Source organism: Olea europaea, chromosome 3, assembly GCF_002742605.1.
Source record: "Olea europaea var. sylvestris chromosome 3, O_europaea_v1, whole genome shotgun sequence".
NCBI lineage: Eukaryota > Viridiplantae > Streptophyta > Magnoliopsida > Lamiales > Oleaceae > Olea > Olea europaea.
The window spans coordinates 5,548,344-5,692,522 of record NC_036239.1 but is presented as its reverse complement, the minus strand read 5'-3'; the positions used below and the strand labels follow the sequence as shown (position 1 = coordinate 5,692,522).

The following is a 144,179-nucleotide window of genomic DNA, read 5'->3' as shown; positions in this document are numbered from 1 at the left end:
TGACTCGTCCATCGTCAAGTTCAGTTCGACCTATCACACTAGTTAGTACGCACTTACATGAGCTTGCTTCATCAAAAGTGACCTCGGCTCACCCATGAACTAACCCCTTTGTGGGGGCGAGCCAACTTGCTGCTCATAATTAATGTTTTGAAATTCGAATAAAAAGTTGAACTTTCACTCCCCAAAGTATTATGGATGCGTAGATTTGTAAAGAAATGATAAAAGTAAAAAATTTATATTTTGTCATAAGAATTATATAAGAATGAGTATTTCATATACGACCATTTTTTTTTTTTTTAAATGAAACGTCAATTACAAATGTCTAAAACTTGGTGTACTAAAACATGTGAAGATTATAAATTCTGAAATTCTTTAATATACTATCATGTTGTATATTTGGTAGTCTAAATCTTGTCAATCTTTCAAGTATATTAGAGCATCAAATATAGCTTCTCTCGAACAGAATCACCACTTGCACTAAAAGCAGCCTCCGATACAGCAATTGACGCCGACGGCATTAGTATATTACATATTATCAAATATGATATCGAATATTATTTTTCATTTGCGTGCCACACTCGAAGAAGATCAAAATTATCCATTCCTCCTCAATTTCGAACACTAGAAATATGGCATAAAAATATCTCATTAACTTTTTAACATTAGTTGTACTTAAATATGCAATATATCGTCATCAGGAAATGACAAAATTGTGGAAGGTGGTGGTGGATCATTATTTCTACCGTACCGTACAAAATATTATGAATATAAAATTATACAAAGTACTTCAATGTCACGATGTGTAATGAAAAAAATCAAATGATAAATGCGAAAAAAATAAGTCCTAATACTTTTACAATCCTGTAAGTTAATACATGGATCCATAACTGTAGCTAAAGGGATTAACATGGCAATTCCTCTTAGGGTCCATCTATCTGATTGTAAAGATTAAAATTGGATGGAAAAAATAAATAAATTTCAGAGAATTGAATTGTCTAGAAATTATTTTAATGAGAATTCTCAATTAATAATGTTTGATTGATATAATTTTTCACATGAAAAATGTTGAAATTAAAATGTCATTTGGTGTTCGTTTAGCTTTATTTTTCAAGAAAATTGTCAATTTAAGGGATATCTTATTTTACAATTATTTATAGAATTTGTTTCCAATTGCCAAAAAAATAAAAAAAATCTAGCAAAACCAAAAATCATCTATATTTTAGTGTTCGTTTGACTTTATTTTACATTGAAATTGTCAATTTAAAAGATATTCTCTTTTACAATTATTTCTACAATTTGTTTTCATTGCACATAAAAAAAAAAAAAAAAAAGTTGGAAAAGCAATTCCCACCTATTTGGTGGGAATTACAATTCACTAAAAAACTAGAAAAACCATCACGTGAGGCAAAAAGTGGAAAATGAATTCCATGCCAAATTTTTGCCATCAAACACACTTAAAAGATGGAAAATGGAATTTATTTTTCAAGTTCCATTGAAAAGGAAGGCTATCAAACGGCGCCTTAATATTTTTGAAACGATCTCTATAGCAATAGCATGTTTAATTTTTTATCAGCTGTGTGCAATAACTCAAAGCCATCTTACACAATCAAATTATAAATATCACAAAAAGTGAACTCATATGAAAAATTTGCATCAAAATTTGGGTTGAGTCAGTTAATCGATTTTTCTACAACATTTGTGTTAATATAAAACATCATTAAAAGCGAAATTATGGACTTTTCTCCATAGCAAAATTCTCGTCGTACGAACATTAAAATATTGAAAATATTTTGTGCATTATGTGAAAATTCATTGAATTTAAATGTAAATTTTGTACGCATGATCTAAGACGTATCAATGTAATGAGTTGTGATGCAAATATATCTTTTATGATTTTTTTTTTGGACCATAGATCAAAATTAACACCGTGATAATTTCTTAAATTATCAATAATTTATCATTTACTAGTATAATTTAAATTAGCCCTTGTTTGAGCCCATTTTGAGGGGAAAATGAAATTTTAAATAGTGTATTGATGGAAAATGTGTGGTTAAAAATTAAAGAAAAGTTTTGAATTTGCGTGTAATATTATTTTATTGAAGAATGTGTGGTTAAAATGATGTCAAAACACTGTAGAAGAATTTATTTTTTCTAAAGAATGGAGATCAAACAAGGGTATAATAGCATCATTATATGGCGTACCAATTTGAAGACATGTTTATATGATATTCATTAAGTGCACTCTTTCTACTGGGGACGGTGACAACACGATATCAACTATTAACATAATCAATCATACATTTTGGCATTGTGTTTCGCGCGGGTTCATCGCTAACAATTAAAAAGGGATCAGACGATTGTGTAAGGGACAAACCTCTTGAGACAAAGTTCCAAAAAGGGGCATTTTTTATTGGCGATGACTTTACAATCGGAAAGTAAAAAACAGAATGTCTCTAAGGGGCGCAAGTACACGAGTTATTGAAAGAAGTGTTTAAATCTAAACTAAGAAATTTAAAGTTATATGTTCTTTGTTCAAGAGTTTTTGATTCGGGGTCTTTGCTCTATGTCTTTTCTTCCTTTTATACTCCCTGGATGATCTCTTTGTGATTAACCGCCTAAAAACTGCTTGATCGTTCTATAACTGCCCACTTTCCTCGTAATGGCCAACTTGTCATGGAAATGTCTTTTCTAATTGCTGCCATTACTCTTTGTCGTTCAACAGTCTTCAATTGAATTCTTTGAATCGTGGAACGTGATAGGGCTGCTTAACAACTGCTTTGATAACTGCGCTTCTTGATAACCATAACACTTCATGTTTGCTAAGACCTTGGGCGACTCGAAGGTTTGGGCGAGAATAGAGTAGCAGTTTTGGGCGACTGCATGGCATTCCATTCGCTCAGATCTTGGGCGACTTGCAAGTTTAGGCGATGGTATTATCGCGTTTATGGGCCTCCCTATTTGGGCCTTCATCCTGAATTGTCTGATTGAGCTTCGTTCTTTGGGCTATTTGATTTGGGGATCCTCCAATTGGGTTTCGTTCCTTGGGCCGTTCGATTTGGGCTGAATTTTTATGTGTCAATAATTACCCCCCAATATGGCAGAATTAATACCAATTATTAAATTTTGCCATATTCACTTTTGTGTTTCCAGCAACATTCGAAATTCTCAAGAATTTCAATAATTGTTTTCTTCCATAACTTGAAAAGGTGCGACGTTTTGCAAACTCTTATAACCCCCAAATACGCCATTTCACTGCACCATTAAATCACGCCTCACTTTTTTCGCTCTTCTCTCTCACAATTTTACTGTTCATCTCTTTGCTTTCCTGCTACGTAACTCTGAAAAACTCCATTTCATCCCTAATGGCTACTTCACAATCTCAATCTTGCGACTCCTTTAGTTTTGAAGATTTTCAGAAACTCCTTAATCGTCCATACATAACTCCGAACTTTCTCGCACTTGCCAATGTCGAACTTAATGAGTTCTACCTAGGTCATTTCTTCAACAATGCAGAGGCAGTCAAACAAGCGGCGGTGGGCCAGCTGTTTCCTTGTACTCAAGGCCCTCCATTTCTAAACTCTCTGCCGCTGGGGCTACATCGCGAAAGAGGTATTCGCACTTGGCCTAAATCTGATGTAGTTTTCATGCTCTCCTAGTAGACCATGGTCCTACTAAAACACTTTTTGATAATGTTAGGATTTCTGATTTGTTAGAAATCTCTCTTCAACCCCCTACTTTTGATTCAGCACTTTTTTCGATCGCTTTAAGTTTTTGGTCTTCTGAGTATAATACCTTTGTTTTCCCTCTTGGCCCCATGTCTATTACTTTAAGGGATGTTGGGCCCTAGTGAATCTACCACCTTTGGGCGATACCATTTTTCCAGGTATCTTGGTTTCTGGTGGCGCCCCAAAGTTTGATAAAAACCTCATTGAGTCTTATTCAAGCCTGCAATCCCTTCATAACCATTCGAGCGCTGAGCCTTCCCATACTGAGCGACTGGTCTTTCTTCTGGTTTGGCTTTGTAAATATGTTTTGTGTGCGCCAAGATAAAGCCCTCCCTGAGCTATTTACCCATAGTGCATGAATTGGCGCGTGGTAGGCCTCTGAATTTATGTTCTTTCTTTTTTACTACTCTCTATAGAGACATGGCTTCTTTTCAATCTCAATTGAAGAATGGTGCATCTCTCACCGGCAGTGGACCTCTTTGATTCACTCAAATATGGTTGAGATCCTATTTTCCATCGTTTGGTGCTCCATCATTTTCTCGTCCTTCTGCTAGCTGCTATGGGCTAGCCATTGAGCCCCTGACTCCTGTAAATATGTTTAGAAGGGACATTTTTTCATTCTTTTATTCTTTGGATTCAATCCCTTCCTTCTTTCCTTTTCCTCCCTTTTTGACTCCAGACTATGTGCATCCTCCCTCCAATATAGATAGCGCGAGCACCTCTCTGCTCATTTGGATCCAGTTTTTAACCGGGAGGGAGTTATTTCATGATATTTTGACTGGGACCAATGCCAAGGTTGGGGTAGAAATATATGCTCCCCAATTTTTTGTTCGCCAACTTGGTTTCGGCCAAACCTGGCCTGTTCCTCCTTGCTATTCAAGGAACTTGATAGATCACTTCCATATCATTAATAAGGCGGAGGTAGAGGTTATAAATGCTCGCAATCTTCTTTTGATGAGCCATTTTTCATTAGCCCCCTTCAATTCTAGCTGTGCCATCCATCCCCTTTTTGAACAACTCTGACCGTCAGTGAAGCGCAGATTGTTTGTGACTGATGCTAATCGTGCCTTTCATTCACTGGACCAGCCAAGTATTTCTTCCCCTCCTCCTGTTTTAGTCACCCCTTTATCCATCCGGAGTCCTTCTCCTCCTCGTCGTGCTAAACAGTCTGCTCGTCCATCTTCTTCTTTTCCCGTCAAGCCTACTGCAGCTAAAAGTGCCCCGAGCCGCAAACGGCCAGCCTCAGCATCTCCCATTCTGGAGGATGATATTGATGATGATGATGATGATGATACCCCTCTTATCATCAGGAGGAAGGTAATTAAATTGGTTTACTCACAAGCATACTTTTCCATACTTGAAACTTTTCTGTGTGCTGATGGTTTATTTGGACTTCTCAGAAAAGTTCAGCCTCTCCTTTGAAGGCCTTGGTATTGGCAGCTCCTGCTCCATCATCCTCCGCTGAGGCTACTTCATCCAAATCGACTGATGAAGGGACTACGCTTAAAGAGACACCTTCAATCCCAGAATTCTCATCACTACCAATGGATGAGCCATCTTCTTCCCACGGCGTCGACCCCCAAATATCGAAGCAGAAGGTAATTCAGTTTTTTGATGCTTTACCTTTGCTTGTGCTATTGGCTTCTGATTTGTTGCTTTTGAGTTCTGCAGATGCTCCTATGAGTCTGCCCGTTGTGGCAACATCTTCTCGCTCAGATAAGGGGAAGTCCTCACGAATGGTGGAGCCACAGGTGGCAGACTTGACTGGGGATATGCTATCTTCCAAGATTATTGATGAGGTAATTTTTGCTTCACTTTTATTTCCATCTTGTTCGTTGTAGTGAGAATCTTCAATATTGGCAATTTTCTTTGCAGGATGCTGATAAGATTGTGCGTTCCATCCAAGACTTGTTCGCTTCCTGGGGGCATGTCAAGACATATCGCCCTGTTCCAGATGGTCGTCCTGCTACTTCTTCAGAGGAAGATATGAAGTTCCTTAAGCAATCGATATTTGAGTACGTGTCCTTCATGGATATGGACATTGGTAAGGCTAGTGCTGCCAGACATAAGGATAAACTTGAGCATTTAAATGTGAAGTTGGAGCAAGCACTGACACTTCCGTCGCTCAATCTTTTTACCGATTTTAAAGCGACATTGAAAGTTATCCATTCCGAGGTCCTCTCCTTGCTGGTCAAGAATGTTGAATTGAAGGCCAAAAGTACTCAATATCTTCGCGCCGTTTCTGAAAAGAATCTTTGCTTCAGGAGATCAACAAAGTTGAGGACGAGTTGAAAGAAATCTCTTCCGAAGTCATGATTGAAGACTCTTTGATGGCTAGTTTGGCTGCTCAGATGAAGGAACTTCAAGCCAAAATGGACGACTGCAAGGCGAGAATGGCTGCTAAAAAGCGTAACGCCTCTCAAGAAATTGAGCGAACTAAGTCTTTGGTCGAACAGTACAAGAAGTTGGAAGTTGATGATGATGTTGTGGCCGAATTGAACATCACTTCCTCTCGGCAGAACGAGGACTGGGGAAAACTTAGGGAAAGAATTCGTTCGGTATGGGGCGGATTGTAATTAAGACATATAATGCCTTAACTTTTTCTTTTTGTAATTTCGCATTTGACTTTCCCTTTGTAATGTCATCATTAATGAACATCTATGTTAATTTCTTGTGCATTTATTTGACGTTTATTTTTTAATCGCCAATCCTTCAAGCATTTAACTGCTTTGTGCTAAAAATCTTACACATTTTCTCTTGATGTTTCCACCTCTTTTTCCAAGACTTTGGGCTACTTAATTCCATTTACTAGGTAGAATGTGACTGCTCATATTCTGTCTCTTCATCTCCACCCCCTATAAATGTACGTATGCTTCGCACTTTCCATCTTCCATCTTCATTTTCATTCTCTTTTTCGAAACCAATTTGCTGTCATGTTTGACATTCTTACAATCAATCCAAAACTTTTGTCTTCTATAAAAATGGATTGTTTTGTCCGCCCATTTTACTACTTGTCTTGATGTCACCTTTGGTATGGGAGATATAGAATTTTTTTTTTTTGGCCAGCAGCGAAGTTTTTCCCATCGTCTCTTTATTCTTTACAAGGGGTTCGATGATGGAAGGCAATTTTTGGGATGCTTGCGAGCTACCTTGCTTGTTGAGAGTGCTTCTCAGCCTCTTTGCCCGCCATTGCAGCGATGCTTAGGAAGGCGATGCGAGACCAGTCCACCCTCTTACTCGGCGATCAACCAGGAGATTAGTTTACTTTTAATTGTAGCTTGTAGAGCATCTATTATTTGTATCTTGCAACTTTGTAATGAACGTTTGATAATAAAGGAATTTATTTGAACGTATTTCGCTCTGACCTTTTTATCTTTAATCGTTCAACATGTTTTGATTACGCCTTTATCTGTTCACTTTCCCATAAAGAAGGAACATATTTTTTCAAATATTTGCCGTTGATGAATCTCACGTGCTTGGTGCCATCTAAATCTTCCAAATGATATGCTCCATTGGGCAACACACCGTTTACTTTATATGGTCCTTCCCAATTGGGCGACCACTTCCCGTACTTTGGATCCTTGCTATCCAAAGGGAGTATCGTCTTCCAAACTAATTCGCCCAGGCTGAACGACTTGGCTATAACTTTTTTATTATAAAATTTAGTCATTCTTTATTTTTGAATTTACAATCTATCTAGGACGTCCAACTTTAATTCGTCCAACCTTAATAAATTTTGAACTAGTAATTCGGTATACTCATCATCATTTAACTTATGTTGCAAGCACACTCTAATCGATTGTACGTTGATTTCCATAGGCAAAACGACCTCCTGTCCATAAGTAAGTTGGAAAGGAGTAAGTTTGGTATTTGACCGAGGTGATGTTCTATAAGCCCATAAGGCCTTATCCAGACATTCGTGCCAATTTCTGGCATTTTCATCTATCATCTTTCTGATGATATTTTTTAGAATCTTATTAGAAGATTCTGCTTGTCCGTTGGATTGAGTGTAATAAAGTGTGGAGTTTACTAATTTAACTCCAAACTCGCTCAAAAATTTGTTCACTTGATCCCCATTCAGAGATGTTCTGTGATCTACCATCAATGTTTGTGGAATCCCAAACCTATAAATGATGTGATCACGGATAAACTCTATGACATTCTTTTGGGTGATCTCTTTCAAAGGTACCGCCTCTACCCACTTGGTGAAATAGTCGGTTGCAACTATAACAAAAGTATGTTGCTTGGACGATGGGGATAAATCTTCCCTATCAGGTCTATCACCCAACCCTTGAACGGCCAATGTTTAATAATAGGTGCCATTTCTCGTACTGGCGCCCTTTGTATTGGACCATACTTTTAGCATGCTAAACAACTCTTCGCATACTGAATGCATAATTTTCCCATTTTTGGTCAAAAATATACACTCCTAATAATTAACCATCTCATCATTTGGCCAGCTTGATGAGCTTCACATATCCCTTCGTGCACATCAACCATGATCGTCCTGGCTTCTTGCAAACTTGCACACTTTAGCAATACACCATCAGAGCGTTTCTTAAACAATTCTTCATCTATTAGCGTATAGTTCAGCAAACACAGCTTCATTTTCCTACTAATCCCTCTATTAGGTTCTTTAAGGAACCTCTTAATTTCTGTTCTCCAATCTATTACATCTCCATCTTGTATGCAGTGATGTTCAATCCTTCTCGTCCTTCTTTGGGTCACGGGCAATATGATTCCATACTCACAAGTATACTTCCAATTCAAAACCTTTGAGTACCCTGAGGCCATTTGGGCCAACTCATTTGTCACGTCGTTATATATCATATTAATGCATTGAAGTTCTACTTGGTCGAATTCTTCTAACAATTCTTGGGCGATCTCATATTGACTTATAATGGAATCACTTTGACATTTAAAATCACCAATCAATTGGTGAATTACCAATTAAGAATCGCCCCTAACGATCACATTTTTTACTCCCATATCTATCATTAGTTCTAGGCCTACTATTAAGGCTTCATATTCGGCCTGATTGTTGGTGCACATCCTGTCTAAAGTGAATGCGAACTTGTAGCAAATCCCTAAAGGATTAATCAATGCTACTCCTACTCATGCACCTTTAGAGGTTTTTGACCCATCGAAATACAACACCCAAGGTTTTAGCTCGAACGAATTGATTTTTAATTCAATTTCTTCAGGTATGTCAAGGCATGGATGATCGGCTAGAAAGTTAGCCAAAGCCTGATTTTTGACTGCCTTTTGAGGTATATATTGTATCTCGAATTTTGATAAAACTAATGTCCAAAGACCTACCCTTTTGTGTAAAATAGGGCGAGAGAACATATACTTAACTAAATTTACTTTAAAAATTAAATAAAAGGTTACGGGCCGTAAATAAACCCTTAATTTTGTACATGTGAAATACAATGCAAGACATAATTTTTCGATAGCAGAGTAATTACATTCACATTTTGTTAACCGCCTACTTAAGTAGTAAATTGCCCTTTCTTCACCAAATTGGTCTTCCTGTGCGACCATTCCAGCTATTGATTCTTTTTCAGCTGATACGTACACTTTCATTGGCCGTCCTTGGATTGGTGACACCAACACTGGTGGACTTGATGAATATGTTTTCAGGCTTTCAAAAGCCTTTTGATGTTTTTCTTTCCAGACGAATTCGTCCTGATTTTTTAGCTTTAAGAGCGGCGAAAAGACTTTAGTTCGCCCTGCACAATTAAAAATAAAGCGTCTTAAAAAGTTTACTTGGCCTAGAAACCTTTGCAATTCTTTTTTGTTACTAGGTGGTTTGGCCTCTAAAATGGCATTTGCTTTATTTTTATCAAGTTCAATCCCTCTTTTGTGTATCAAGAAATCAAGAAAGTTCCCTACATTAACACCAAATGCACATTTCAAGGGATTCAACTTTAGCTTATATTGTTTCATTCGATCAAACGAATATCTTAACTGTTCGAAATGGTCATCTTCTTTAATGGATTTGACCACTATATCATCGACATACACTTCAACAAACTTGTCTATCATATCATGAAAGATTAAATTCATTGCCCTTTGATAAATTGTTCCTGCATTTTTTAGACCGAAAGGCATGACCACCCATTCAAAACATTTTAGAGACCCAGGGCATCTAAAGGCAGTTTTGTGTATATCTTCTTCAGCTATATAAATTTAATTGTATCCTAAATACCCATCCATGAAAGAATACATGACGTGTCCGGCAGTTGAGTCTACTAAAGAATCCACCGTGGGCATTGGATACTCATCTTTGGGTGTAGCTATGTTTAAATTCTTAAAATCTATGCACACCCTTAATTTACCATTCTTTTTTAGTACTGGCACGATATTGGACAACCATTCGACATACCTAGCTGTTCTAATAAAGCCTGCTTTCAATAATCGCTCTATCTCTTTCTTAATCTCAGGGAGTACATTAGGAGCAAAACGTCTAGGAGGCTGCCTATGAGGTTTAAAATTAGACTTAGTTGGTAACCTATGTTCCACCAAGTCTCTATCTAAACCAGACATTTGTTCATATTTCTAAACAAAACAATCTTTATACTCCTTTAGCAAAGCGATTAATTTATCACCAACCTCTTGATCGAGCATCTGGCTGATGAATGTTGGACGATTTTCTCCTTCATTGCCAATATTTACTTTGATTAGAGGGTCTTGTGCTTGAGCGTATCCAGGTTTGATGATCTGCATCACTTCGTCGTCCAGTTCCCTTGTAAGTACTTCTTCTTCTAAACAGTCCACCTTGTTGACTTCTCGACCAATACTTTGTTCTAACTCGAATACTGCCCATTTGTCTTTCAGCGCTCTTAGGGCTGCCTCTTCTTTCGTTTTGTCCTTGCATTCTTTATTGAAAACCATTAATCTGGCTTTGAAGGCCTGAATATCGGCCATTTGCCTTTGTAGCTTAGAATCCATTCAAGACTCCTTGATTATTCTTTTGCCAATTACTGGCTCTTCTAAGACCACTATATTTGGTCTCATTTGGCTGAATATTTCAGTGAGTGCGTCCACTGAAAATGGCTCTTCACTCTGTGCGACGATCTGAGTTTCTTTTCCATCTTGGACTATCCTGACAGGTCCATAGTTTCCTTCGTACATGAACATTTCCACTGAGTTTGCTTCTGCGACAAAAGGCCTATGATCGGCCTGCACCACCTCTGCTTCACCGTTGTTGTTCCAAAAGACCAGGCATTGATGGAGTGATAAGGGTATGCAGCGACTTCCGTGTATCCAATCTCTTCCTAATAACACATTGTAACTAGTAGGACCATCTATTACAAAGAAGACTGTGGTCCTAGTAGTTGTCCCTATAGTTATGTCCAATGGCATAACTCCCTTAGCTGAAGTTGCTCCTCCATTGAAACTCGTAAGGATGACTTCTGTTGGAATCATGTCACCCTCTGTCTTTGCAAATTTTATCATCATCCTAGATGGAATGGTGTTTATAACTGCTCCATTGTCGACAAGCACTTTTGCCACAGGGATGCCGTTAACTAGAGCTTTAACGTACAATGACCTCAAGTGTTTAGTCAATTTCATGGCTGGCCATTTAAAAATAACCTTTTCGACAGCCTCTATTTCTACTTCCTGCTTGTTTTCTGTCGAATTATCCCTCTGTGATAAGTCGACGTGCAGCATATCGCGCTGAGCCTCTGTCTCCTGAATTTCCTCCTTACTGTTTTCTAATGCTTCTTCATCAGTTACCCAGCCTGTGGAAGGGGGCATTATTTTTGGAGGTGATCCATACTTTTCAGAACGAGGCACTCTCTTCTTCCTTTTGGGCGTCCCGTACAGCACGTAAAAATCGAAAGGACGCCCAGATGGTTCTCTCAGTAAGTCTACTTCACGAACTCCCTCTCGATGTAGTTGCTTCAACAGAGTATTGTGCAATACTCCTCTCCTTCTTCTTTCTGCTTCTAGGTCAATTTCTTCTTCGATATCTGTCATCCCGTCGTCTTCCTCACCATTGTAGGCCTCTCTAGAAGTCTGGCCTTCTTCACATTCCAGCACGCAAGCCTCTCCTTCGTTGTCCTCCCTTTCTTCTTCTTCTTTTTCTTTATTCTTGAATTCATTGGCCAATAAGTAATTATTAGCCACTACGGGAGGTAACGTACCGAACTGGATAGTAAGGGGCTGATCTGGATCTTCTCCATCCCTTCTGTCTCGCTCAAACTTTGATTTCCCAGAAGAAGTTTCTGTTAGCTCTTTCATCGATTCATCTGTATCGGTCTCTTCACTATCTTTGAGAACATTTTGATTGGCTATCTTGAGTAGTTTAGGCGCTTTAGGATGTGGCATTCCCTGTTGCTGCCTCATCATTCGTCCATAGTTTCGTTGAAAACGCCTTTGTTGGGTTCTAGTCATCTCATCGAAGGGTATTGCCCTTTCTGCATTATACTGGAACGAATGCCATACATTTGGCCGGCGAGGTTGTGACTTGAATGTTCTCCTATTATCTACTGGCCTGAACTGCCTCTCAAAAGGCGGTCCTCTATAGAATGGTGTACCTCGCCCTCTACCAGACTGAGTGTTTGGGAAGAAAGTAGGGCGATGGGGATGCTGCCATATCCCTGGTTTCTCCATGTTCCCACTCACTTCTCTTTTACATCTTGCACACAGGACGTCTTCGTCCTTTTTTGGCTCCTTCCCCTTGATTCGTTCAAAAACACTGGGATGTGATACAGGGTCCTCTTCTCCATCATCTATGACCAACTTGAATTTTGGCAACTTATTTTTGAAACCAGACATTACCATGTTCACTCCAAGTGGCTGTGGAAAAGGATTTTCATCCACTGCCATCTTCTTCTTATCGTCGAACGTAATTCGTCCTGATTCAATAGCATCCTGCAATACGTGACGGAAAACCAAGCAATTGTTAGTCAAATGTAACCATGCATTATGCCACTTACAATATTTTTTACCCTTAATTTGTTCAGGGTTTGGCAATTTATGCTTATCGCTCAACTTTATCTGCTTATCCCTATATAATTTATCAAATATAAGGTCAGTCTTGGTTACATCGAACGAGAACGTTCTATCTTTTATGTTTCCATCTTTCATGGGCTCATCCTTACCCGATGGTCTAGGCTTAGCCATTATAGGACAAGTATACGTGTCTCCTTTGACCAATTCGGCCAAACACATTTCGACTTGATCGTATGACTCATCGCTGATGGTATGAACGTCAAAATTTAGGTCTTTGTAATAAGTCCCTTCACTAGAATTTTTCATCTGCTCTTCTTCTCTTATCAGTCGTTCATACCTAATCACATTCGCACTCAACTGGAAAATGTTAGGAAATTCCTTGTCCTGAAATTTCTTTTTTAAATCAAAGCTCAAGCAGCCCTGAGCGATTTTGAAAAATTCTTTTTCGGACAGAGGTACAAAACACTTGCTTCTTGCTGTCTTGAACCTTTGGAGAAAACTTTCTGCCCATTCGTTTGGCATTTGAGGTAGATTCGCCAAATCAGCCAAAGTGACTTCAGACTCAGTTTTATAAAACTGAACGTGAAATAACTGTTCCAATTGTTGCCATGTTTGAACAGAGTTTGCTGACAAGTTGATGAACCAGGAGAAAGCTACTCCTGTTAATGAACTAGGGAAAAGCCTCATTTTATGGTAATCAGTTATATCACCACTTTGCAATGTAAATCGCCCTATGTGATCTAGAGTAGACACCTCCCCTAAACCGATAAACAGCGAGAATTCTGACACTTTATACCCTCTTGGCCAGGGATATGTTTGGTCTACCCAATCATGATATGACTTTGTGTAAGTCGGCCTAATGACAGGACGCACCCCAAAAGCCATCTAATCCTGTACGATTTCCATAATCTGATTCCTCAACATGACGTTGGGGTCATATGGAATTCCTACAGGTTGGTTAACCGGTTGATTTGCATGAGGCCTGATGTTTGGTTCTTGACTGGCAACAAAGTTACCATGATTTGGGCCATTACCATTAGCCTGAACATCTATTCCCTCATTAACATGTGGGGTATTCTGTCCATTGTTTAGGACATTATCTCTTACATTTGGATTACCCCCCAAGTTAGGCGTACCACTACCATTGTTCTGATTTGGCACTACACCACCCCCTTGGTTTGAAGTAGAGGGACCAGAAGGAGGTTCTATCCCTTGATTCGGATTTAGGACTGAGGGATTATGTCCCACAATTGTCCTAATTTGAAAGTGGTTTGCAAGAGGCAGAACCGGTTGACATATTTGGCCTACTAACTTATTCATTATTTCGTTCAAAGTGTTTAGTTGTTTGGCCATGTTGTCATACCGTGCATTCCCATTTTGGGTAAATCTTTCCATATTATGAATATTTCGAAGATTTACCGATTCAACGACATCTTGTGTGAGTTCTCCAAGTAGTGCATGCATAATTCGAGAACTTAACTCTGTCATTGGTTCGTAACGACTGTTACTACTCTGATTCTATCCATCTGTTCCTGGAGAGGCATGCTGCTCCTCATATCGCTCAATCACAGACTGGACTCCTCCCTGACTTGCTGCTTCCTTATCGGGTCTCTGAGGCATATTGTTTCACCTTTTGTATTTTCAACACCAAACACCACTGTCCCACTGGGCGTGTCAAATTGTTTCGCGCGGGTTCGTCGCTAACAATTAAAAAGGGATCAGACGATTGTGTAAGGGACAAACCTCTTGAGACAAAGTCCCAAAAAAGGGCGTTCTTTATTGGCGATGACTTTACAATCGGAAAGTAAAAACAGAATGCCTCCAAGAGGCGCAAGCACACGAATTACTGAAAGAAGTGTTTAAATCTAAACTAAGAAATTTAAAGTTACATGTTCTCTGTTCGAGAGTTTTTGATTCGGGGTCTTTGTTCTATGTCTTTTCTTCCTTTTATACTCACTGGATGATCTCTTTGTGATCAACCGCCTAAAAACTGCTTGATCGTTCTATAACTGCCCACTTTCCTCGTAATGGCCAACTTGTCATGGAACTGCCTTTTCTAATTGCTGCCATTACTCTTTGTCGTTCAACCGTCTTCAATTGAATTCCTTGAATCGTGGAACGTGATAGGGCTGCTTAACAACTGCTTTAATAACTGTGCTTCTTGATAACCATAACACTTCATATTTGCTAAGACCTTGGGCGACTTGAAGGTTTGGGCGAGAATAGAGTAGCAGTTTTGGGCGACTGCATGGCATTCCATTCGCTTAGATCCTGGGGGACTTGCAAGTTTGGACGATGGTATTACCGCGTTCATGGGCCTCCCTATTTGGGCCTTCATCCTGAATTGTCTGATTGGGCTTCGTTTTTTGGGTTATCTGATTTGGGGATCCTCCAATTGGGTTTCGTTCCTTGGGCCGTTCGATTTGGGCTGAATTTTTATATGTCAACACATTGTTTCTGCTTATAAACCTCGTTTGCAAGAAAACCTCCAGAAGGTTCATCTTTGCTTGAACCAAAATGAAGTTGATCTGCCTAATGTCAACAACCACAACACGAGCATGACAACTTCGCAATGCCATTGTATTGAACTGCACCAATTTTGAATTCCAAATCCTTTCAACAGCCATTACAATATATTTTTCAAATACGCTCTCCATTTTCACTCATCTTGTTTTTCTTCAAGTGTTTCCAACATTCGTAAGTAGACTCACGAGTGTTTTTATTCTCCGTCTCATCATAGAAACTGCTTCTTCCTACTTGTCATCAGGCTCAATGGTTATTGTTTCAATAACATCAACATTTTTTTTTATCTGGATGATAGGAGAAAAATCATAGACGAAAATATTGAAACTACAGAAAAATTGGTTAATATCATCATCAAGGTTCTTGAAATTAGTATAATTGAAAATTAGTGTGTTTTCTCTTTTTTTTCTTTTTTTTTCTTTTTTTTTTTTTTAATGAAAATTTAAGAATGGACACAACTAATAGAATGTCGTAGTTGAAGAAATATTTGGAAACAAATGAACGATTATAATAGTTGTAAAATTATATTGCTAAAAATTGAGATTATTAAGAGATTGAGATAATGCAAAAAATAGATAAATTTGGTTTACTCCATCCCTGTTTATAAAACTTTGAATTCGACCTAAGCAAAAAATAAAAAATAAAATAAAATAAATTAATAAAAATTAGAATGGATGGTGCCTTTGCATCATGCAAAGTGCCATCATCGCCGTCTGCATGGCCAGTCGAGGACAATCTCAGATAGTGACGAGTGAGTTTGCTCACCTAATTGACCAGGCATCGGCTCACACGACTGAATAGGCATCGGCTCACATGAATAATTCGTTGCTCGCTCGCTAGTGTAGCAAGTGGTTTGCCCCACTTAATATAACTAATATTAGGCATTTCCAAATATTCTTAATTTAATTTATTTTTTTAAACAAAAGGACAAATGATCCTTGCAATTTTCCCATATCGCCCTTTCTGAGTGGAATCTTTTAGAACAATGGAAATATAAGCAAGAGAGGAGATGGGAAAATGAAGGGTTGAAAATGGTGGTACTTTCCACCGACTTTTGTCTCCTACAGTCTTATTCGACCCCACTTTTCACATCACACTAATAACCCTTTACCCTTTCTTGTGTCCTTCTTTCATGTACTTATTGCCTTTGAATTAGGTCATTGATTACGATAAATGGAAGCATAGAAGAAGATAAACCAGAATAAGAGAAGAAATATTCAATCCTCGTCTTACCCGACGACACAGAATATTACGGGTTATTTATTCACCAATGACGGTTTAGCTTACATTGTATTTAAAAACTATTGATCAAACATGTACCTTGCAACACAATTCAACTTTTAATTCACCGGCAGCTAAGTACTGCGAGTACCACTCCACGATTGGAAATTTGCCGTCCAATTTTGCTATCCATTCAATTAATTCTTGACACATCATTAATTTATTTGATTAGTGGTGAAGTTAATGAGGGTAAATTTGAAATAATATGTTAATTACTGATGCCATATTAAGAATTAATTGGATGAACAACAAAATAGACAGACTAGAAAATGTAAATAAACACCAAATTTTCAGGAAAAATAATTTCATTAACCTATTTCTTCCACTCAAAAACAGTTCAGAATAAGAAGTCCAAAACCCAGAACTACTTTTGACTCTAAGGAGTAAACTCAATCTGCAAACTTCATATCTGTAACAGAACCTAGACTTGGTAGAAAAATAATTGAGAAAGAAGATATGACAGAGGCTGCTGTCAATAGGAAATGATAGAACTATCACCATTTTTTTATTTTTCTTCTAATTCGAAAAGAACATAAAGGCCCACCTCAAATAATTCATTTTTGAGCATCCATAACACGTGCAACTATTTTTTTTTTGCGAAAGGCACAGTCCCCTTCACTCTAAAAATCGTCTTTCTTTTTACTTAATTAAGATCGAGTATGAAAGTTAAGAATATTACCCGGTTTCTGCTATTTGTCGTAACTGTGGATTACAACACATACAGTGCACGTCTCACACACAATATTAATCAAGTTTTTGTGTTTTCATTTCCGTCTTTAATGTTGTTCCTACATTTTGTTGGTGATATTCTATAGAGAAATGGTGGTTGTTTAAAGGACAAAAAAATATTTTAAGTTGAATTCGAATGAGCGTAATTAAACTGTATGTAAACTAAGATAAAAGAAAGAAAGTAGATGAAAAGAAATTGAATGAAGAGAAATCTGATGCAAGTGATTAATACTTTTTTTTTTAAAGACAAAATTGCCCCGAAATGGTTCTAACGGATTACGGCACCTATCTCCCAAGATACGACGGACACAACTTGTGGTAAAAGCACTTCAAACTACAAGCAACATCGAACTCGAACGAAATTCTTTTCTCTACAAGAAAATGATTTTTGGAGAGTTTTTGATAGAATGCTCAATGTAAAATAACATATGGGATGCAGTAGACGTCCAATGAGTTCTATTTATAGAAGAGGGAAGGTTGTGAGTGAAGTAACTTACTCTAAACTCAGCAACCTTCATGAAAGGGAGCATCTATCGCTAGCCTCTCATTCGAATGCCAGTGACATTTTCTACAGAAATTTTTCGTCCGCCTATTGCTCAAGCGCTTAGGCGAGTGAGACCATTTTTTCCTCTTTTCTTTTTAATTTTGGACTGTAATTTCTTATTCATTCGGAATTGATTTTAAGATTTTAAATATATTACAACGATCTACTTGACGAGTAGAACAAGCTAGTCTATATATATTTATAATCTAGTTATCGGATCAAGTTCGAATATTTGGTCGAAGTTGACACAGTCACTTTTCATGTTTTATAATTCTAAATCTTGTAATCTTTAAATCAAATTCCATCACATTTTACAACCGACTTCACTGAACAAGCAAATATGGTTGTATAATAGTGTGGCTAAAACCTTCCTTGCTTATAAATGTACTTTCAACACAGAAATTCAAGTGCAGGTCACTAGTGGTGGATCTAGATAGTGGCGAGTTAGGGTCGGAAGCATTTTTTTTTTTTTGGCTGACAATAGATTAAGATCATAGTTTATATTACTAATAATTCTTTCTTCTTTCAAACTCTTCTTTTGGTTGATATTGTTAGAGCTTACATTTGTGTTTGGCAAGTCTCAGCTTCGAATCTCTTCATAACCAATTTATTGTGCAAATTTTTTAGTTTTACAATTTCTACCAAAATTAATGCAATAGGAAAGAGTTGGATGAGATTCGAACCATGAGCTCCTATTCTAATCATTGAAAGCCTGACCACTCTGACATCCATTGCTTTTGGCACTTAATTCAACAAAATAATATATATTACATTTATTGGGTTTAATAAAATTATAAAGATTCAAAATCATGCTCTTCCTTTAAATTATACGAAACTTGGCAACAATGTCATTTGGTGAATATAGAGTTTATTCTTATAATAGAATTATATATGTTCAGTATGAATAAAATAATTGTTATATTTAAATTTTAGGTCTTATTTTATTTTTATTTTTTTTCAAAATACATTTTTAGTTATCTTATTTTTAACTATACATTCTTCAATAAAATAATCCGCAAATTCAAAACTTTGTTCTTATTTTTAACCTCACGTTCTCCATAAAATCACTATTTCAAAATGTATTTTTTGCTAAAAAGCGAACATCAAATGAGCTCTTAATACTTTATTGCGATTGATGGTTGACAATTAACGATCGTCCGTACTGACTCCAAATCTTGGATTCGCACTGCAGGTCACAATGGAAAATGAACATCCAATTCAGAACAAGTAGTAACGAAAGGGCAAAACAAAGGGATAGGTAACAAAAGAGAGGAAAGGGATCAACCATACAAAGTTCCCATGAAATCACTATCTTATTTTTAACTATACATTTTTCAATAAAATAATCCGTAAATTCAAAACTTTATCCTTATTTTTAACCTCACGTTCTCCATGAAATCACTATTTCAAAATGTATTTTTTGCTAAAAAGCGAATATCAGACGGGCTCTTAATACTTTATTGCGGTTGACGGTTGACAATCAACGATCGTTCGTGCTGACTCAAAATCTTGAATTCGCACTGCAAGTCACAGTGGAAAATGAAAGTCCAATTCAGAACAAGTAGTAACGAAAGGGCAAAGCAAAGGGATAGGTAACAAAAGAGATGACAGGGATCAACCATACAAAGTCCCCCCCACGCCCGCACCCCAACACGCTAAAATCCAACAAAGGCCAACGAAAAGACATTTTTGTGCTCTGAGGGTCCCTACCACGTTGTCTTTGCCAAACAGCCAGCTAAGAAGAAAGTGCCTCCCTATCCTAGTCAAATAACACGGGCATAAATACGTCCAAACAAATCATTAACATTGTGGAAACATAGCTATGGCTAAATTCCCAATTCCTATTTGGTAGCTGAGATCGCCATGGCTGATTGGCACATGCCGGACACACTTCCTCTCGTAATAATTGTGTGTTTGAGAGGAGAATGTGTGGTTAAAAAATAAGGAAAATTTTGAATTTACGTTTATTATTTTATTGAAGAAAGTATGATTGAAATGATGTCAAATCATTGTTTAACAACATATTTTTTCCAAATAATGCAGCTCAAACAGGCCTAAATATTTATCACAATACACCAAAATGACCTTCTAATGAAAAATGAATGCAATGTTAAAGGGGTGCATAGGTCATTTTGTCATCCACTTCGATTTTTGGGCACTGAGGCAATCAATAATTCGACTGGTATTCATGTGCACTATACAGAGCTCAAAAAATTGGAGAATAAACGCGATGATAAGGCTAAAACCGTTTATTAATAATCTATTTCGGTACTCTACCCCAATAACCTATTCAAAGCACAATATCCTAACATTTGTAATTTCACTCGGTGCATTGTCCTCATGAAGTTGTGGGCATGCTTGTGAACACCACCATCCAGTCTGTCATTATATGCTAAAAGCCTAATGGATCAAACCTCAAATAGGTTGGATGAAATAGATTTAAAGAAGTCATATCATCTCTATTCCTTTAATTCTTGTGTTTTTCAGTCACAGCAGAAAAAACACATTAGACTTGCCTGCATCCTATGGCACCCTACAAATGCACGAAACAACTCCAACTGCTCGAAAGAAAATCTATAGATAAGTTAAGCTTCCCAATATAAAGATAAGTGTTGAAAAAAATGAGTAAATAACTCATTTTTGACTTAATTTTCGGTGGGACCCGTTGGTCCAATTTGGAAGATCAAAGTCGATCCGTATTCTCTTCCGTGAGAACATCAAAACTATATGTTTACTTGCCAAAAATGAAGTCCGGGTGAATGAGAAATTGGAGCTCAAAGTTGACCATTGGAGAATGATTCATGTTGGAAAATAGGACTTGTCCCAAGTAAGAAAATGAAAAAAGCATGAACCATTTTATATATCGCTACACTTTGGAAGTATATAATCATGTGTAACATAGAGGTTCTCTTCACATGCATACGCAAGAGAGATGCAAATCACGGATTGAAATAGTCTTTGGATCTTGAATTTGTGTGTGAGAGCGACCTACGTATACAAATGTCGGACCGAATAGAGCAAAAATCAGCCTGTTTGGAGTGTCCATATTTTGCAACTTTTTCAACTGACTTTTGAGTTTCTAAAACTCCAGCAGAAACTGAAGTGACTCCAATACTTATTGCCATAGAGTTAATGGCGGATTTTTCTTATATTAAGACTCATTTTTCAGCAATTTAGATACACTAGAAAACACACGAAAACACAGTCTACATACATGAAAATATACTGCATATTATTGTTCTGTCTGCATTCGTCTTGGTGGTGATATTGTTCAAATATTAACTAAGTTCACCGGAATAGTTTCTGCAATGCTCAGATTTTACTGATTTTATCGTTGTATTTTGGGAAATAGACACTCGGATTAAATCTTAAACACTTACGGTGAGGAGACGTATCTATTTTAAGGAAATTGTCACATAGACCTTGGGTTGAAAATTTATTTCTTATTTATTTATTTCTCGAATTTTTATTTTACTTATTCGACTTCCAGATTCATATGCATTTATATTCTTTTTGTGTTTCATATACTTTAGAGTTTATTTTCTGTTTATATTAAAAATAAAAATCTCAAAATTTTTTACTGACATTCGGTTGGGTAAGTGCGTATACGGTGTTCTACAATTTCGGTATTTGTAAGTGAAAAAAATCGATATATGAAAATAAGTATCTAAATGGGTAAAGACAATATGTGCAAATACGATCAAATACAATTACGGTAGGCTGCATATACGGTAAGATGCAAATACGGTATATACCATATACGGTATGCTCAAAATCGGTATTTAAATTACATCCGGTTTCATTCACTAACACCACTAAATTCCAACAATAAGAACAGCAAAAGGCATACTTGAAAGTCAGTAAAGAATCAACGTTGAAGAGACTTTAGAAGTTGAGTGCAATATTTGAGCATGCCCTTTGAATCTCCAAATATGACAAAAGATTTGAAGGGGAAATTAGATAATGCATGTAAATGCAAACATATATATCTTATCCAAACTAAGACATTAGATTGATCCCAAGCCAGCACTTGAAACTAAATTTCTATAAAGCCTACCTCAGCAGCCTTAATTCATTTATAACATCTCAATTAACATAAGCTAAACGACTATATTTATTGCCATCTACTTCCAAACTAAATTTATATAAAACCTACCCCAGCAGCCTTCATTCATTTATAACATCACAATTAACATAAGCTAAACGACTATATTTATTGCCATCTACTTCCAAACTAATAATTTATCTGGCAGTAATGATCAGGCGATAACACTCTTGCACTGCAAGACCTTTTCCTTGGGTCAAGCCTAAACTTTCCAACTGCTTTCTACCAAAGGAATAAGAGTATTGTTTCTAGTATATTTTCCCTTTTTCTTTTCTTGGTCCGAAAAAATGAAACTTTTGCATCATTGTGTAAGAATACCTGCAATATTTGATCAAGAAAAATTTTGTCCCACACAAGAACAGTTGTTGTAGCATACAAGTATAAGTATTTTGCTATTTGTAGGTAAAAAAATAAATATAATCGATTACATAATATGATGTGATGAGAAAAGATTGATTGGATGAAAAAGTTGATTGTGTTTTAAACTGAAAAATGATAAAGTATCATTTGATATTACGTAATAAATTATGTAAATTTTGATGTACATATATTGAGATTCCAACTATAAATACCTAATAGTGCACAGTCTCATTTTGAAAAGAACTTGATACTATTGCTAATTTGCTACACAAGCAAAATGAAAATAAAAATAAAAAAAATAATAAATAAATTTCTTCTCCAACACAAATAAACAAGGACTTCGTCAAGTTGACGTGATAAACGAAAAATCAAACATTGTCTAGAACTTCGTCATAATTAGAAGTTGTGTCAATGCATTGTATTGATTGGTATTTATGCGACACGTTTGAAAGACTAATGAACTTTGTGTCATTGATGTCCAATGAAAATATTTCAGTGTGGAAAATTCTAATGAGTAGCTTTTACAAATTGGGATAGGAGTGAGCTAATTTTTACTTGGACCAGTTCAATAATTTAGTATGTATATTACTACCATTAATTCTTCAATAGTTACATCATTTCAGGTTAACAATGAACGAAGAGCAAAACTGGAAAACTTAAACGATGCTTACGTTGAGCATTTGAAGCAGCAAACTATTTGAGCCCAACACCTTTGTAACATTGATTTATTAATGTATGGCCAAGATTTAGCCCCAGTCTGAGTTCCATTTTCAAGAATGGACATAAAAATTATTTTTTTGGAATATGAAGTTGAAAGTTAAAAAAAAAAAAAAATTATATACAAAATTATTTATTGAGAGAATATGTGATTGAAAATGAATTATTTAAAAAATAAATTTTAAAAAAAGGATTCAAAGAAAAACTTAAAACAGTAAAGTACTTTAAAATAACTTTTTATTTCCAAATACTGAAAATGATAAACTACTTTTTTCTTGCTTTAAAAAAGAAAAAAAAAAAGAGAGAACGAAAAAATGTTAAAAGCACTTACTAAGCCCCTCTTTGGTGCGGTACCAATTAGGGGCTAAATTAAGTACAGCCAAACATGTGGACGAATCACGAAACCGCAGGAGATTTTCGGAGCACGACCTTCTGAAAGTATTCAAAATTAGGCAAACGAATCCTCGAAAATTTTAAACCCTAAAAGTAACCATCTAATACTCTGTATTTGTGTTTTGCGCGGGTAGTTGCTAACAATTAAAAAAGGGATCAGACGATTGTGTAAGGAACAGAGCTCTTGAGACAAAGTCCCAAAAGGTGGTGTTTTGTTGGCGATGATTTACAATTGGAAATAAACAGAATGCCTCCAAGGGGTGCAAGTACACGAGTACTAAAAGAAGTGTTTAAATTTAAGTTAAGAAATTAAAATTACATATTCTGTATTTGAGAGTATTTGATTCCCGTCCCTTCTCTATGTCATCTCTTCCTTTTTATATTCCCTTGATGTTTCCTCGCGATAGACCGCTTGAAAACTGCTTGATTACTTTATAACTACCCACTTTCTTTATGGTGGCTAACTTGTCGTGGAACTATCGTCTCTAACTGCTGTTATTACTCTTTGTCGTTCAACCGCCTTCAACTGGGCTCCTTGAATCGTGGAATGTGATAAGATTACTCAATAACTGTTTCAATAACCGTTATTCTGGATAACCATAATATTTTATGTTTGCTAAGATCCTGGGCGATTTGAAGGCTTGGGCGAGAACGGGGTCATCGCTCTGGGCGACCGTAAGGTACTCCATTCACTCAGATTTTGGGCGTCTTGCAAGCTTAGGCGATGATGTTACCGTGTTCGTGGGCTTCCATTGCATTCATCAATAATCCTGTTTGGACCTTTATCCTGGACTCCCCAATTGGGCTTCACTCTTTGGGTTATTTGATTTGGGCTGCACTTTTAGTGTGTCAACAATTACCCCCAAATATGGCAGAATTAATACCAATTATTAATCTTTACCATATTCACTTTGTATTTTCCAGCAACATTTGAAATTCTCAAGAATTTCAATAATTATTTCCTTCTATAGCCTGAAAAGGTGCAACGTTACAAACCTTTATAAACCCAAAAGACACGTCATTTCATCGCACCACTAAACCACGTCTCTATATTTCGCGCTTTCTCCTCGCTATTTTACTGTTCATCTTCTTGCTTCTCTGCTACGTTTCTCATGCAAATCTTAACAAAATTATACTTTGTACCCAATGGCGACTTCACAAACTCAATCTGATGATTTTTTTAGTTTCGAAGATTTCCAGAAAATCCTTATTAGGCCGTATGTAAATCCAAACTTCCTTGCGCAAGCCAATGCTGACCTCAATGAATTCTATCTGGGTCCATCATTCAATAATGCCGAAGCCGTTGGACAAGTGGCGGTGGGCCAGCTGTTCCCTTGCACTCAAGACCCTCCGTTCCTGAACTCTCTGCCATTGAGGTCGATTCGTGAAAATAGTATTCGCACTCGGCCCAAAGCTAATGTTATTTTTCGTAGATGATATGCAAGTCTTATGAATCATGGCCCTACTAAGGCGATTTTTTATCGTGCTAGGATTTTAGACTTATTAGAAATCGCTCTTCAACCCCCAATTTTCGACCCAGTGCTTTTTTCAATTGCTTTGAGTTTTTGGTCTTCTGAATATAATACCTTCGTTTTCCCTCTAGGTCCCATGTCTATTACTTTAAGGGACGTTGGAGCCCTAGTAAATCTTTCGCCTTTGGGCGATACCATCTTTCCTGATATCTTGATTTCCAGTGTTGGCTCGAAATTTGACAAGAAACTTACTGAGTCCTATTCAAGCATACAAGACTTTTATTATCATTCAAGTACTGAACCTTCCCATACTGAGCGTGTGGCATTTCTTCAAATTTGGCTATGTAAATATATTCTCTGCGTGCCAAGTATGAAACCTTCTATGAGCTACTTACCCATAGCGCATGAATTGGTGCATGGTAGACCTTTGAGCTTATGTTCCTTCTTTTTAGCTGCCCTTTATAGAGGCATGGCTTCCCTTCAATCTCAACTGAAGAATCATGCATCTCCCACTGGCAGTGGGCCCCTTTAGTTCACTCAACTGTGGTTGAGAGCATACTTTCCACCACTTGGTACTCCATCCATTTCCCTTTGTTCTGCTAGCTGCTATGGGCTAGCCATTGACCCATTGAACCCTGTAAATATGTCCAGTAGGGACATTTTTTTCATTCTTTTATACCTTAAATTCGATTCCTTCCTTCTTTCCTTTTCTTGCTCACTTGACTCCAGATTATGTGCAACCTCCATCCACCCTGGACAGTGCGAGCGCCTCTCTACTTGTTTGGGTTCAATTTTTTATTGGGAGGGAATTGTTCCATGATATTTTAACTGGAACCACTGCCAAGGCCGGGGTAGAAATATATACTCCCCAATTTTTTGCTCGCCAACCTGGTTTTAGCTAAACTTGGCCTGTTCCTCCTTGCTACTCCAAAAATTTGACAGATCGTTTTCACACTATTAATAAGGCAGAAGCACAAGCTGTAGATGCTCGCAACATTCTTTTGACGAGCAAATTTTCATTAGCCCCTTTCAATTCTAGCTGTGCCGTCCATCCTCTTTTTGAACAGCTCTGGCCATCAGTAAAATGCAGATTGTTTGCAACTGATGCTAATCGTGCCTTCCATTTATTGGATCAGCCAGACACTTCCTCTACTTCTCCTATTTTGGTCACCCCTGTGTCCATTAGGAATCCTTCCTCCCCTGCTCGCGCTAAACATTTTATCCATCTATCTGCTTCTCCACCTGCCAAGGCTACTGCAGCTAAATGCACCTTAAGTCGCAAACGGCCAGTTTCAGCATCTCCCATTTTGCGGGATGATAATGATGATGATGATGACGCTCCTCTCATCCTTAGGAGAAAGATAATTGAATTTGTTTATTCACAAACATACTTTTCTATGTACTAATGGTTTACCTGAATTTCTCAAAAAAGTTCAGCCTTTCTTTCGAAGGCTTTAGTTTTGGTAACTCCTGCTTCATCATCTTCTGCTGAAGCTGATTCGTCCAAATCAACTGATGAAGGGACTATGCTTAAAGAGAAACCCTTAGTCCCGAAATCTTCATCACAACCAGTAGAAAGGCCACCTTCTTCCCAGGGCACCGACCCCCCAAATGTCGAACCAGAAGATAATACATATTTTGATGTTTTACCTTTGCTTGTGATACTGGTTTCTGATTCGTTGCTTTTTGAATTATGCAGAGGCTCCCACGGGCTTGCCCGTTGTGGCAGAGTCTTCTCGCCCAGATAAGGGGAAGTCCCCACAGGTGGTGGTGCCAACTAGTGATATGCCTGAACTTTCCAAGATTGCTGATGAGGTAACCTTTTGCTTCACTTTCATTTTCGCTTCGTTTATTGTAGTGAAAGTTTTCAATATTGGCATTTTTCTTTGCAGGGTGCTGATGACATTGTGCGTTCCATCCAGGACTTGTTCACTTCCTAGGGACAAGTCAATACGTCTCGCCCTACTTCAACCAGTCATCCTTCTGCTTCATCTTCTGCTTTTTCAGAGGAAAATATGAAGTCTCTCAAGCAGTCGGTACTTGAGTATGTGTCTTTTATGGACATGGATATCGGCCAGGCTAGTGCTACTAAACGTAAGGATAAGTTTGAGCTATTGAGTGCGAAATTGGCGCAAGCACTTACACTTCCGTCGCTCAATGTTTCTGCCGACTTTAAAGCGACATTAAAGGTTGTCCACTCTGACATCCTCTCCTTGCTAGCTAAAAATGTTTAACTGAAGGCCAGGAGTACTCAATATCTTTGTGCTGCATCTGAAAGAGAGTCTTTGCTTCTAGAGATTAACAAAGTCGAGGATGAATTGAAAGAAATCTCTTTTGACGTTATGATCGAAGACTCTTTGATGATAAGCTTGGCTGCAGAGATGAAGGAGTTTCAATCAAAGATGAACAACTGTAGGGCGAGAATGACTGCTAAAAAGCGTAATGCTTCCCAAGAAATTGAACGAACCAAGTCTTTGGTTGAGCAGTATAAAAAGCTGGAGGTTGATGACGATTTTGTAACTGAATTAAATGTCGCTTCTTCTCAACAGAGGGAAGATTGGGGAAAATTTAGAGAAAGAATACGTTCGGCTTGGGGTGAATTGTAATTAAGACATCCAATGCCTTAACTTTCCTTTTGTAATTTCGCACTAATTGCCATTGCTAATTTTAAATGTAACAGCAGCTATCGTCATTAATGAACGACTATTTTGTCTACTTGCGTATTAATTGACGTTGTCCTTAATCGTCAATCCCCCAAGTATTTAATTGTTTTATACTAAGATTCATGTACATTCTTTCTTAGTATTCCCGTCTCTTTTTCCAAGACTTTGGGCCATTTGATTTCAGTTATTAGGCACGAATGTGACCGTTCATATTCTATCTTTTCACCTTCACACCTCTATAAATGCAAAAATGCATGTGTATTTCGCACTTATTATTTTCATTTCCATTCTTTTCTTCAAAAACTAATTTGCTGCCATCGTTTGGCATCTCAACAATTGATCCAAATTTTTCGTCTTCTATAAAAATGGATCATTTTATCCGCCCATTTTGCTATCTGTCTTGATGTCACCTTTGGTATGGGAGATATAAGAAATATTCGTTGACCAGCAAAGGTCTTTCCATCATCTCCATGCTCTTTATAAGGAGTTCAATGATGGAAGACGATTTTTGAGGATGCCTTTCAAGTCACTTCGCTTGCTGAGAGTGATTCTAAGTCTCCTTGTCCGTTATTGCAGCAATGCGATTAGGCAGGCAATTTGAGGGTGTTTTTCTTCCTCTTTGCTTGTTGAGAGTGCTTCTCGGCCTCTCTGCCTGCCTTTGCAGCAGTGCGATTAGGATGACGATCAAGGCCGGTTCACCCTCTTATTTGGCGATCGACCGAGAAATTAGTTTGCTCCCAATTGTAGCTCATAGAGTATTTAGTATTTTGTATCTCATAATTTGTAATGAATATTTGATAACAAAGGAATTTATTTGAACGTCTTTCGTTCTTGCCTTATTTATCTACAATCGTTCAACGTAATTATATTGATTACGCTTTTATTTGTTCACTTTCCCAGAAGGAAGGAACATATTTTTTTAAATATTTGTCATTAATGAACCTCATGTGCTCTTCTAAATGATAGGCTCCATTAGGCAACACACTATTTACTTTATATGGCCCTTTACAATTGGGTGACCACTTGCCATACTTTGGATCCTTGCTATCCAAAGGGAATATTGTTTTCCAAACCAATTCGCCTAGGTTAAATGACTGGACTATAACTTTTTTATTATAAAATTTAGCCATCCTTTGTTTTTGAACTTGCAATCTATCTAGGACGTCCAACTCCAATAAGTTTTGAACTAGTGATTCGGTATACTCACCATCACTTAACTTATGTTGCAAACACACTTTGATTGATTGCACATTGATTTCCATAGGCAAAATGACTTCCTGTACATAAGTAAGTTGGAAAGGAGTAACTTTGGTACTTGACTGAGGCGATGTCCTATAAGCCCATAAGACTTTGTTTAGATATTCGTGCCAATTTCTGACATTTTCATCTATCATTTTCCTTATGATATTTTTTAGAATCTCACTAGAAGATTCTACCTGTCCGTTGGATTGAGCGTAATATGGTGTGGAGTTTACTAACTTAACTCCAAACTCCCTCAAGAATTTCTTTACTTGATCTCCATTCAAAAAAGTTCCGTGGTCTATCATCAAAGTTTGTGGAATCCCAAATCTATAAATAATATGATCACGGATAAATTCTATGACACTCTTTTGGGTGATCTCCTTTAAAGGTATCGCTTCTACCCACTCAGTAAAAAAATCAGTTGTAACTATAACAAATGTATGTTGTTTGGACGATGGGGGATAAATCTTCCCTATCAGGTCTATCGCCCAACCCTTGAACGGCCAGGGTTTGATAATGTGTGCCATCTATCTTGCTGGCACCCTTTGTATTAGACCATATTTTTGGCATGCAAGACAACTCTTCGCATATTGAACACATGATTCTCCCATCTTGGGCCAAAAATATTCACTTCTAATAATTAACCATTTCATCTTTTGGCCAGCTTGATGAGCTCCACATATCCCTTCATGCACTTTAGCCATGATTATTCTGGCTTTTTGCAAACTTACACATTTTAGTAATATACCATTAGAGCATTTCTTAAACAACTCTTCATCTATCAATGTATAGTTTAACAAACACAACTTCATTTTTCTACTACCTCCTTTATTAGGTTCTTTAACGAACTTTTTAATCTCTGTCCTCCAATCTATTGCATCTCCATCTTGTATGCAATGAATTTCAATCCTTCTCGCCCTTCTTTGGACTGTGGGCAATATTACTCCATATTCACAAGTAGATTTCCAATTTAAAGCCCTTGAATACCTTGAGGCCATCTGGGCCAACTCATTTGCTATGTCATTATATATCCTATTAACACATTGAAACTCTCCTTGATCGAATTCTTCCAACAATTCTTGGGCCATTTCATATTGACTTATAATGGAATCACTTTGGCACTTAAAATCACCGATCAATTAGTGAATTACCAAGTGAGAATCGCCTTTAACAATTACATTCTTTATCTCCATATCTATCATTAATTCTAAGCCCACGATTAAGACTTCATATTCGACTTGATTGTTAGTGCACGTCCTATCCAAAGTGAATGCGAACTTGTAACAAATTCCTAAAGGCTTTATCAATACTACTCCTACTCCTGTATCTTTAGAGGCTTTGACCTATCGAAATATAAAACCCCAAGTTTTAATTCGAATGAATCGATTTCCAATTCAATTTCTTTAGGCATGTCAAGGTATGGATGATCGGCCAGAAAATTAGCCAAAACCTGATTTTTGATTGCCTTTTGGGGTATGTATTATATTTCGGATTCTGATAACGCTAAAGTCCAAAGGCCTACCCTTTGGTGTAAAATAGGGAGATAGAACATATACTTAACCAAATTTACTCTAGAAATTAAATAAACAGTTACGGACCATAAATAAACCCTTAATTTTATACATGCGAAATACAATGCAAGATATAATTTTTCAATGGCAGAGTAATTACATTCACATTTTGTTAACTGTCTATTCAAGTAGTAAATCGCCCTTTCTTCACCAAATTAGTCTTCTTGCGCGACCATTCCAGCTATTGATTATTATTCAGCCGATATATACACTTTCATTGGCCGTTCTTGAATTGGTGACACCAACACTCGTGGACATGATAAATATGTCTTTAGGCTTTCAAAAGCCTTTTGATGCTCTTCTTTCCAAACGAATTCGTCCTATTTTTTAGCTTTAAAAGCGGCGAAAAAATTTTAGTTCGCTTTACACAGTTAGAAATAAAGCGTTTTAAAAAATTTACTTGGCCTAGAAACCTTTGCAATTCTTTTTTATTGTTAGGTGGTTTGGCCTCTAAAATGGTCTTCGCTTTATTTTTATCAAGTTCAATCCCCCTTTTGTGTACTAAGAAACCAGGGAAGTTTCCTGCATTAACACCAAATGCACATTTCAAGGGATTCAATTTTAGTTTATATTGGTTCATTCGCTCAAATGAACATCTCAGTTGTTCAAAATGATCCTCTTCTTTAATGGATTTGACCACTATATCATCTATATACACCTCAACAAATTTGCCTATCATATCATGAAAAATCAAGTTCATTTCCCTTTGATAAGTCGCTCCTATATTTTTCAGGCCGAAAGGCATAACTACCCATTCAAAACATCCTAGAGATCCAGGGCATCTAAAGGCAGTTTTGTGTATATCTTCCTCAACTATATAAATTTGATTGTATTCAGAATACCCATCCATGAAGGAATATATTACGTGTCCGGCAGTCGAATCTACTAAAGAATCTACCGTAGGCATTGGATATTCATCTTCGGGTGTGGCTATGTTTAGGTTCTTAAAGTCTATGCACACCCTTAATTTACCATTCTTTTTTAGTATTGGCACGATATTGGACAACCACTCGACATATCTGGATGTTCTAACAAAGCCTGCTTTTAATAATCGCTCTATTTCTTTCTTAATCTCAGGAAGTACATTAGGAGCAAAACGCCTAGGAGGTTGCTTATGAGGTTTAAAATTTGGCTTGGTTGGCAATCTATGTTCCACCAAATCTCTATCTAAACCAGGCATATGTTCATATTCCCAAGCAAAATAATCCTTATACTCCTTTAATAAAGCGATTAATTTATCACTAACCTTTTGATCGAGCATCTGGCTGACAAATGTTAGGCGATCTTCCCCTTCATTACCAATATTCACTTTAATCAGAGGGTCTTGTGCTTGAGCGTATCCAGACTTGGTGATCCTCATTACTTCATCGTCCATTTCCCTTATAGGTACTTCTTCTTCTAAACAATCCATCTTATTGACTTCTCAGCCAATACTTTGTTCCAACTCGAATACTGTTAATTTGTCTCCCAATGCTTTTAAGGCTGCTTCTTCTTTCGTCTTGTCTTTACATTCTTTATTGAAAGCCATTAATTTGACTTTGAAGGTCTGAACGTCGGCCATTTGCCTTTGTTGCTTACAACTCATTTAAAATTCCTTGATTACTTTTTTGCCAATTACTGGCTCTTCTAGGGCCACTATGTTTGGCCTCATTTGACTGAACATTTCAGTGAGTGCATCTACAGAAACGACACTTCGCTTTGTGCAACAATTTGAGTTTCTTCTCCATCTTGGACTACTCTGACAGGTCCGTAATTTCCTTCGTACATGAACCTTTCCACTGAGTTTGCTTCTACAACAAAAGGTCTATGATCTGCCTGCACCACTTCTGCTTCACCCTTGTCATTCCAGAAAACCAGGCATTGATGGAGCGATGAAGGTATGCAGCGAATTCCGTGTATCCAATCCCTTCCTAATAACACATTGTAACTAGTAGGACCATCTATTACGAAGAAGACTGTGGTCCTAGTAGTTGTCCCTACAGTTATGTCCAATGGCATAACCCCTTTAGTTGAAGTTGCTCCTCCATTGAAACTTGTAAGGATGACTTCTATTGGAATCATATCACTTTCTGTCTTTGCAAATTTCCTCATCATCCTAGATGGAATGATATTTAGAGCTGCTCCATTATCAATAAGTACTTTCACCACAGGTATACCGTTAACTAAAGCCTTAACGTACAATGGCCTCAAGTGTTTAGTTAACTTCATGGCTGATCTCTTAAAAATAACCTTTTCGACAGCTTCTATTTTCACTTCCTACTTGTTCTCTGTTGAATTATCCTTTTGTGATAAGTCAACATGCAGTATGTCGCACTGAGCTTCCGCTTCCTGAATTTCCTATTTATTATTTTCTAATGCTTCTTCTTCGGTTACCCAACCTGTGGGAGGATGCAATATTCTTGGAGGTGACCCATACTTTTCAGAGCGAAGTACTCTCATTTTTCTCTTGGGTGTCCCATACAACACATAATAATCGAAAGAACGCCCAGATGGTTCTCCCAGCAAATCCATTTCACGAACACCTTCTCTATGTAGTTGCTTCAACAGGGTATGGCGCGATACTCCTCTCTTTCTTCTTTCTGCTTCTAGATTAATTTCCTCTTCGATGTCCGTCATACCATCATCCTCTTCATCATTGTAGGCCCCTCTAGAAGTTTGACCTTCTTCACATTCGAACACACATGCTTCTTCTTCGTTATCCTCCCTTTCTTTTTCTTCTTTCTCTTTGTTTTTGAATTCATTGGCTAGTAAATAGTTATTAGCCATGATAGGAGGTAACGTACCGAAGGGGCTGATCTGGATCTTCTTCGTCCCTTCTGTCTCGCTCAAACTTCGATCTCCTAGAAGAACTCTTTGGCAATTCTTCCATCGATTCACCTATACTAGTCTTTTTACTGTCTTCGAGAACATTTTGATTGGCTACCTCTAGTAGTTTAGGCGCCTTAGGACGTGACACTCCCTGTTGTTGCCTCATCATTCGTCCATAATTCCGTTGAAAATGCCTTTGTTGGATTCTAGTCATCTGTTGAAGGGCATCACCCTTCCTGCATTATATTGGAACGAATGCCATACATTTGGTTGGCGAGGTTGCGGCCTGAATGTTCTCCTATTATTTATTGACCTGAACTGCCTCTCAAAAGGCGGTCCCCTATAGAATGATGTACATCACCCTCTAACAGGCTGAGCGTTTGGGAAAAAACTAGGGCGATGGTGATGCTGCCATATTCCTGTTTTTCTGTATTTGTACCCACTTCTCCTTTACATCTTGCACACAGGACGTCTTCATCCTTTTTAGGATAGGCTCCTTCCCTTTGATACGTTCAAAGACACTGGGGTGTGGACCAGGGTGCTCCTTTCCGTCGTTTATAACCAACTTGAATTTTGGCAACTTGTTTTTGAAACCAGTAGTCACCATGTTCACCCCAAGTGGTTGTGGAAAAGGGTTTTCATCCACTGTCATCTTCTTCTTATCCTCGAACGTAATTCGTCCTAATTCAATGGCGTCTTGTAACACATGGCGAAAAACCAAATAGTTGTTAGTCAAATGTGACCATGCATTATGTCACTTACAATATTTTTTACCCTTGATTTGTTCAGGACTTGGCAACTTATATTTATCGCTCAACTTTATCTGCTTATCCTTATATAGTTTATCAAATATAAGGCCAGCTTTAGTAATATCGAACGAGAACGTTCTAGTCTTTTTGTTTTCATCTTTTACAGGCTCATCCTTGCCCGACGATCTAGGCTTAACCATTATAGGACAAGTATATGCGTCTCCTTTGATTAATTCGGCCAAACACATTTCGATTTGATCATAATACTCGTCATTAATGATATGATTATCAAAATTTGGGTCTCTATAATAAGTCCCCTTACTAGAATTTTTTATTTGTTCTTCTTTTCTTATTAATCGTTCATACCTAATCACGTTTGCACTCAATTGGAAAAGATCAGGAAATTTCCTATCTTGAAATTTCTTTTTCAAATCAAAGTTTAGACAACTTTGAGCGATTTTGACAAACTCTTTTTCGGGAAAAGGTACAAAACATTTACTTCTTACTGTCTTGAATCTTTGAAGGAAACCTTCTGCCCATTCGTTTGGCATTTGACGTAGATTTGCCAAATCGGCCATCGGCCAAAGTAACTTCAGACTCAGTCTTATAAAATTGAGTATGGAACAATTGCTCCAATTATTGCCATGTTTGAATAGAGTTCGCTGACAAATTGATGAACCAGGAGAAAGCTACTCCCGTTAATGAACTAGGGAACAACCTCATTTTATGGTAGTTGGTTACTTCACCACTTTGTAGTGTGAATCACCCTATGTGTTTTAGAGTAGACATCTCTCTTAAACCGGTAAATAATGAGAATTCTGGCACTTTATACCCTCTAGGCCATGGATATGCTCGATCTACCCATCAGGATATGGTTTTATATAAGTCGGCCTAATGACAGGACGTATCCCAAAAAACCATTTGATCCTGTACTATTTCCATAATTTGATTTCTCAACATGACGTTGGGGTCATATGGAATTCCTACAGGTTGGTTGATCGGTTAATTTCCTTGAGGTATGATGTTTGGTCCTTGGTTGGCAACAAAGTTGCCATGATTTGAATCATTGTTACCATTAGACTGAATCTTTATTCCATCATTAACACGTGGGGTATTCTGTCCATTATTTAGGACATTGTCTCTTACATTTAGGTTACACCCCAAGTTAGATGTACGATTACCAATATTCTGATTTGACATTACACCATCCCCTGGTTTGAAGTAGACGGACCAAAAGGTGGTTCTATTCCTTGATTTGGACTTAGGACTGGGGAATTATGTCCTACAATTGTCCTAACTTGAAAGTGACTTGCAATAGGTACAACTGGCTGCCAAATTTGGCCTACTAATTTATTCATTATTTCATTTAATGTATTCAGTTGTTTGGCCATATTGTCATAATGCGCATTCCCATTCTGGGTAAATCTTTTCATATTATGAACATTTCGTAGATTTACTTGTTCAACGATATCCTGTGAGTTTTCCAAGCAATGCACGCATGGTTCGAGAACTCAACTCTGTCATTGGTTCGTAACGACTGTGACTGCTCTGACTCTGTCCCTCTGTTCGTTGAGAGTTTTGCTGCTCCTCATATCGCTCGATCACATACTAGACTACTCCCTGACTTGCTGCTTCCTTATCAGATTTATGAGGCATATTGTTTCGCTTTTTGTATCCTCAACACCAAACACCAAGGTCCCACCGGACGTGCCAAATTGTTTCGCGCGGGTAGTCGCTAACAATTAAAAAGAGATCAGACGATTGTGTAAGGAACAAACCTCTCGAGACAAAGTCCCAAAAAATGGTGTTTTATTGGCGATGATTTACAATTGGAAATAAACAGAATGCGTCCAAAGAGCGCAAGCATACGAGTACTAAAAGATGTGTATAAATTTAAGGTAAAAAATTAAAATTACATATTTTCTATTTAAAAGTGTTTGATTCGGGCCCTCTTTCTCTATGTCTTCTCTTCCTTTTTATATTCTCTTGATGATTTTCTTGTGACAAACCGCTTGAAAATTACTTGATTGCTTTATAACTACCCACTTTCTTTATGGTGGCCTAACTTGTCGTGGAACTGCCGTCTCTAACTGCTCTCATTATTCTTTGTCGTTCAACCGCCTTCAACTGGCTCCTTGAATCGTGGAATGTGATAAAATTACTCAATAACTATTTCAATAACTGCTATTCTGAATAACCATAATATTTTATATTTGCTAAGATCCTGAACGATTCGAAGGTTTGAGCGAAAACGAGATCATCGCTCTGGACGATCGTAAGGCACTCCATTGGCTCAGATTCTGGGCGTCTTACAAGTTTGAGCGATGATGTTACTATTTTCGTGAGCTTCCACTGCATTCATCGATAATTCTATTTGGACTTTTATCCTGAAATCTCCAATTGGACTTCAAGCCTATTTGATTTGTACTGCACTTTTAGTAAGCCTACAATTTGTAATGCTCGCTAATCCCTCGGTAAACATATAAACACTGAAACTTCTACACATTTTTTGGTTGAAATTGAAATCGATCAATGGACACTGAGCAAAAGCAAGCGGAGTACATAGACTATTTTGTGATGAAGGCGTCAAATTTCAATGGCTCCGCCCTTGCAGACGTCGTTGCTGAGGCCACTTCTCACCCCTCACTCTTTGCTTTTTCCGAGATTCTATCGGTTCCCAATGTACTTGAGGTTATTATATTCATGTACATTCAATTTCAACGTGTTTATAATTTCTGATTGTAACATTTATGAATGTTTTTACCATGCCGGTTGTAATTCTGCTGTTAGGTTTTCTAACAAGTGTTTTCAGATTTTTGTGGGCGAACTTATTATACTGATTTCCATACTTGTGATTTTTAATATATGGATTCACGAGGAAAGATGTTAGCAATGGAGGGATAATTTGAAGACGTAATATTGCCCTAGGACGTTCTTGTTCAATTGGATTGATACTAATTCTTATAATCTAAAAGTATTGATCTCAATTTCAATTTGTAAACAATAAATTTATATGGCAAAAATGATGCAGCGAGTTTTGGACGGCCTCTTAATTTTGTGAGCCAATTGATTTGAATTACAGGCAATCAGTCCCGAAAATATTAAAGTAAAATTGCAGAGTAGTCGTGGATTTGAGAACTTACAGAGACACAAAATTATACTTACAAATATAACTTAAACTATCAAAAAATTCATATTTACTTCATTCCAACAGAATTAAGGTCTAACTTGCAACTTCAAACTTAAAAGAGATCTACAGAGTAGATAATAAATTAACATATATTGATTACGTAATAAAACTATTATTCCCATCTAGAACTAAAAGTCTAAAATAAAAAGAAAGAAATAATAAACTAAACTTAACTTGCATGGACTTAAAAAATGATATCCAGAGAAAGGAAAACAAAAATAAAAAGACAAGAAGCAAAATATTTAGAGAAAGAATAATGTGAAGTTACATGTCTTAATCTCCCGAGTCCCATCGTCAGTTGTTTTTGAGAAGTTGGAATAAAAAGTATACTTGACAAAATATGTATACAGAGTTGGACTGCCAATGATCCCAAAATCTTACCTCAAGATTGTCCATGACTATCTTGCAAAAAAAAAAAAAATGAGAAAAATAAGAAGAGGCGACTTTTTAAATAGGTGCACAAAATGTGAGGCTTTTTGATTCCTCTAGATGTGGGATTCAAGTCATTCCTATTATGGTGGGAAAGTCATCTTATTTTATGTAGGATTTATAAAAATCCAATTCTCTTTTTATGTTTTATTTTTATTTTTTATTTTGAAACAGAACAATAAAACATCACTTCTTAATTATGATCACTGGAACTGGACCACAAGTGACTTGCCTGAAATGCCAAGATATAGATTAAGTCTTAATAACTTCTGTTCTTTTCATACAATATGATATTTTGGTAGTTAAAATTATTGCAAATCCAAATAAATTGCAATGGATGATTATAGGAAAAACGTGAATGTTCAATTATTATTACAACTCACTACCTACCACTATATGGAAAATATGAAATCGCAATTATTGTAACAGTTCATTACCAACCAGTGTTTTAAATTAATCGTGGCTAGTATTATCTATGCATACTAGTGCTAGGGAATAGAAATAACATGTCAAAAATTATTGTGAGAAACTTCTCCAAACGGAACAAATCGAAACATCCAAGAACCAAGAATCGTTTGTCGATCAATGGTTCAAAAAAGTCACTGGAACGAATCCAAGCTGCAGACAGAGAACAAAAGGAAGGATCTGGGTATTCTAATCCACTAATGATGGCCACCAGTATTTAGAGTCTGTAGGATGAGTACAAGTGACATGATGGAAATGTTATATTTGATTAATGGAAAGATGAAGGACATTCCCTCCAGAATTGAGGCACTACAAAAGAATTTGACAAGGATGGGTTTAGAAATGGTTACAAATGTAAACAAAATGTTAAGATTGAGCTCTAGTATGCTACCTAGTTTTGGCTGGAAATTGCCCTGAAGGGTTTTTTCCCTAGTAATTGAGTTATTTTAATTAATGCAGCTATTTATGTTTATCTCTACAATGTTGTTTTGTTGTCTGATCCAAGTGCCTTTTATGTTATTCCATTAATTTTCTCTTTGTAATTGTTTTGTGATGAAATGAATTTAGTTAATTTCCTTGAATGACTACAATATGTCAACAAATTGCATAATGTCCATATGAGTTTGTATTCACGGAGAGACCTATTAAAAAAAAAGTTTGAATTGCCGTGGACGTCGAATTTGGAGCCGTGGAATATTGTTAGGGTCTAATAGTTGTGGGATTCAATCACCCTCAAGCCTGGTCTTTTGGGAGAGATGGTTGGGTTTCCATCAAAATGCTACTTGAGGACAACTAAATTTGATGATAATGGTGTGGTGTCCCCTAATATTCACAATTATATGGCTTATAACTAAATTTTTTTATTCATTTTCTTTCCTATCCCACTTCATCGTTAATACTCTCTTGTGCTGAGATGAACTGGGCTGATTATTGAAGCTGTAAAAATAAATAATGTGAAGAATAGTTAGGTCTAAAGTCGTTATCATTCTAGAAAATCTCAAATTCTGACATTTCATAACTTTCAACTGTGTAGTCATGTTTTCAAATCCGAATCATAAAATAAGGAAAAATGGTCATGAAGAGACTCCTTTTGTTTGCTCAAAACAGTTTAAAATAGAGGTCCTGTTTCTTATTTTACAATGGGATGTCTGAGAGAACTATGTTAAAAGTCAAAATAGATAAAGAAGAAAGAGTAAACAAGAGAAGTTGATGGAGACGTGCGAGGAATCTTTAATTTTTAAAATGGCTGTTTCGAGAATTCTCAATTTTATTCAATGGCTTAGTCAAAATTTAGTTCTCCTTGACGGGTATCATATTCAACTTATTAGTTAGTAGAGCTTTCTTGTTGCTAAAATGTGTCTAATATCATTTTTTCTTTTCTTGATAATGTATCTATTAATTATCGGACGTGTGCAGCTTGAAGGAACTTCTAATGCTATTCTCCTGGATTTGCTTCGTATGTTTGCTCATGGTACATGGAGTGAATATAAGTGTAAGAGCTTAATCTCTGTAACTATCACTTTATCTTTGTTATATATTGTTGCTTCATATTTGCCTGATTCATTCATTTCATATTGTTTGTTATCATTAGAGTTAATTATTATATATTTTCTGGTCTTACCTAGCAACCAAATCTCAATTTGTTTAAACAAGTGACGTATCTCTTTATATAAGTTTGAAAAAGCTCTATTATGCTGATAATTGTTATATGTTGACAATTCATGATGTATATACATAGAAAGGAAACTGTACAGTCTGGCGTTGGGGTTCATAATGGGCATCACTTGTGGAACATTTTTCACTGGATATTAGATTGTGACATAATTAATCATAGTGGTAATTTATGTGTAATGAAGTCCAGATCATGATAACATGTAATGCTAATGCTTCTGCGTCTTGTTGCCTATTGTCAGATACATGCTTGCATTTGGATGATATCTTATTTGGAAGACTTTGCCCATGAATCTGCCCCGATCAATTTTCAGTACCAAAGATGTATGGTTTTATAAATTAAATATGTACTAAGTAGAGTAGAATTTGTCTCCCTAGCAGATTGGTGAAGTGCCTTTCTGCCCAAAAAAAAAAAAAGAGGGAGTATCTTGAAATACTTACAAAAGGACATTTTTCAAAAAACATAAATGTTCTTAACAATTTTTCTTAACAACCTATGACATGTCTACAAAAATATGCTATGTACAGGAACTACTCCTATAGGTAATTTAACACCTGTCATCATTTTATCTTTTCTTTTAATTTGAAATCTTGGCCTCTGCATAATGGGGGACTATTAAGCCCTCAAAAAATTTGCAAATGATATGGGAAATATCTTAATAGTTATGAAGCCAGACAATGATTCGAGATTTTGAAATATCGGTTTATGCAGGATTGGGAAATATCTTTTTAATTCCCTAATGTTGCTATAGAAACTTGAATCTGTATTATTGAATTCTAGACGAAATTGAATTACAAATTGTTGTCGAGCATTATAGAGGCTCGACTCTCTCCCATTTTGACACCCAAATTTTGCCTGCCTGAAAATGAAACTACCTTCCCCTTACTATAGTTAGAAGCCTATACAATTCATTCTAATAAGCCTCTATTTGACAACCATTATTTAAGAAAAATAGAGTTTTGAATAGTGATTTTCAGGAGAATACATGGTTAAAAAGTAGGAAAAGTTTTGAGTTTATGTGCAAAATCTTTTATTGTGTGAATATGTGGTTGAAAATGAGTATGAAAAAAGAGCTTGAAAATAATGTTTATCAAACGGGGTTTGAATTCCCATCTTACCATTTCCCTGAACTAACTATTTGTGTGCCTTGGGGCCTATCATGTTGCTTCTGCAAGTGAATTAGGGACACATGGTGTTCAGATATCTTATCCTAGAGACCGAATGATTATTAGAGATATATCTTTTTCCTGGGTTTAGAGCTTATCTTTCAGTTTTTGTTTCATGCTTTATGATAGGATAAACCTCAAAATGAAAGCTTGTGAAATATTTCTATAACTTTATGAGGATTTGGTTGTTTGTTATTATGTGTCTGGGGATTTGATTATCAAAGTAATGCTGAGCATTTACATATATTAAGTTCTTCCTATAATAATCATAGATTGAGCTTTTCGGCTCATGTTGGATGCTCTCCATGATGAGCTTTATAATTTATGTTGTGATGCAGGTATTGCTAGCCGTCTGCCTCCATTAGTTCCTGATCAAATCCTGAAGTTGAAGAAACTGACTGTGCTTACTCTGGCGGAGACGAACAAGGTCTCTTACCTAGAAATGTTGAATGGTTTGTTTTTTAAGAAATTGACCCAAACCAGTTTGCGTGTTTTGACTTACCACTTGTTTGATCATGGTCTACACTTATGTTATGCTCTCATGAGTGCAAGTTGATTACACATTTGAATACAAAAATTCGGGGTCAATGTGTAAATTGAAATTCGAAAATATCTGTGAAATAATGAAACATCTTTGTGGATCTCGAAAATCATACTGAATCGTTTTGTATTAGTTTGCATATTAAATTTCTCCATGATCAACTGTTGTCCTGCCTGCCATATGGAATTTTTCTTGGTATTTGGTCTTTATTGGTTTTCATCTCAGTCATCTCTTAATGGAAGTTGGTTGTCAAGCCCAACATTAATAGCACATTGTAAGAAAGGATTGTGCATATAGAGAGAGTTTCCAGGAGACACTGAAGGGAAAGCTTTAATTAGCACGTAGGCCTTTTTTTTTTTTTTTTTTGGGGTATAAATAGGTTTATTTAACCTTTTTTGTCATTTAATGTTCAAACTTTGTTATTTTATTGTTTCCACATTCACTTTCCTACTTCAAAAAAATTGCTTCGATCTTTAGAGCATTTTTTGTGCTATGCCCAGGTATTGCCCTATGATGCATTGATGAAGGAGTTGGATATTTCGAATGTTCGTGAGTTAGAAGATTTTCTCATCAATGATTGCATGTGTTTGGTAAGTTTCTGCTTTTATCTTGCAGACCAACCCCTTCATAATTACTTCCACTCTCCTCATAAGAAGGAACTTGTAGTATATCAAATAATGTATGTAGTAAGTTTCTGCTTTAGTATGAATATTCCATCTTGACTTCTTTTGATCTCTTAATTTGTTTCTGCTACCAATCACTATCAATAAATGGTCTATTGGTGTAAGCATAAAGTTGATGGATAACTTCAAGTGAAGAAATTATGATGATAAAGATTCAGACTGTGCTGTGATGAGTATTTCTGTTCAAAATATATTATAGACTTACATTATTTTACCATGCGTACGAAATGGGTGCTTGTAGTTAATAGCACGTTTTATCAAAGTTATTTTTGAAATGGTAATACTAAAGTAGCTATACAATTAACAATTTACCTTTTTTAATTTTCTCTCTCCAAAAAATTGTTCCTGAAATTGAGAATTGGACAGCGTGTTAGACTTCAAACTCAATTATGTCACCCAGTAGCTAAGTCTACTTTATGAAAATTATTCTATTATGATTATGATTGAAATATATTTCAACCTTTATCGAAAACTGCAGTAAATTAACTTATTTTGTGTATAATTTTAACCATCATTCGGTACATCTTTATCGATGATTAATGCTAGTTTTTTGTCATTTAGGTTCCACCCGGACAATTAAGCTAGTGTGATCAAGATGAAGTTTAAAGCCTAATGACGGTTCAGCATGTTTTGATGCTATCTGTGAAAATAATCCTAATTAATGTCAATTATTTAATTAATGGTGATTAACATATATAACAATCCTTAAGGCTTGAACATGGTTTACTTGGATGTTTTGCATATCAAATCTTTTTCAAATAATTTGCTATATTTTATATTATGTCAAAGCTTTTTTCCCACGTTTGGCAGAGTTTTTGTGCCACACCTTTTACTGTAATAAAGTTGATGGAGAATTCAAGTGAAGAAATTGTTATGATAAATATGCTGATTTTGTTCGACAGGGGATTGTCAGAGGGAAGCTGGATCAATTGCAGAGATGCTTTGAGGTCTTGATTTAATTGTCGTGGGTTTTACCTTCATATGGTTCTGCTAATTGGTAGCTAATCTAATTGTTAATGTGCTTCTAGGTGCATTTTGCTGCGGGGAGGGATCTTAGACCAGGACAATTGGGAAGTATGATACAGACACTGGCTAATTGGTAACACTGTCGTTATTGCATGTTAATGTTTCAATATCTTGTGTAAATTTCTTGTTTTGTGTCTTAGCATTTCAGGCTTAATATGTTGATCTCTCCACTAACATATTGCGTTGTTTTTGAAGAGTTCTTTTCTTCTTCATTTTTTTTATTTTATTATTATTTTTTTCTGTTGTTTATCCAGCAAGCTGTATTTTTCTAAATTTTATAGCTCTTTGAAGAGTGGATTATGTTTTTAGGAAACATTCTGGGTGTTTAAATAATTTAATCTCTTGCCTAAAAGTTTGAGCTTGTCTGTCACCTGTTATGACACTCTTATGCACACGGGTAAATGTATCGCTGTGAAGTCAAAAGGTTTACTCACGTTATGCATATTATGTTGTATATTTCATAGTGTCTTGAAACCTTTCTCTCCGCTGGCTGGGGTTATATTGTGTTTTGAATAATCAAAACCTTGAATATTCATGAAAAAATATTAGTGCAATACGGATTTGAGGTTTTTAAATAAATTTGTGAGTTAGAAGCTGCATTTCTTTTGTATTTTAATTACTTGCTGTCTCAAAACCAGTACGTGGCAGAGTGCCTGTTATGGTTTTCCATTTTTCTGTAGTTTGTTCTTTTGTTTTCTTCTTTCTTATTGGGTGTATGCCAATTATTGAAAATATGAAATCCTTTATTTTTTATTTTATTTTATGCCCTAGGCTGTCCATATCAGACAATCTTCTTATCTCAATTCGAGAGAAGCTCAAATGGGCAGATACTATGAGTGAAGTGGACAGGAAGCACCGAAAAGATGTAGAAGAAAGGGTGGAAGATGTGAAAAAGACACTTTCCCACAAGGTCAGTTGAAACATACTTTTTCTCCAATGATTGGTACTCTAGGTGGAGTGTCATTCTTGTTGTCAAAGTATGCACTCCAAATTATCAGTTCTTACATTTCATCAAATGCTATTAAATAATGAAAGCACTTATTTAAAGGCTACTTATTGGATAAGTTCCTTGTTCATAGCCAAACTCTTTATTGTGGAACGAGAGGTGGTAGAAAGTGTGTTATAAAGGTTGGACTTATGTTCTGAATTGGTAACCTGGTACTTCTCAATCTGGTTATAGAAATTTCAGTAAGCTGATCATTATAGATCTCATATAATATTGATTTTCTTCAATTGAACCATATACTTCCCATCTCTGCTTAGCCAGTCTAGAATATATCATTTTGGCCAGTGCTAGTTATAACACTGTAAAGTTTGCGAGTCTGTTGGTATTCTGAGTGCAAGTGAGCAAGGTTTTACTGGTTAATTTTGTGTGTTAATTTTCTTGTTTGTAATTTATTAGTAGTTTTCATTTCAAAATAAAGATGCTAAATAAGTATATATTCGAGCTCTGGTTATGTTGGCCAATGCATCTTACTTACATTGTGGCAGAAGTTACGAACTGTAAGCAGGCCGACATGTAGCACCGAGGGCACAAAGAGATCTTTTCTGAACACGGTGGAGTGATGGATTATCAAGAAGACTGAAGCCAGCAAAAGAGGTAAAATGAAACACTTTCGATTGTGCTTTCAAATGTCATGGATTGTGCTTTCAAATGTCATGAACTGGGATGATATGGAATTGCTTCATTGTTGTGTTCCTTTTGTCCTTTTCTTAGCCCCCTGGTCAATCAGAGGAGCAATACCATGCTGTAAAGCCACAGGATCTATACTACTGCAAATGAGAGTTGATTATCTAACTAGTATGAGTCGACATTTGCTGTCCATCCAATTAGTTTTTGACGTGTCATTAATAATTAACATGTTATCTCAAATTTATCCTCATTAACTTCACTACACTAACCCACTAAATTGATGATGTGTCATGAATTAATTGGATGAACAGCAAAATTGGACAGCAAATCTCTACTCAACTAGGACATTCCTTTATATGGTGAAATAAATATACGGACATGGAGGCACAGGTTACCAGGAAAGTAGAGAAATATAGGGTATGGTTGTCACACGACATAGAGTACACAAGATTTTTAGTTTCTTTTTCTTCTTGTTCAGTATAGCTTGTCTTACCAAACAATCCATAGTATCTTAAGAGCCACAGTGTAAATGGAACTAGTATCACACCAGTAGATATCCTGCTTATGTAACTGAAGAATTCTTTGTTGTATGTCTTAAAAAAATGTGCAGGAGTCGAGATCTCATAGGTTGAAGAGAAGTAGATTAAGAGATCAATAGAATTGGTCAGGCAGCTTTCCATTTATTCTGGCCCATGGCATTGCAACAAAATATGATTGCTTCTGAAGACAGCGGCACCCTTCTCCTTTCAACTTGGTCATGTAAAGCCCGAAAAATGACAGCCTTAGCTTGTACTGTACTCTACTATCCATACCTTTGACTTGCAGGGAAAAATTCTAGTTTTGTGATGTCAGTTGAAAACCCTTTACATGAAGAACATGAAACCACAATTAGTATTACAATTTGTTGCGAGGATATCTTATGCACTAAAACATGGTATTAAGAATTTGCACTAGTTGAATATAAGTGAAGACCAAAAGCTAAGGGTCATCTCTTCCCTAATGTAGGCATACGAATAAATGTGAAAATGATTGATGCAGAAAGAGTAATGTTATTTAGTCCCACTGCGGTTGTAATCCCAATCTAGATATTGTTAATGTGACATTAAATGATAAGTAAAATTAAATAAGTCATTTAATTCTACTTTCCATTTAGCATATCATCTAATGTCATCTAGATTGGGGTTGTCAACTTCAGTTTGGTTGCATAGCATTACTCTTTTAGAAATGCCTACAACTAGAAGAAAAAAATTCCCAACTCCTTAAATTCTTGTAGGAATTAAGTTCTTTCTAATTAATGCAACCATTTTCTTATATCCATAATGTTGTTGATTATTCGCATTGGATTAAGGGTGCTTCATATATAATTCAATTGGTTTTCTTTCTGTAATTTTGCACTCATTGCACATAGAACCCATGAATTTCTTTAATCATAATTGAATTTTGTATAAGTGAATTTAGCTAATTGTAGTGAATGACTTCTGATAAGCGTGTTTCTGTACTATTAAATTAGATAACTAATTGCTAATTGAGTGATTTTTACTTAATTTTGTGTAAATATGATTATTGTCGGTAAAATCTGGACTTGAATGCATTTGGAGCAAAAATGTAGGTTTCTAAGCTAATTTGGAGTTGGTTCGATGCAATATTGGATTGCATGGGATTGATTAGAAGAATTAAGAGCGCAATCGTAGAAAATTTACAAGTTTTTCAACGTTTAAAGCGCACTCATGGAAATTGAGATGGACTAGTTTCGGTTGATTATGGAGGTCTAGAGATCAATATGGAAGTTCTCGTAAGTTGAGGCATAAACTTAAAAAGGACCAAACTCGTACAAAAATTTGGAAAAATGTAGTTCTGTATAGAAGGTCTTTTTAGAACCTCTCCAGATCAGACACATGGGGTGGACTCATATAATTAAAATATTGCCAAAAAATTCCCACTCGCCCTACCCATACATGTGGCCTCTTTCTTAGAAAAAAGTAGATAATCATAGAAAACAGAAAGTTAACGAATATGATATACATTGAAAAACCTCAAGCTTTGTTTATCACGACAAACAAGTATAGAGCACTGCTAACACATAATAATTGATATTTTTCAACAAAAATCCTCTACAAGAACTGCTTAGAAAATTTCTATTGACTGTAAGAAGAGGTAAATAATCATATTTTACGCTATTGATCAAGTCGTTTTGAAAAGCTGCTTGCGATTCTATTTACAGACGAAGAAATCGACGTCAAATTTTTTTACACTTGTGTAATAGTTTTATTTGGCCCATTTGACATGACTTTTGAAAATTTAAAAGAAGCTTTTGATATCCAAAAGTTGTTTTTGAATCCATTTGGTAATTTTATGATTGGGTTTCTTTTAGTTAGAAGAGCTTTTATATGAAGGTGGTCAAATGTGACTTCTTCTAAAATCACTTTCAAAATGGGAATCTTTTTAAAAATTCGTTTTCAATAAAAATTAAGATAGCTTTTTCGAAAAGCTCTTCTACTACAGGAGACAAAGCAAAAGTAAAGGGAATGGACCCCAAAATATTTTGTTAAGGAAACAAATTTATGGCCTTATTTGTGCATCCATTCACTTGAAGGTCTTTCACTCGAGTTTGACACCGCTGATCCAAGTTGCAAATGGCCCATACTTCGTATATTTGAATTGATTTCTTCCATTCTGAGCATATGGTATCCATTTCGGATGCCTAAATGATCTTCCATTGGATGCCTAAAACTGGATGCACAAGTTCTGTCTGCCATGGTTTGATGGTTCTGCAACTATTCTTCTGTCCGAATATTATCTACATTTATTATGTAGTTCTGGATTAGGATTTAAGAATTCAGCTCCTGTGATTTGGACTTAGTAGATCAATTGCTGACGATTTTATTATTATTATTATTTTTAGCGAAATTTGTCTCATGGTTTGATCAGGACTTTTACGTACAATCATTCTTTAGACTCGAGAAATGCATTTCAAGACATCTGTCTTTTGCGTTGTATTGGTTTTGAACATACTTTCTTCATCCGTAGGCATTTGTGCGAGACTTGTGGACAACTAAATTTCTTTATACTTGGAGAAGTTTCCAGTTTTTCACCTCTATAAACATTTCCAAACTTTATTAAACAACTACAGTAGTTGATTGGAATCATCAATACCAGAGAATTAAAGAGTCCTAAGTTTTAATACTGGGTTAGAGCCGATCAAGAACTTGACATGCCGGTTCATTTTACTCTGCGATGGTTCTATCTTATCGGTCTGCTCTGATTTGGAATCTTTATTGTACATTGTTGATTGATGGTCAGTTTGAGGCTTCCTGGTTTAAATTTTGTCACAACCTATTTATGAAAATTGTATAAAAAAAAGGAACTTAGTCTGCACGTGAGACGGTGTGTTGCCACTACCTAATAGCTAGGGATTGGTTCTCATCAGTTTTCCATGTTGAGTAACTTGAACCTTTTAACATATCATACATTTCCCTACTCTTGCCACAGGACGGTAAAGCACATCTTGAGCCAGTTTAGTGTATCAGAATTCCTTGATCATAAATTTTTCCTTTTCAAGATTGGAAACTTGATTCACGATATATTTGTTTTTTCTCATCACTAAAGCTTGCAGATTTAAGAAGGCTTGATGAATTCTTATATTGTAGTTCATATTGTATTACAAGTAGGATACTTCAAACTCTTATTCAGTAACTACCAAATTAGTACTATTATTCAATATTTCCCTCCTTACGTGACATGATCATGTCTTCTTGCCCCGGTCCTTCTTAGTTGATGCTGTCAAGAAAAACACATGACACAAGATTAGCAGATTTTTCACTGTCACGAACTGTAAAATGAGATGTGCAAAACTCTATTTATAGGGTTACAGTCAGGGGCGGATTTACAGTGGGGTCCCCTGCCCTCACAATAAATTTTAAATCCAAGATTTTCAAAAAATTTCTAAATAGATTTCAATTTTGCCCCCACAACTCTAGAATCCTAGCTCCGCCCCTGATTACATAACTGATGCAATTGTAACGAAGGCATCACACACGATATGGCCATAACTAAAGAAAATAAAATGGAAGAACTCACATTTCACAGTTGACACTTCGGGAGACAGGAATGTCCATTGAGACACCACACTTCATAGGCAGAGCCTGAGCCGCGCCGTCCTTCAAGTTTGCATAGCGATTGGCAGCCACCTTAACACAGGTGCAGCAAGCCCTCTTGTCAGCAGTGGTTTGAGCCATCCCTTGGACGGCTTTCACCCCACCACAGCAGGCGCTGGATGGCTCACCGCCTCCAGTAAGATAGGGAATGCACGGTGCCAAAGCCGCAAGTGATGGCCTGTCCAGGCTGCACCACCAATTGAATGACAGCAAGAATTGCAACAACTGATACAATAACACACTTCATTCTTCTTGTATTGGAGTAGGAAGCTCTAAAATATTATATATGTATTGAAATTCTTTGGTCTTTGATGGTTTTGTGAGCGTTCTAAAGTGGTGTATATATAGGCATTGATGTCAGTTCAAGGAGATAAGAATTTGGTTCCAAGGATTTTTAGTATTTGTTATGCATTTTTGGATTCTTGTTTGCCATCAAATGTCATCAACATGCCCTAATTAGTAAAACTTCGATGAGCATTGGAAAGAGTTCTTATCAGCCTACAGCTACGCTCTACTTTTATGTGTAAGATTATTGTTCATCTTCATGGATTTGTTTCATACTTTCAGTCGTATAGCTAACGTAGAGATGTTGAGAAAATTAAGCCCTGTTTGGCCCTTATTTTTTAAAACTCATTTTCAACCACACATGTGATCTATAGAACTTTTATCAACTTTTCAATTATACTTTACTAATTTTTATAAAAATCTATTTCTTATCTGAATCAAACATGAGCTAAATTTTTTAGGGAAATTTACAATTTGCAATTCAATTTTGTAAATTTACATTTTACATGTATCTTGTTGTATAACAAAAATGGCATTTAGTAGTAAAAGATAAAGATTATAAAATAGCTAAACAGACCACAGTACTCCTAGTTCTACACAACACATCACACCAATATGTTTCATTACGTAGCAGTTAACGTACCATTTTATTCTTCAAAATATTAATTTCTATTAATCTTTAATCCATTTTTTTTTCTATGCATTAATTTTCAGTAAATTCAATTATATTACTAATAACTAGACTATGTATATTTTATTAAAATATTTATATTTGTCTTGTCTTCCTAAATTTTTCTCTTACAAAAATAAATAGAAAAAAACTTTACGTATTCTTGAAAATTCATTTAAATTACAAAATGGTGTAAAGCTATAATACCAACTTAAAATTATTAGAATTTTGAATAAGAATTAATCTACTTTGCTAGAAGAAATTGTCTAGAAGCAGTAGATGGATTGGAGGGAAATGATTGGACGAAAAAATTGATTGTATTTTAAACCGATCAATGATAAAGTGTCATGTGACATTGTATAAATCATTATATAAGCCTTGATATACAGGGAGCAAGATTGTTTTGGGTAAATTATATAGACCCCCACGAGGTTTCCGATAATTTTAGAGTACCTTAAGACTTTGCAAAAATTATACAAACCTCTCATATTTCAAGTGTTAAATAATGCATACTTCCCATTTATTTATATCTTTTCTTTAACCCCAAGAGTGGGCCAGGCTTATCGCAGTCGAGTGAGAAAATTGTATAGCAATCAAATGGTATCTTGTGATTTATTGTCTTCGTTTTAGAATTTTGATTGACGACATAATTATTCACTTCAATATAATGTGCCTTTCGAAATCGAGGCCTGCTACTGATCCAGACTCAGGGACAGATCAAAAAATAGGGGGCTGAGGTGATGCCACCTGAAATTCAGATCAAGGGCCAAGGTGATGCCACCTCAGCCCCCTGTTTTTTGATCTGTCCGTGGGCCTGGATGACCAGTATTAGTGTTCGAAATCTAGTTAGCAAGAGTAATGAAGTTTCAAAATCTCAGTCCTTTGGACTGGTTAAGGTATTTAAGTTTGTTAATAGTCTTTTTGGGAGAGGTCAGTTCTTGCCACCTCCTTGAGCTACACTGTACATTTTATGCATTGATAAAAATTTTGAGTAAACAAGTTAAAGGCCTTATTTGTACATCCATTCACTAAAGGAGGTCCATTCATTTGAGTCTGGCACTTCTGATCCAAGCACAAATAGTCGTACTTCATATAATTGAATTGATTCCTTTAAGTATGATCTTCCATTCTAAAACTGGATGCACAAGTTCTGCCACAGTTTGATGGTTCTGCATTATCTACATAGGTTATGTACTTCTGGATTAGGATTTAAGACTTCAGCTCCTGTGTTTAGTACTTAGTATATCAATTATTGACGCTTGATTTCATTGAAACAATTTGTTTTTTGACATTTGTCTCATAGTTTTCATCAGGGCTTTTACCTTCAGTCAATCTTAAGACTTGCGAAATGCGTTTCGAGACATCTACCTTTTGCGTTGTATTGGTTTTGGACAGTGTGATTCTTCATCTGAAGCATTTGTATGAGACTGGTGGACACCCGAATTTCTTTATACTTGGGAAAGTTCCCAATTTTCACCACTGCAAACATTTGAAACCTTTACTAAATCAAGTCCGGTAGTTGACTGGAATCATCAATACAAGAGTATTAAAGAGGCCTAAGTTTTAATACTGGGTTAGAGTCGATCATGAACTCGGGGAATCCTTATTTTTACATTGTTGATCGATGGTCAATGTTGCGGAAGCTCGCTCCAAGGATCTTTAAATCCGTGTTTTTTGGACTCAATCCAACGTATCTTTCTTTACCAACAACTAAACCAACCGGCTCCTATCCACAACTAATATATATTCACCTCGATTGCTATTCAATCTTACCCACAAAGGATAAGAAACGGTGATGATTTGTAGTGACAAAGGCAAGAAGAAAACACCACAAATGTAGGCTATGAATGGACCACAAATTATACAAAGTAATCAACTGGTTTTGGACACCAACAGGCCATTTTTCACACTTCAAAGGGGGTGGCCGAGTTCTCTTCAATTCACACTAGAAAGTGGCTAGGGTTATAGCCTTATAAGTAGTCTAGGGTTATGCTTTAAGTTGGACCTATAAGAGATTTAAACCAACCAAGATTCAAGCCATCCAAGAGGGAATACAATTGGAATGGGTGGAGCTCATGGACTTGATTGTTGGACTTATTTCATTAATTGGCCTAGACCTATGAAACATAATATCTCATGTTAACATCATAATTTCGAATTTATTGGGTATGAAAAAACCCAACAGTCAAATTGAGGCTTCTGGGTTTAAATTTTGTCACAACCCATTTATGAAAATTGTAACAGAAAAAAATAACTTGGTCTGCACGTGAGATGGTGTGTTGCCATACTCTAATAGCTATGGATTGGTTCTCATCAGTTTTCCATGTTGAGTTACTTGAACATTTTAACATATCATACATTTCTCTATTCTTGCCACTAGATGATAAAGCACCTCTTGAGCCAGTGAAATTATATTTTTTCCTTTTTGAGATTGGAAATTTGATACATGATAAATTTGTTTTCGACTTTTTTCTCATCTTGTAGAATGAAGAAGGCTTCATGAATTCTTATATTGTGTTTCATATTGTATTACAGGTAGGATAATTCCAACTACTATTCAGTAACTAACAAATGAGCACTATTATTCAATTATTCCCTCCTTACGTGACATGATCATGTCTTCTTGCGCCTGTCCATCTTAGTTGATGCTGTCAAGAAAAACACATGACACAAGATTAGCAGATTTTTCACTGTCACGAACTGTAAAATGAGATGTGCAAAACTCTATTTATAGGGTTACAGTCAGGGGCGGATTTACAGTGGGGTCCCCTGCCCTCACAATAAATTTTAAATCCAAGATTTTCAAAAAATTTCTAAATAGATTTCAATTTTGCCCCCACAACTCTAGAATCCTAGCTCCGCCCCTGATTACGTAACTGATGCAATTGTAACGAAGGCATCATACACGATATGGCCATAACTAAAGAATATAAAATGGAAGAACTGACATTTCACAGTTGACACTTCGGGAGACAGGAATGTCCATTGAGACACCACACTTCATAGGCAGAGCCTGAGCCGCGTCATCCTTCAAGTTTGCATAGCGATTGGCAGCCGCCTTAACACAGGTGCAGCAAGCCCTCTTGTCAGCGGTGGTTTGAGCCATCCCTTGGATGGCTTTCACCCCACCACAGCAGGCGCCGGATGGCTCACCACCTCCAGTAAGATAGGGAATGCACGGTGCCAAAGCCGCGTCCACTTGACCGCAAGTGATGGCCTGTCCAGGCTGCACCAACAATTGAATGACAGCAAGAATTGCAACAACTGATACAATAACACACTTCATTCTTCTTGTATTGGAGTAGGAAGCTCTAAAATATTATATATGTATTGAAATTCTTTGGCCTTTGTTGGTTTTGTGAATGTTCTAAAGTGGTGTGTATATATAGGCCTTAAGGAGATAAGATTTGTTCCAATGATTTTTAGTATTTGTTATGCACTTTTGGATTCTTGTTTGCCATCAAATGTCATCGAAATGCCATAAATAGTAAAACTTCAACGAGCATTGGAAAATGTTCTTATCAGCTTATGTGCAAGATTATTGTTCATTTTCATGGATTTGTTTCATACTTTCATTCATATAGCGGAGAGTGAGTACAATAAATATGGAGAATATTAAGGCTTTGGCCCCTATTTCTTAAAAATTATTATTAATTAATTCATTTTCAATCACATATTTCGTAGAATCCATAATTTTTATCAACTTTTTAATGAGTGATTTATCCTCTTTTATCAAAATTTACTAAAAATCCAAATCAAACAAGGGCTAATTTTTTAGGGAAATTTACTATTTGCAAACCTATGTAGCAAAAGACACATTCTGCAGGAAAAGATAAAGATTATAAAATAGCTAAACGGACCACAATGCTCCAAATTGAACATAACGCCTCACACCAATATGATACATTAAGTAGCACTTTACATATCATTTTATTCTTCAAAACATTAAGCCCTTGTTTGAGTCTCATCTTAGGGAAAAAAATGTATTTTTGAATAGTGATTTTTGGAAAATGTGTGGTTAAAAATATAAGAAAAAGTTTTCAATTTATGTGTAAAATTATTTTATTGAAATATATGTGGTTGAAAATGAGTTTTAAAAAAATTGATATAACAACTCGAACTAAAAAATTTCCCAGAACACTAAAGATCTACATATGAACATTAACATTAGGAATCGATTATTTGGGTTCGGAATAACATTGTACCAGTCTGTACAATATGAAAACTCCACAAACCCAACCCTTCACAATGTTCATGAAGAAGAAGAATGAGAGGAGACACAAAGTCGAAAATGAGAGAACCCATAAGCTTCTTACAACAAAAATTAGATGAAAAGGCATTACAATAATGCTCTTTGTACAAGGTTTGGTTACAAAATTGGATGACAAAGTGACATGGACGGCTAAGATGGGAAGGAAATGGACAGTTCCGATTGATTTTTGGAATGCTGGTTTAGGCTCCAAAATGGAGAGGAAAACATACCACGTGATTGATACGTACATAAATATTAAAAAAAGACAACAAATGCTTTTTCTCTATCCTCAGTTCTCCCAATCAGCTCGTCTTCAACGCAATCCCATTTGGTCCCAAAAGAGAATCACAGAAAACAGTAACGAGTTCAGGGGAAAAAATGATAATCACCAAAAATGGAAATTATTTGTTAGTCGATGGTCAAAGCATATAGAACGGTGTTACTGAAGTTTTTTTCCCCAAGAAACTAGTGAAGTGTTTTGGAATTTTTGGTCCATTATCTTCTTCTTAGTTGCTACAGGCATAACAAACTTGCGTGTTTCTTCCAAGTTCTCCACACTCGCCGTAGGCGCCCGATGCTCCGAAATTATGCGACTTGTTCCGACAGTATGAATTTATGGTTAAAATGTTGTTGGTATTGTCTGTTCTTGTCTCCCATGTCTATTTCGTTTATGAAATGTAATTAAAATTGAAATAAAGTAAGTACTATCTTAATTATTAATTAATGGAGCATGTCAAATTAAAATTTTAGACATTGATAAAAGATATAGACGTAGTTTCAATAAATTAGTAAATTTGTAGACATAGTTTCTCGAATCCAAGTTGGTTTCGGATTTGAAAACCTTCGTCAGGAATGGTAAGCTCAGTGGCTAAGGTCACGACGGTGAAAGATGCTGGTGGTGAGATGATGTTCGGGGTGCTTGAATGTGATGTGGTGTAATTAAACCAAAGAAACAACAAACTGGATTTTTATGGAAGACGTACTGGGTGATGAAATATATGGCAAATTTGAACTACACATGTGCACAAAACGGAGCTACATTCGGACTGAAGGTTGGACATTTAAAAAATTAATAATACTGCTGTTTGTGTTTTGTACGTATACCGAATATGGAAGATGTTTTGTTCATGGATTCAGAGATTGAGAATGTGGAGGACAATGTCAATGTCGTGGAAGACGAAATGGTAGGAGATGGTTTGACTGTGCCGGAGGTTGGTATGCAATTTAATGATAAAAAAGAAGTATATGATTTTTATGCGAGATATGCCTATACCGTAGGTTTTCCAGTTAGGAAGAGGAGTTCTGCGAGAGATGTTGACGGTGTTTTGAGATATATCACGTTGACGTGTAGTAGGGAGGGACGAAGAATTGGTAATACAAGCACTTCTTTGAAGTCGCAACCAACAATTCAAACGGGTTGCAAAGCTAGGATCTCAGCATCTTTAGATATCCATGGTTATCGGAAAATTAACGCGGTCCATCTTGACCACAACCATAAGATGAGTCCTACTAAGTCCAGATTATATAGATGCAATAATGAAATAACGGCACACGTGAAACGAAAGCTCGAAGTGAATGACATAGCAGGAATATCATTGCATAAAAGTTTTAACTCCGCAGTTGTTGAGGCTGGTAGCTACGAGAATATGACTTGTATTGAAAAAGATTGTCGAAATTATATCGAAAAGGTGAGACGACTAAGACTTGGTGAGGGTGACGCAGCTGCAATACAGACTTACTTTTCTGAAATGCAATCCCGATGCTCTGAATTTTACTTTAGTATTGACTTGGATGATGATTCGCGCTTGAAGAATGTCTTCTGGGCTGATAATCGGTGCAGGGAAGCATATAAGGAGTTCGGGGTCGTGTGACATTTGATACAACCTACCTCACTAATAAATACGATATGCCCTTCTCCCCTTTTGTTGGCGTGAATCATCACGGGCAATCAACGTTGTTGGGTTGTGGGTTGGTATCGAATGAGGACACAGTTACATTTGTGTGGTTGTTTACGACATGGCTTAAGTGCATGAATGGTCAAGCTCCGCGTGGAATAATCATCGATCAAGATAGGGCAATGCAGAATGCAATTCAGATAGTTTTCCCTAATACGAAACATAGATGGTATTTGTGGCACATATTGAAAAAGTTGCCAGAAAAGTTCGGACATCACATGGACAAGTCTTCGATATTTTCGGCCATACACGTATTGGTCTACAATTCGCAATCTGTTGAAGAATTTGAGGAAGGTTGGAAATCGATGCTTGATACATATGACTTAAGGGAAAAATGCTTGGTTGTCTAGATTGTATGAAAATAGAGGACGTTGGGTGCCCTGTTTCTTAAAAACAATTTTCTAGGCTCGTATGTCAACGACGCAGAGAAGTGAAAGTATGAATGCCTTCTTCGACGGTTATGTGCACGCTAAAACATCGTTGAAACAGTTCGTTGAACAGTACGAACTAAGCATTGCGGAATAAGGTTGAGAAGGAATTTTAGGCCGATTTCAAGTCCTCTCAAAAGCTCCCGTGTGCAACAACTTATGAAATGGAAAAGCAATATCAGACATTGTACACACTTTCGAAGTTCAAGGAAGTTCAAGTCGAATTCGCAGGGAAGGTTTACTGTGACCTCATGTCTGTTTCAGAAGGACGTATGGGGATGATGCATGAGGTACGGGAGGATGTAGTCTGCGAGGAGATACGGAAGAAAAAACATTTTCAGGTGTCCTTCAATAGGGAGAACTGCGAAATCATATGCAGCTGTCACTTGTTCGCATTTCGGGGTATAATGTGTAGGCATGCAATCGCGGTATTGATACGTAATGATGTGAGTGTGATGCCAGATCGTTATATACTGCGCAGGTGGAGGCGAGACATCAGTAGAGCACACATAAGGGTTGCCATTAATTACGACGGTTTGGTTAGTACTCCTGCACAGTTGAGATATGACGAAATGTGTAAGGCATTTGCCTCGGTAGCAAACCTTGCAGCAGATGACGAAGGGAGGTATCGTGCGATCATGGATTGGATAAACTTCAAAACAAGGAGTTTAGTTTGACCCCCTTGAGTACTTGCAGTAATATCAATTTACATTGCACTGTATCGCGAAATGAAGGTAGTGCCATTGTGAAAGATCCAATACCGTCGAAGAAAAATCCCAAGGAAAAAATGGAGAAAAGGGCCTTTGGAAGCGAACACTACCACATCAAAGGTACACTCGTATGTTATACTCTTTTATTCACTTCATTTTATACAATACGTGAAATTCATTATGGTATACTTGCAGGTGCGATCAAGCCACGCAAAAGGAAAGAGACCAACCCCGAGTAATAGTTGTATCCCGGATGGTGTGGCCGAGGTTTCTCCACCACCTGAGCAGCAATACTCAATGCCGATGCCAATGCCGTTCTCATTTTCGTAACTACTACTGGTTTGTATATTAATTACTAAGTTTTGTAAGAATTTCTGATGTTATTAATGCGAAGAACGTCATGTAGGTTGATGGGATGAGCCGTATGTTCACTCAACAAGTGTCGTGTACTACGTTGATCCCCACAACTACCACAAACGTTAATTCGAATTCCCAAGGCACACATATATTTCAATCACAACAATTACAATTTGTATTTGTTTTTCTCGGTGATAAATATGCAAATCCTCCATCTCTTTTTTGTGTTTTTAGGTAGTAAACCTACAGACCAATAAAGTTGTGAGGATCCTACTCTTCTGTGCTGTGCTTTCAAGAAACACCAAAGATGGAGATGACAGGTATTAAATTCTCAGGATGCATCTAGAAACAAGTATTGCTTATGTTCACGTTTCAATCAAAAAGAAAGTATGTTTTGTTGTCTTATATAGGTAGTACGAACATGATGTTGTTGGTTTAAATGTTAAGATTCTATTATGGATACTACTGTGAGAAACTTGTGCTAAATGGGTGGAATTCTTTTCTGGTAAATATGTATTCTAATGGCTGTAAGTCACGAAATTGTTAGTTCATTGGGATATACTATACATTATCCTTAATCCAACTCACGAAATTGTTTGTTTTTCCATCAACTGTTTCTCGATAATCATCTTTACTCTTTGTTGAAATTTCATCTAGCTGTGTAGGCTGTGCAGTGATGATGCTTTTATGAGTTTGACTTTCCAGGAGGAGCCTACTGAATAATGGCCAGCACTGGTATGGGTTGCTCATGTTGAAGCAATGGAAAACCATGGTATGGGTTGCTCATGTTGTTGAGGAAGTACCCACAGCATTTTGTTATCAACACAAGGTCTAACGATCGGGTTACTATTGAGGAGTTTTTGTTAATCTAGTCTAGGTTTCTATAGGCTGTAGTGTCATTACATTCTTGTAATATTTATAAGTTTTGATTCGAAGATAAATGAAATGCAGAAAATTTTGCCCTTGTTAGTGATATTGCCCTTTCTTCATGTTGTGTACAATTTTTCAAAATTTCAAGTCTGATAGGCTTGGTCTTGTGTTGTGCTACCATTTTTTGTGGATCAATCATGTTGCCAGTGTGGTAGTAGTTTTGTTATCTAGTTTGTCTCTCCTTTGTCACTACTCCGCATGGAAATTTAGAACGCCTTCATCAATGTAACATGTTATTGTAGTGGCAAATCTGGAATCCTGTTTCAAGATTCAATACTACGTATTTTATTCTTGATTGTTCTTTTCTCCGTGTACCTATTTATAACAAACATGCAATTTTGTTTGTTTCATTGACTCGGACTTTTGAGGAAGATTTAACTGAAAATGTTGCTAGAATTTTCCATTTGTCTACGGTGTGCAACCACATCAAAATCATAATTCACAGTAAAGATAGAAAAACAAAAGAGGCCAGTTAAATATCATTGATGAAACCACAAAAGTTAATGAAAAATGTTGGGGGATGAAACGCACCAACATGAAATGTGCATTGCAACAATGAACTACTAATTCAACCTAAATCCTCTACCATCTGAATATGTGCTAGCAAGGCACTGCTGGTTCAACAAAAATTCCCCATTTGCACTAAACGAATTACCCAAATATACAACACTCCTCTACTTAACACAAAAGAGCCATTACACCATAAACCAGTTATTAAGTCGTGTCTTTCCCCTTCATTTTTCCTTCGATAGGCGATTTTTCTTGATGGACCGTCACGTTCACATTCACATTCACAGAGATCACAAGCTTTTCTTCATTATTTATCTGGACTTGAGATTGGAACATTTGCGACATATCCTCAACTGCTTCGTGGACTGCTTGTTTAGCCAAAGTTGCGCTGCCGTTACTAGATTCACCAATTGCTTCTCCATCTTTGCACCATTCCCAAAACCCGCACTTCACACTGCAACAATTGAAAAATTTGCCTTGTGTTAACAGTGTCCCTTTCAACCTCGAAAAACTTTTGAAATCCATGCATACAACGTGGGCAACAACGTTTTATCGGGCAATCACTGAAGAAGTGTCCAACACTCTTGCAGCCGTGGCAAACTCCGGAGTTCTTTTTTGGCATTCTGTGTTCCTTCTACCGAATGCCAAACATAAAATATGGGAATGTTAGCATCTCAGATCAAATTTCCAATGAACAAAGGCAAATTCAAATTTTTAACTTCTCCGCCAAATAGAAAACCATGGAATGGAAATTTACAGCAACATATTTGATTCTAACACCAAATTTCAGATTTGCAAAACAAAGATGGATAATAGACCAAATTTCATATTCCCATAGCCATTTTGTTACACTTCAAAAAGAAGCTCATGTTTCCCAGCAAGAGGTAAATTCACTAACTTTACAAATGCTAAAGTCAATTTCTTTAACAACAAAATTTATGAATCTCAGATTAACAACAACAAAAAATCAATCAACACATGAGTCTATTCGCTCAGCACGCACATAAATTTGTTTTAAAAAATCAGGGATTTCAATCGCAAGGTTTAACTTCCAAAATAGATGCAATCGCAGAAATGTCATTGGTGGAAAAAACATTTCATAAAAACCTCAGGCTGAACAAGTTCGCGGTAGTGGAAATGTGTTGAAAGGGAAGGGTTGGTTATAAACCTCAGGCCGAACAAAAATCTCAAATCGTCGACCTATTTTGTTGTGGTGTCTGACGATCTTTGCCACGACGTCCTCTTCGACAACTATGGGGATCGTGTTAACATCACAGTGCCGGAGTTTAGTTGCTGCGGAAGATGGAGATGACGATGGAGGTTAGTGATTCGGGAGGAAATGGTTCGAACAGAAGGGAAATGGGTTGAAAGGCAAGGGTTGGTTCCAGATTCGATTTGGGGGAAATACGGGAGAGAGAGAATGGGGAAATAGGGAGAGAGAAAATGTCCTTTAATTTTTTCGTTTTCAGACTTTGTTTTCTCAATTTTTTTTTATTTTAACACTGCCACATCACTTTGTGAACCGTATTTGTCAACCGACTCGGTACACATAGCGCGATTGAAGTCATTAGGGCAACCACTCAGACCCCATTTATATCAACCAAGTCATCACCATTGATTTGGAAAAAAGGAGATACAAAGGTCTAGAGTAGCACACATGTCCATCTCGTTTGGGGCCGGGTTTAAGCCCATTTCATGATTTTGTTATTGATCAATGGCAATATAGCATCTCTTGGGACAAGCCCATTTCACTTCATCATTGCCCAAAGAATTGGATTGAGTCAATTTAATGGCATCACAGCCTAATAATTGAATATTTGATAAGGGAAAAATTCATATCTCCGGTGTATTCTTTACATCATTTCAAAAATCAGGTAAATAGTTTAAAAATTCAAAATTCAGATATGTATTTAATTAATTAAAAATATTTATTGAGTATATATATATATAACAATTAATGGTCACAAATTTATTTATTCGTCACATATTATCAAATTAATTGGTCACAAATTATTTCCAGGTCACAAATAAAAAATTTGTAGGTCACAAGTCGAAAACTTTATAGGTCACAGATAATTTTTTAGTCACAAATTATCAACTTTTAACGTCACAGACCAAATCCTTGAGGTAACATATTATTTTTTAGTTAGAGGTCATCAAATTTTAAGGTCACAGTCTATCGCCAGCAAAAAAAAAAAAAAAAAAACACACACACACACACAAAATCAACCCAAACCACCAACTTGCACCACCATCGCCACCGCACACCACACCACATCCACAACGCACCACCACAGCTAGCAAACACCACCAACAGTAATAACACCATTACCCGCGTCACACCAACACAATTGGCTTCCACAAACAGTTAAACACAGAATTTACATCACACCCACATAATCGCGCTGCAAACGCCATCACCGATGACCACTGCACAACTATCGAATCAAAACCCAAAAAATCCCAAAAATCAACCACCAGATCGCGTAGCCCAAAAATCAACCGCCATTCGCATCACCACCATTTTCAACCACTACCACATCCACCGCAAGATCGACCAACAAATCAGATACAAAACTGCCATAGTTTTCGCCTGCTCATTGAAATTGAATACATATGAAGTGATAGAAAGGGAAACCCTAATTACCAACGAAGGAAATTGACCCTGGGTTAGAGCAAAGAGAGAAGATAGATAGATGAGAACGATGACAGAGCATGGAGAAGAGAGAGAAGAGAATGGGTCGTCGGTGCAGCTCCTTCATCGTCGGTCACCGAAGTGTGAATAGTCATCGATGTTCGGAGAGAGAAGGCAGAGAAGAGGAGAGAGAAAGAGTTGTAGAGAGAAGACTGAGAATTGAATTTGAATTTTAGGGTTTCAAATTAGATTGGGATGAAATAGGACTTATATAATACCTGAAATGTGCAAAAAAACCATCCTACCTGATATTCGCACTAAGATCTTTAAAAGTTGGGATTCTTGTAATTTCCACTTTTGATAAAATGGAGTCAAACAAGGGCTAATTTCCGATAGTCTTTCATCTAATTTTCCCCCTTTCATCTATGTATTAATTTTCTGTAAATTCAAGTATTATTACTAATAACTACACTACTAACCTGGCATTTTTAAGTTTTCATTTTTTACACAAATTTGTATAATTTATTAAAAATATTTATATTTGTCTTCTCTTCATAAAGCTATAACCCCAACTTAAAATAATCAGAATTTTGGGTAAATTATAGAGACCTCCACGAGGTTTCTAATAATTTTAGAACACCTCATCCTTTAGCAAAAAGTACACAAACCTCTCTCCTATTTCTAGTTTTAATAATGCATACCTCCCACGAAGTTATTGACAATTTCAAAGACTACAACTTCCTTTTTAACAGTTACACAAACCTAATTTATTTCAAGTTTTGAATGACGCATGTCTCTCATGAGGTTTATGACAATTTCACACACAACCTTTCTTTTCAAAAATTATACATACCTTTCATATTTCAAGTTTTTGAATAATGCATGCGCCACCCTTAGCCATTTTTTTCATATGATAGCATAAATTATAGTGATAAAACTTGAAATATCCTTTCAAACTTTCTTTCATCTTGTGGGTCCTTTTAACACTTCTAACTAAATCAACAAAAAATATATATATATATATTATTTAAACCATCAACTCTTAGAAAATACTTCAACCTTTAATTGATTTGAATAATTATATTGGGGACACAAGATATTCTAGTTTTGATTTTATCTTAAATTAGTACTTCGAAAGTTAATAGTTGTGAGGAAAATGCTTTCTTCTTTGAAGGTGATAAATAATATGACTACATTTTGATATTTAAAACTAGTTTATATTCTTTCTGCGTTAACAGATTTCTCTAGAAAAATAAAGTTATTGAATGACCAATCAAGTGGAGTTTAAATGAATATTAAAGTGGTTGGTTTATAGCTGAAGTGAAATGTTTAGTACTTTTTTTTTAATTGTGATACTAATTTGTCTTCTAATTTGGGAACTTGAATTCTTAACGTTTATGGTTTTCTTCTTGCCTTTAAAACCAGTCGGCCCTCTAGTGTAATCTGTGAAATACCCAGGACCAAATTTCAGTAGGGACAACTGCTTCTACTAGACCCTAGGTGGCCCTCTCCCTTTATTTGTTATTAACAAATAAAACTAGATATTTAAAAATCGAATAAAAATTGGCCAATTTTTAAAGTTCAGTGACCTAGTAGAAACTTTTTGCCAAGTTCAATGATCATTTAGATGATTTTTAAAGTTCAATGACTCCTTAAAAATTTTTTACAAAGTTTAGTGACCATTTGAACAATTCACTCAATTTTTTAAAATAAACTTCTTTGTTAGGCCCAAGTTTAAAGCCCAAATATTATACCTATCTCAAGTGACCAACCCATTTTATGATTGGCTTCTCTATTCTCTAATAGAGTACTATAATTCAAGGAAATCGATCAGCCAAGGCATCAGCTCAGTGGAGGAACCAAAAGTCTTTGCGTTGCTTTAATTCATTACCTCTATTCACTGTGAATAATTTAGCCTGGTTAGTTCAAGATTCAATTTTGTTTATTTTTCTTACTAATTTGCAGATTTTTTTTAGCGTTTAATCCGAGTAAAAATCTAATCAAGTCTTGTGAAGCGAATTTCAAGAAAAATCTGTGGATTTTTTTGGTAGTGTTGTTCTCTTTATTCCGTATTTTGATATTGCTATTGATTGTTTTGATTAAGCTACATGATTTGGGGAATATCCCTGATATGATTATATGGCAGGTAGAAAGAAGGGCATGAAAAAGGACGTTGATTATGATTATATTGTTGTGTTCTTAAGTTCTTATTTTGATATTGCTATTGTCAAATTATTTTGATAAATTTATATATTGATTATTTTATTTATTATTAAAGGTACCCTTGACCCTTCTCTCAAAACGTTGCTATTGAAGACAACGGATAGTGTGGATATTGTAAAGTGTAAAAGACTAACGCCCAGAGAAGAGACTTTTGGGCTAACGATGTCTTGTTATTATGGGATGAAATGACTGCTTTAATGAACTTTTGGGATCCAAATAAACCTTTGCTTACCATTAATGGGTTATTCTTACCTATCAAAAAAATTAATGGGTTATTCTTACCGTGATGATGGTGGTCGTGTGGTGGCATATATCAATATTGATATTTATTATTATTTTTCAGTTAATGAGCATTGAGCTTAACATTATTTGTTGCACGATATATCTCTACAGCAAATTCATTCATGGATCGTTGGAGTGGAATTTTGAAAATTCCGTTGTATCCAAATAGCAGAAATTTCTACAGAGTTGCAGCATCTATCTGCTTCTCTACTTCTTCCAAAAGGCTTTCTGTAAGTTATTATGAGCATGTCCTTCACAAAACCCGGAAAGCACAATTTGTGCTGCAATAACTCTTTTTTTTGAATCCTTATTTGCATATAGCAAAAACAAAAGAGTTGCTTATAGATTTTATTTTGTTTTGAGTCTATTAATATCTTACTTCCCATTTGTGATAGGTACCTTATGGAAATGTCATATTCTTTAATGGAGATCGAGTGGAAGGGACTGGAAATCCAGTGATAGAGAGATTATCTGATCCTCAAAAAATTGTTGAAATTTTAGTTTCTAAATTTGAGGGGTCTGTTAATGCTTATGTTATTGAGGCTCCTGTTTTCAATGGACCTTTTGCAGTTTACAAGGATTTCATCCCTTCTGTTAACGAGAATGGAGAGCCAAAAGTTTATGATGCAACGGAGTTCCCAGCTTCTACATCGCTGGTCCTGCTATTGTCAAAATTTCTGAAAGAGGTAATGCTTTCTAAGTTGTATGAACTTTCAATTCCTCACCATAGATTTTTATCGAGTTGAACTGCCAAATTCCTGAAGTGATTTTCATGAATAAAATACACCAAGTCCTATAGTATAATTGTGTGTAATAAGAAATTCTTTGTTTAAGAGTTTTAAAGAGTTTCATCTTGAAGTCATTTGGTGGATTAATAGCATGCCTGAAATTCATTAATATGGAGTTGAAACATAGTTTTAAATTTTTCTCCATGATGTCTATGCACTTCCACGATGAAATATCTATGCACTAGAATAAAAAATAATCAGATATTTTACTGTGGGTGGATCCAGTAGCTTGCCCTATATTGATTTTACTCCTCTTTATAAGCCATTTCATGTTTACTTCAAAGTCATTGCTATGCTTCAGATAACGTACCACAAGTCCATGACAATCTCTACCAATTTCAACAATTTTGTGATAAGATTCTGGTTGATTCTATCTTTCCTGGTCCTGATTGCAATTATATCTATTTTCTGAAATTTATCCTAAATCATATTCCGTGCATCATTGCTTTATTTTCTGTACACAACAACAAAACCAAAAATTAAGCCTTATTCTAAAATTTTGTAATTTTCTGGTAATCAAATCATCAATATTCATATTTGTTGCTTTCTCAGGCCAAGCAAGTCATTTTAGGGAAACAGAAAGAGCCATACCAGGCTGAGGTCACTCCATCATTTTCATGTGAACCGAGAACAGCAGTTCTTGGATTTAGCAAGGGTGGCACCATACTTAACCAGCTAGTAACTGAGCTTGCTTTCGCAGAAGTCCAACACACAGAATGCCCTTCTCAAGGAAACAAGAATGTGATGAATGGAGGAGGACTTGCTACCAGAGAAGAGGATATGATTGTACCTACTTCAAAAGACCGCCTCTTGAACAGCATAACTGAGATTCATTATGTGGACGTTGGCTTGAACTCTAAAGGTGCATATCTTACTGACAGAGACGTTATTGATAAAATATCTGAGCGCCTTGCTCATGGAGCTTCTGGAATTCGGTTTGTTTTTCACGGAACTCCTAGACAGTGGGGTGATAGCAGGCGAATGTGGATAAGGAATGAAAAGGATGCACTAGTTCGGCTTCTTAAAACTGCTGCTCATAGGAATATGGGGAAATTATATATTCGCGAGAGATCATATTTTAACGGTACACCTGCTAATCTGCAGATGCACTTTGAAATTATTGAGCATTTGGATGTCAGTTGAGTTAAAGTCGTGATATATGTGCCTCTTCTTCAGTGTAGACAACTTTCTGCTTGATTGCTTGTGATCAATGGCATCTTAAGGTAGAAATTTGGGATTAGGCAGCTCGATCATGTTAATATCACTACTGTAAATAATTACATATCCATTGTTCAGTTAGTAGATGGCTAGCACGCTCTTTTTACATTATTTTGTCTTGCCCATTTCCATTCTTTTTTTATGACTCCAGGCATTTATTGATTAGATGTCAACGAGCCGAAATTTTAGACTCGGCTCGGGTAAAATGTTCGAGCCTTTTTCCTGGCCCGAGCAGGGCCGAGCAAAAGCTTGGCAAAAAAAAATTAGGCTTGAGCCGAGCTGGGCAGGCTCGGATTTTGTTTGGTGTATTTTATTATTATTATTATTTTTTAAAGGCAGCTACTAATTTTAGTTGCTGCCAAAACAAGGCAGCAACCTGCAGCCATTAATTTTTTTTTTTTATTATTATTATTTTTTTATATATGCTTGTTTCTCTCGAGCTGGAGAGCCACACGGGCTAGCTCGGGCTTTGCCCAGCACCTAAAAATGGGGGTTGGCCTGAGATTTGGCTCGGTTCTCCCGAGCCTTAAGCCAGACGGACTCGAGCTTTTTTCGAGCCAAGTCACGGGCAACCTGAGTCGATGAGCCGATTGCCATCTCTAGTACTGCGTGCCAAATATGGCATAAGAGTACATATCTATTCCTCTTTTGTGGTTATGATAACCATCTTTATGAGTAATGTTATTTATCATTGTGATGATGGAGTATCGGTGATATAGCAATTTATTACTCTCACATCTCTCTCTCCCCTCCCCCTCTCATAAAAATTGAATTGTCCAATTATATTATTTCACATAGACTGTCACATGACCGATGTTCCGTCATCACAATGATAAATAGCATTATTCCATCTTTATTTCCCCCTGTTTGGCATAATTTAAAATTTGGATTTTAATTTAAGTTATAAAAAATTAATTTTTATAATTTATTTCATGAGACACATAAGTTTTGAATCATACATTTTGTCAACTTTTATTGAAATTTACTAAAAATTTGATTTTTATATCTACCAAACATGGTCTAATACTGGATTAACATTGTAGGATGTAAATTTTAAATAAATGAGCTATTTGATTGAAGTGTAAAAAGTATTACTCCCTTCGTTACATTTATATAGATTGACTTTCCTTATTTTCTTGTTTCAATTACATAGTTCTATTTTCTTTTTATTGAGAGTGTTTTGTTTTATTCGTTTACTAATACATCCTTATTTAATTTACCTATTTATAACAAATTTTTCCTATTTAATCTTGAAATTGTACAAATATAAATAATGGTAGATTAGGAAAGTTTTTAACAAATTTTTTTTTTAATAATATTAAATAAGATTTCTTAGTCCTTGCGAAAAACAAAATCAACCTATATAAGTGGAACGGAGAGAGTACAAGGTAAAAATATATTCATATTGTAGTCGTTGATGCTTACACTTGCATTTCTTAAATGACACAAGGTAAAAATATTTTATTGTTAGAATGTGTAGTTGAAATTGAATTCTAGAATAAAAGAGTTTTTGAAGAATGATAGACAAAAGGGAGTTAAACCATAAATTCACCATTAACAGATGGCAAATTATTTGTTAGTTATAAATAAGTAACTTATCATAACCACTAATTAATTATTTTAACGATGACATTCACATGTTAAGTCATAAACCACACAATTAAGTTCACAAATCAAATTATTATTCTCACTCCACCCCATCACTTCATTCTCATATGAATAATTCTATCTAAAATCAGTGGTAGTAGAGTACCAGTCTAGATATCGTAAAAGTAATTAAACATCTATAGCACACCCAATATCCCAAAAATTCTATTTTGCACTAATACCAACACAGCCGTCTATCCACCACGAGCTCTATTCGTATAAGCCACCATTATGAATTAAGACCTGTTCGATAGCCATTTTTCGAAAAAAAAAATTGCATATTAATTTTCAAACAGACATTTATATAATCAAATATTCGACATGTAAATTTAAAAATTTTTACTACTTTTTAACCACACATTCCCCTAAAAATCACTATTCAAAGCATTGTCTTTCCCAAATAATGGCCATTGAACAAGGGTTAAATATAGAATTTCATGTAATTTTTCCTATTTTATATGAAGTTGATTTCAAAAAAGTATTTTATCAAGTGCATGTATGACAAGCATTAATTTATTTTATGGTTTGTTACATTACCATTTTCAACTATACATTTATACAATAAAAATATTCTACACATGCCATAAACTTTTTCCTACTTTTTAACTACACATTTTCCTAAAAAACACTATTCAAAACTCTTTTTTTCTACAATAATGATTGGCAAACAAGTTCTAAGTTTACTAGTCTAAAAGTTAGATTGTCCATCTCAAGTTAGATTGTCCATCTCAAGTAAGGAAAATTTAATGCTAAAATTAATAAAATTATGAGAAAATGATGAAATGCAAATGGAGCTCTAGCCTCTAGGCCAAAAGGCCCAACACAATAGAAGAACGAGGCTTTTACCATCAGACCGCAATAATATTTGATCTAATTAGCTCAAGTGTTTTTCTCTTTCTGGAGGACCCCCTTGACTCCGCCCCGAATTTGAATTGGAGCAGAGCACACTATATATATATACATGTTTTTGGAATAAAGTCACTTGTTCAGAGTTAAAAATAGGGAAGTAAAAGAGACATACCGATATGTCAGAAAATGATTGAATGTTTTTAATTTTTCAAACTGTCTAGTCATGCGTCGACACACGTTCCATTTGGATTTAAACTTGAATGTGTAGCATGATTGTATTCGTCCAGCTTTCTTTGAATTAGTGTCCAACATTTTTTTTTTTATCAAATATACGATTAGATCCACACTACTAAATAAAATTAATGATTTCATGAGGATCTTATAGTATTAATATGGAGAAATAATTTAACTTTTCATGTATTATATTGTCTGTTTCAATAAACTACATACTAAACAATATCGCAACATTTCTATTATAATGTATTTTTAAATGGATAATCCAACTTTCTATCAATCATTTTGTTTTTCTTGAAAAATTCAAGTGCAATTGTGCAACCAATTATTTGAGCAAGAAGGATGTCATTATCGGCCGTACCAAGTCGGGTTGGCACTTGTTTGGTCATTTTCTAGAGACGATAAATACAAGTACTTAATAAAAAAAGTACGTACTTGCTTCAAATAAATTTCTTTCGTACTTATTTGGAAGGACAATAAGGACAATATTAAATAGGATCTTTAAAAGCACATTGTAGAAATCGATGATCGACCGATCAAGTTTCCAATATTTATATCACTTGATTGTACTTAGTTGTTGATATGGATTCTTTAAATTTTATCTTTTATCAAAATTACTTTTAATCATATATTCTTTCAACAATATAATGTATATCTATAATTTTTCTTACTTTTAATTAGGACCGTAAACAAAAATCGCAAAACCAAAAAATCGAATCGAAATCGCATTTTAGAAACCGTCGATTTGGTGCCACGTGGATCTGGTCAACAAAATGTTTTGACCCAAATCAAACCGATCAAAATGGTTTGGTTTGGTTTAGGTTTGAGAATTTTAATTGCGGTTTAAAATCAAACCAGATCGGCGAAAAAATATATAAAAATAAAAAAATGAAAAAATGTTTTTTTTTTTTAAAAATTCATCCAAATATGTAAAATTCAATAGTTCTGTCACTTGTGGGTATTTTTATCAATTCCTAATTTTCTAATGCAAATATATTATTATTATTATTATTATTATCCAATAATCCTAATATATATTTAATAATTTCAAGACTAACATAATCTATCAAAAGCTTTTTTCTTCTTCAAAATTTAAATGAACTCCAGTCGACACCCAACACAGTTTTGAACCACCGGCACCACACACTTCTTTTTCAGATTTTTCACGCATTTTCAAAGTTGAATTGAAATCCATTATACCAAATTGGAGACAAAGAGATCCTAAACTTTCGGTGATAATATTTGCTACAAATAAACTTTCAGATCAATAACTTTTTGGAGCAAACTAAGGTAAGAATATGAAATTAAATGTGTTTCGTAACATCATACAAATATAAACTTGTATAATTGTTATATTTAGATATTATAAACAATTACTTTATTATTGCGGTTGGTTATTCTCTTTGTTTAATCAGTATTCTTTTTTTCAGATATGATGATCACGAGATCTTGTTGGATATCATTATGTTTTTTGGACCTTATATCTAGTTTAGTAGACTTGTATTGTAACGTTATTATATCGTCATTAGCTTAAAAAAGGTGAACAAAAATGAAAAAAAAACTATATTTTACTTTATTGTGATTTCACTTTGATTTAGTTGATATTTAAATTTATAGTAAATATATTTAGCCACTGTTTGAGCCATATTTTTCATATCATCATAATGAGAAAATTGACTATTGGAGAGGAGGTTGGGTCCCATACATGAAATAGCAGGTCAATAAAAGTGACTGGACTTGTGGAATAACGGTCCAAATTTTCATTTTTTTTCCCAAAAATTTGGTTCAAACAAGGGTTTAATTTGTTTTAGATTTATTACTAGTGAGATATAAATATATATTAAATTTAATGAATTAATGATATAAAAGTAGACAGACAAAAAATTATACGACGAAACCGATGGTTTAAAATCGGACCAAACAGTTAGGTTTATGTTTGAGTTTTTTTTTCAAACTGTTCAAAATGGTTTGGTTTAGGTTTGAGTTTTTCTCAAACCGTTTAAAACGGTTTGGTTTGAAAATCTGTAAAAAAAATCGGTAAAATCGGACCACTTACACCCCTACTTTTAATCATACATTCTATCCAAAAAAAAAAAAAAAAATCTTTTTTATGAAATCTATTCTCAAAAAATCTACATCAAATACGTTATTGATTGAATTTTAATCGGTTGATCTAAAATAAGAATTATCTAATTTATTGTAGATTAATCAACTTATTCTCTTAGTTCGATATGGAATGGGGCATCATATATAATTAATATTAAAATCATCGTGTAATAAATCAACTAAATTAAATGGCAAAAGGGGGACTGAGAAATATAAGAAGGATCAAACTAATGGAAGAAAATAAAAAAATAGCATTCTTTTAAATTCTTATATAAGAGAATCCAGGGACGGATTCAGGATTGGATTCAAGATCGGATTACAAAATTTCAAATCGAGCTACTACGCGGAAAAAAAATATTTATACATAAAAAACTGATTTTTTACCCAAAAAAAAAAATAAAAAATACCTTGAAAAAAAAACTCTTGACCTTGAGGGAGGGGGGCCACCCCTCAATCGGTCTCTGAGAGAATCAATCCGACTATCAACTCGACTGAAGAAAGAATGATCCACTCATGAACCTGATCGATTAATTTAACGGGGAATGAGAAAAAAAATACTTAAAAATAATATTTCTCATGTTGGCATCCGGACAGAAACACACGTGGATAAATTATTTGCTGGTCTTTGGATGCAACGAGCCCTTAGGCCCTTCTCATGGCGGCAACGGAACTAACGTTCAAAATTCTTGTTTAGTACTTCTTCTTTTTTTTCTTTTTTCTTTTTATTTTTAAGAAATGACGCCCTTCAAATTCTCTGTCTTATTTCTTACAGCCAATCACCAGCTTTCTTTGCCGGCTGTCTGAAACAATTTTTCGATACTATATGGAACATTTTCTTGTTCATGCAAATCTTTACTTTATTTCTCCCTACGACTAATCCAAAGTCTCATATATGCTAAATGGGCTTATATATATTTCCCTTAATTCCAATATTGGAATACATTGTTCCTCTCAAACATCGCCAAATCAGAGGATTTGGGGAATATTTTGAGGGGTCCTGGCAAATATTTCATTTCTGGGCTATTCAAGTTGTAAACCTGAGGCACAGTTCATGTTCAAGAATTTTTAGTTTCTTAAACTCTAAAGGTACAATTCTTAATCTGTTTTTATTTTTAGCAAATGTGTTGTCTACTCTCATCATCATTGAAAAAAAATGCAATAAAGGCACGTTTGGTACGGACGATTGTTAATGAATGAAAAGAAGTAAAAAATAATGTTCGTTATAGTGTCTTCCCAAATATGGACTAAATGTATATTCATGTTGTTATGTTGGTGGCTGACAAAATAAGTGGTTTTCTTGATTAGTCATACTCATAACTATATTATAGTATCATTTATGCATGAATTGTATTTGTTTTGAGATAGGATCAGTGGAAGTGCTGAGAAGGTATGTATTAGTTATAGTAGAGTGGAAGGCTGATTATTTGAATTTTGCGATTGACTATTGTTTTTTCAGTCTTCAATTTCAACTATTGTGGCGCGGATCCTAAAATTGATTTTAGGAGCTATTGATTTGGAATGTTAGTTGTATAATTATTGAAAAGACAATTGTAATTTCTAGTGATGGAACATGGAGTTATATGAAAAGTTTGTTGAAATGCAGAATCTTTATAGAACCTTGCCGGTTGGAGGAAATTAACAGCAAGAGACCTAATTATGGAGGACAAGTCTATTGCACTCGAATCTGTTGTCAAGGAAGAGGTTGATCTGGTATGTGTTCTATAAATGGTTTGTGATTAGTAGTTCAATAGAAGAAATGGAAGTGCTTTGACATGAAATATTGAAAAAAGAAGAAATTTGATATCTGATATTGAGAAGAGATTCAGGAGACCGATCATGCTGCTACAGATTATAATGATTTTTGCATCTAAGTATCAATGCGATTCTGATTTTGAAGCTGTTTCTTGGTGTGGTCTTGAATAGTACCATCTAATTGAGCACAAAAAAATTGACAAGGAGATGCAATGCCTTGGAAACTGTATTATTATCAGCCTGTTCATTTTCACGCTATTGATCTTTTCGCTAAAGACTAAGATTTCTTTGCAGGAAAATATACCTCTTGAAGAAGTTTTTAGATCTCTTGAATGCACACGAGATGGCTTGAGCTCAGATGAAGTTCAGAAAAGATTGGAGTTATTTGGATACAATAAACTCGAAGAAAAAAAGGTTAGAGTTGCACCCCCACTCACCTGCTTTCTCTTTTCTGTGATTTTTATTTTTCTGTTCTTCATATCTTGATCTTTCCTATTTATGCTGTAATTACTGTAGGAAAGCAAGATTTTGAAATTTTTAGGCTTTATGTGGAACCCTCTATCGTGGGTGATGGAAGCAGCAGCTATAATGGCCATTGGTCTTGCACACGGGGGAGTAAGGATCATTTAAATTCTTATTTCATCTCTTATATTGCTGTTTGTGAAATGTCTAAGCAAGCCTCTCAAGTTAGATTATTGAACTTTTTAAAATTAAAAACTTGTAATAGATGAAGTTTATTCCTGTAATGATTATGTGTTCATAAACCTTATTTTGAGCAGGACAAGCCTTCAGATTTTCCTGACTTTGTTGGCATCATTATCTTGCTCCTTATCAACTCCACTATCAGTTTTATTGAGGAAAATAATGCTGGCAATGCAGCAGCTGCTCTCATGGCTCGATTAGCTCCAAAAGCCAAGGTTTGCTCTTCCGAAACAACTTTTTCCTAGTATCATATTTTCTGCCAATCTCCAACCATAAAAAGAAATGCTTCGATCTATTTTAACTCCAGGTTCTTCGAGATGGGAAATGGAATGAGGAAGAAGCTTCAGTATTGGTTCCTGGGGACATAGTTAGTATCAAACTTGGAGATATTATTCCAGCTGATGCACGCCTTATGGAAGGAGATCCTCTTAAGATTGATCAGGTGCTTAATATGCATAGAATGTTCAAAATATAAGGGCATATTTAAGCTCCAACGTACTGAAAATTTCCAAATTTATGGAATTGATCTTTACACCTGTATCTGCTGAATTGCAAAGCAAAACCTTCACTATTTGATCTGTCATGTATTAAACATGAAATGGCTTAGCTTAGCAGAGTAGATGAAGTAGCTAGAACTAATTTGATTATGTGCAAGGAAATTCCCATCACTTGAAGATCTCATAAGATTCTACATCCTAGAGAAAGGTAAAAGCTAAAGCATGACTGAACTTTGAATTCATGATACAGTCCTTAGTCCAAAAGTAACCGACTTAAATAGTTAAAATTGCTCATAATCGAGTTGCAAACCAGAATTCTTATCTTAACAATCAATTGTAAATTGCTTATGATGTGCCTATCTATCTTTTTTTTTTTCACTGCATGAAACATCGTCGTGGTTGTAAATGATTATTCTTAAAGTAAATTAAAATTTTGGGTTTAAGTTTCTTAGTTGTCATGCAGTCTGCTCTCACTGGAGAATCACTTCCAGTAACCAAGAACACTGGTGATGGGGTATATTCAGGTTCAACATGCAAGCAAGGTGAAATTGAAGCAATTGTTATAGCAACTGGAGTACATACTTTCTTCGGAAAAGCTGCTCATCTTGTGGAAAACACCACACATGTTGGGCATTTCCAAAAGGTTCATATCTAAACCTTTTCCATATCTAAAACAAAACTGCTGACAAAATATTCAGTGTGACATTAAATGGTATTAGCCTTATGTGGACCGTAATATCTGATGTCAAGGATTTTGTTATTCTAAAACTATTCATATGTTCAGGTTTTAACCTCAATAGGAAATTTCTGCATTTGCTCAATCGCTGTTGGAATGGTAGTTGAGATTATTGTAATATACGGCATTCAAGGAAGGAATTATCGTGCCGGTATTGATAATCTTCTTGTACTGCTCATTGGAGGAATTCCCATTGCAATGCCAACCGTTCTTTCTGTAACCATGGCAATTGGATCGCATCGCTTGTCTCAGCAGGTATGAAGACCACAACCATGGAAGTATGGAACATTTATTCTGAACATTCAAGAGAACAATTGATAAATTTAATTTCTCCATGAAGGAAGCTGAAAGTATTACTGAAAGATTGTTCGCATGTATTAATGCAGGGTGCCATAACAAAAAGGATGACTGCTATCGAGGAAATGGCTGGGATGGATGTTCTTTGCAGTGACAAAACTGGAACTCTAACTCTGAACAAGCTTACCGTAGATAAGAATATGATTGAGGTTACTCCCTTTTTTATGAAGAAAATATTTTACTTAAATAGCTTTGGATTAGAAACACACCTCCTATGCATGTTACAACTTCATATATCCGAGATTTGTGTTCTTATTATTAAGATCAATTGAAGAACACATGATCCATATGTAATCAATGTATCCCTTTATAGAATTCTGAATGGAGCCTATGCAATGAGGAATAGCTTGTCGTAGAGGCTGTAGTAATGAAATGCTGTAAAGTTGAAGTAAATCTGACATCCCCCAATGCTAAGAAGATAGTTACAAGAACTGCTTTTCTAACTTAAATTGGTTAATTATATTTTATTCCTTGAGTTTGAATAGTTATGCCAATGTTACGATTTGGTCTATTTGATGCTACCATGTTATTGCAGGTTTTCACAACAGGTGTTGACAAGGATACAGTAGTGCTGATGGCTGCAAGAGCGTCGAGGTTGGAGAACCAAGATGCTATTGACGCTGCAATTGTTTCAATGCTGGCAGATCCACAGGAGGTAATTGTGATCAAATATGAATGTCGATATTTTGATTTAAAAATATGGACATGACACGCCCTACTTCAATACTTTGATGGCTGGAGTACGAAGATATTAATGAACAAGGATCTTTAATCAGCCTCTTCTCATGTATAAAATATCCCTACTCAATAAAACTCGAGATCTGCCTCTTCTCATGTATACAATATCCCTACTCAATAAAACTCTCGAGTTATTTATTTCATTAATTTTGGAAGCTGATAAATACTTTCACTCCTTGATAATTACTTGATTTACTTCTTATTTTACTATTTTCTCCCAGGCACGAGCTGGAATCACGGAAGTTCACTTCCTCCCATTCAATCCAACAGACAAAAGGACAGCTCTAACTTACATAGATCAAGCTGGTAAAATGCATCGAGTGAGCAAAGGTGCACCAGAGCAGGTAGGTAGTATACTAGACAAGTCCTAACATTTTTTTCAGTTTTCACTGCCAGGATATTTATTTCAGAATATCTAACATTCTTAAAATGATTCCCCCTAGATTCTTAATCTAGCACATAACAAATCAGAAATTGCAAGAAAGGTACATTCCATAATTGACAAATTTGCAGAACGTGGGCTTCGTTCCCTTGCAGTGGCACGTCAGGTAGTATAGCTTTTGAAACTTCATTGTTGTTTCGTCCATGTCTCCCTTGGCGATAATTATGAACTATCAGGCTTATTCTCCTTCAGGAAGTGCCTGAAGGCACCAAAGACAGTCTGGGCAGCCCCTGGGAATTTGTTGGCCTTCTTCCACTTTTTGACCCTCCTCGACATGACAGTGCTGAAACAATTACGAGAGCTCTTGATCTTGGTGTGAGTGTCAAAATGATAACAGGTCTGTGTCACTGCTTCTTAATGAACATATGATGTTCTATTTAGTCCAAATAATTTGCATATAATTGACTGATATATAACTGCACAAAAATATCTTGGAATAGATAAATGACATGTCTGTGGGCCAACCTAACCAGTACACGTTGCACTTCTTATGTGATCTTTTTCAGATTTCACGGTCCCCGATGTTATTATTTTCTAGGTTAATCTCATAGCCATTGTAATATCTAGATAGATTTCTGAACGTATTATAGAAGGTTCAATGTACACATAAATCACAGGTAATAAATGATCAAAAGTTAGGCAGAATGAAATTTTTTTGCATTCTTTAGCTTGCTATTCTCTTCTTTGAAGAATGATAGCATCAATGCCTTGTCATGCACCCGAGTTAGAAGTTCATTATTGGAAATCTTTTGCAGGTGATCAGTTGGCAATTGCTAAGGAAACAGGAAGACGGCTTGGGATGGGCACAAATATGTACCCTTCTTCATCTTTGCTCGGTGACCATAAGGATGAATCTATTGCAGCTCTACCAGTTGATGAACTCATTGAGAAGGCTGATGGTTTTGCCGGTGTCTTCCCTGGTATGTGTTATGTTGTAATTCTAATAGAAGTTCTTTCTCTTTGCATAATTTTGGAATGACGTGAAAGACAATTTTATCTGTAAATGGAATGGTGAAAAAGAATTCACATGACTAACCTCAAATTTATTTGGAATAAGGCTAGTTTGTTGTGGTTTGATTGCAAGTCAACTATCAAGTCCTCCGGTCCCGACTCAGATTTTTGTATATTATCTGCAGAACATAAATATGAGATTGTGAAGAAGTTACAAGCCCGAAAGCATATCTGCGGAATGACTGGTGACGGTGTAAATGATGCACCCGCTTTAAAAATAGCTGATATAGGAATAGCTGTAGCAGATTCCACTGACGCTGCTCGTAGTGCTTCTGATATAGTTCTGACGGAACCTGGATTAAGCGTCATCATCAGTGCTGTTTTAACAAGCCGTGCAATCTTTCAAAGAATGAAGAACTACACGGTGATGTAACATTTCAACATTAACAAGTTCAATTTTTGAAATGATAGAACAGGAATAAAATTTTTATGTTTTCTCCAGATATATGCTGTGTCTATCACTATACGTATAGTGGTAAGTTCTCTGAAGAATATATGTATTATTTCATGTGAAAAAAGAGAACTCCTTTCTCTGATCTTATTGGAATCGAATTTATGTTTGCAGTTAGGATTTACGCTGCTAACAGTATTCTGGAAATTTAACTTCCCTCCTTTCATGGTTCTTGTCATCGCCATCCTTAACGATGGTCAGTCATTTCAGATTTAGGAATTTCACATTCTCTTGAATTATGTTATTCCTAGCGCTTCTTGAGTAACATGTAATGCTATTGTTCAGGTACTATCATGACAATATCTAAAGACAGGGTCAAGCCTTCTCCAATTCCAGACAGTTGGAAACTTAGTGAGATCTTCACCACCGGGATTGTTCTCGGAGGTTACATGGCTTTAATGACTGTAATATTTTTCTGGGTAGCATACGAAAGAGACTTCTTCCACGTAAGCCACTTCTGGGAATTGCATTCTTAAATATACAAAAACGTGAATCAATTCTTTTTGTTTGCTTTTCTGCATCAGGATCTCATATTTTCCCTTTCTTCAGAATGTTTTCCATGTAAAGAACTTCAACAAGCACCAATTTAACATGAAAAATGAAACGCAAGCAGACCCACTCAATGAAATGATGGCATCTGCAGTTTATCTTCAAGTCAGCACCATCAGCCAGGCCTTAATTTTTGTGACTCGCTCACGAGGATGGTCTTTTACCGAACGTCCGGGACTCCTGCTCGTCACTGCATTCATCATTGCACAACTGGTAAAAGAATTTGCCATACCATTTCATTTTGGGTTGTTATTGCACATCAGTAAGTCAAGCGTTTCCAGCTTAACTTACAGCGAGGATTTCTCAACTCAAAATTGGGAGTTGAGATTCTAAAAATGATAAAAGGAAAAGAAATCAGAAATGAACGAAGAGCACAGATTTATGCAAATTTACCTTAACGTGTCCAATTCGCAACCCAGTCACAGGAAACGGTGAAGCTTCATAGTCTGTTGAGATTTTTATTAGTATCGGGCAGAAGTTTATGATGGAGATTCACACCTGTATTTTGATCTCACACACAAAAACGACCCCCTCAAGATCCTTTATATAATGTAGGAAGATAGTCGATTTGCTGTCAGAGGGATAAGTTAATATAATTAGGCTCTACATAATCTAACTTTTCTTAGCTTCTAGTTATTTGAAAGTTGAAGACAATATATTTTTTACCGCGTGACAATCTTGATCCTAATTCCCTTTTGCAGGTTGCAACAGTATTATCTGCCACTGTAACTCTCAAATTTGCTGGAATCAGAAAGATAGGCTGGGGTTGGACCGGTGTGATCTGGTTGTACAACACAGTGACATATTTTCTTCTTGATCCCATCAAATTCGCCGTTCGATATGCACTCAGTGGAAGAGCCTGGGGTCTGGTGGTGGAGCAGAGAGTGAGTCTTGGAAACATATTCTATTAGAAATATTCATCTAATAGGAGCTCTCATAAACTGCCAAACTGCTAAGTTTTACACACATTATTTTTACAAAATTTTGTATAACTCATGGCTTAAAAAGAAAATATTAATCACTTTTTCACTTGCAGTCATGGATAAAACATATCTTATTGATTTTGAAACTCGTTAAAAGAAAATTGACAGTGATCTGAATCAGCCGTATTTTTGTTTCTCCTCATCAGACTGCACTCACCAACCGAAAGGACTTTGGAAGGGAAGCTCGTGAGGCTGCATGGGCGGCTGAGCAACGGACACTGCATGGACTTCAATCTGCTGAAGCAAAAATGTTCGAGCGAAGCGCCTTTAGGGACATTACTCTTATGGCAGAAGAAGCTAAAAGGCGTGCAGAAATTTCAAGGTGACAATCACAAAAACTTTAAACACGAGAAATCATATTAAGTATAATTCATGTCAAGTGCACACTGCATGAAACATATATCACTTCGACTCACACACATACACACGCCCCTACACGATGCACACATGACACAACCAACAAACTGTTTGCTCTTAGAACATTGAGTAGAAAAGAAGGAATTTGACTGCTATGTGAAAATTATGCAGGCTGAGAGAAATTCACACTCTCAAAGGCAAGGTGGAGTCCTTTGCCAAGCTGAGAGGATTAGACATCGAAACCATGAACAACCATTATACTGTTTAAGATGGTTTGCTTTTGCAAATTTTCTTTCTTTTTTCATGTTTGAAGGGGAACTTTCCTTCTTATTTTTCTGTTGCTTTTACATAAATTTGTATTGCAATAAATTTCCGGTTATTAATTTAGCACAAGTAGACACATTTGTTTTTCTGACATTGATCTCGTCTGCTTTATGAGAAAATTGTTGTTTTAGCACAATTATGCGTGCCTTATTCCTTATTTACAAGATTTAGAATATCTTAATTTTAAGATGATCATGTCACGCTTCCTAAATTCGTTAATATAGATGGAGTTATCTTTCGCCAAGATTTTCTGGAAATTGATAGAAATTCTTTGATTTATTTATTGTTTTGGTCAACCTCTGTGAGATACTAAAAATGGCATGTGATTTTTTTCTTATTTTAAGTAGGAATTTTAACCTTGTTTTTTTAGCCAAAGTTATGGGATATTAATTGTCGTGTCTCATTTTTAATTAACGTGCTAATGAATTCATAAATGACGCATCAAAATAGGACATAAAAGATAAAGGGTGTGATTATGATTAAACGCAACCCATCAATCCGGTTGTGCTCTATATACATCCCGACTTACAGTTTATTTATCAACAGACGATGTGACAAAATTTGATTGGGTCAAAATTTCATCAACCAAAAATAAATCTATAAAAGATTATGTAAATGATGATGGACAACGAGCATTTTCCCCATCAAATTTGCTTGTGGACTCATTTAAGTAGTGACATCTCAAAAAGAGTTGTGCTACTTGTACAAAAATAGTATACATAATGCATTACAGAGGCAGTTGAGTGCTCACATGCTGTGTTTAATGCAGTATGTACATTGCTTCTGTACAAGTAATACAATTGTCTTATGCAAGTTATGTACGATGCAAAGAAATAATGAATACAGATATAAATCATCTTGCACAAGCTTATACTGCAGTTTTCCATAAAACTAAAGCTAAAGCTAGGAATCAGATTACATATCTCCATTGGAACCTACTAATGGATACCTTGCTTTCACCACCCACCTGTATGTTCTCAATATATACGTCACGACCGCGACACGAAGTCATATTATTGCAAGATGGGGATGTTCATGAGCTTCATGGGAAAGGGTTAGTAATCTCATCATGGTGGGATCAAGTTTTCATTTTTCTTTTATGCAATTTTTATATCCGTTTGTAATTTCTTATGCTAGGTCTGCCAACAACTCAGTTGCTAAGTTCGTTAACGGGAACCCTTGAAAGGCAGTTCATGGAGAAAGATGTCTCAGACTTTGACAAATTCCATATGACGATTCTTGATATGTTCAAGTAAAAATTGTACCAATTGCAATAATAGATTTATCCATTTATGAAAATACATACTCTTTCAGTTAATAACTATTTCCCTTTAAATTTGTTTCTCAGCACAGTGAATGCAGCATTGCCTGGTAAACACTATAATGTTCCTTTACAAGAGGAAGTTCAGGTAGTCTCTTATCTCTGTCTCTCTCTTTCGTACATATGCGCTTGCACTAACAAGAAAATAGCAAAAATAGGTGTGCTTTGAGGCCTGGGACAAGGCAGAGGAGTCAAGAAGGAAGGAAATTATAATGGAATTCATGATGAAGAGGGTGAATATTAGCAAATTGGATGATTTTACCCTCATAACCGGACTAGTAACACCTCCGGCTGCTATGGCAGCCAAGAGAGCCGGCGAGAACGTTCCCCAGCTTAAATTGATCAAAGCACTTCCCGATGTTATTTTTGTGCCCTCCATTACAGTGCTGGCTCTAGTTTCTGCCAAATTATCCCAGAAGATGATTCTTGGTGAGGTTGGCTCATAAATATACAAGGCAATATGCATAATTTCTGTGATGTTCCAGAATATTGTGTAGATCAACAGGTTGAATAAACAGTCCTTTGTCTCAATTAATCAGTTGTTCAATTGTTAACAAAGAATGCAAATAAATGTAATTTATTATTCAGAAAATTTTCCATGTCTATGGAAACTATTCGCAATTGTTTAATTTCATCAAGCATTCATATTTACCAACAGATATACACAGCAAGATAGAGCAACTTCGGCACGTACATACTAGAAAGGAGAATTGTATACTGTCATTTCCAAGGAGACAAGATGTGGATCTTTTGGTAGGTTGAAGTACACTCAACAAATTTCTTCGGTCACAAAGGCAATTAACATCAATATCCTGTGTCTTCCAAACTTTTTGATCTGAGAGAAAATACTGTCACCAAATATTAGGCATCTAATCTGAGGATCTTCGTTTCCACTGACCAGAACCTTTTCGTTTTCCCCTCTTCCTTCTGGTTTTAGGAGCAGTTAGCTTTGAAATAGAACGCAGTTTTGGTGGTGGTTGATCATCATTGGCCTGATCAGCGTCTGCAGGAAGTGGAGGGATGGTGCTACCTGACCCATCATTCAGTACCAAAGGCTTTTGGATAGCCTGAATCTCGACTTCCTCGAAATTATTCATCTCTTCCTTCACTCTCGTATTATCAATAAGCAGATAATCTTCAGCCTGCACAAGTTATAGGTTTATTGATATTGACTTCGAATAAAAAAGTTGCATACCTGAGATTGTATTAACAAAATTTAGTTTTCAAGAGTTCAAGTATTTGCCTCGCTAGTAGTAATAGCCATGCTCAATATGGTACAGCTCAAGAAAAGCCACTTTTTAAATTCTTTACAACAGGTACTCTCAAGGATCATATCAAGAACAAAAAACCCAAGAACTTAATGGAAGTTCACATTCAGTATGGCAGTAACCTATCTCTGACCACCTTCTTGGGGGGGAGGGGGGGGGCGCAAAAAATAAGAAATATGACTGTAGATCATGTACCTTGAGCAAGAAAATCACTGATCATGAAAGAGTAACTAAATTCAATTTATTTTTGTAAAAAGAAAAAGCTTATTCACGCCTGAGATAATATGGAAAATATCATCAGCAACCTACACCTATGGAGAGAGTTGAGCAGCTAAAAATCAGCTAGTTCCAACATATGTATCACAGTAAGGTTTATGCAGTGCAATGATGTATAGGATTTCACGCACCAAAATCACTTCTACGCATTTTCTTGGTGTTTCACTGAAAAAAGGGAGGATAACAAGAACAAAAAGCAACGAGGGTTAATGATTATTAGGATAAAAAAAAGTCTGTTCTTGACGTGTAGATGAAAAAAACATGCCTAACAAGTATTGTGAGCGAAAGCAAGATTGGATTTGGATAAAAGACTTTACAGTTTTGCACAAATCTCCAAGAACGGACTGATCAGTGCTTTCAATTACATCAGGAAGATCTCCAAGGCTTAAACCTGAAGTTTCACGCTTAACAATGTCACCCATATTGTACTCCGATAGAAGCTGAGATGTAATATAACTTCCTACAGGCATTCTGTCCCCATTGTTTGAAAGAGAAGCAGTGTTTCGAGGAGAACCAATCAAAGCATTAGATGGCATAAGAAGGCTCAAGTCATCTGCGGAAGAATACTTCCCTACATCTTCACTCATTACCTTGTCAACTCTACTCTTCATCTGGGCAACTTGTGACTGTAAATATCCAATCTTCCTAAGTATATGTTCCCAGGAATTAACACTGTCTCTGGACTCAAGCCATTGCATTTCATCGTTTGCCCAAAAGTCATCATCAAAGTTGATTCTCTCAGTAGCTATTGCTGCAAAACACAATACTCTGTCATGTAACAGCGGACCTCATTTTTATAAAAAAGAAGAAAATAATAATTGGTTTATAATCAAATTAATTAAGACAATCAGTTTTAACAATTTAAAATCTGAACAAACATTACAAGACAAAAGGAAAGGGTAAAAAGACAGCCAACTCACTCCAGTTAAAAGCATTCTAGCACAGAAAGGCAGCAGGAAAATAAATTCATTTGCATTATTAACACGATGTTAAGATTCACATTTAAAGTATAGCCTTTGCATGGCCCCTGATTGGAAAGGAAGAAAAGATTTGATGTAATCATTGCATCTGTGAGTGGCTCAAACCCGTTGATTTGCCTCGATAAGATGGTTCTCTGACCAATTAGAAGAAAATTCAGGGGACTAAAGGATCCAGCAGAAAACTTTATTTTCTTCTTTTTTCCCTTTTGAGGGTCGGGGGCAAGCTAGAAAGCACTAACACACCACCAATGCCAGAGTGTCGGTGTCTGGTACATGTCGGACTCCTACATGCTCCACATGTTTCCAATACTGGTCAGATATGGAGGTGGTATGTCCCTATTATTCCTTTTACTCATTTTTCCATTTTTGCAGTAGCACACCTCGCCAACAATCCATTAACATGTTGCTAACGCATTCAAACAAAGAAAAATATAAAGTCAATGGAGAAACGAACCTAGCGCTTCATCTTTCTCAATTGGGCACTTGCCAGTGGAGATGAATGAGACAGAATGGCTAAAGAGGGCTGTGCCGGAGTGGAGTGACTGACTATCAAACAGCATCTTGGGTGGAGAAAGAAGGTTATTGACGGTGCAGCGAAAAGGTGAGGGTTGAAAATTGAAACTCAGATCAAACTTTATACAGCAATTAAATGTGTTGGTCTTTTTTACTCTCTTAACCGATTTCATTTTTCAAAAGACGGGGCACAATTTTATTTATAAAAAGCGTGGTCAATTGAGTCAGAAAAGCTTAAAAAATCTGAGCGTTTCTCCCTTCAGTAATTAAATGTGTTGGTTTCTTTTACTCTCAAAACCGGTTTCATTTTCTAAAAGACAAAAGTGATTTTAGTAATAAGAAGCATAAAGTCAGAAAGGCTTTAATCTGTATTCATATAAGCAAAAATATAATAACTTCTACAGTACAGCATTACAGATTCTCGACATAACATGTACACTAAAGCAGTATGACATTCAAAATCAAAAAGCAGCAAAAGTCCACTTTCTAACCTGGATTTCTCCAGTCATCTTCCATCACAGCAACCTCAGTGAAAGACTTCTTATTATCTGCGAAGTGCCATATATCAAATCTTAATTGACATAAACAATCTAAGGCCCTGTTTGAGCCCCATTAATTTCTTGTAATGTATTATGGAATGGTAAATTGACGGAAAGTGTATTACTAAAAAAGAAGGAAAAACTTTTTATTTGTATATAATATTATTTTAATGAAGGAAGTGGTTGAAAATAAGTACTGTAGAAAAAATAATGAGAAAGAATGGGAAAAAAATGGGGCTCAAACAGGGGCTAAATTTGTATTTGATGGCAATAGAGTAGAAATACGTACCATAATAAGAAAAAAGGCTATGACGTGACATATACGCTGCTACATCTGTTGTTTCTTCAGTTCTTCTTTTCTTACGCTTGAGGACCTTACTTCTCACATTGTTACAGGAGAAAGGGAATGATTTCACACCATCTTCCAATGTCAAGTTCTGAGATTGCAGCTGCTTTTGTTGTGTATATTCTGCAAGTTTTCTGTCATATTCTTGTGCTTGAGACTGGAACTTCTTAATTTGTAATTCAGCCCATTTACAACGCCACACAAGAGGTTGAATAAATGACCTCCAATGAGTTGTCACTTTTTTCTTCCTATGGATGATAAAAGTACATAAAATAAATGTGGGATGCAGTGAAATAAAGATATAGTAAATAAGCACTCGGTAGAAAGATGAAAGGAAATTTTGGATTACATTATCAAATTCAACAGTTTGTTCCATTATTTATATGCTAGTGCTTTAAACAAGGAGGGGAAATAGTTATTTCAGGTATCAAACAAACAGATGGATGTATTAATTAGCCTACACTCATGTTGGAAATGAACAGGATAAAAGGAAAGGATCCAATTACATCTCCTGTCACAACAGAAAAGGAATGCTTGATTAATTCCATTTTAACTCGGGTCCTCTGTCAACCCGTGGCTGGCTTTTTTTTAATAAAAATCATTAATACTTGCATTGAATGGCATCATAGTTTTTCTCTGTGAAGGGTGCATGCTCTAATTTTTTTTAACTACACGAAAGGACTTTAAAGGAATATAAGTGTGGGGAAAAAAGTACCCCATCCTAAATATTTCACCAAATCCATCAAAATCCAGTCCTGATGGAGCTCCATCATGAAAATGTGACACTTCAATATTAGCATTCTCGATTTCAGAATCACTGTCATCAAAAGAACTTGAGTTTTCAGTTGTATCGTGGTGTTCCACCTCAGAGATTCCATTGCCACCAGAATTTGTACACTCCGTTACATCGACTTCCACATCAGCTTCCTCAGTTTGCTCAACCAAGGGAGTTTCCATTTTCTGGATATCCTCATGGTTGACTGTAAACTTCAAAAGTTTATCTTCGAGTTCTTGATCAAAATTTCCACAAGCCTTACTAGCTTCAGCCTCCATATTTGTTTCTGATCTTTTTTTAAGCTCTCTCTCTGGACCCATAGTGCTATACAGTGCCAAAAAATAAATAAATAATTCCGTTTCAGTATATATCAAACAAGCATATGCAGAAAATTTCCAGTAAATTCAAACCAATAGTTCATTGTTCAGCAAACTTTATTTATTAAAATTTAACAGCAATCAGAAATCGCTATCAACACATGCTAGTATAAATATTCAGCCTGAGAAACATCCAATGGGAAGAAGAAAATGCCGAAAGCAAAAATGATAAAAAGTTAAACCGGATATCCACTGTCAAATACACAGCTGTATCATTCTATGGAGCTATGCTGATTTAGTTTTACCCAGCAAAAGAATTACGGACGTTTGAACTAATTAAAATCGAGGGAAACTCCAATCCTTGAACACACAAACACACACAACTGGTCTAGGAAACAGATATATAAAAGATAATCAAACTCAAAACATAGAACTTTAAGAAAAGTCAATCTGATCACTTGAAAAGGGATCTGTCACATCAACTTAAATGTTCACCAAGATATACTCCAATACCAGTAGGGATGTGAGAAATGCAGATGCAAACATGCACGTGTGCACTTGCAGTAAGAACCTCAGATTACACACTGATACTGCAGTATAATTGAGCAATTTGATCAAAGAAATAGAACCATATCTGTGTTGTCGCGGTAGTTCATTAAATTATATTATCTATGCTCATGTATGTGCACATCAAATGAAATTTGACGCGTGTGACCATTTGTCGTGCAATCTAGAGATTGTATCTCTACGTGGTAGGCACGAGCTTGCACATGTATTTATATAATACCTAACAATCTAGTCATCTAAAGACTAAAAGTTTAAGTCGTTAGTCAGAAGCCACGTGTCTTCATTTAAATATTGCCTAAAACATGCACCTTCACATGCGGATCCAATTCAAGATAAGATTTAAATGAATACATGTGGCCTCTCACTCAGTAGCTGCTTAAGCTTGTAGGTGATGAGATGGTCAACAAAACACATGAGCAAACTTGCATGCCACATAGATACACAGGCTCTAGATCGCGTGACAGGTAGACACTCATAAATGTGCATTTAAAACATGCACTTTCACATGCGGAACCAATTCATTTTTTGATCAAAGATCTAACACGTGCTCTATTTTCAGAATTGTATCAAGGTTTTTGCCAGACTCTAGAGTTACGATGTTAGAAAGGCTCACATGCATTCATTTAAATCTTGTCTACCCTTTCATTTTTCCAAAACTAGATTTTTCGGCCATGAAATAAAATAAAATAATCCACTACCCTATAATTCTAAATTCAAATCCAAAGAAAAGTTGGAAATAATTTTTTATTTTATTTTGTTTGCATCAAATGTGTTAATGATCTTCGTTTTCAATATTCAGAAAAAACCCATGCATCAGTAGACTTTAATCAGGTCAATTAGGGCTTCGATTAGCAAAAAAGCAAGAGGAATGAAGAAAGAAAGAAAAGGAAAATCAACTTGGATCAGTGCCGACACATTGAATTTTCACTTTCTCGTGAAATTTTCAACCTCCCATCAACAATTCACCAAAAACTAGTCATCAATTAAGCAGGGACGGAGCCACCTGGGGTATAGCGGGGCAACTGCCCCACTGGATTTTGGTCCTAGGTATTTCACCTATTAGACTTGATGGGCGGCCAGTTTTTAAGGAAGAAAACCATAAACAAGCGCATTAAAAATTCAAGAGATGTTTTCACTGTTTGCTACAAGAAGATTACCATCAAGAAACAGCAGTTTTGGAAAAATAAGTAAATTATAATGAGTTGAGTTCAAATTAAATCATTCACAACAATCAGATCGAGTGCGATTTCAACATATGAAGTCAGTTTTTACAGTAATAAAATCCGATACTACGTACCAATTTTGTTGACGAGGAAGTTGAGTAGAAATCACTGCAACACAAGATAAATTGGCACCATGGGGCTGATGAGTATGTCTCCCCTTTAGCCTCTCCCCCAATTTTTAGCGTAATGTGGATGAAGAAAACCTTGGCCGCTGGTCTCTCTTTGCTCTATAAGTAAGTCTTAAACACGCATCGGGTAGAATTAATTGTTCCAATGGTCAGTCAACTTAGGCCCATGTTTTTTATTGGTTTCTGAAGTTTAAAATATTGAGTTTTGAATACTAAACTTAGATCTATATCTTCAATTGCTCAACGAAATTTAAAATATTAAGTTTTGGCTACTGAAATGTTCATGGTGACATTAAGTATAAAGAGCATTTTTTAATTCCATTTTTTTCAAAATATATTTTTATCACTTCTTTACAATCACACATTATTCAATAAAATAATATTATTCACAAATTCAAAATTTTTCCTTATTCTTAACTGCACATCTCCATCAAAATACAATTTCAAAATACATTTCATAAATTTTTATTAATTGAGTTTACCGTTAAGTTCATTAGTCATTTAATAGAATCTTTGCATTCACTGATCAATTGCTCCATGATACCTTCATGGAGACGTGGACTAATTAATTTAGTCAAATAAAATAAGGAATAATTATAGCAGTGATCTCAAATCTATTACTTTTTTGTAGACTTCAATTTGTACCAACTATAATTTCAAATCTTTCAAAAATTAGCAACTAGGGGTCCAAATAGATTATTTTTGTTAATTTGATCATTGATTGACTCAATAAATTGATTTTGACCAATTTTAGAAGGGCTAAAATGGTAACTTTGAATTTAAATATAAAAAATAAAAAAGACAAAAAACAAGAAACAAGAAATCAAAACCCCTATTCATCTTCTCAAAAGGTGAAGCAACTGTCAATCGTCCTGTAGCATTAGTGATTGGGACAACGACGGGAGGTGTAAACAGAGTCTCTTTGGATACTTCTTGAAACTCAGACAACTCAACTATCGATAAAGCCTTGAACTGCGAAGACGCTTGACGAGTTGAAAAGTGGAAGGAGTTATGGCGTACGCAAACACGAGAGAGAACCTAAGGGTGCCTCGAGGATCTAAAAGAAGATCAAGAAGAAGAAGGCGAGCCAGCTCATTAGCTTATTCCAAACTTGTATCGTTCACGACGGAGGTTAAACTTTAGTTGCCGTCACCAGCTCCACCAGTGTAATAATCTGTAAATTTACAAATTTAGGAATCAATTGAACAAGTTTTTGGCTGACATCCGCCAAGAATTAACTGTAAATATTGTGTATTACTGGCTTGTTTTGTTCGGTGTAGGCGATGTTAGCGATGAAGTCTAAGAGAATGAGTGGAGGTGGTGTCAGAGGGGGAAGTATCGGGATTGGGCCTTGGGAAGAGACCAGAAGAAGGTTGTCTATTTTATTGGGACAGTGGCATCTTGAGTATAGACAAGAGGAAATTACAAAATTACAAGTGTTTAAAGATTAGAATTCAAAAATCAAGGGTCAAATTTTATTATTCATAAATCAGATTTCAAACTATAATTTTAAACCCATTTCCCCCCGTCTCTCTTCTCTCTCTCTCTCTCTAAACACACATAGTCGCTTCTCTTCTACCAATCTCTCTTCTCTCTCGACATTAGTGTCGTTGGCCCTGATATGAGCGGCGCTTTCAGATCTCCGACCCCGATTTTGGGCGGCACAAGCTGTAATGAAGAGGACATGGTGAAGTAGAAGCATTATACCAGCGCAGCCACGAAGCAAATCTCCTGCCGCGCAGCACTTTTGCCTTAGCGAATCACCGTGATTTGCAACGTGAAACAAACCTCCACCAGTCAGCGTCGCCGCAAAGCAAACCTCCCCAGTCAGCGCGAAGCAGAAGCATTGTACCACCGTGCATGAAGCAGAATTAGGTTAGGTTGGTGGCGATTTTGTGGCTTTGGACGGTGTTTTGTGTGGTGGTGGTGGTGATGGAGGTTTTGTGGTGGCGGCTGTGGTGGTGAACTGGTAGTAATTGAACACAGACTATGTTGTCTCTCTCGAACCACTATTGTAAGAACATAGTAATTTCCAATATTTGGAACAATTGACGAAAAAGTAGCTCCTCCAAATGCTAAAAGGTGTATAAGTTCCAGTTTAAACAGTTTTTTGAACAAAATGAACAAATGGTGGTCACGTGTTACAGATAATTGAGGCTCCAGTATCATTCTCTTCATCACCAAGAAAGTGGGTTTCCTAAATTTTTTATTTGTCTCTTAAGAATCCACCAGAAACTCAAAATTTATAGACTTTATCACTGTTCAATCTCCAGTTCTATGCCGACTACTTAAATTATAACTATATATCATATGGAATATTGGTAGGAGGTTTACTTCATAGAATAAAGTCAAGTCAGCTGCTGTTTTGACTTGGCTGTGTATGTCTGTCCTCGGTGTTTTGTGTGGTGGTGGCGGTGCTGATTTGTGATCAAGATTGGTGTTGGATCGAGATCGGTGGTAGGATATTTGGTGCACGTGACCAACTATTTAGAATATGTGACCAATAAATTTAAACATATGTGATCCTGTGACTTGTAATTTTTTTATCTGTGACCACGAAATAATCCGTGACCTACAAAATTTTTGATTTGTGACCTCAAAATAATATGTAACCAATTAATCCGATGATATGTGACCAATAAGTAAATATGTGACAATTAATCGTGTAACCGTGGCTTTATTATATTTAATTCATAAAATTTTCAATTAATTATACATAAACCTGAATTTCGAATTTTTAAACTTTGTACCTGATTTGTGAATTGGTGTAAACAATACACCTGACATATGAATTTTTCCCTATAGACAATCACCTAAGATCCTGCTTTGGTCAGAGTTCCAAATTATTTAAAATTAATTAGTTGGCTGAAAAAAAATAAAAATTATATTTATGAAATTTTGAAAAATAGAATTATTGTTTGCAAACATAAGAAATTAATAAAAATTGAAAATATAAAAACCTTTCAAATATATATATATATGACAACAAACTTATCACTTTCCTTTATTTATCACAAACATTAATTTCCGTATTTATAATTAAGTTGATACTTTATCTTCCAAACATTTATTTTCTTTTTTTAACCAAACAAAAAGTCACTTTGTCTTTTCAAATTCTATGTCCAACAATCACTCACTATTTAGTTTTTCAACCTAATAAGATATAAATTATTTCAATTTGAATTAAAATTTTGAAGATCCAATGCAATTTGGTTTGATCTCGCTGCCATTGTTACAACTTTATAAGTTTCTTTCTTTCTCTCTCATCTTCAAAACATATATTACAGAGTACATAGATTGTTATTATAATGTTTGTTTTAATCTCTTAATAATAATATTTTTAGATATTTGCTGAAAGTACTTTGAATTTAATAATTATTTGTCCTTGTTCATACAAATACTTTTTATTTTAAGTTAATTTTTTATAAATTAATATAAAATTAGAAGTTCATTCGTATTTGATAATCATTTTCATTATTTTGTTATACTATCTTTTGCAGTCACATTCTCTAATTTTGTACATAAATCACTCAAATGTATAATCTTTTTTTTTTTTTTTTTGAAATAGTTGCAGTTAAAAAATAATCATACAAATGAGCATACCCCTTTGCCATTTCATTGTAGTTCCGTTTGTCAAACTTTACTTGTAATTTGTATTGTTGGTTGAAATTTGATATTTTGTCAATTTTCTTTTGAAATTTTGGAGCTTAGTCGTCTGTATTAGATTCTTTATAATTATATTAAGTCCTTGTTTGGTATCGATTAAATCTAAATTTTAATCTAAATCAAAATCAACAATTAATTTTATCCACATATTTTATGGATTCCAACAAAACTTTAAATTCACATATTTTATCTACATCTATCAAAATCTACTAAAAAAATTATTTAGGGTTGTTTGAGCCGCATTTTTCTCACAAAATGTATTTTGAAATAGTGTTACGATGAAAATATGTGGTTAAAAATAAGGAAAAGTTTTAAGTTTGCACGTAATATTATTTTATTGAGAAATGTATGGTTGAAATAGTGTCAAATTATTGTTGAAGAATGTATTTTGGTGAAAAATGAAACCCTAACAAGAGCTTAATCTCCATCAAAAAGGCTAAAACTCTATATAAGGAGACTCAAAATATAGGGCACCGATTTGAAATTGGTATAAGGCCCCCAAAATATCATAGCCAGCCCTGTATTGGGAGGTAATGCCGATGGAAGAAGAGGAGATGGAAATTGGCGAAGAGGGTGACGAAGATGATGATGACAATGAGCTTATGAAAAATGAGTTTGTTGACGTGTGAGAAAGATGAGAGAAGAATTAGGAAGGAGATGTTGGTGGGAAAGGTGACAAAGGCAGTGGAGGAGAGCTGCGGAAGTGGTATGGGAAGGAGAAGACGAACACGATTTTGATTTTTTTAACTTTTTTTTCAGTTTTAAAATTTTAATATAAAGTTACAATTTTACCCATTTAAAATTGGTTGAAGTCAATTTATTAGGTCAACTAACAGTGAAATTAACTGAAATCATCCATTTGGATGCCATGTGCTAATTTTTGAAAAGTTTGGGACTGTGGATGACACAAAGTAAAGATTTGGGACCACTACTACAATTATCCCTAAAATAAATCCTCTTTTCTTCTTTTTTGAATTCCTTTATTACTATGTTTTGTAAATTTATAACCAATTCATATGCACTTACAAGCATGCATTTAAAGTGCCTCAGTTTTCTTAATTATGAGCCATGTTTCTCAGTGCTAATATTGATGTTCTGATCCAAATTTTATCTTTAAGACGAGTTTCGGGAAAAAAAGGTAGAAAACATGGGAAACTTGAAAAAAATTAAAACATTAATGACCAGCTTAAAAATAATAATTTTTAAGAAATTTCTCAATTATGAAATAAATATTAGTAAAAAAAATTAATTGAAAATTTTAATGATGACCATAAATAATTATGACAAACCTTATCTCTTCCTCAACTTCGACTTCAGGTCATGTTTGTGTCATAAACCAATGTATATAGAGATTAATAATTTGTTTCCTATTCTTTGGCCGAAAAATGAAAAATATGAACGTTATTTATCACATCAAATCATCATATTTAACTTCCCCCCTCTCGTGTAGGTTCCATAACGATTATATTTTTCATTCTCATTCTTCTAAAAATGGGAATTTCATGGAGTGCTAAGAATCCTTATAATTAATGACATGTTTAATATATTATATTTGGATATACTAATTAAGCTAAAATAAACTAAAATAGAAAAATGAGTTTAATTTTTTATTCATCATGCCCTTCAATATTTGCCATGATGAGATCCATTTGGCAGAATTTTTATTTTTGCACTACTTATAACCGAAATCAAATAATACTTACAATACATATAATCAACAAATAAATAATTATTAGTTGTCCCTTCAATATGTAACTTGATCTCGTCATACCTACTACAATCAAGCATAAAAATTTAATAAATTCATTGAAGATGAAATAGAAAGTGAAAACTAACTCTACGTTGACAACATAATAAATAAAAGAAATAAAATATAGTGAAAAAAATTATTTATTTGATTTAATTTTAAAAATGATATATAAAAACTAACTTATACCACCATTTAAATTTTGATTATTTATTTGGGTCTTGTTTGCATTTTTTTTTTTTTAATAAATGAGACTAGTTGCAATTAACAACTTGGGAATTTTCACTGCAAAAAAAAAAAAAAAAAAAAAATTTTCCGGTTTTTTTTTTTTTTTTTTTTTTTTTTGTAGTGAAATGGTATAGATTCTTAATCCATTTAGAGGGACAAATTAAATTGATTTAGCCTAAAAGATCAAAATCTATCCCCTAGATTTTTACTTTGAAAGGATATTTTCATTTCTCTCATATATATATATATATATATATATATATATATATATATACATATATTTTAATATAATTCATCGCCAACCTTTCAATTATGTAGTAAGACTTGTCGTTCCTCCATTTTTTTTCCCGTTAAATGATGGATTTGTAATTCTTTTTTTTTTAAAGATAAATTAAAATAAAACAAAACAAAGGGGAAAAAAATGAAAAAGTTGCAAACCAAGTTCCATAACTTGTCGAGAATTACAAATATATTATATAATTAAATTTATTTTTTTGAAAATTTTCATCTATCCCGACCAATCTCTCCTATCCACCCATCAATAAACATATTAACTAAATGTTAATTACCACGATAACAAATCAAATTGACCATTGTGCGGTGAATTTAGCATAAAATATGATATTATTATGCCACTGTCATCTAATGCCGTACATGGTTGACTCACCGAGTGTCCAATGAAAGCCAATCCACCCATGATTAATTATCTCATGCTCGTTCCAAGTTTGAAGTACCGTTTATACAAACAAAAATCTGCTTGTTTGAAGATGATTTTTTTCTTTTTTTCATTTTTTTTTCTGTACTTCTCGTGATTCAAAGAAATATACTATATATGAGGTTAAAGCAATGCAGAAGTATTAAAAACACGATGATTAAATGTAGAAAAATCTGCACCCAAAGAAACCCATGTGAGAAGCTGGCAAAAGCCATCGAACGAGGCACCTAGAATGTGATGCAAGTCTTAACATCAAAACAGTAGCAGCCCAGAAAGTTTCCAGTTCCAGTTTCACAAGGTAAAAGCATATGCACAAATGTCATGTTTACAACTGAAATGAGAAATATTGAAAAGTGTAGAAGAAAAAATCACACAAACTATGCTAACAATCTTATTTGGTGGCAGAATTGCAAGCTCTTTAGGAAGAGCTTATATAGAGCAAGAAAACCAACAAGGTGAAAGCTCAAAGGCAATCCATTGGACCTACAGTGATAAATTGAGACTGTTTCCCGTACCATTTTTTTCGATCACTCAAACATCCATTCCTGTGGAATTGTGATTATCAGATACTCGTCAGACCAAAGATCCCGTGTGATGTTGCTCCAGATTTCGGAGAACAATGCGTGCAAAAATTTTGGCTCCCAGCGGAGCACCTGTTGCTGCTGCTGACACACGCAGCACCCTTGGTGCTCCAGCATTCTGCAGAAGACCTACATGATGCTGTGCATGCCGGCCACCAGGGATGGTAAACTACAATAAATGCAATGATTTGCGTTAACCAAATGTAGAGAGATCAGTAATGTACAGTTTCAGATCATTGTGTAGCATAAAATGTATGCGACGATGTTGAGAAAAAGAGAGGAATCATCTACCTGAAGAAGAGCAAACGCGGCGCATGCTTTTAGTATAGCAGAAGGATTTCGTAGCATTGCAACAAATCTTCCAATCTCAGCCCCACTGAGGAAAATAAATGCATCAAGCAGAAGTTGGAAGCGTAATAGATAAATGGTTAGACAATGAAGCCAAAAAACCCCCCAAGAAAATTAAGGGAAACTATAATTTACGTTACATGAGGAATAAAACAACAGATCTTTTAAGAAGGGAATAAAATTATGTATGCCTACGTCTTTTCGGACAGAGGTAACTTGTTAGAAAATCAGAGAGAAAAAAAACTTGCGTATTGTGATTTGGGATTACCGTGTGAACAAACACAAGTATTTAGCAATACGTTTGAATCCAGGACTGAGCACTGGGAATACATGAAACATGGCTGGTGAATGTCAGCATCTATTTGCAAATGGTAATACATCAAATACATAAACCACCAATCCGCTTTAACTTTAGCACCTTTTACAACCAGAATTTCTCCCCTAAAATTGCTTTTATCATTTTTGCTTAGAGCTTATCAACTAAATGTGTCAGTTTACAAAATTCTCGTTTTAAATCAACCTCAGCACGTGACAAAAACAGCTTACACAGTCGCACTTATTTATATGATCAAAAAGCTCACTAGATCACACAGCAAGGGTGGAATATGTAGGATTCAGCAAGACTTGCAACTTTACAGGGATTCGTGAAAATCACAACACACATATATAAGGAAGAAGATTGACTCAATGCTTCCGAATTCGATATGAGAAGGGTAAAAATGTCATGTCAGATTCCAGCTGCGGGGGGGCAGGGCGGTGCTCAGGAAATAAGAATCCATACAATTTAGAATAGTTAAATGAGTCATCTTTTGCTAATATTGAACTTATCAAGGTAGCGTACTCCCCAAAAATCAGCTTTGATGATGAAGAAATATGTTACTATCCGCATTTTTAACAGCAAACTAGAATATAGTGAATTTCTGAAACTCAATGGTAAAGTACATAGGTAAATAAATGCCTCAAGTTGATTTCTCATGGTGCCAGACTCCTAGTTGCCTATCAGCAATTCTTGTAAAGGCAGTGATGAATTAAAGAGGAAATTGCAAATGTTACAACTAGTAAAACAAGATGCAATTGCAACTTGGGAGAGAGAGAGGAACCTGCATCTTAGATGACCAGCTTCTTGAATCCGAGCAGATTCTGTCACTTGTGTCAGTGCTGTAGGAGCTAATGATGCGGCAGCGGCAGAAAATGCTTGTGGGTCAGAAAAGGTCAGGATAAAAGCTTCAATGTTTTTTAAAGCCATTTTCCTAGCACCGTCAAGGCTTACACTCTTAGAAGTGCTTTCTGTGGATGTCCCTGTCAGGGCAATTTCATCCATTCTGCAACACAACACACAATTTTTCAATGCCTCCAGTTTTCCAAAAGAAAAGGCACCGAAAAAGAAGCAGCAATAGAAGAATAAATTCCATCACCATAACAAGCCACCACATTGTCATGTGTATTCGAACCTATCCAATACAAACAATGTCTATACAAACAAAAGGAAACTAGCAGTCTGAACATCAAGGCACTCAAGCATTAAACATCAAGGCACTCAAGCATTAATGCCAAGGACTGAGTCTGCATCCACTCCATTCCTTGCATCTGCGCTCAGTGCACATGAAACTATTTAATAGTCCTTTAGGAAAATAATGTACCTCTAAAAGAAATTGTTACCAAAATGTATTGGGCGCTCCAACTCGTAACAAACATATTATAAAGTGTTGTACAGCTTCAATATGCCAATTCAAATGCAAATCTTAGTCTAGAATGGAAGTATCTGCTTGTCCAAAAAGTAGAGCAGATAGCGAGCAAAGAATTTGTGTTATTAAAATTACAACATGACCCACAATGTGCAGAACAGACTATACACACCAATAATTGATGGCTGACACTTGAACTGAGAATCCTGCCATGCAGCATTAGCATGTTAAATTACCAATTGCATTTAACAGAGTAGAATGTATTAAAACATTCTTGGACCCGTGTCTTAGACACCATGTCCATGCACAAATTTTCCCATTAATATTAAGAGGCTATTTATGGAAAAATGAATTTTAGAACGGTAGATTGATGGAGAATGTGTGGATGAAAAATAAGAAATTTTTTTTGATTTACGTGTAATATTATTTTAATGAAGAATGTGTGGTTAAAAATAAGAGGGAAAAAGGTATTTTGATAAAAATGAGAAACAAACGGGGCCTAAACATCAAATAGCTTCACAGCCATCTTGACTGAACTTTTCATATATTGAATGATAAACTCGAAGTTGACAAAATGATAGCTGCAAACCATTTTTTCTTCTATTTAAGGTAAAAATCATTTTCTAACTATCGAAAATAAAAAAACCTAAAGAAACTAAAACTGTTCATACTTTTTCTCCATAAAAGTGAAGCTAATTCTTTTTTCTCATCTCTTCTACTGCATGCACTTTGTTAATATTTGTGTTTGGTTCTTATAACTTTGATGGGGCAGAAAACCCGGTGCGAATTAAGAACTCAATGGTAAGTAAGTTCCAAATGGTTAGAATTAAGACAGACTACATTATTGGTCCAAGGAACACTGGACTTGTCAATACTTTCCAGGTAATCAGATTTATAATGTTTTAAGTACCAGGCTTGGGTAACAATTAAGTTTACAGAAACATAAAGTTAGCATACATATTGAAATAGTCATAGTTGTAAAGATATGACAAGTCCCAGGAGATATAAAATTTTCCTAGATAGTGTATTCTATAGATATAAAGGTGAATGGACACACTACGACAAAAGTGAACTTCAAAGAGAGAGACTGTCTTAGCGTGAAGCATTGTTCTTCCATTCAACTTCTAAAATGGCCTATGGATTTTTATTTGTAGACCCATCTACATATCATCATGATATTTGGTTCAGTAGAGCAAAAGGAAGAACTTCCATTGGATGCAATTACTGTAACAGACGAGCTCATTGGAGAAGATGGTAAATGCAATGAGAAAGATTTCATACACAAATTTTTCACCTTTTACAAGGCATAATGACCAAATGATTTCCAGGAAAGTTTTGATGTGTAATAATATTTTTCAATTGGGATTTAGTTCATTAGTTTGATGCTTCATAATTATGGCCTTTGACCAAAACTAATAATGTTTTGTCTAAAATGTCCTTAGATAAAAACAAAGATCAAACCCTTCATTTTTCTCTTTGAATTTTGGGTGGGAATTAAACTCCACAAAACTTATACCTCTTCACTCATTTGAACTTCAAAATAAAAAAAACATACAAACTTCTATCTTCTGCACTCATTTCATGTTCACTACAAAGAACTTTTAATTTTCCAACTTCATTACCTTGCTTTGTAACATTATTAATTAAATAGTATTGTTGCATCTCCTTTCTTCAACGACTTACTTTAAATCCAAGGTAAACTCTAATTGCATTTATTCATTTCTTTTTACATTTTATTTTGAATTATACAAAATTTTTAGAGTTTTTGATTTGAATAAATCAGTTTAGGTTTTCAGAACGGTTGTGCGACGTTTTGTTATAGATATCAATATGACGCTCTTAACATTTTGGGAAGAGCTATCAAGACAGCACTCTGCGGTTTTGTGAAGAGCGAAGCTCTTCATAAAATGGCATACTGCCGTTTTGGACCATTCATGAAATGGCAGAGTGTTGTTTTGTTATGCTCATCAAAATGGACCTTTGCCTTTTTAAATTAGAAGTATTTAAGATTTTTCTTCACGAATTGAGGCCTCTTAAACTTGAAAGAGCTGGGCCATTTAAACTAAAACTTTGTTGACTAGGCTCTTTAGATGGATTCCCTATTTTTTGTAGCATCAGCATACATTAATGGCAAATAAACAAATTTAGCAGATGTAGATAAATCTTATACGGGCACCATGTATTCCAGTGCACAAACAGACGTGAATAGTAAAGATGTCCGAATTAAGAAGAGGTACAGGTACCTTCCATCAAACATGTATGCCAGTGCCAATGCAGACATGAATCGTGCCATTTTTGATACAGAAGAAGAACAGAGATGAACTAGAGTAGGAACCCCTCCTTCCTCTACAATACGAAGAGCATTGCCAGGATTAAAAGCAAGATTCCAAAGAGCTCCTGCAGCAGTCTCGTGGACATCCTGAAAGTGGATAAATACATAAAGATTAATCCACATCCCACTTTATTAAAAAGAAAATCTTGACTACATCTACAAGAATAAGTGGCATATCAAGCATCATAACAGTGCATTCAGGATGAAAAGAGTTATTCATACGTGAAGCTGTATACTATGATACATATAGTCCATGAATAACAAACCCACTAAAATTACAAGCAAATTCTGGATGGAAGGTGTTAATAGCCATGAAATTTAGGTAACCACTGTAAACTGCTGCAAGAAACAAACTTTCCTGGAACTTTGATCCTTGACAGAAATAGAAGAGAACCTCTTGCAGTATCCAGGAAGAATCGAGCACATAAAAGGAATATTTGAAGAGAACCTTTTTAATATTATAATAAATAATATAATAGGTCATACCTGTTTTTGTTCTTCCAGTATAATTACAAGTCGACATAATTTATTGCTTAATATTTATTAAAAAAGAGAAGTGTTATAACCCATTAACTGGGCTTGCATTACAAAGTAAGTTAAATGAATTGGTGATTGGATGACCCATCAATTTATCACTTTTTGTTATTTTTAAACACCAAAGCTAAAAATGATTCCTTTCGCTATTAACTTAATTAGCACTACAGTGTAACTAAATTCGTTAAAAGAGGAAGATATCGATTTGTTTAAACTAGTCTGATATGAATAAAAATAAATAGAGTATGACTCGAAAACAAGAATTTTAGCAGTCCACAAAGCAAAAAAAGAAAGTAACAAAGATTCTGCACAAAAAAGTTTAGAGTGGCATTAAGGGTATTTTTGCGGAGGCCTGCAGAATGAAAAGAAGGAAATCATTGATTAAAGAACAATTGAATTAGTTTCAAGATCATATTAGATTAAAAATAAATAAACAAAAGCAGGCATTGTTAAAATTCAAGTGCAAACTAAATTCAAGTTGATTAAGAACTAAACAAATGACCAGATGTCATGTATGAGAGAGCAAATACCATAGAATGTTTGCACAAACAAGAAGCCAAGAGACAAATGAAAAGATAATAGTGAAGATTCACAAATAAAATGTTTACCTCGGCATCTGATCGTGCCAATGCTATTAGTGGTGCCACACCTCCTTCACGGCCAATCGCAATACTATCAAAAAAGAAACATATATGTGATACATAAATTTCTAGGTGGTGGGCAAATGTAACCTATACAATGATAGTGGCAACCACGATCTACAAATTAATTGAACATGAAAAAAAAGGACAAGTGGGTAGCTGTTTGCAAACAGCAAACTCACTGGTCTAAATCAAGCCTACCCACAGATGCGGCAATTTGATGTGTAGGAATATCATTAGTAACTGAACACCTGCTAAATATTGTTTCTCACGATTTACTCTTTCTTGCTATAAAAGTTTCGTCTTTCCATTTAGAGAATTGTGTATGTATTTTGTTTTGGTAATGAAAGAAAGGTGAAGCTAAAGCAGTTTATTTTCCCTACGTGAAAGCATCTGCAGACCTCGCTTGACAAAACTCTGAGCTCAAAACTGTCATCATTGAACATAATATGATAAGAATATGATGATACATAAACAGATATAAATACATACCACTATATCCTTCTTTCTTAAATCTTAAGTGCCGCATTTACCTTTCTTTATGTTCTCCCTGATAAGAAAATTTCATCCAGAGGGTGTTTGAACCCCATTTTTATGAAAAAATGTATTTTAGAATAGTAGATTGATGGGAAATTTGTGGTTGAAAAATAAGGAAAAGTTTTTAATTTATGTGTAATATTATTTTAATGAAGAACGTGTGGTTGAAAAAAAGAGAGAAAAATGTATTTTGAAAAAAATGGGAATCAAACAAAGCCCCATTCTCCAAATGGTCAAACAATTTCTGGTCAAGTCCACATTATCTTTTATATTCTTCTGTCTATTTAGTTTGGAACAATTAGACATAGAAAATCAGAGGCAGCTGCCAATCAATTGTCACCATTGCTTTTATGCAAGTGGGCATGTTAGTTATAATGATTAGTGTGTGAATCAGTAGAGAGTAAGAACTAATCAGTTGTTCGAAATATTACTGAAGCCTATGAGCAGTAGGTTCTTTTACAAAGAACATGTTATCAAGAAAAATTAAAAGTTGGATTTTCATCACAATAAAGGCAGTAAACTTTTGTGCAGAAGTCGATAAAACTCCTGCTGTAAAATTAAATTGAAGATATGATGTAACATGCTTCGAGCATATCCTCTGAAGTATACTCATTATGCACTGTTCTAGAAGTGCATTATCTTACATAAGAATCCTATGCCCACAGACTTAGTACATGGTTTCAGGAAAGATAGTGTGATGGGATTGATTTAAAGAAGATACGTGTTCCAAGCAACAGGAAAAACAAGGAATGAGAATATCCATTGCTTCAATTTAAATAATTGGCAAATACAGAATTAATTCAAATGGAAAACAGATAGTAGCCCCGAATGTTCTTAATTAATTGGTTAACTTCCCTGATCAACAACGGTAATACAATTATTTTCCTTGGAAGAGATGACAGGGAATGTATAGTTTCAAAGCTAGACCACTCTTTTTCATCATTACTCGCAGATGTAGCACTGATGAGAACCCTACAATGCTTTACCTGTAAGAGTTGAGAATCGTGTGAAAAACCTAAGGAGTAAAAACTATTATCTTGGCTGGGAACATCCAGGAAGGTGCTCTATTAAGCAACCCACTCCTTGTGGGATCTCTTTGGCTACCCCAGAATTGGGATAGAAATGCTATATGGCAGACGACTGATTTACTCTTGGAGGAAATACAAAGTCCATCAACTGGGACCAAGATGATTGAGCAGGATATTGGCTCTGAATTGCATCTCAAGCTACAATGTGGATTCATTCAAGTCATTTAACTCTTAAGTCCATTAACAGAGTTGAGCCCATAGAATGTCTCAAAACTTAAACGCTGCAGTGCAAGCTTTTGTTTTGAATTTTATTATCACAACAACTAGGAGGCTAGGAACAACAATAGCAGCAGTAGTATCATGCAAATAACAATCAAGTCTATGGCTCGATGTTCATTCATACCTATTAACTTCCGAGACAGACAATCCCCACAGAGCACCAGCAGCCCTCTCCTGAAGGCCATGAGAAGCATTTGAGCAGGACCGTGCAAGAGCTACCTACAACCACATAAGATTGAACTGTCAGTGTGTACATCAAAGTTTTTCTTTTCCAGAATTAAAAACTAATTTATATTTGACAATTATCGGAGAATAACACTTGACCAAAAGAAAAGGTGTGAAAAAATTTGCACGAAAGAGACAGTTTTGCAGAATTGTCTTATGCCAAGCAATTTACATTGACGACTTAATGAAAGTAATACTTTTTGCATTTTCGAATAGTTAGTTATCTTCAATTCATAGAAATGTGATGTAGGAAATCGGTGACATAATCAATAATACCTGCTTAAAATTGATAACACAACATGGGATAATTAACTTTAAACCCACAATGTTATCTGGGCTACAGAAAGGATTATGTCCTTGTCAATTTCTATATACTTCTTTCTCACATTCTCTTTCTCCATGAGCAACTAAGGATACCAGGTTTCCTAGATAATGTAACCATATCATAACCAACTGATGCTAAGAGGAGACATGCCCTATGCTCATATACTAGGTAGGTAATGTAACTGATGCGCAACTTGTTAACTAAGAGAAGGCATTTTCAATTTAATCAAATGAGTAAAAAATTATGGGAAAGGCATTAGCCATGAAATAAGTTACTGCTGCACCTCACTTACAAAAAGTTTTCTATAATTTTGTCATTGATGACAACAACTACCACATAATATAAAACCAATCACTTCCATTTTTCTCATTCATTTTCCCTTTTTTGGTTGGGAGGAGGAGGGATGGGAGAGGTGTCCCGTGTCTAGGAAAACTGGGCACCGTTCAACATTGTTTCCTTTAGTTGAGCTATTTTTGCATTGGTCCAGAGAGGAACAAAAACTAGTGCAACTTTGAAATAGTATTACTTGGTTTGCAAGTGCAATAGAAAAGGTTGGTCCCATCATTTTGGGCACAGACATATACAACAACCACATGTATAGCCCCAATCCACTAGTGTGGGTTATTATTTTAGTTATCCGGTACGTTATTAAAATTCTTTGAGTTTTACTGTAGAAAAGGTCCGAGTATGGAAAGGGGACAAGATGTAGTAATTGTCAAAATAATAAATTGTTCTGAATATTACAAAGGAGAAGACCCTATTTATAGGGCTACAAATAAATCTAAAAGGAAATAACTTTAAAAGGAAAGATTGTATAATTATTACACAATCAATCATTAAAGAAAAATAATCCTACACTATTGGAAAACTATCGTAGAGAAATATTGACGCTATATATTATTATATTTTACTGACATCCCCCTCAAATTGATGCTGGCAAAAGCATCAATTGGCAATCATGAACTAGATGCGCTGTCAAGTCAATGTTTTCGTAGAACCCATAAACCAAGAACTCAACTTTGCTGAACTTCAAACCCAAGAACTGATTCAAGACTCGATATGATTCCCAGCAAAGAATCATTGTCCAACCAGAAGCTGATGACGCTAACAAATCATCACCAAAATGCCGAATACTCGCACCACACTAGATGCACCGAAGGGTCATACGTTGACAAAAAAGTATGTCAACCATTGACCACCACAAAAGTCGCACGTTGACAAAAATTCTGTCAACTGTGGACAACCACAAGAAACCCACACCTAAAAGACTGAGTTATGACCAAAAAGAATCGAAGATTCAACCACTCCAAGGATACTCCTGAGAACTCACTCCCCAAGAAGAATTTTCAAACGAAATTCACGAAATGTGCCGACCCACACAATAAGCTCTATCTGTCGGGAGAACTCAGTCGAACACATAATCCGTGTTCCGACGAAAGCTCAAACGCCAATACACCGGCCAAAATTCAGCAATATATAGCTGACCAAAATGTTGCAATTGAAAGAAATCCCACCAAACAGCCTATTTCTCGAATTACCACAAGCAAAATTAATCTCCATCAAATTCAAATTTCTGATCTCCAAATATGATTCCCCTATTGCATGACATAGAGGAACAAGTATCCAAATGTGCAAAAAATTGAGCTTCAAAATCCAACCACTTGGATACCAATGCCATCTGAGGCTGTCTTAACCAATATTTGAGATTCTAGTAACAAGTACTAGATACCAGCAGTTGAAAAGAACATATAAAAAAAAAAAAAAAAACTGTAAATCATAACCATAATCGAGAGGTAGCAATAATCAAACTTCACTATAGCCAGAAATCTCCCAGAATACCTTCAGAAAACCCACTTTTCATGTAGCATAAACCTTATATTTCTGATTATATAAAACCCAACAGAAGTCCAGAAAAACCCACCTATTGTTGAAGATCCAACTTATTGATCGATCCAATAACCACTAACCCAGCAGGCCCAAAAATATGCAACAAGAACAAACAACCCATAAATCCTATATTAAAACACCTAGCCCAACTAAGCTCCAAGAGAATAAATTTTCGATAGCCCAAATGAACAAAAACAACCCAATTAGATAGAACTAAACTCTCCTATTAATACCCAAACTCAGTGACCCATATAATAGGCCCACACTATGAAAAAACCCAAAAAAATTTAACCGAAACAAACAGCCCAACTTAAGAGATTAAGAGCCCAAACTCAAACTTAACTATATTGTGGCAAGCCCCAAAAAATTGATTTAATCAGCCTAAAAATATTATATTTAATTGTTGCTGCCCTAGCCCACAATTCAGCAACAGAACCCACAATCTATTAACCTACTGCCCACAATTTTAGCAACATGAGACACGACCTGCCTGTAGAAGAATGCTGATGACTCATGTTGATCTCATTGAGAACAAAAACCCCTTTTGTCAAATCCAGATTTCAGAATTGGAGAACAAATCTGTTCACAAGAATGATGTCTTGTTCTTCAGTTCAAATTGGAGTTTGAGACCCTCGAACAGTTCTATACACTTTCTCCTTCCTCTGACACAGTTCTTTGGAGGTTTTGTATCGAGCGTCCAGCTCTTTGCCGGCTTCACTGCTTCATACCAAAGACATATACAGTCCCAGTCAAATCTCCAGCAAAAAGAAGCTTCCATCATAGCGGAAGGCAACGGAAGTGGAGGAATCGGAAACGGCAGAGGCGATAGTTGACTTAGGCTCGAGGGTTTTGCCAGAAAATTAGAAATATTAGTGGGATGGATGGTGGTGAAATCACGAAGAGCAATTGAGGATAACGTAATTGTAGTTATTAGGTTAACTCATAATACCAAGAATCTGGACAAGAAGAAAATTTGACTGACCGCTTGCCGGGGAACAAAAAACTTACAAGTTTGATACCATGTCAAAATAATAAACTATTCTGAATATTACAAAGGAGAAGACCCTATTTATAGGGCTACAAATAAACCTAAAAGAAAATAACTTTAAAAGGAAAGATTGTGTATTATTACACAATCAATTATTAAAGGAAAATAATCTTACACTATTGGAAAACTATCGTAGAGAAATATTGATGCTATATATTATTATATTCTACTGACAATAATTATAGTCAATTAGTGATTATAATCTTGTAGTTTTTGGTAGAATAATTTTATTCCTATTTTAGAAGATTAGTTTCCTTTTTTTATTACTCATCTTGTGTATATATACTGACTGTAATCAATATTTTTTGATATATTGAAGAATAAGAATTTTCTCTCAATCTCGTTTTCTTCACGGTATTAGAGCCAGGGGCTCTCATCTAGAAAACTATGGCGGAATTCCTTGCCGACAGTTCTACGTCTACAATGTCAAGCGTCGAAACACAGGGTAATTCCTCAATAGAATGCATTCGAGAATTCCTCGTTTCAGCTTACTATTGAAAAATTAAACAGGAAAAACTACCGTGAATGGGCCCAGTCGATAAAATTGGTGATTGATGGAAAAGAAAAGCTGGGCTACCTAACCGGCGAGACGAAAAACCGGCCGACACAGCCTTGCAGCAACAATGGCACTCTGAAAACTCTATGGTAATTGCCTGGCTACTGAACTCGATGAAGCCCTCTATAGGGAAAACCTATCTGTTTCTTCTTCCAGCAAAGGATGTATGGGATGCGGTAAAAGACACCTACTCTGAAGCCGGAAATGCTTCACAAATCTTTGAACTAAAAACCCGCTTGTGGCAGACCAAACAAGGGACAAGAGATGTTACAGAATATTTCGTGGAAATGACATCTCTTTGGCAAGACCTCGACCTCTGTAGTGAAGAAGAATGGAAGTGTCCCAACGACATCACCTTGTACAAGAAGAAGCAAGAAAACGAAAGGGTCTATGAATTTCTCACCGGCCTGAATTGCGAACTCGACGAAGTCTGAGGCCGAATTCTGGGACGCTGCCCATTACCATCCACTCGAGAGGTTTTTGCAGAAGTGCGTCGCAAAGAGGCTCGCTGGCAGGTGATGATGAGGGAGGTTTCTGGAGAAGTTTCGGCCCTAGCTGGGAAGAGAAATGGACCTCCAAAAATTACATCTTCTGGGCCAGGAAGCCATAAACGTAATGGGCCAATATTGGGCCAGAACTTGAACATATTAATGGGCCTCCAAATGGAAGTGATGGTTTGGGCTTTTCAAAAGGAATTGTAAATGAGTCAACCCAAAAACAACGGGGCCGTCCTTGGTGCGAGCACTGTCGTAAGTCGGGTTATAAAATAGATACGTGCTAGGAAATTAATGGGAAGCCAAATGATTGGAGACCTAAGCAAAACTCGAGGAGGCGGGGATATCATGTTGAAACGAAAAACAATCCAACTGCAAACAATACATTTAATTCCGAGCAACTGGAACAACTCTATCAACTATTTACGAGTTTTCAAACCTCCAGTCAGTCTTCTCCTAAAGGTCCCTCTAGCTCACTAGCCCACAAAGGTATCTTTCCTAGAGCCTTAAATACTTCAAAATATAAAAATGCTTGGATTATTGATTGCGGAGCATCCGATCATATGATGGATTCGTATCATCGATTCAATTCATACTCAACTTGTTCTGGCAACATTCGTGTTAAAATTGCAGATGACTCACTCTCATCTGTTGCAGGAAAAGGGAGTATTCGAATATCTGAGTCCTTAACATTGGATTCTGATCTTCATGTTCCAAATTTGTCTTGTAACTTATTATCTGTCAGTCAAGTAACAAAAAATTCCAACTGCTCTTCTAATTTCTTTCCATCTTATTGTGTCTTTCAGGACCTTTCAACGGGGAAAACGATTGGCGGTGCTAAAGAATGCGAGACACTATACTACTTCAAGGAAGCCGATGTGAGTTCACTAGGTGAACTTTTACAATGTACATCTACCTTTAGAGATAGTGAAATCTTGTTATGGCACAATAGAATAGGTCATCCTAGCTTACAATATTTAAAACATGTTTGTCCTTCAATTTTCATGAATAAAACACCTATTGAGTTTCAATGTCAAAATTGTGACTTTGCAAAACATCAGCGTACATCTTTTCCGAAATCAATGTACAAATCATCCAAACCATTTACTATGATTCACAGTGATCTATGGGGACCTTCCCGCATCCCTAACCGTACCCAAACAAAGTGGTTTGTCACATTAATCGACGATCACACTCGAGTCTGTTTGGTTTATCTACTAAAACAAAAAATTGATGTTCGATCAGTATTTATGAACTTTCACTCCATAATCCTGACACAATTTCAAACACAACTTCAAATTCTTTGCACTGACAACGGCACAGAATATTTCAACACTGCTTTGCAAGACTATTTAAAAAAATATGGAATAGTCCACCAAAGTTCATGTGTCCATACCCCCTAACAAAATGGAGTTGCTGAACGAAAAAACAAGCACATACTAGAAGTAGCTCGTGCCTTAATGTTTACAATGAATATTCCAAAAGCATTCTGGGGAGATACAATTCTAACATCTACTTATCTAATAAATCGACTACCCAGTCAAACCCTCTCATTCGACTCACCTTTAAAATAACTCCAAAAATGCTTCCCTACATCCCATCTTAATTCAAATCTACCCTTAAAAGTGTTTGGCAGTACTGCATTTGTACACATTCACTCCCAACACCGAAATAAACTTGAACCACGTGCCATTAAATGCGTGTTTATTGGGTACTTTCCTACTCAAAAAGGTTATAAATGTTATGATCCTTTAGGGAAACGGGTTCTCGTGAGTCTCGATGTCACCTTTTTTGAAACCACGCCTTACTTCCCGAAGCCTTCTCTTTAGAGGGAGAACTTGAACGAAGATCGGCTCTCCGATTAGGAATTCTTGGACTTTGATCTCTTCCCATCTGACCTCACATATACTAATCCTCCAAGTGTGCCATATACAGAAGAAAACTTGAATTCAGGAGGAAATGGAGAAAAGCAAAGTGATAAGGACTCACAAAGGCCTAAATCAAAGTGTAATGAAACCCTCACAACTAAAAGAGAGTCGGAACCGGTGATAGGAACTGACAAAGATCCTTTCAACAATCCAAGTGATGATCTACCTATTGCTCTTAGAAAACAAACCAGATCATGTACTTTACATCCTATTTCAAAATTTATATCATATAGTGCTCTATCTACAGAATTTCGTGCATTTACTACTAATCTTGACAAAATAGAAATTCCAAGAAACATTCAGGAAGCTCTGGAGTCACCCAAATGGAGAGAGGCGGTAATCGAGGAAATAAAAGCTTTAAAGAAAAATGGAACGTGGGAGGTAGTAAACCTGCTAAAAGGCAAGAAACCTGTAGGCTGCAAATGGGTTTTCACTGTGAAGTACAAGACAGACGGGACAATAAAACGTTACAAATCTCATTTGGTTGCCAAAGGATATACTCAAACATAAGGCATTGACTACACAAAAACATTTGCACCAGTGGCAATATTAAATACAATCCAAGTTCTCCTATCGTTAGCAGTGAATTTAAACCGGTCACTTCAACAGTTAGACATCAAGAATGCATTTCTTAATGGGGAACTAGAAGAAGAAGTTTTCATGACAATACCACCAGGTTTCAACAAGTTAAATGACGAAAATCGAGTGTGTAAAATCAAGAAATCCTAATATGAACTAAAACAGTCACCTAAAGCGTGGTTTGATGATTTGCAAAGGTACTGAAAACTCAAGGATATCAACAAGGGCAGTCGGATTACACCATGTTTCACCATCAATCTGGAAATGGAGCAAAGACTATCTTAATTGTTTATGTGGATGATATCATTCTAATAAGGGACAACAAAGCTAAAATAGAAAGATTAAAGAAGTGCCTAGCAACTGAATTTGAGGTAAAAGACCTTGAACAAATGCGATATTTCCTAGGAATGGAAATTGCAAGATCAAAAAAAGGTATCAGTGTTTCCCAACGAAAATATATTCTTGATCTGCTAACTGAAACAGGTATGTTAAGATGCAAACCAAGTGATACACTTATTGAGGCTGGAAAAGTGAAAAAGGACACTGGAAAACCCGTGGAAACAGACAGGTATCAAAGATTAGTCGGTAAATTGATCTAGCTCTCACACACTAGATCTAATATTGCTTTCGCCGTCAGCATGGTCAGTCGGCATATGCACTCTCCTAAAGAGGTTCGTCTGGAAGCAGCATATAAAATTCTCAAATATCTAAAAGGAACTTCTGGAAAAGGTCTATTCTTTGGAAAACATCAAAAGAAAGGAGTAGAAATATTCATAGATGCAGATTGGGCTGGATCCATAGAAGACAGAAAATCAACTACTGGCTACTGCACATTTGTGTGGGGAAATATGACAACTTGGAGAAGTAAGAAACAAAATGTGATAGCAAAAAGCAGTGTTGAAGCTGAATTTAGAGCCGTTGCACAAGGAATATGTGAAGGATTTTGGATAAAGAAACTCTTGGAGGAACTAAAAGTCGGAGTAGAGTTTCCAATCAAACTCTATTGTGATAATAAAGCAGCTATTAACATCTCTCAATCCAGTACAACACGATAGAACAAAACACGTGGAAGTGGACAGACATTTTATCAAAAAAAAGGTGGACGATAGGATCATTTGTATGACATACATTCCTACAAAAGAACAAATCGCAGATTTATTTACAAAAGGGTTACCCAGACCAACATTTGACGACCTTATTAGCAAGTTGAACATGATCAACATCTACAGTTGCAACTTGAGGGGGAGTGTAGAAAAGGTCCAAGTATGGAAAGGGGACAAGATGTAGTAATTATAGTCAATCAGTGATTATAATCTTGTAGTTTTTGGTAGAATAATTTTATTCCAATTTTAGAAGATTAGTTTCCTTTTTTTATTACTCATCCTGTGTATATATACTGACTGTAATCAATATTTTTTGATATATTGAAGAATAAGAATTTTCTCTCAATCTCGTTTTCTTCACCTAATAACTTACCTCGTGACATTAGTTCAAAGAACAATTATACATGCTTAGATAATCTGCCCCATCAAATTGGTCCAAAAAACAATTAGCCCATTTCTGAAGTTCTCAAACAGATCTTTAGGTTTGGTTTGTGGCATCCTGCCTGTAGGTTATTATGTCTACTAATAGACAGCGACAACTTGCAGGGAAGAGTGATTCAGGCAAATCCACAAGCAATCAAGCATATAATGCTTGGCACAAGCATAGAGATGGGAGTGGCAAATAATATATGCATGCAACCACAAGACTGAAAACTTTGTTTCCCCAAGAAGTAAAGAGTGAAAATTACAAGGGGACCAAAATCTTTAACCCACTTTTCCAGTGCATGCATGTACATGCAAAATCACATACACATAGGTGCACTTGAATTGTGAAAACTTAACAAGGAAATATAGGCATACACATTGTCACAGTGACTGGCTCATATAATGCATGTTGTATTCTATTGGTCTTTTCAGTTTATTTTATTTTGTGGAGTTTCAAAGAAGCCCTTGGTTAAAATTAGACAGTCTCCTAAGGCAGGCAGAAAATAAAGATGGTTCAATGCACTCAAAAGCAAAACAGCTGAATTTATGGAAGGATTTCAAAATCATTTCCACAGACTAATTTAGAAATATAATATTGATATGACCACCAGCAATATGAAGTCTGGCAGATAGAACAGCCGCATCGCAGCCCAACTGCATGCATGCAAATATGAAAGGATAATAAACTTATAAATGCAAATATATATTAAATAGCCTTATAGATAGATAGCACAAGCTCATGCGTGCATGCATATACATATGGTTGGATTTTTCGGATAGTTTCTACCCATTTCTCAGAAGTCCATCGTTCGAGCTGACAGTGGAAACCTTACTGAAAAGAACATGAATTAAATACATATACTGCACTAGAAAAGAAAACAGAAGACAAAACAAAAACTTGAAACTTGTAGTCTTGTGTAAAAATAAAAAGTTATCACACGGCCTGTGCGGATTTATTCAATCTCCATAACAATTACTGATACTGGACTCTTATAAAGTACTATAATGTAAGGTTTTCAGGAACAGTAGAAACCCGATTGTAGAAGAGGAAGATCTTACCCAATCACCGCATGCTACACTAAGCACCAAACCAACAAAAGTGATAACTACTTAACCTTACAGCATGTTGAATTACTTCAAGTAGAATACAACATGTATATAACAACTCCAATGAATGGTCAATATCTCCTCTTGTTATATATATATATTTTTTTTTAGGACTACTTGAAGGGAAAAAGCGTAAATGGGTCATAATTCAGATAACTCACCATCATGTGAACGTGCAGAAGCAACAGTGAAAGCTGACCAAATTTTATTATTGTTTCCAGAAAGTGGTTGTAAGTTTAAACCCACAGCGCCTAAGCACAATTCTGTAACGAACTTTTATGCCTTCTTGATGAATTTTATGATTTTCAGATATTTTTGAATTCTATAAAACTCACAAGTTGTTTCAAGACATCTTATAATTTTTTGTAAACTAATTTTAATTATGAAGCATAACATGTTAGCTACAGATGTTGTCACAAAGACAATTTAAGATCAAGAAGAAGACTGCCATACCAATGCCTCAACGCCACCAGCTCCTGCAATGGCTTCTCGATTTCTGTCATCAAAGGATAAATTCCATAATGCACCAGCAGCTTCTTGCCTACACATCAGCGAATAATGGCATTATATTTTCTTTCTTACAGGCCACAAATATTCTCCCAAAAAACATAGAAATTGCCCAAGACAACAGCAAAATACACAACCTAACACCATCATGAGGAGAGCGGATGAGTTGTACAAGAGCTTCAAGAGATCCTGCCTCTTGTCCAACAGCAGCATTGTTACCATTGCTATCTCCATGGGCAGCCAAATTTGCCAAGGCACGAGCTGCCTGGATAATAATCTCATGGGACATTAGTCAGAAGCTGGATACAATTTTGCTTCCATATGAACATCTTTACAAATTGAAGAGCAACTGAAGGTAAAAAACCCATGTTGTAGCATCTAGTAAAGAACTGATTTGCAATACCCTTTCACACTAGTACAAGAGAATGAATACGATATGTAGCGAATATGCATTGAAAATATTATAACAATTGCTTCAAATAGTGTAGAGGTTAAAGATTGGCCAACATAATACAAGAAATAGCCCTCTGAAAAGCACATAAGAAAATATGCATGGTCAGTTGTGCAAATTTAATGATTAATGCAAATAAATACAATTTAATAATTTATGCTCTTGTGCACCATATGACAGAGAACTTAGACAGCTACTCCCACGACCTAATTTCTTCAAAACAGTTTGTCCAGAGTGTAATTATAAATTCTCACATTGAAACTAGCATCTTATTTAGGAAAAGACGTATAGTGACAGATGTACAGAGTAGAACATTCATGCAAGTAAACAGCAAAAGATGACACATCCAAAAACAAAATTAATGATGAACCTTTGAAAAAGCAGCATGGATATAGCACATGAAATGATGGGCGTATATTCTGGTGGCTTCTGACAACCTGATCCTAGCATCCTGATTATTGAATCAATTCTAGCATGGAACCATTATCAATTTAAGTCCTAACTACTATTAGCACTGATAAAATCATGATGGTTAACACATAAGAAATAAGCATTTTTTCCTACTGTATTTTGAAGCTTCCTGCCCTTGCTATCTGACCATGTTGTCCTAACTACGAGATAGTAAAACAGACTCTCAAAATCATGGTGGTTAACACGTATGAGATACTCAATCTTTAAAACTCTATTTTAATACTACCTGCTCTTGCACTCCTTCAAACTTGCAATTTCGAGCAAGTGTCACCAAAGCACGGACACCACCCACTGAAGCAACTTCCATGCTGCATTTATCATCTGCTGCCAAATTTGCCAATGCTCCAGCAGCACGTTCCTGAAACACACAAAGAACCAAACTCAGCCCCCTTGAGCACCAATAAAATAACTCACTTTTGAAAGGATCTGCTTTTATAGCACACAACACAGGTAAAAGTTACAAACAGGAACTTAAACGCATCTAGCTCATACCAAAACTCCTTCACCACCAGTGGACCCTGACCATTTGAAGATGAGATCAACTAAAGCCTTTACACCACCAGCTTCAGCAATAGCACCCTGGAAGAAATCTGAACTATCAAATTTTAAAAATAAAGCAGGAAATCGTATGAAAATGTAAAATAACAAAAAAACAACCTTGTGCTCTTCACCAACAGAAAGATTCCACAGTCCTCCGGCAGCCTCTTCTGCAACTAATTTATTGACAGACCTGGCAAGATTCGCAAGAATACTGATCCCTCCTTCCTCTGCCACAGCTTTTGCAACATTAGCATTCACCGACAGGTTTGCAATGGCCTACATATTTAAGAAAAAATATGAATCGAGTTTTGCCCACTGTAAGTAATGATAAAGCTTGATGATCTGCTGAATATTGATTAATTATTATTTTAACTTTCGGATAAACAAGAGTAAGGAAAAAGTTACTAGAAAAGGTGAACAACAGGGACCAATCAGTGTTCGAGCAATGTGAACATAAGAAATAAGCCTGCTAGCTTACAAGTTACAATAGCAATAGTAGTAGACATCTTACCTTAGCAGCTTCTGACTGAAGACCCTCCCGCCATGACCTAGCAAGATTAAGGAGAAGGCGTATGCCACCATCTCTCATAACTGCTTCGGCCCTTCCAGTGTCTATACTAGCATTTTCATCATCAATGACAACAAATGTTGCAAGAGCTGTGGCCGCCCTTTCTTGAACTTCCTCCTGGGCACTATGTATGAAACTTAGCAACAAAGTTGAGCCTTGGTTGAGCCAGAAATTATCTAAACCTGGTGGATTGCCCTCAGAAACACGTAGAAGCGAATGAGAAAGGATCCATTCCAGCCAATTCATGATCTCCTCTGATTCCCTATCCTTGGTTTTAACCTTTCTCCAATTCAAGAAAACATTTCTCTCATCCTCTGTAGTATCGGCAGATAAGGCAGCTACTCCTTTAAGAATGTCCGTGAAGACAGCAAGCAACACTTTACCTTTGTGATTGTTGTTGGAAACAAAAGTGGCATCATTCTCAAGTGCTGGACAACTCAAGGCACTCAAAACCTTCAGACTACGGAAGGATGAAAACAATCTTAAAACAGTACTGGCGGTGATATCAGTCCTAGAAACATCCAAGCCTGTCAAGTGAGGCAGCTTACTCCAAGGCTGTAAAACTATATTCCACTTAATATTAGTCGTACCGGCAACTGAGAGGAAGCAAACTGATCCAACATTACCCAGGGCAGTCTCGTCAACCTTCCGACAGTCAATGAATCCAATCTCTATTAAATTTGGACAATGATTTGCCAAAGCATTGATAGCATCTGCATATACTTCATGAATACCTGAGAGCCGAAGTTTCTGCAGATGTCTACAACAAATTGCCACTGCTTTAACTGCATCACTGCTTATCCTTTCACAGAAATCTGGCCCAATCTGAAGGCACTCTAATGCTTCATGTCGGGCTGCAAGCACGGAGAGGGTAGCATCAGTCATTTTCTTGCAACAGTCACCACTAACCTCACGTAAATTCCTAGCTCGAAGATTTATAATAGCATTGGCAGATTCAAGACCACGGAACCGAAGCTTCTGAAGATTCTGGCACCGAGGGGCAAGTGAAGCAGCAGCAGCAGTGTCACACTTGTGGGGCCGCAGATCCAATGCCTCCCACAAACATGGAGATTTACCTAGAATCCTCCATGAGCGACAGGTTGATGACAGGCTAGCTCGGTCACGATAGTTCAGAAATGAAAATAGCTGAATTACTGTATCATCAGGTAACCTGATCCAATCAAGTACCCCTTTCTTGTCCAAACTCAAATTCTCATCAATCTCCAGGCAATCCACTTTCTCGTTGCCCCTCCTTGCAACCCTCCTCCGCACCCTTCTAGTCATACTTCAACGGTTTAGGCACAAAAACTATTACTACACCAAGATTTCTAAGCCAGAAATGATGCCCAGCACCACAACTCTGAACTCAGTAGTAAAGCTAATGTATGTTAGCAGCCTGATAAACTATCTTCAAAGCACTGACCTTCGACTTGATTTATGAACCATGAAAACCAGAAACTAATATTGCAGTATCGATTCCACTCTATAACTGATTTCAAAGACGAGGCTGATCTTCTAGACTAATTTCCTATTACCTGAAACCAAAAACATTCAAATAACTAGGGGTCCACCACAAACTATCCTATAAGCAAGCATCCTTTGCACATCAAATAATCAATATTTAAGGGAAAAAAAGAACTGATGAACAAAAAGCCTGAAACCAGTAAAGCTTCCAGAAATGATTAAAATGAATACCCTCTAGCCTCGAAAAAATCTAAATCCCGTGGAATTCTTAAGTAGACCCACAATCTAAATCTGTACACAAGAATTGAATATCAATATTCAAACAATTCATAAAATTTCACGCTAGAGATAGCATAATCTATAATTTTAAATGCACGAGGATGAGTAAAAGTAAATTGCATTTCACTTCAAACCTAAGCGTTCTTACCTCGTGGGCCTTATAATAAACCCTTTAATTATCCAGTATTGCAATTAATTCCGTTGCTTTTCAAGAGAACAATCGCATTCACGGAGCTTGAACATACCCCAATAATACCCAGATGCAACAAAAGATAGATTGAGACAGAGCTATATAGCTATGTAGGTAAAAATCAATTCTTTACATATATATGCAATATGTAAATGTAAATATGTATATATAGGAAGAAAGAAGACAGGGATGACGAAGGGTCGGAGAGAATTCAGGGTAAGAATATCAAAGAAGGCAGAACAAAAGCCTCAAAACACTTGTACGCTTCTCTCTCTCTCTCTCTCACTTCCACGCAGACTACAATAAGTCTCTCATCGTTGCGTTCAAGTGTAAGAAATTTACCTTGGGGAAAATTTGGTGAAATGGACCTTAATGCTACATTATCAACAATTATTTGTAACATTTACAGAGGGCAACTATTGGAGTACAATTATTTGCACCTCCAATCTGAATTTCTTTTTGTCAAAACGATCTAGTGTTTTTATAACTTCGAAACGAAAAATGTCAATGAACTGAAATTCGATGATTACAAAGTATGAACATAACAAATGAATTCTAATTTTTATACTTACTAATAAAGTTAGATGATCGACAACCTCGGTGTGATCATGAATGTTCCGTCCAATAAGAGGGTGTATAAACTTGTACCGACAGTAATGTAGCAAAATATTATTGGACTTTTTTTTCTCATCTTTCAGTGATGTCGTGTCATATGTTGTCTATAAGATTTTCTATTCAAAAAATTCTGTATTTGTAACATGATTGATTTTTAAGAGTTAAAACGTGTGAGATTTATAAATAAGATGATCGGCGTATATATTCACAATAATTACAGTTTGAATCTTAATCAACACATTGCTCGTAAATATTCTCAACAATGCATTAGAATGTCCACACACTTCTTACTAACATACAAAACGTGACAACATGAGCTACAAAGTAAGAGATGTGTATGTCACTGATCCAAAAATTATGCTATTTTCATCATCCTCATATCTCTGCTTTGTTCCTAACTTAAGTAAATGAATACCTTCTCGAAACTACTTAGCATCTTTCTCTTGGTACTTGTTTTCGTTTTTAGAGCAGAAGAATTAAAGGCGCAAGATGGGTAATTGTACTTTGACTGTCTTGTAAGCCATGCTCTCCAAGTACTCATTTGATGTTCCCATAATTTTCCTTTGGACCTATTTTGAGTGTGAAATTCAATACATATTTACCCGTTTGAAACTAAATTATTCATTTTTTTCCTTAGAAAAAATTGATTGGATGAATAAACCATCAATTGTAGGATAGTCAAAAGGTATCAAAATAATTTGCTTATTGTTTTTATTTTGTAAAGTAGGGAAGGACATAATTTTTACAAGTAGTCAACAAGATGACAGTATCACACGATTGACGTTCATGGACTACTAGTTAGCGTCTAAGCTCAACGGACCATAAATGTTACCTTGCACTTAAGACAGTGATGAATAAAATACAAGTGACTCGGATGTGAAACTAGCCAAGGTGTTAAGATTGAAAGGAAACTTGGGCCGTTACTTCATCTAGACGGGCTGACCTGCCACGCTTGAGCAGTAAAATTAATTACAAAATTTGTCTTAAATACTACTCCATGTTTAGTAGTTTTATTGGCTCATTGCTAGTTCATTTAGGGTCCGTTTGATTGTAAAGATAAAATTGAATTGAATTGAATTGTCTAAAAGTTGTTTTCCTGATAATTGTAAATTATTGTGTTTGATTTGAATAATTTTCTATGTGAAAAATGTTGAAATAAAAGTGTTTTTGATCTCTGTTTGGCTTTATTTTATATGAAAATTGTCAATTAATGAGATAAATTTTACTGGTATTGAGGATGAAATTTGTTTCCATTATCAACACACAAAAAAAAAACAAAAATTTCAAAAAAATTATTTATCTTTTGATGTTCGTTTAACTTTGTTTTACATGAAAATTGTCATTTAAATGAAAATATTTTTTTACAATAATTCTTAGAATTTGTTTCCATTGCTAACAAAAAAATAAAATAAAATAAAATAAAATAAAATTGTTTGTTTTACATGAAAATTGACATTTAAAGGGAAATATTTTTTTTATAATAATTCTTAGAATTTGCAGCAAAAAAAACAAAAAAGAAAAAGAAAAAAGGTGCTACAGTAATCGAGAATTCCAATTCTCACCATTTTGGTGAGAATTGGAATTCAATGAAAACATGAAAATTAGCTTAGATCGCATAAAAGGTTGGAATTCGAATTCTAGGGAAAATTTTGCCAATCAAACAACAAAAAATTGGAAAGATGAAATTTGATTTCCATTTTCTATGGAATTGTGGTGCAATCAAACATAGCCTTAGTTATTCACTTCAGTGGTGTTCTTCCTCTTCGGGTTTAGTTGTCATGCAGCATTTGAGTGAGTAATCAAGGGTCAGCCCGTGACTGAAGACCGTCCAAGATCAGCTACACACAACATCAGAATAAAATCCAATGGTCCTCCTCTTGCAATCTTGAATGCTTAGTAATTCAACGTCAAAAACTACGAACTACTTTGAGCTGAAAAACTTGGAAGGTCCTACCTGTTGAACATGAAAAAACAAACCACAATAACAATAAATTAAGTCCTTTTCCCAATAAATTTGATGTCAGATCCTTCTATGCTAATCCATTCTTTCCATTGCTATATACACGGGAAGATACAAAGCGACTAGACTCTTAACAACTACTATTAGCCATATCATTTTTATCTACCAAGACGGAGAAGGGAGAAGCTATCATCTTATCATTTTCAAAGCAATGTATGTGTCAAGTACTTAAGGTAAAGGTAAGAGGCAGGTTCCTGAGGACTCTATCACGGAAAAATTCTGCACTTGTTTGTTATACTGAAAAAGTAGCAAAATTAAACCTATACAACATACTGTAAATGTGTCAGTAATTGGAAGAAGTTTTTTCGATATGAAATCATTTTTTTATTTCTCTAAGGTGGCCTTGGCTTTTATCAACTTCAAGATTAAACCTTGATTTAGATTTCAGACAGCTCTCTACTGTTGCCTCCAAGTCTGCTACAAAAAGTCATTTGGTGACACTATTTTTATGCACATTAAGAAATTCGGGACTATGTAGTTACATTTATCAATGTCTTCATAGAAAGATCAGAGCAAGCATATATAAATGCTCAAGAATCAGAGCTAGTGGCTGAAATGAGAGATAATGCAACTGACATTCATTTGATCATGTGAATCAATGAAGAAGAAGTTACAAACTACCGAATAGAGCAACATGGCACCGTTAGATGAAAGGGCTTTAATTCTAGTGTTTAAAACTATTTAGTATTGACAACATAAACGGGAATTTAAAATTTTTGTCCGCGTCTTTTTTTAACTTAGGAAGCTCAGAGCTCAGAGGATGAAAAACTAACAATCAAAGAAGCTAATTCAACACATGACAGGATTTTTTTCCACAAGTTGGGGATACAGAACAAGACTAGCGTCTATGAAAGAAAAAAGAGAAAATGAAATAATGTTTATATGGCTAAATATATTGGGGTGAAGAAAGACAAATTACTTACTGGTCGTCCCAGCTCTGGAGGAATAATTATACTCCATTTTCCCACGGGTTTCATGTCTCGGATTCCTTCTTCAAACCCTACGTTTCAATTTTTTCTCAGTTACTTATCAATAAGAAAGAATATAAAACTTTCAATGGTTACAAACTTTTTTTTTTCACCTGGAATTAATGCATTAGTAGTCATTCTGACTTTTGCAGGAGAACCTTGCAAGTATATACTATCAATACGGCGACCGGACTCATTATAATTGGAGAAAAGAAAGCAGAAGAAATCATCACATATAGGAAGAAACATACAGGGTCTGTTTGGGAGCGATTTTTTCACCCAAAAAATTAATTTTTTGACCATTATTTTACTATTTCAGCCGTCATATTTGACTTCTTCTCTCACAGGTGGATCCCACTTTTCTTCTAACAGTCAAAAAATCAATTATCAAAATCACTCCAAACAGGCTCACAATTTGCAACGTCACCGTGAATGCTCATTATTCTGAGCCTACAGATGATTCAAATTTGTCCTAGAACTTCTTCATAATCTCACATAAATTATCAGTCATTTCACTACGGGATTGAAAATGCACTCTAAAATATTCACTTCTCTTTTTTTGGTCCGAGAAGACACCAGAAACAAAACAAAAACCCATAATTTGAAGCAAACTGTAAAGGACGAGTTATCCTTAATCAAATAGACACATACATTTTTTATGTTTCAGCTTCAAAATCAGTGATGAACTCTGAGAAAAGAAAGTCGGTAAGATTTCTAGAAACAAGTAAAACCTGTTGACCATCCTTTGGACAATCACCTGTACCAGCTGCAATGTCCGAAAATATGAGACCCAAGTCACGTTTAACATATTTATCCGATGTCACTATGTTTATAGTGAAACCAGAACCAGATAGAAACAATAACGTAAAGATCATAGAGCTCAATAATAATAGTGGGGAGAGATGGTTATGAACAAGTTACTGTCAAAAAGTTCCACCTTTAACACAGTTACAAGGACAGTACAAACCTTCTCTAACAAAATTAGGGAAGTCTTCAGAAGCATTATTTTCTCTCTGTATTCGCTTATTCTGTTCTAGTAAGCATTTTTCATCACAAGGATTTTGGTTTTTTGTCTTTCCAGAGGATGGCAAAGCTGGAGATATGCCCAGGCCAACCAGAAAAAAACAATAGAAGTCTCCGCCTTACATTCTCCTCAAAGTGCAAGACATTTTTAGCCTGTTTTCTAGCCATGCGAAGCTGTGCATAAGCAACTGAACGTCAAAAGAGAAAATCAAATGAAGAGGAGTAAGAATAGATTTAGTAGTATTTGATCAAGCTTATCAATGATACCCATTATTCTTCAAATTGCGATGTAAGCAAAAAGCACTATGTGATTTTTCCGATTAGAAAACAATCCAAATGCTAAATAGCCTGAAAGATTTATGCCAAATAAATTATACAATTGAGTGTAATGAAAATGAATTAGAAACTCAAGAAGATTATGAAAACCTCTGGACTAACATATTACTTTCATAACTACTCCAAAATTTTTAACATATGATTATGTCAAGCACAAAGGGACTAACTTGGATTGCATACAGAGAACATATGATATCATTGTTCTATCATGGCCAACAATTCTTATTCTATTGAAACTGGCCCTACCCACCCAAGGCTAAGCAGGAATGAGCAAAACTATGAATTAAAAGCAACATGTAAACACCATTTATTCTTTTCACATAGAAAGTTTGCAGCATTGTGCTACCACTGTGATTAGCAACCAGCCAAGAATATCGGATAACTAACAAAGTATCACTCGAAACTAGATTTTGCAGCCCCAGTTATTTTATTAAAAAACTAAGCTACATTTATTCCCAACACCACTGTAATTGGTAACCGTCCAAGAATATCGAAAAATGAGATAAACAATCTGTTATGATATGTGGGCTGCCTCACTATTTCTTTCTAGCCCAATGGAGTTAAGTATGGACCTGGACCATTATGTTTTTATTTCTAGGTTATGAAATCGTATTTTGGAGAAAAACGTGTTTGCCTCTTTAATGGTTAAGGATCAACCGTCCACGTGGCTTCATCCTGACCCTTGGATAATGATGGTTGACTATTCAGATACTTAACTTGGTTTTAGCACTCATTCTGGAAGATTCGATGCTTTCTGTCCTTTCGCCTTTTCTCTCCTTTTCTCTCTGAGTGAAAGATTAGAGTTTTCTCTTTATTTTAAATCCAAAATATTCTTGGTGATTTCTCAATCTGTATTCTTAGTGATAGTCTCTGATTGTTTTGTACAATCTATTAGTATAGAGGGTTTTGGTTACGATTTGTATAGAGGCCAAAGGAAACTTAAAGAAACTCTTGGTTTCTTCGTACATATTGAACTATTCTTGGTTAATACTTAGTGATCTTGAGCTATATCACATTTGGTGATGCTCAACGGGTAATTAGGTCGCAAGACTGAATATCCAGACCCTTTTTAGGGCATTGGCGTTAATTCTTCCAGTTGCAACTGCTACGGTAGAAAGAGTATTTTCTGCAATGAAGATTGTCAAGAATCGACTACGTAATCGAATGGGAGATCAATGGTTAAGTGATAGTTTGGTTGCATATATTGAGAGCGATGTACTTGACAATATTGATAACGATATAATTATACGACGTTTTCAAAGTATGAAAACGCGTAGGCTACAATTGTAATAGCATATGAATTTATTTTTGTTAATGATATGTTGTTCGAAAAAAAATTCATTTTTGACCCCACAGTCCGAAGTCTCTGGGTCCGCCCCTGGTTTTAGGTGTTTGGCAAACAAGATTAAGCAAAAACTTACAGCATTTTCACAACATACAACACGGTTAAATGCAGAGACTGTAGAGAATATTACAGACTTTCTTAATGCTATTAGAAAACATTTATGAAAATGAAACATACAAGAATACACAAATGCAAGGAAAAAAGAAAAATAATACAACGCAGAAAGGTTAAATTATTACCCAGTGATCCTATTGACAGAGGTAAAACAGACGTAAAGATCTCTAGAGACTGCAAATTAGGGCAGGAGAAAGCAATGCAAGCCAACATTGTTGCATCAACATGATTGGTCAACTCAGAAAGCCCCCGATTTTAAATGAAATTGTATGGTGGCGGGAATATAGAAATAGAACCGAAGAGGAGCCCAATCAGAAAAGAATAAAGTAAGAATTGCACTATTTAATCCTTAACGTATCTGTATTTCCACAACACTTTGTAGCAACTTTGTCTCAATCTATTTTTGGTTGCATTTCTGTCCCCAATTTTTCATTAATCAGCAATGCCCGTCCTCGATGACGTTTCTATGCCACTTTTTCTTTTAAATCTGCTGCATGAGTTGCACAAGCCATTTTAACTAAGGGTATTGATGCTACCAAAAATCGTACCTACTGAATCTCCGAGCTTGAGGACTCTGAATGAGCACAATTGAGGCCTTGCGGTACCTAAAACAAATGCAACAAGGTGTGTTTTCGTTGCCCCTCCGATACTTAAGTCAGAAAGGGAAATATGTGCATGAGGCTATAAACTGAAAAATAATGAGAACGTACCTGAACAATGTCCCCATCTATTGTATTTATAGAGGTAGGTGGTATTCTCCTAGTAGGATTCAACTAGCTGGGTATCCTTATCTGTTGGAGTCCTGTACGGTTAAGGAATTAGACAAATACCAAAATTATGCTTAAGACAGAGTCCTTATTAGGGTCAAGTATCGAAATAGTAGTCCAGAGTTAAAGTTCCAAGTAGATAGGAATCCTATTGGATCAACATAACCCAAGCAGCTCGAGGAGAGGAATTCTCGAGGACATTATATCCCAAGGACATCAGGCGTACAACACCGTCGTCACACGATTAAGAATCCTCGAGCATGTGTCATTGAGGACAATGCTTGAGGACATCAAGCTGCAATATGGTGAGGGAGGTATTTCCAGTCATCGAGGATAATACTCGGGTATGGATGAATAATAAGGCATATCACAGGCCCTCATGCATCCGCCCCTGGGATCGATCTCAAAACAAATTCTCAGGGTGGGAGATGCAGAGAGCTTGAGATCGTAATGAGACATATCGTCGAGGTCAATAACACGAAGAAGAGACGTCGAGTTGAAATGCGCGAGCATGGGCTATCTCATTGAAAAAAGGGGTATTTGGATGGGTGACACGTGGCCAGGGTCAACGGTTGGGATTGATGTGACCCTTGGTCTTCCCCCATGATTCTATAAATACCCCTTGATCCTATTCATTTTTACTTTTTACTCTCTGTGAATCTTTCAGAGCGAGATTGGGGTTGAGCTAAAGACTTTGTTTTTTGTTGTTTGGGCATCGGGTAACTGAGGTAAGGCTCTTGACTTTTAAGTTATTTCTTTAGTTTTTAATTAAAAGGAGATGTCGAGTACTGAGAGTGACTAGGGATTTGAGAGCTCAGGGGATACTAGGGATGATAAGATGCAGATAATACATATGGTAGTCCCTTTAGATGCTCATCCTAGGGCGCTAGAAGCTCTCGAGCTTACGTATCCTGAAGTTCAATGTAGGTTTAAAGAACATTTAGCACTGCAGGCGGCGAGGGAGTATGGGCTCATGCCCTGCAATGACTGTAGGTCCCTCGACCCCGAGGATAGGATGAATAAGGCTCGGAATGGAGAGTTCACGATTTTTAGAGATTCTTTGAAGGTCGGGTTCAGGTGGCCCATGCACCCGTTCTTTGTAGGCTTCCTAGTCGAGCATTCTATGTGCCTAGGACAGTTAGTGCCCAATGGGTGGAAAATGCTTGTTTATTTCTTCATCGCCTGTAGGTATCTAGGCATCATCCCTTACCTCGACCTATGTAGGATGGTCTTCGAGTTAAAACAGCTCCCTAGGTTTACATGCTTTGTTTACCTTTCGTCTCGAGGTGCATTTAGATCCCAAGGATGCCTAGTTCATTAAAGGGGTGGAAGGATAGGTTCTATGTTATAGCTCGAGATCCCGATCTCCCTTTCTGGCCTTCGTGGGATATCCCGGACACAGCAAAATTTTGTGAGGGACAGGCCTACTTCGAGACCCGAGAGAGGGATCGACAGATGTTAGAAGATCTCGAGCCATTGGTGTATGATCTAGATGATATTCTCGGGGATGACATCCTCGACCTTGCATGTGCGAAAGGCCTCGAGGGTAGGATGTTTATTCTTCAGTCCATTTGTTTTTTATCGCTCGATCATGTGTTCGTGCTTAATACTTGAATCTTGTGCAGATATGTCTTTTGATCCATCAGCTCTTCGTCAAGCTGTGAATTCCAAATCCAAGGAGCCTCAGGTCAGGGTTCCTGGTCAGAAAAATCGGAAGAAAAGGCCCCGAGTATATACAACAGAAGTGCCTCCCTGGGGTCCTGGTGAATCGTCGACATCAAGGCCTCGACCTCCAAGCCCTATTTCACAACGACGACAGGAGGACTCACCCCAACCGTCACCTAGGCCACCGAGGCCACTTCCTCCTCGGGTTACTCCTGAGGTTGTTGATCTTGAGGATGACTCCATTCCTCCGGTGACCTCGATCATCGAGGATTTTGAGCGATGCCATCTTGTCCCGAGCATTGTGGCAAAATATCGAGGTGACGTTGGGTTCGACGAGGGAATAAAAGCTCTCGAGCTCCTTACTTTGAAGGCAAGACTTTATTTCCTTATGTGAATTTTCCTTGTATTTTTCCCGTTCTTATGCTTTGTATGTTATGATGTTAGACACTCAGCGTTGCTTGAGGGCTGTCACTGCAAGGGATAGACGAATCCCACAAGATGGCTGGACTGGTCGAGGCTGTTGAGCTTCGAGATAAAAAGCTATCTGATGCTGAGGTTTCCCGAGCTCAAGTTTTGAAGGAGAAGTTCTGAAGGAGAGGGATGATGCTAGGCTCGAGCTGAGAAAGGCTCGGGATGAGATAGGTATTGCTAAGGATGAGGTCGAAGAGCTGAAGCTGGAGGGACATGGAATCCAAGATTGAGGGGGCTCGAGTATCCACCATAGAGGACTTTAAAAAATCTGAGGAAATGGATAGGTTGAAGGGCGAGTACACTTTAGGCTAGTACCTTCATGCTTTGAAGGAAGCTCGAGCTTCTCTGAGGGCTAAAATGCCCAAGGTTGATCCTGATAAGCTCAAGACGATCCCTCAGGTTGCTGAGAGTCTCGAGCTTTTGGATTCTGAGGAGAATGTGGAAGGTGCTGCCAAGGACGATGATGATGCCTTCGAGGATGAAGGCCCTGCTCCCGGAGATGAGGACCAGGATTAGAAAATCTCAACCCCTAAACCCCCAACGTTTGGTTTGGTTTTGATGTAAATGTAGTGGCAATTGCCTGAACATGACTTCGACTCTTTTTGTTAAGTTTTTGAAATGAATGCTCAATCTTTTGGCACGTTATTATTTTGTTATGCTCGACCAACAAGATTATCTCAAGGACTGAACTTCACAAAATCATTTTCGTAATAATGCATTGAGATCGGGCATATTCATGTCTATCTCGAGGACTCAATTTTATAAAATCATTTTTGTAATAATGCATTGAGCTCGAGCATACACACATATATATCTTGAGGACTCAATTTTATACAATCATTTTGGTAATAATGTGATGAGCTCGAGCATACACATATATATCTCGAGGTCTCAATTTTATAAAATCATTTTTGTAATAATGCATTGAGATCGAGCATATTCATGTCTATCTCGAGGACTCAATTTTATAAAAGCATTTTTGTAATAATACATTGAGCTCCAACATACACATATATATCTCGAGGACTCAATTTTATAAAATCATTTTGGTAATTATGTGATGAGCTCGAGCATACACATATATATCTCGAGGACTCAATTTTATAAAATCATTTTGGAAATAATGTGATGAGCTCGAGCATAAACATTATTCCATTATTGCTCGGGAGAAGACTTTGAAGGTGCTTGCGCGGAGCAAGGCTTTCGAGGTGCTTACGCGGGGCAAAGCTTTTGAGTTGCTTGTGCGGGACAAGGCTTTTGAGTTGCTTGCGCGGGGCAAGGCCTTTAGTAGCGAGATCACATTTTGATTAATAACTTAATTCTTATTATACTTTAAAAATAGACTTGGCACGTAGGCCTGACAGCTAAAACGTGAACCTTGGCACGCAGGCCTGACTATCGAAAAAAAGACTTGGCACGTAGGCCTGAGAACTGAAAACGTGAACCTTGACACGCAGGTCTGACTACTGAAAACTGGAAGAACAAGTTACTCGTAATATATTTTTAAATTCTCGACGTTCCATGGTCTTGGAAGTGGTCTTCCTGATGTATCCCTTAAAATGTATGCACCTCCTTGAAGCTGTCTATGACTTCGAAGGGCCCTTCCCAAACTGGTCCTAGCTTATCCAGGGCATGACTTGCTATTTCGGCCCTTCTTAACACAAGGTCTCCGACTCTGAATCTCTGCGTCCTCACTTTTTTATTGAAATACTTTGTTGTTTTATCTTGGTAAGAGGTCATTCTTAAAGCTGTCTGATCACGAACTTCTTCCAAGAGGTCGAGGTGTTCAGTGGTGTGTCCTGCATCTTCAGGCTCAAGTCTTCTTTGACTGGGCAACCTGACTTCAATAGGGATGTGGCCTCAATACCGAAAGCCAACATGAAGGGGGTAACTCGTTCTATGAGACGTTCTATATGTCCAAAGTATGGAAGTTAACTCGTCAAACCAGGAACCTCTTGCATCTCTGATCCTTATACGGAGGTTTTGCAATATAAACTGATTGGTCACTTTGGCAAGACCATTATTTTGAGGATGGGAAACTGATGTCAAACGGTGATCAACCCCTAGGTTGGAACAGAAGTTTTTAAATTGTGTATTGTCAAACTGCTTGCCATTATCAATTATGAGGACTTTCGGTATCCCGAACCTGCATATGATGGACCTCCAAATGAAAGTTCTCAACTTAGGCTTTGAAATTGTTGCTAAACTTGGAAAGGGACCAAGGATGTCAATTCCCCACTACTCAAACAAGGCCGTGTAACTAATGCTAGTGAGGTCCTCTGCGGGAGAGTGGATGATATTACCGAATCTCTGGCACTTGTCACACTTCTTAACATATTCCTGGGCGTCTTTCTTCATGGTAGGGAGCTTGAAGGCTAGTGCCCGAGCTCTTTGATGGTTCTCACATATTCCTTCATGAACTTCTTCTAAGGCCTGGGATGATTTGGAAGGCTTAAGGCATTTAAGGTATGGAAGTGTGAGGCTTCTGCGAAATAAAACTCCTTCAATCATGCAATACCTTGGAGCTTTGGACCGGGTGCTTCTTGCTGCTCGAGGATCTTCTGGAAGATTGTCATGTTTTATGAAGTCCACTATTGGATCCATCCACGATGGCTCATTATCAATATCCATGACGCCTATGGTCTGATTAATGCTTGGCTCGGTTACAATTCTAACGTAGACTGTCCTGTCAAGCCCATCTATCCCCATGAACACCAATCTTGACAAGGCATCGGCTTTACAATTCTCAGCCCGAGTAATTTTCACAATTTCACAACTCTTGAACTTTCTCTAGAGATCATGCACTTTCAAACAGTATAAGCTCATATTCTTGTCCTTCCTATGGAACATCCCTTCAATTTGTCTAACCACCAACTGAGAATCACTGTAAATTTTGATGTTTTCAAGCTCGAGATTGATGGCAAGTTCCATGGCTATGATGATGGCCTCATACTTTGCTTCATTATTGGTTGCCTCAAATTCGAACCTGAGTGCGCACTGAATGTCTATGAGCGTGTCCGGACTTATGATTATGACCCCTGTACCCGAGCCCGAGGAGTTTGATGCTCCATCTACAAAAATTTGCCACACGCCTGTGGAAGAACTCGAGCTACCATCTGGCACCCGAGGCCTTAGGGTGAGTTTTACAATGAAGTCAGCTAAGGCCTGAGCTTTGATAGATGGACGGGGCTTGAACTCTATGTCAAATTCTCCGAGTTCAATTGCCCATTTCAGTAATCTTCCTGAGACGTCTGGTTTCTGAAGAATGTGTTTTAGAGGCTGATTGGTGAGCACTACAATAGGATGTGACTGAAAATATTGTTGAAACTTTCATGCTGCCACTATCAGTGCAAGGGCAAACCGTTCTGCCAAAGTATATCTTGTTTCTGCATCAAGTAGGACTTTGCTTACGTAATAAATGGGTTGCTGGGCCCTGTTAACCTCTTTCACCAAGACACCACTCACTGTATTCTGAGACACGACTAAGTACAAATACAAAGTATCCCCGGGCTCGGGTTTAGTGAGGATAGGAGGAGATTCCAACGTCTGCTTGAGCTCCTGAAAAGCCTTCTCGCACTCCTCATTCCATTTAAAGCAATGATTACCCTTGAGGGCTTTGAAGAAGAGGAAACACCTATTTGCTGCTCGGGACATGAACCTGCTTAAGGCGGCTACCCTACCTATCAACTTTTGAACTTCTTTCTTGGTCCTTGGTGATTCCATTGCTGCCAAAGCCTGAATCTTATTAGGGTTGGCCTCAATCCCCCGATGACTGATCATGAAACCCAGAAACTTTCCCGAAGTTACGCTGAATACACACTTCTCTGGGTTGAGCTTCATCTTATATTTTCGTAAGGTGGCGAACACTTCCTCGAGATCAAATACATGTCTTTCTACCTTCTTGCTCTTTACCACCATGTTTTCAACGTAGGCCTCAATATTCTTCCCTATCAAATTAGCAAAGATTTTGTTGATTGGTCTCTGATATGTTGCCCCAGCATTCTTCAACCTAAATGGCATGATCCTATAGCAATATATGGCAGAATCAGCCATGAAAGAAGTCTTCTCCTAGTCCTCCTTAGCCATAAGAATCTGGTGATACCCTGAGAATACATCTAGGAAGCTATACAACTTATGTTCGGATGTGCTATCCACAAGATTGTCTATCCTGGGGAAGGGGGAGTTGTCCTTAGGGCATGTCCTGTTGAGATCTGTGAAATCAATGCAGACTCTCCATTTACCATTAGTTTTCTTCACAAGAACATTATTAGCGAACCAATCAGGGTATTGGACTTCCTTTATGAATCCTGCTCTTACAAGTCTGCCAACCTCTTCCTGAATAACCTCTCACCTTTTCGGCGCAAACTGTCTATTCCTTTACTTAACTGGTCTGGCCCCTAGACTTATGTTGAGTCTATGGGCTGCGACCTCACGGTCTATCTCTGGCATATCCTCGACCTTCCATGCAAAAATATTAATGTTGCGGGACAGACAACTGATGATTTCTTCCCTGAGGCTGGCGTTGAGATCCCAACCAATAGTCACCGTTTTCCCATGCTCAAGCTCGACCACCTCCAATTCTTCAACTAGGGCGAGCCTACCTCTGGGCTCGAGCTCGAGGTCTGATAGTTGCATAACGTCGGTACTTATTCCTTGGATGCTAGTGACATAGCACTGTCTTGCAGCTATTTGATCTCCTCGAACTATTCCGATGCCATGACTCGTTGGAAACTTCATGGCGAGGTGAAAAGTGGATACAATGGCTTGAATCTTGTTTAGTAGGGGCATTCCCAGGATAATTTTGTAAGTCATAGGAGTGTTAACCACTTGGAAGGGCGTTATCTCCGTCACTTGTGCTTTGTTAGAACCCAGAGTAAGTGGAAGGTCAACAATGCCTCCTGGGACAATGATACCACCTCCAAAACCTTGAAGCGGAGTTGTTACTGCCTTGAGTTGATTGGGGGATATCCCCATCTTTGCGAAAGCTCCCTGAGAGAGTATGTTTGCTGCACTTCCGTTGTCTAGCAAAATTCTCTCTACTTCAAAATTGGCCATGACAGTCGAGATAACCAAGGCATCATCATGAGGACATAACACTCCTTCCAAATCCTTTGCTCCAAAAGTTATGTCCTCGTGTTTATCATGGAATCCGTTCGAAGTATGAGCATGCTGTCGGGCATATTGCTTCTGCCCATTATTCCCAGATGCTATGCCTCAAATGATTATATTAATTGTCCCAGTGGTGGGTTGAACACTGCTTCCCGTCCTTGGGTCATTGCGCCTGTCACGATCATTCATTGGGCGTTTATCTTGACCGACGTAATTCTTTAAAAATCCTCTTTTGATAAGGGCTTCAATTTCTCGCTGTAAAGCATGACAATCCTTTGTGGTATGCCCATGATCCTGGTGAAATTCGCAATACTTACTCCTATCTCTTGTGTCAGGGGCTGACTTTATCCTTGAAGGCCACTTCAATTCTTTCATATCCTTAATCTCCATCAAGATGTTTATCTTAGAGGTGTTCAACGGAGAGGTGCTGACAGCGCCTCATTCCTGTGCTTATCCCGAAGAAGCTCGTGTCGGGGGACGGGATCATGTTGCCTCTTATTTTTGACATTTTCATGAGAATGACCAGCTCTCCTTGGATTCAACGTTTCTTCCATATTAATGTACTTTTCAGCTCGGTTAAGGAGCTTGGTCACTGTCTATGGTGGGGTCTTTGATAAAGACATTTTGAAGGCCTCACACCTTTTGGCATAGGTGAGGGCAGAAACTACTGTTGTAATGTGAAGGTCGGGTATTTGAAGTCTTTCCTTATTAAATCTTGTCATAAAACCTCGTAGGGTTTCATTCAATGCTTGGCGTAGTTGCATGAGAGAGGCCGCGGTCTTCCTGATGCGCCTACTACTTACAAAAAAGGCATAGAACTTATCGGCCAAGTTTGAAAATGAGGCTATGGAATTGGGCTCTAATGTTGAGAACCAATCCCTAGCGACATTAGTCAGTGTTTGTGGAAAGGCCTTGCACATCACTTGATCCGGTGCAACCTGTAAATTCATCACATCGGTATACACATTGAGATGATTGATCGGGTCAGTCGTCCCATCATATTCTTTAATACGAGGATACTTGAATCTGTCAGGCAGAGGATATGACAATATCTCCGGCGTAAATGGAGTGTTCGAGGTAAAACCGGTTGGCCCCCGAGCATTTCGAAGAAGGCCAGCTGTAATTCCTTCTTAAATAATCCGAGCAATCTCACCAGAATCCATAGTCACCGATCTCGAGCCCTAGGCCACATTACGTACACCCGAGGTTCCTATTCCATCGCCAGTTGCGGGATTGGGTGCTCTAGCTCGAGCATCATTTATAAATCCATCATGTTTTGCCGGTACTGGTGACAAATGCGAATTTCTTTGACTTAGTAGCTGACTTAACGTGGCCACCTGTTGACGGAGCTCTTCAAAGGCTCCAGCCGTGACAACTGCTGGCTGGGGCACAGGTATTTCTGACGACTCTTCTTGAGGAGTCGGTTGGTCTTCAGGAGGATTAGGATTGGGAACAGATGAGCTTGCTGGAGGAAGACTTGATCGAGTGTTAACCATGGCTTTTGGTAGCGTTTCCCACAGACGGCGCCAATGATACTACCAAATATCGTACCTGCTGAATCTCCGAGCTTGAAGACTCTGAATGAGCATGATCGCGGCCTTCCGATACTTGAAACAAAGGCAACGATGTGTGTTCTCGTCGCCCCTCCGATACTTAAGTCAGAAAGGGAAATATATGTGTGAGGCTATAAACTAAAAAATAATGAGAACGTACCTGAACAATGCCCCCGTCTATTGTATTTATAGAGGTAGGTGGTATTCTCCTAGTAGGACTCAACTAGCTGGGTATCCTTATCCGTTGGAGTCCTGTACAGTTAAGAAATTAGACAAATACCAAAATTATGCTTAAGACATAGTACTTATTAGGGTCAAGTAGCGAAATTGTAGTCCAGAGATAGAGTTCCAAGTAGATAGGAATCCTATTGGATCAAACCCAAGCAGCTCGAAGAGAGGAATTCTCAAGGACATTATATCCCGAGGACATCAGGCGTACAACACCGTCGTCACACGATAGCGCATCCTCAAGCATGTGTCATCGAGAACAATGCTCGAGGACATCAAGCTGCAATATGGTGAGTGAGGTATTTCCAGTCATCGAGGATAATGCTCGGGTATGGACGAATAATAAGGCAAATCAGGTATAAACGTGGATCCATAGTTGCGTTCAAAAAAGAGTATAAAAAGAAATGGCAATCCATATTCAAAATAAAATAATGAAAATGAAGGTCATAGGCGAGATTTGTTTCTCCATCTCCCTCCTCAACCTACACGTCCGCAACCTCCATTGAACTATCAATTCTTTCGAATATGATGTTTGTCTATGCTCAAAAATAGGTGAAAAAATATTTATTTTTCAAACAATCCAATTATGTGTTGACACATGTACACCTTGTTTTTAAACCTATTTTGTAGCATGATTCTATTAATATTTTGCAATAAAATATTTTTTCACTTATCAGTTCCGCCTCCAGGCTCTATAATTCATTATACATTCGAGCATTTCGAAAAGACTCAATATTTATAAAGAGCAACTTATGCATAATAGAGAGCATCTTTAACTTTATATAGTAATTTTTTTTACACTTCAATAAGTTTTCTATTTTGATTATTTATTTTGTTTTTTCCAATGAACATTTAATAATTTCTTTATATATTTTATTTAAATATAATTTTTTTATATATTAATGACCAATCAATTCAAATGTAATTTGAAAATTTTAAATTGTAGGGTACTGAAATTTGTAATTTATTAAATGCAATTATTGTACATTAAAAATAAAGAGTGGGTTTGACTCTCTAAATTTGGAGAGTCAAATACATTCTCCACTTTAAAAAATTAAAATAGAGTTTTTTGGAGCTCATTTTTAAGCATTAACTCTCCAAAATAAAGAGTATTTTGTATTTAAAAAATCTTTTGAAAATGCTCTTGTTAGCACGCAATCTGATCCACCATCATAATTGATTCTCCACCATCACAGCTGATCCTCACAATCTGATCCATCATCATAGCTATTGTGTATATTGTTTCTATATTTACACATGTATTTTCTGTATATAAATGAACATCCTCATAGCATATTGTGGAAGGCATTTCCCCTTTTCAGCTCTTATTCCTTATCAAGCGGCCGACCATTTACGGAAAGGCCGGAGGCAAAAATGTAACAAGAAAAAAGCTGGGGAAGGCGAGGTTGGAGACTAAGGTGCAATTTAAACTTGTAATTACAATAATATAAAAATAAAATAAAAACATTAATTCAGTTTTAATATTTAATGTATACACTTGTGACAGTGTCATTAAGCCCCTTTGTGAGAAAAAAAATGTATTTTGTAATACTGAACATTTTATTAATTTACAGGTCCAGGTATCAAATAACCATTGCAATTATAAGCAGCAAAATTTCAATAACCGTTATACAATGTTGATAAGGTATTAAATTTTTAAACATTCCTCTCCCTAAATAATAACAAAAATTCCCATCAGAACAGAGAACGAGATACAGAAACTGGTTTCCATTAAATCAGCTTCGGTACATAAACGAACCTCCTGCTTATTCCGGACTCGTAGAACAACTCATTTACGTACACAGACTATAATCTTATTCCCACTCATAGAAACAACTCAACCAAGTACACAGAGTAAACTCTCTATCGACACTTACTAAATCCGACTTCCTGAAACCTGTACCATGTGTGCAAAGGAGCTTCCATAAGCCAACATCCCTAAATGTGATGGTTTTTGCACGGATCCAAAATGAAGAAAAAACATAAAGAGGCTGGGGAGAGGGGGAAGGGGGGGCACATTCAGACTCTGGTGAACATTCGTCTCAACAAACACGAATAATATCAACACCCACACTTCTCAACTCACTGTTCCGAGCAGGAATTCCAAGATTCTTTTTTGGCACTTTCTGCCCTGACTGGCAACGGAGCCAAAGGCATGAAAGTCGCTCAACAAACACGAATAATATCAACACCCACGCTTCTCATCTCACTGTTCCGAGCAGGGCTTCCAAGATTCTTTTTCAGCACTTTCTGCCCTGACTGGCAACGAAGCCAAAGGCATGAGAGTCGGGCAATTGCTCCTTCAGCCAGCATGTTTTTACCAGGGATATCAGCATGGTTTTCCTCGTATCCGTCAAGGTCTGATTCAGTTACCAGCACCAAAGAGTCATCATCAGCATCAAAGTCTTCCAGGTCTAACGTTTTTGAGGAACCTAAACTTCTATTTAGGGAACATTCCGTGCCAATGTCTTTCTTGGGTTTCTTCAGTCCGTGATAGTAATTTTGAACAGCCTGCATTTCCTCATAACAGAGAATAGATGTTGTCAGGTTCCAATAACAATCATTATATAACCAATACGATTCTTAAAAGAACACCATATCAACAGCAAAGGTCCACGGAAAATTCATCAAGCATAAACTATACTAAGATAATCAACCACACCTGCCACTGGGAAGGTGCCAACAGGACCCTTGGCCTAATGGTCCTCACATAATTGTATGCGGCATCAGGGGTCATCAGCTTGTGTTTAACCTGTTTTAAAGGGGATTTATTAGAATATGAATCTCCAAAATAAATAAATATATTGGGTTCTATGCAGTTCAGCGCACCAGGTAACAGAGTACAACGGTAGTGCTGCGGCCTCGGCCAGCTTTGCAGTGAACATATGTTGTTTTTCCACAAAGTGCGTTATCTTTAAAAACCAAACAGAAGAAAGTGGAAAAAATTACTCAGGATGCAAAATCCAACTTAATTAAACTTGGAGAACAAATATGAGAACAAGTGCTTTTGTAGTTTTGGTAAAAGAAAAACTGAAGTTTGGATCTCCGGATAGTATTGGAAACAATAGTTACCATGGATGAATTCTACAGCCTGGTCAATATCCCCATACGATGGAGCGAAAAGATAATCTCTTGTAGGAATGACCAAGTGCTCAATGCTATTATCCTACAAACAGATTGAACACTTATATTTACAATCCATTGCAGAGGAAAGAGTCAACGAGACAATGCACCTAATGGTGCACATCAATGCAACTTCAGAAGTGTTGTAACAATTACCACTGACATAATCATCAGATTAGATAATGATTTTAAACATATGTATGCATGGGAATTATATTTCAAATTAATTCACTGATGCATCACATGCATTTAAAATTCTACTGGGATATGTAAATACTGAGATAAGAAGATATAGATTATCCTCAGTAGTCAAAGAAACTAACACAAATGACAAAAGCAGGATATACTGGCACCAATTGGATGCAGATACATCCAAATTGTTTAGTCCTTTCGAAACATTTGCAATGCATTCGGAAAATAGGAATAGGAAAATTTATAATTACAAAGAAATTTAAGCTTACATGATATAATGACGTTGGAACCAAAGTCTCGTATGGTTCATTTAAGGTAACCACTCCGCTAACACCAACAGCCTTCAAGCGTGGAACATCAGTAGGAAATGGAACAGCTCCTAACAGAACGAACTGACAAAAATAGAGAAGAGAATATGAGAAAGTTAACATTTAAGAAAAATGAATATACCCAAAAAAAAAAAAAAAAAAAAAAATTAAAATTTAAAAAAAAAAAAAAAACCCAAAAAAAAAAAAAAAAAAAAAACTCTCACTATAGCTTCAACTGTTGCATTATGGAGGTAAATCATGTTTCCCTCCACTCATGCTCAATTTAGTTAGCATGCTTTCATGAATGAAGTTACCTAGAGTTGACTAAAATGAAATCCCAAGAGTAATGTTTGTTACCCCTCCCCAGTTGTTTGATAACAAAATAAAGGAAAAACTTTTCATAACTTTTTACTTCAAATTTTGTAATAACAAGCAGCATGTTGTGTTAAAAAACCATATCCTAAAATCAAGAAAAAAGTATAAGCAAAGATTTTGCCCAAGGACAAGTGCCCCAATAAGTAGTAACGGGCATTACATGGCTGAATCAACAATATGATAAACTCAGATATTAGAAACTTTAAAAGCAACGACCTATTAATTCAAATTTAATTCTAACAATTGCTTAAATAAATTTCTATAATCAAAACTCTAGGGGAGAAACTCAGTGGTATGACATACAACAAGAAGACACAAATGATCATTAGCGTAAAGATATACTTAACAATTAAGACTATAATCAAATACACGAAAAAGATGAGCAAGAAATAAGATAGATAATCTAAAGCAGTCTAATGTAATAGTTATACCTCATCAACCCTATCCCACCAATGAAACTCAGACTGAATCTTGTTTCTAACAACATTGTACAACAATGTGGGATAGAAAAGTGCACGCGCTCCAGCACCGACCAAAACCCTTTTTGCCTCCCAAGAAACAGCAGCATCTTCACTGATATCACCACTCCCTTGCTCCTCTGCTCCATTCTCCGATCCCTCCTCTTGCAGTTGTTCGATAATATACATCTCTCTCAACTTAAACCAATAACTCACTACCACAAGATTGCGTTGGACTTAAATACAAATAAAATAAACAGAACCCTTCAGACCAAAGCTTTGAAGAACCTTGAAACTGATAAAACAGTAAAAGCCAAACTAATCAATATGTAGCAACAAACCTTCGAAAAGTAGTATATCAAATTTGGATTCATCAACCAAAAATCTAATCTTAAAATCCACCACACAAATGAAAACCCCAAATCAAGAAGAAATAGAAAAGCAAAAAATAACAAAACTTATTAGCCCTCTTTACACTCACCTCAAACAATAATGAATTCTCCGAATTGCTTACTGGGACATCAAACTGAAGATAACCATGACATGGAAAACAAATCAGAATCAAGATTAAGCACGATCGGATAATATTTTAATTCAAGATAAACCCAAAAATTAAAATGAAGGGGAATCATACGAAGAATCAAGAAACCCCAATAGTAAAGGGAATTGAGTGAAAGATTATACGCCTATACAGAAGAAAAGCAATTTGCAAAGGACTTGCCTCAAGTGTCAAGATTCAAGAGAGCTTTCAATGGGTTGTTGGGAGTTGGTATCTCCGCTTCTTCCTAACACTAGAAGATTTAGAAGATTTGGAAGTTTCGCTCTCTACCTATCTTTCCTTCCAATAAACCCTGCTGAAAAATTAATGGAACGCCCTATTTATATTCCCATGGCTATTTATTTATGGAAATTTTATTTTCTGCAAAACTCAATTAATATATAATTCATATAACTCGTGTCTTTAAGGAAAATAAATATTAAGTAATCAATAATCACGAGGGATGAAAACTCCTTCAAAGATTTACATAAAATATTTTTTTTCCTAAATGCCTGTTTCGGAAAGAAATAGAAGTAAATTAATCGGAAAGAAGATATATACCCACTATGACAATTTTTAAAAATTTAAATTATTTGTTACGGTATCATTCTCAACTAATCATTCACACAATAAAATATTCTACACACAAATCAATAAAATTTTCTTATTTTTTAACCACATATTTTTAAAAATAATATTCAAAACTCTTTAATTTTTCAAATAATGATGTCAATCAGGGTCTAACAACATATTTTTATAAGTTATTTACATCATTTTTGGTATTTGACTAATATATAAAATTTCTTCTATAAAAAATTATTGTTTACCTATAAAAAAAATAAATTAATTGGACTTGTGCTGCTCTGGAATTCTATGCCCCTGAATGTAATTTATACCATGTTCGATAAAAGAAAGATTAAGTTCTTGTTTAATTTAGTTAAAATTAGATTTTTTTTGTAGATTTTGATAATAATTAATTAAATGTGCGATTGAAAAATTATTAATTCTATAAAATATGTGATTAAAAATGAATTTGAAGAAAAATAACTTTTAAAAAAATGGTGAAATGGACTAAATAACTTTAAACAATATTAAAATAAAAAAGAAAAAGGAAAAATAGTGGATATTAGCTGAAGATTGTTTTTTTCATTACCTTGCATATTTAATTTTCGTAACGGTAACCTGGCCCCGGGGGGTCCTTTCTTGCGCACAATGCGCTCCTTTGACTTCTCGCACTCTTAATTCGACCGTTAGTTTATGTGGGGCTGCAATTTGGTATTAATCTATTTATTTGTAAGTACATATTATCAACTTGTATACATGAATATTTATTTGGGACTAAAATCAGATTTTTAGTAAATTTTAATAAAAATTGATGAACTATGTCATTAGGTCACGTAAAAATGTGTTAAAAATTAATTATTGTCTTTATTTTAGATTAAAATCTAGATATTTTAATCGCTATCAAACAAAGACTTAATGTTTTAAAAATAATTATTAGACTAGTTACGTATGATGTTATTTAGCATTGTGTTGTTAAAGAATAAAATGCTCATATAACGAGTGTATCATGAATACAATGTTAAAGTGAATGCATGAAAAACTAGGTTTACACGATAAAAATTAAAAAAATTAGAGATAAATAAGTGAATATGATACTTATTCAGTGATAGATTGAGAGAATCTAAACACCTACCTTATCCTCAATGTATAAAGAGATTCGTGTTTATTAGAATGTTCTATTAGAACAAATTTATAAGAAAAATTACTTGAAAATTAGTTTCAAGATATAATTATGTTCATCTTAGTTACTTATTTAAAAATAGAGTTCTAAGCTAAGCCAAACATGCAAAAAATAATAACTATAAAAAGTTACATGAATAAAAGTTTGCTAGACTCAAAACATGGAAAAATTGCAGTATTGGTCCCAAACCTTTTCAATTTTTGCACCTTTACTCTAACATTCAATTTTTTCCATCCACACTTCTCAAACCTTTCAAAAATATGCAGTTGGGGTCTAAATGGATCGAAACTGTCCAGTTGACTATTAGTTGACCAAGGAAGGTAAATTTTGACTAATTTTGACCAGATCGAAATGGGTTTAATGGCAATTTTGTTATTATATACATATTTAAACAAACCAAAAAGAAAATAAAAGAGAGAAAAGAAATAAAAATAAAAAAACCAAATGCTAGCACCCACCCTTCTTTCTCACCCCTTCTCCCAAATCAACCATCAACAGTGCCAATCCAACTCCAGCACCGCACTCGCTTTGATCGCAGAGTCAACTCATCGAACCCAAGGAGATCCTTCCAATTTTCCCAGCTTAGATCTCAATTTCTTTGCCTTTTCATTTGATTATTCTATTTGGGTTTTGAATTGTAGTAAGTGATAATCTCAACGTCATCTTGCGAACTGGACGACGGGCGATGTTGGTGGACTGATTTTGGGGAAGGAGGGTCGACTAGTGGTGGACAAGATGTTTTGGGGAAAGAAAGTTGGGTGGTGGTGATTATTGTAGGCATCGATGAGTGATGGTGGTGGACTGATTTTGGAGAAGGATGATCGGCTGGTGGTGGACAAAATGTTTTAGAGGAGGAGAGTTTTGGGAAAGGAGAATTGGGTGGTGGTGACTGTTGTAGTCGGAGATGGATGAAGGTGGTAGACTGATTTTGGGGAAAGAGAGTTAGATGGTGGTGGACCGGATGTTTTTGGAAATGAGAGTTAGGTGGTGGTGGTTGTTGTAGACCGCCCAGGCAATAGTAGTGGCTATTGTCGGCGACAACTAGCGATAGTGGTGGCTATCATCGACGGCAGTGGGCGATGGTAGCGGCCGTTGTCGACGATAGCAGGTGATGGTGGTGGACTGATTTTGGAGAAGAAGGGTTGATTGGACAAGATGTTTATTTTTTTTAAATCTATTTTTATTTTTTAGTTTGTAAATTTAATTTTTTAACTTATTTAGTGTAAGGAAAATATAAAGTACAAATTTACCCTTTCTAATTTGGTCAAAATTGATTAAATTTTGACTTTTATGGTCAACTAACGATCAATTGGACGGTTTCCATCCATTTGGACATCAGGTGTATATTTTTGAAAGGTTGGCGATTGTAAGTGACACAAATTAAAAGTTAAGGTAAAGTCTGTAAAAATTGAAAATGTTTGGGACCGTTGCTGCAATTTCCCCTCAAAACATTCTTAAATTGACAGGTGGCCAAATGTTAATTAAATGAACCGGGTCCGACATATAAGTTCATCTTCGAACATTTATTTACCAACCTATAATGTTTAGAAAATAATAAATGAAATATCATACTCGTGATTAGACACTTTTCGAACTTATCAAAATCAAAGCAACATTATCAAAACGGGCCCTAGAAAGCCGCCAACACATTTAGGGGAGTGTATTCAATTGAGACTTTTGAAGATTTTGATGGACTTTTTTTAAGTGATAACTTTTGTGGATTTCATTAATCTTTTAAAGATTTGTTTGGAATTAGTGGAAGTCTTTCGTAAACTTTTATGAGTTTTCATTTTGAAATTTTTATAGACTTTTGTGAAATTTAAAAGACTTTTGAAAACTTATATTTAAAATAGAATTCACATGAATTTGGTGTGAAATTCTAGTATATGATGTGTTAGTTCCCATAATTTCCTTTTTCATTCCCCTTCTTCTTCCCATATAATAAAAAAAAAATTTGAAAAAATAAAAATTCAAGACCTTAATTAAATAATTAATAATCAAAACTATACACATATATAGTTTTTCATATAAAATTTTATAATTTACTAAAAAAATAATATTTTTCACAAAAAATGAATGAAAAAAGAAAAAAAAGTTACGAGAATCCAATTTTATTTTTTCATAGAAAATAGTGATAAATAATAAGAGAGAGAAAGAAAAATAAATGGAATATAATAAATAGAAAAAAATAAATTTTAACATGTCCATAGAAGGTTAAAGGAAAAAAAGATTGGAAAAAAAAAGATTTTTTTTTTAAAGCCTCCCAAAATCTCATGATTAATGAAAGACAAATTTTAAGATATTATATGAGTACTTTTTGCCTAAAAGTTAGTATTCCAGAAACTTTTATATAAATCTCTACAAGTCATTAAATTTGAATACCACAAGACTTATAGAAATTTCTAAAAAGTTTTAATTAAATACACCGTAACTTTTAGAGACTTTTTAAAAGTCTATAAAAGTCTTAATTGAATACACCGTGACTTTTAGTGAGTCTCAAAAAGTCTCAATTGAATACCTCTAAACTTTTTAAATCCCAAAAAGTCATTAAAAGTTTCAATTGAATACACCTTCCCTTAGTTTTCTAAGATTATAGAGAAAAAAAATCTATATATTAGTCCAATATAAAAAAATAATCCTTCGGACTCCACCTCTAAGAACAAATAATTGATACGAAATTTAGGATGAACTTCAATTCCTTTTAACAAGAAGACCAAACTTTCAATTTAAATCCTTTGTATCAAACAATCATATCTCAACCTTCTCATCAATTCATTTTGAATTTTGTGTCCAATAAAATGATAATGAATTTCTTTATTTTGAATTTGACGAATGTGCTTTTGTATTCCCGGATTAAATTCAGCGATCATTTGAACATGTATAGCAATTTGATCTTCTAGAAGAACTCATCGATAATAATATAATAAGACCACTCTGAGATCTAGAATTAAAAATTGGCAAGAAATTACATGACTAAAGATGTTAGAGTAATGCAACAAAAGCGTGAGAAAGTTATACATGAGCAATCTTCGACCAAACTAATTTATATTATGGATAGGAGGTTGTAAAGCTCAAAAATTTATAGAGTATTATTAGCATATTTTTAGAAAGTTCAGGAACCTAAATAAAAGTTAGAAAAAACATTCCATTGGTGGAGAAAATACTATGTATGTAATAATCTTCAAGAATTAGTAACTGAGAAAAGTCGAGTAAGGTGCATTCTTGTGAATCCCATGAGATTTAAGGACTGAAGTGTAAGATTATGAGAAAATTTTAAGATTAATAATTTGAAGTCCTAAGAATATTTCAAAAGATGACTCATAACGAGGGGCAATTTTCACAACTTAAATACGAGGGGCCGTAAATGCAAAAAGTACAAAATCTAGAGATTGAATTACAAATAGTGAGAAAGATTAGTTTCAGACGATAAGGTGGTGGTTTATGATTATCTAGTCAGAAGAAATATCACTAGATGCTAAGAATTTTGATTTGGACACCTTTTAATAATTTTGAGATATCGAGAAATTAAAGTGAAAATAAGTTTCAAGATTAATAATTTATTTGGACCAAGTATGTTTATTAGAGGAAAGAGAATCACGCTATCAAAATTGGGCTCAATGCGCATCATGGACTTGAGAAAAAGTTAATTTGAATAAATTAAATTAAATTTATAGCTCAATAAAGTAAATTACTTGATGGATAATATTAGTATCAAAGTTAGATCTAATTAATATAAGAAGAAATTTCACAAAATGTCTATTTTTACCTAGTCATTTGCAAAAATGTTCACCATTGCAAAAATGTCTAATTTGAAAGAATTTAGACCAAAATACCCTTATTAACAATTTATAATTCCACATTAAGACAAAAAAATGGACATTTTTACAAGAATTGTTATTGGCTAATAAAATTTTGACACATAACCTACCATATTTCTTTCAAAAAGTATACATGTCAAATCATAATAAATGCTATGTTTTTCATTGATTCAAAAATGTCGAGAACGACGTTTTTAAATGTAGAGAAATGTCATGTTCAAAATGAAATGTCATTCTAAACAAATGAAACGGTGTTCAAATGTCAAGAATGACATGTGAAAAGTCGAGAAACATTATTTTAATGTAATTTCTCATGGAAGCCACTTTTCAAAATTCGTGAAAATTTGTTAAAAAAATCAAATATTGAGAATACCATTTCAAAATGTAGCTTTTCATTAAGACCATAATAGACAAGTTGACACTAAATTCAAATGAGTGAACACTTTTCAACTCATACCCTTAGAATTGGACATTCATAAAAATGCCCCTTAATATAATTGTCGACAGTACAAATTGAATCAAATGATTTTATTGATAAAATAATTACAATCAAAATCAAAGTAAATACAATCAACAAATCCTCTTACAAAATAATTACTTTCACCTCCTATGCCTTCAGCTCCTTTGATTTCTCTCTAGCTTGACTCATGATCCCAAATTTTCAATGAATTTGAAAATTTTCCAAATGTGATTAGAATTCATGGTTTACTTTGTTCAATTTTTCCCACAAACGACGCTAATTTGTTAACGTTACAAATTGAATCAAATGATTTTGTTGATCAAACAACTATAATTGAATATCACTTAACTATGATTTTCGCCTCCTAAATTCACTAATCTTGATACTTCAACTAAAGTAAGAGGGAAAATAGCTATTTAAGAGGAGAGATATTTGAATTGCATT

General features: G+C 35.9%; 9 protein-coding genes and 2 pseudogenes across 15 annotated transcripts; 5 read left to right on the top strand and 6 right to left on the bottom strand.

Annotated features, from left to right (window-relative positions):
• The first annotated feature begins 36,302 nt into the window (after positions 1-36,302).
• On the top strand, positions 36,303-45,553 carry LOC111383653 (COP9 signalosome complex subunit 7-like). Of its 2 annotated transcripts, none has more exons than XM_023007794.1 (9): positions 36,303-36,528; positions 39,347-39,422; positions 41,107-41,195; positions 41,810-41,899; positions 42,895-42,939; positions 43,021-43,091; positions 43,790-43,928; positions 44,510-44,618; positions 45,262-45,553. In XM_023007794.1, the coding sequence occupies exons 1-8, from the start codon at positions 36,379-36,381 to the stop codon at positions 44,582-44,584; spliced, it is 735 nt and encodes a 244-aa protein (XP_022863562.1). In that variant the 5' UTR covers positions 36,303-36,378; the 3' UTR covers positions 44,585-44,618; positions 45,262-45,553. The 2 variants fall into 2 exon arrangements, with proteins under 2 accessions (XP_022863562.1, XP_022863554.1); XM_023007786.1 differs by having other exon boundaries at positions 36,304-36,537.
• Positions 45,554-45,693: 140 nt separating this feature from the next.
• LOC111383670 lies at positions 45,694-49,166 on the bottom strand (annotated as a pseudogene).
• A 3,472-nt stretch (positions 49,167-52,638) lies between these two features.
• On the bottom strand, positions 52,639-54,016 carry LOC111391335 (non-specific lipid-transfer protein A-like). Its single transcript, XM_023016535.1, has 2 exons — positions 54,001-54,016; positions 52,639-53,024 (listed from the first exon to the last, which is right to left on the bottom strand). The coding sequence occupies exons 1-2, from the start codon at positions 54,014-54,016 to the stop codon at positions 52,681-52,683; spliced, it is 360 nt and encodes a 119-aa protein (XP_022872303.1). The 3' UTR covers positions 52,639-52,680.
• A 1,105-nt stretch (positions 54,017-55,121) lies between these two features.
• Positions 55,122-55,883, top strand: LOC111377544 (protein FAR-RED IMPAIRED RESPONSE 1-like). Its single transcript, XM_023000675.1, has one exon. It carries the CDS (start codon positions 55,122-55,124, stop codon positions 55,881-55,883), a length of 762 nt encoding a protein of 253 aa, XP_022856443.1.
• Positions 55,884-63,304: 7,421 nt separating this feature from the next.
• Positions 63,305-66,159, top strand: LOC111383643. 2 transcript variants are annotated; one of them, XM_023007773.1, is made up of 4 exons: positions 63,305-63,456; positions 63,816-64,272; positions 64,438-64,728; positions 65,383-66,159. In XM_023007773.1, the coding sequence occupies exons 2-4, from the start codon at positions 64,165-64,167 to the stop codon at positions 65,971-65,973; spliced, it is 990 nt and encodes a 329-aa protein (XP_022863541.1). In that variant the 5' UTR covers positions 63,305-63,456; positions 63,816-64,164; the 3' UTR covers positions 65,974-66,159. The 2 variants fall into 2 exon arrangements, with proteins under 2 accessions (XP_022863541.1, XP_022863532.1); XM_023007764.1 differs by having other exon boundaries at positions 63,315-63,456; positions 64,154-64,272.
• Positions 66,160-71,382: 5,223 nt separating this feature from the next.
• LOC111383629 (ATPase 11, plasma membrane-type-like) lies at positions 71,383-79,897 on the top strand. Of its 2 annotated transcripts, XM_023007747.1 has the most exons (22): positions 71,383-71,970; positions 72,488-72,594; positions 72,931-73,050; positions 73,153-73,251; positions 73,416-73,553; positions 73,646-73,780; positions 74,299-74,478; positions 74,620-74,826; positions 74,958-75,077; positions 75,464-75,583; positions 75,888-76,010; positions 76,110-76,214; positions 76,301-76,445; positions 76,864-77,028; positions 77,245-77,483; positions 77,562-77,594; positions 77,685-77,766; positions 77,856-78,016; positions 78,120-78,332; positions 78,821-79,003; positions 79,249-79,424; positions 79,631-79,727. In XM_023007747.1, exons 2-22 carry the CDS (start codon positions 72,541-72,543, stop codon positions 79,725-79,727), a joined length of 2,895 nt encoding a protein of 964 aa, XP_022863515.1. In that variant the 5' UTR covers positions 71,383-71,970; positions 72,488-72,540. The 2 variants fall into 2 exon arrangements, with proteins under 2 accessions (XP_022863515.1, XP_022863524.1); XM_023007756.1 differs by lacking the exon at positions 71,383-71,970 and having other exon boundaries at positions 72,541-72,594; positions 79,631-79,897.
• An 834-nt stretch (positions 79,898-80,731) lies between these two features.
• LOC111383618 lies at positions 80,732-81,738 on the top strand. Its single transcript, XM_023007738.1, has 4 exons — positions 80,732-80,837; positions 80,921-81,035; positions 81,132-81,192; positions 81,263-81,738. The coding sequence occupies exons 1-4, from the start codon at positions 80,807-80,809 to the stop codon at positions 81,548-81,550; spliced, it is 495 nt and encodes a 164-aa protein (XP_022863506.1). The 5' UTR covers positions 80,732-80,806; the 3' UTR covers positions 81,551-81,738.
• Positions 81,666-88,135, bottom strand: LOC111383605. Of its 2 annotated transcripts, XM_023007730.1 has the most exons (7): positions 87,983-88,135; positions 85,742-86,125; positions 84,970-85,274; positions 84,633-84,689; positions 82,966-83,399; positions 82,780-82,813; positions 81,666-82,246 (listed from the first exon to the last, which is right to left on the bottom strand). In XM_023007730.1, the coding sequence occupies exons 2-6, from the start codon at positions 86,119-86,121 to the stop codon at positions 82,811-82,813; spliced, it is 1,179 nt and encodes a 392-aa protein (XP_022863498.1). In that variant the 5' UTR covers positions 86,122-86,125; positions 87,983-88,135; the 3' UTR covers positions 81,666-82,246; positions 82,780-82,810. The 2 variants fall into 2 exon arrangements, with proteins under 2 accessions (XP_022863498.1, XP_022863491.1); XM_023007723.1 differs by lacking the exon at positions 82,780-82,813.
• A 6,453-nt stretch (positions 88,136-94,588) lies between these two features.
• LOC111383591 (protein ARABIDILLO 1) lies at positions 94,589-116,841 on the bottom strand. Of its 3 annotated transcripts, none has more exons than XM_023007711.1 (13): positions 116,464-116,841; positions 116,268-116,327; positions 114,516-116,107; positions 113,957-114,280; positions 113,691-113,822; positions 112,680-112,807; positions 112,489-112,576; positions 102,482-102,576; positions 100,481-100,544; positions 99,250-99,425; positions 96,422-96,643; positions 95,265-95,349; positions 94,589-95,142 (listed from the first exon to the last, which is right to left on the bottom strand). In XM_023007711.1, exons 3-13 carry the CDS (start codon positions 115,854-115,856, stop codon positions 94,966-94,968), a joined length of 2,832 nt encoding a protein of 943 aa, XP_022863479.1. In that variant the 5' UTR covers positions 115,857-116,107; positions 116,268-116,327; positions 116,464-116,841; the 3' UTR covers positions 94,589-94,965. The 3 variants fall into 3 exon arrangements, with proteins under 3 accessions (XP_022863479.1, XP_022863485.1, XP_022863476.1); XM_023007717.1 differs by lacking the exon at positions 116,268-116,327 and having other exon boundaries at positions 113,957-114,043; positions 114,122-114,280; XM_023007708.1 differs by lacking the exon at positions 116,268-116,327.
• Positions 116,842-118,954: 2,113 nt separating this feature from the next.
• LOC111377535 lies at positions 118,955-121,805 on the bottom strand (annotated as a pseudogene).
• Positions 121,806-134,300: 12,495 nt separating this feature from the next.
• LOC111383582 (putative dual specificity protein phosphatase DSP8) lies at positions 134,301-137,683 on the bottom strand. The gene is made up of 8 exons (XM_023007700.1): positions 137,657-137,683; positions 137,517-137,560; positions 137,149-137,411; positions 136,304-136,426; positions 135,792-135,885; positions 135,549-135,631; positions 135,382-135,471; positions 134,301-135,230 (listed from the first exon to the last, which is right to left on the bottom strand). Exons 3-8 carry the CDS (start codon positions 137,362-137,364, stop codon positions 134,886-134,888), a joined length of 951 nt encoding a protein of 316 aa, XP_022863468.1. The 5' UTR covers positions 137,365-137,411; positions 137,517-137,560; positions 137,657-137,683; the 3' UTR covers positions 134,301-134,885.
• Positions 137,684-144,179: the final 6,496 nt, after the last annotated feature.

What these genes read in the sequence shown, in the direction of transcription:
- LOC111383653 (XM_023007786.1), top strand. Translation starts at nt 36,379, where the DNA reads ATGGACACTGAGCAAAAGCAAGCGGAGTACATAGACTATTTTGTGATG. An exon ending in TCAATGATTGCATGTGTTTG is followed by an intron (nt 41,900 to 42,894) that starts GTAAGTTTCTGC and finishes TTTGTTCGACAG; the next exon opens with GGGATTGTCAGAGGGAAGCT. An exon ending in AAAAGACACTTTCCCACAAG is followed by an intron (nt 43,929 to 44,509) that starts GTCAGTTGAAAC and finishes ACATTGTGGCAG; the next exon opens with AAGTTACGAACTGTAAGCAG.
- LOC111377544 (XM_023000675.1), top strand. Translation starts at nt 55,122, where the DNA reads ATGGAAGATGTTTTGTTCATGGATTCAGAGATTGAGAATGTGGAGGAC.
- LOC111383643 (XM_023007773.1), top strand. Translation starts at nt 64,165, where the DNA reads ATGGATCGTTGGAGTGGAATTTTGAAAATTCCGTTGTATCCAAATAGC. An exon ending in CTTCTTCCAAAAGGCTTTCT is followed by an intron (nt 64,273 to 64,437) that starts GTAAGTTATTAT and finishes CATTTGTGATAG; the next exon opens with GTACCTTATGGAAATGTCAT. An exon ending in TGTCAAAATTTCTGAAAGAG is followed by an intron (nt 64,729 to 65,382) that starts GTAATGCTTTCT and finishes TTGCTTTCTCAG; the next exon opens with GCCAAGCAAGTCATTTTAGG.
- LOC111383629 (XM_023007756.1), top strand. Translation starts at nt 72,541, where the DNA reads ATGGAGGACAAGTCTATTGCACTCGAATCTGTTGTCAAGGAAGAGGTT. An exon ending in CCCTTGCAGTGGCACGTCAG is followed by an intron (nt 76,215 to 76,300) that starts GTAGTATAGCTT and finishes ATTCTCCTTCAG; the next exon opens with GAAGTGCCTGAAGGCACCAA. An exon ending in CATTCATCATTGCACAACTG is followed by an intron (nt 78,333 to 78,820) that starts GTAAAAGAATTT and finishes TCCCTTTTGCAG; the next exon opens with GTTGCAACAGTATTATCTGC.
- LOC111383618 (XM_023007738.1), top strand. Translation starts at nt 80,807, where the DNA reads ATGGGGATGTTCATGAGCTTCATGGGAAAGG. An exon ending in CATGAGCTTCATGGGAAAGG is followed by an intron (nt 80,838 to 80,920) that starts GTTAGTAATCTC and finishes TTCTTATGCTAG; the next exon opens with GTCTGCCAACAACTCAGTTG. An exon ending in ACGATTCTTGATATGTTCAA is followed by an intron (nt 81,036 to 81,131) that starts GTAAAAATTGTA and finishes TTTGTTTCTCAG; the next exon opens with CACAGTGAATGCAGCATTGC.
- LOC111383605 (XM_023007723.1), bottom strand. Translation starts at nt 86,121, where the DNA reads ATGGGTCCAGAGAGAGAGCTTAAAAAAAGATCAGAAACAAATATGGAG. An exon ending in TAGCCTTTTTTCTTATTATG is followed by an intron (nt 84,690 to 84,969) that starts GTACGTATTTCT and finishes GGCACTTCGCAG; the next exon opens with ATAATAAGAAGTCTTTCACT. An exon ending in AGATGACTGGAGAAATCCAG is followed by an intron (nt 83,400 to 84,632) that starts GTTAGAAAGTGG and finishes TGTGTTTTGCAG; the next exon opens with CAATAGCTACTGAGAGAATC.
- LOC111383591 (XM_023007711.1), bottom strand. Translation starts at nt 115,856, where the DNA reads ATGACTAGAAGGGTGCGGAGGAGGGTTGCAAGGAGGGGCAACGAGAAA. An exon ending in TGGCACGATCAGATGCCGAG is followed by an intron (nt 99,426 to 100,480) that starts GTAAACATTTTA and finishes ATCCACTTTCAG; the next exon opens with GATGTCCACGAGACTGCTGC. An exon ending in GCTGGTCATCTAAGATGCAG is followed by an intron (nt 95,350 to 96,421) that starts GTTCCTCTCTCT and finishes TATTTTCCTCAG; the next exon opens with TGGGGCTGAGATTGGAAGAT.
- LOC111383582 (XM_023007700.1), bottom strand. Translation starts at nt 137,364, where the DNA reads ATGTATATTATCGAACAACTGCAAGAGGAGGGATCGGAGAATGGAGCA. An exon ending in GGCTGTAGAATTCATCCATG is followed by an intron (nt 135,632 to 135,791) that starts GTAACTATTGTT and finishes TGGTTTTTAAAG; the next exon opens with ATAACGCACTTTGTGGAAAA. An exon ending in TGGCACCTTCCCAGTGGCAG is followed by an intron (nt 135,231 to 135,381) that starts GTGTGGTTGATT and finishes GAGGAAATGCAG; the next exon opens with GCTGTTCAAAATTACTATCA.